At 34.0% G+C, this 106,687-nt stretch overlaps 3 protein-coding genes and 1 long non-coding RNA gene across 4 annotated transcripts; 2 read left to right on the forward strand and 2 right to left on the reverse strand.

Moving 5' to 3' along the window:
• Positions 1 to 26,857: 26,857 nt before the first annotated feature.
• LOC136037622 (uncharacterized) lies at positions 26,858 to 37,131 on the reverse strand. Its single transcript, XR_010619990.1, has 2 exons — positions 36,618 to 37,131; positions 26,858 to 27,438 (listed from the first exon to the last, which is right to left on the reverse strand). It is a non-coding gene; the product is annotated as an uncharacterized LOC136037622 (long non-coding RNA).
• A 1,738-nt stretch (positions 37,132 to 38,869) lies between these two features.
• LOC136037529 (craniofacial development protein 2-like) lies at positions 38,870 to 40,176 on the forward strand. Its single transcript, XM_065720251.1, has 2 exons — positions 38,870 to 39,520; positions 39,607 to 40,176. Exons 1-2 carry the CDS (start codon positions 38,870 to 38,872, stop codon positions 40,174 to 40,176), a joined length of 1,221 nt encoding a protein of 406 aa, XP_065576323.1.
• Positions 40,177 to 40,463: 287 nt separating this feature from the next.
• Positions 40,464 to 40,790, forward strand: LOC136037530 (uncharacterized). Its single transcript, XM_065720252.1, has one exon. It carries the CDS (start codon positions 40,464 to 40,466, stop codon positions 40,788 to 40,790), a length of 327 nt encoding a protein of 108 aa, XP_065576324.1.
• A 1,049-nt stretch (positions 40,791 to 41,839) lies between these two features.
• On the reverse strand, positions 41,840 to 93,121 carry LOC136038109 (26S proteasome non-ATPase regulatory subunit 3-like). Its single transcript, XM_065721124.1, has 9 exons — positions 92,943 to 93,121; positions 76,558 to 76,748; positions 73,420 to 73,570; positions 72,608 to 72,728; positions 69,267 to 69,378; positions 62,657 to 62,954; positions 53,829 to 54,052; positions 50,029 to 50,235; positions 41,840 to 41,981 (listed from the first exon to the last, which is right to left on the reverse strand). Exons 1-9 carry the CDS (start codon positions 93,040 to 93,042, stop codon positions 41,904 to 41,906), a joined length of 1,482 nt encoding a protein of 493 aa, XP_065577196.1. The 5' UTR covers positions 93,043 to 93,121; the 3' UTR covers positions 41,840 to 41,903.
• Positions 93,122 to 106,687: the final 13,566 nt, after the last annotated feature.

Raw genomic sequence — 106,687 nt, forward strand, 5'->3', positions numbered from 1 at the left:
TGTCTTAAAAAAGGTAAAAGGATAAACTTAGAAAAACCTGCAACTATAAAAAATAATGACGTAATTTATTCATCGGTGTTGACAATGACGTTTGAGTAAGCATAATGACATCAAGTTTCAACAGGCTGGTGAAAAAGCAAAAACAAAAAAACAATAATAATAATAATATCCCCTAATCAAGAATGAAGTTCACCCAAGATGGTGCCATCCCTGTCAGTCAATTTGTTTGGAAAAACTCTCCAATCTTGTCACCATCTCAAAGAATTTAACGATACTCGTTATAAGACACATCTTAAATGATATATCACAGTTTATGGCAAATAATAGAGAACAAAGTTGTTTTCAAACAGTTCGTGATAACGAACTGTAGTAAGGAGCGACCCGGCTAAATAGTAACCAAAACTCTAAAAAACGGAATGTTGATACCAATAGCTAGATCAAAAGAATCGCATTTTAATTCTGGTTTTAAATATATAAGTTTAATCAAGTTTAGTCTTACCCATCAAAAATTACGAGCCTGAGAAAATTTGCCTTATTTTAAATAAGGTTACTGATTATAAATATATAAGTTTCCGTCAACCTTATATGCCGTCAGGAGATAGCTTACAACCCTTGCCCCCAGGTTCTGAAGGGTTGTTTTATACCCAAAGGCCTTGTTATATGATCTTTAGACTCTTTTGAGCAAAAACGGCTATCTCAAAATTTCTATCAGATACATTTTGGAAAAAGAAGACTTAAGACGGGGGGTATGGGTCTGGTTACCCTTCGGTCCCTTTTATTCTTAAAAAGGATAGTATAATTTCTGATTTCCAATTGAATGAGCCACGTCCAACGTTCAAAGTTTTATATAATCACACCTTCCATAAAATCCTTTAGTGTTAACAATGGGCAATTAATATAGCTTATAGCCATTGTCCTGAGGGATTTGGGGGGGATGTCATCCTCAAATACAAAACTAATAGAACATTCAAATATGCTGAAGAAATGCATCATTAAAATAGTTTACAGTTTTGCATTATATACAACTAAGACTATTTATTACTATGTGACTATAATATATTTTTGGAGGATAATAAATATTTCTTACATAATTAAGGTCAGGAGCTTTTCCAAGATTTTAGGTTCCCCCCTCCAACACCCCCAATATCACTGGATCTGGTCGGAATTTAAAATAAGAGCTCTGAGACACGATATTCTTCCAAACATCAAATTTCATTAAGATCCCATCACCTGTTCGTAAGTTAAAAATACTTCATTTTTTCTATTTTTTCCGAATTAACCGGCCCCCAATCCCCCCAGATAGTCAAATTAGGAAAATGGCCATTTCTAATTTAATCTGGTCTGGTCCCTGAGACGGCTGCCAAATTTAATCGTCCTAGCTTACCTGAAAGTGCCTTTATAAATATCAATTTGTTGACTGTTCTCTTTAGTGAAATACTAAGTGTTGAACGAGATTATAATTGGGAATGAGGCTCTTTTTGCGTCTTTTACATTTAAATCCCAAAGGTGTTCGGTATTCAGCCTTTCCATAATACATGTTAAATACAGTTAAATACTGCCTTTCCATAAATACACTTAGTTCAATGAATGAACCTTTTTAGTTTGTAAAATGTTAGCTTTTATCACACAGTCTTAGCTAAACTTTTCGTTAAGAGGTAATGATGCCAAGGCTATTAGAAAAAAAAAATGGATTTTTAACCGATAACTTTTATTGTAAGTGTTTTATTGTTTATTATTTTCTTTGCTGAAGACGGCTCTTAGATATAGGGCCGGAATATTCAAATAGGTTGTGTTCGTTCACTTTCTTGGGGAAAAAGAAGTCCACATTATTCTCTCTTCTGTAGTTGTAGTCTTCAATTATATTCCATTCTGAGAAAAGCTTTTTTGTATGAATAGACTCTCTATATAACTACAAAGCTTGACTTTCTTAGTGGACCAATACTTGTTTGTTAGCTTTTAAAAAGACAAAAATATGCATTTGACTCATATCAAATGTATATTTTTTTTTTGCTAGTGTGGGCCGTCAGGTTTTTAGACTAATAATTTCTTCAGTGATATTCCATTCTGAGAAAATCTTTTTTGTATGAATTTGACTCATATCAAATGTATATTTTTTTTTTTTTTGCAATTGTGGGCCGTCAGGTTTTTAGACTAATAATTTCTTCAGTGATATTCCATTCTGAGAAAATCTTTTTTGTATGAATAGTATAACTCTCTATATGACTACAAAGCACGAAACTCTTAGTGGACCAATACTTGTTTGTTAGCTTTTAAAAAAACAAAAATATGCATTTGACTTATATCAAATGTATATTTTTTTTGCTAATGCTGGCTGTCAGGTTTTTAGACTATTAATTTCTTCAGTGATATTCCATTCTGAGAAAAGCTTTTTTGTATGAATAGTATAACTCTCTATATGACTACAAAGCACGACTCTCTTAGTAGACCAATACTTGTTTGTTAGCTTTTAAAAAGACAAAAATATGCATTTGACTTATATCAGATGTATATTTTTTTTCGCTAGTGTAGGCTGTCAGGTTTTTAGACTAATAATTTCTTCAGTGATATTCCATTCAGAGAAAAGCTTTTTTGTATGAATAGTATGACTCTCTATATGACTACAAAGCACGACTCTCTTAGTGGGCCAATATTTGTTTCTTAGCTTTAAAAAGACAAAAATATGCATTTGACTTATATCAAACGTATATTTTTTTTTTTCGCTAGTGTGGGCTGTCAGGTTTTTAGACTAATAATCTTTTCAGTGAACTCTCTTTTTAAAGTTCCACACTTATCTGACTTTTACTGACATGGGTGGTCCTATGTCTAGTACAATTACTGTCTTGACTAAAACACTCGTTATAGATGTCACACTTGTATGGTCTTTCACCGTTGTGTGTTCACAAATATAGGAATTTTCACTGGTGTTGGTTTGCAGGTGCGTAATTAGAGTACTTTGTCTACTAAAATTAGTTTTACATACGTTACACCTGAGCGGTTCTTCACCTGTATGGATTCTTGTATGCGCAGCAAGAATGGATCTCTGACTTAATTTGCACTCATATATTTCATATTCCAATGGGTTTTTCCAGTTGTGAATTCTCATATGTGAATTGTGAATCAGTTAAAAATTTTCAGAGTTGTATTTTTTTCTTGTTCAAAGCTGTGCAATTGTCCATTCTTTTGTCAAGAATGGCAAACGAACAAAAGACAAAAAAATCTTGCTTTTCAACGGAATATTTAGTAACATATCTATTCATCTCAAGGCTTTTTTTCGTCTAATGGAATTTGTTGGACGGAATAGTGAGAAAATGATCCAAAGGCTTAACACTATTTATTCTATGCGTCTTTCAACTATAAGAAAAGCATGCTACAAACCAGGGTAATTACATCGGTAATGGGCTAAAAGATATGGCGACTCATATAGAGAATATTCCGACCAAGTCCAGAAAAAATCAACAAGCGAAAAAATGTAAAAAAAAGCTTGGTACTGATTTCGGTTTACATACATTCTGATGCATCCTTTACCTGAATTGATTCTGCTTCCTGATGGTAAGAATCCCAAGGAATTTTGTTGGATCCCCAATTAGCCAATTAGCTAAGCGAATTAGCTAATTAGCGAATTAGCTAAGTCAAGACTAACACAGCCAGACATGTGTTAAATAATAGGGAAAAATTTGAATATAAACATTTATAAATAATCTCTATATTTGGATTTGGAAATTATGAAATGTTTTCAACAATTCCAGTAAGCGTTTCTTCTCAAGAGGGATCAGTTTCAAGGCTAAAACCACTAAAGAAACTATGTGATATCAACAATAAATCAGGAAAGACTAAATAGTTTAGCAATCATGTTGACTGAAAGTGGAGACACAACGAAAATAGATTTTAAAACCGTTTTAGAAATATTTGCAGAACAAAATTTAGAAAAATGTAAATTCATGTGCCCAATTTTGGCAGTGTAAATTTGAATAGACATTTTCAGCAGTTTCATAATTTCTAGGGTACACAACCGTAAATTAAGTTAGCACGAAATGTGTACAAAAAATAACAAAAGAGAGCAAAACCGTAAGTTCAAAATGAATGAACTGGACCATCAAATGAGACAAGATCAAAAGTAAAACCTAAATGGGCGACAGGTGATAATGAACAACCTAGACAATCAAATGTTACAAGACCCCAATTAAATGAACTTCTTCTATATTTTATGTGACCATCCCTTCCATAAAAACATTATATGCCGTCAGGAGATAGCTTACAACCCTTGTCCCCAAGTACTGAAGGGTTGTTTCATACCCAAAGGCCTTGTTATATGATCTTTGGACTCTTTTCAGCAAAACGGCTATCTCAAAATTTCTATCAGATGCATTTTGGAAAAAGAAGACGTAAGACGGGGGGGAGGGGTCTGGTTACTTCTGATGGTAGAACTTCTGATTTCCAATTGAATGAGCCACGTCCAACGTTCAAAGTTCTATACAATCACACCTTCCATAAAATCCTTTAGTGTTAACAATGGGACTAATATAGCTTATAGCCCTTGTCCTGGGGGATTTGGAGGGGGATGTCATCCTCAAATTCAAAACTACTAGAACATTCAAATATACTGAAGAAATGCATCATTAAAATCGTTTACAATTTTGCATTATATGCAACTAAGACTATTTATTACTATGTGACTATAATATATATTTGGGGAATAATAAATATTTCTTACATACTTAAGATCAGGACCTTTTGTTATGGAAGGAAACTTTGAGATCCTTTCCAAAGGAAGACGTCCAATTTGAACCACAAAATTACCTTAACCACCCTACCAGCAACACAACTGTCTCTGATCCAAATTCGATCCCCAACTGTCTGAGAAACACGATGGCTTACTAAAACAATATAACTTTAAAAATACTTATTGACTGTTTCTGTAAGTTTTAAAATAAAGAAAGGATAGGGAATTGCATCGAACCAGTTCCACTCAAATGAATTAACAGAGGGTTTAATCGATCGAAGATTTTGAGTCCTAGTGCCCTTTTTAACTAATAATAGAGATCACGACATCAAAGTTTCCGTTTTTCAGCCATTTTTAGTAGCAAAGCTATATAATGTGCCCAAATTGGGTGGAAATGCTATTGAAAATTATTATTTTTAAATCCATTTACTGGCGTATTTTGTGCTATAATTTACGAATGCAGAAACTGTGAAATTAAAATGGGAAAATGAAATTTTATGTAGTCAAATGTTGCATTTTGTTGCCATAAATATACTATATTTCAGCTGACCGTCACAACACTGCTCCCACCTTCTCCGTACCATAATCAATGCTTGGAAAGCTGGTGCAGTTAATTTCTTGCAGCAAAACTAAAACTTTACACTAAAAATAAACAATGTTTGTTTAAAGAAAAACAACTTTGTTCTCTATTATTTGCAACAAACTGTAATATATCATTTAAGATGTGTCGTATAACGAGTATCGTTAAATTCTTCGAGATGGTGAATTTCAATCTTGATTAGGGGGTTTATTGATTAGGGGGGGGGGGGGTTCTTGATAGGGGGTTTAGTTATTGATTATTTTTTTCACCAGCCTGTTGAAACTTGATGTCATTATGCTTACTAAAACGTCATTGTCAACATCAATACGTCATTATTATTTTTCAGTGCAGGTTTTTCTAAGATTATCTTGTTACCTTTTTTTAAGACAAAAAGTGAAAAAGTAAAAAATAACTTGATTATTTTTGGCTACAAAATTTTGTGTCCAATGTTCTTATTCGTAGAATAATAAAAAAGATATATTTAAAATTCTTTATCGTTTGTCCGTCACTCAAAAATTACTGTTTATAAGACTTAATTCTTCTATTATAAAGCGTTTAAATATGGAGTTTGAAGCAACTAGTGTTTTGAGGGAGCCCAAAGGCGATGCCAATGATCTTTGTAAAGAAACAGTAGATACGGCAGGAGCACAAAGTGTCACGGAACAGGATATAAATACTCTTGGCGAACAAATAGCACGAACTAAAATACAAGATTCTGAAAATGTTGACAAACAGCATAACGACGTAAGCCAGTCTGCAGCAAAAGATGATAAAAATTCACAAAGAACTACTGGTCTTTGTAAAGAAACAATAGATATGACAAGAGCACAAAGCGACACTGAACCGAATATAAACATTCTTAGCGAAAAAATAGCAGTCACTAACGTGCAAAATTCTGAGAATATTGACGAGCAACACAATGATGTAAGTCAGTCTGAAGCAAAAGATGGCGAAAATACAGAAAGAACCAAAAGGCGTAGACGTCGAAGGAAAAGGAGGAATAATCCAGCTTTTGTCGATTCTAACACAGAAAAGGTACCCAATGAGACAGGTAAAAGTAACGCAACAGATGGTCAAGAGGCTGAAGCCAGAGAAAAGTGTAGATTTAATAACAAAAAGAAAAATGAAACTCCAGCTAAAGGAAGCGATCTATTGGAGGAAAGCAAACCGAAAAATATCCCAAATCAGAAGATAAGCGTTCAAGATCAACGTGATCAAGGGAATCTGGTGAAGCCGAGTTCTCTTAAAGATGTAGAAAGCTCCCTGGAAAGAAAGCGCAACTGTCCAGGGAAGGGAAGTAATCTTTACAGAGGCAGAGGGGGTACAATTAGGGAAAACCAAGGAATGGGATATATGCGCGGCATAAACAGAGGCAGAGGACAAGCATTTCACCCTAACAGAGTCAGAGGCAGTACGTATGATAGGGATGGAGGCAGAGGAGGTTCAAACTTTAACAGAGGTAGAGGAATATCTGACCCTAACAAAGGTACTGGAAGGCCCGACTTTAACAGAGGTAGAGGAATTCAAAATTCTAACTATGGTGGAGGTAGGTCGGAGTTTAGCAGAGACAGCGAAAGAAAAGAATTTAACAGTGGCAGTAGAAGGCCATATTTTAACAGAGGCAGAGGGAGAGGAAGTAGCTATGAGGTATACGAAGGCGGTGCAAGTTACACTCAAATTAACACTGAATTCAAGGGAGATTCTTACGATGCTAAAGCGAATAATGTCGCAGGTAGAGGCAGAAGAAATGGAGAATTTAACAGAGGAAGAGCAAATAGCTATAGAAGGAGTGTAGGTAGGGAGAATGAGGGAGAGATACGGAGCTATGATAGAGGAGGATCTCACACTGCCGATGAAAATAATTACTTTATCAGGGGCAGAGGAACTAGAGATTTTAATAAAGGCAGAGGAAGGCAAGATTTTCAAAGGGGAAGAGGAAGCAGCTATAATCGGATGGAGGAAGAGTAAGGAAAACAGAATTATAAAAGAATTTTCACATAAAGTCCTCAGTTTATTAGAAGCATTTGAATTTAACTTAATGGGAAGTATTTGAAATAAATTTTGACCTGACTTAGTAAGATTTTTAATATTTTTATAAAACAAATGTTATATTTTGTTTGTCCCCTGTCTGAATAATATTACCAACTTAAGTCGCAATATTTTAAATAAGGATTCTACAATTCTAATCTTTAACGTTTTCATCATATTTTGGCATATTTCATTAGGATTGAGCTTTAGAGAAACCGGTTCTACTTTGATTAAGAACTTGAGTGTTGTAGCTATAATAAATAAGCACCAAAAGTTATTCCACTACCCCCTCCAAAAAATACTGTACAGCTGCACAGTTAGAGTTATAGGCACAAGTCAACTGATTTTTTTTTTACATTAGGAAAGGGGTTATTTACTGAAATTAGCAAGGGGGTGTGGAATGGTTTGTAGGGTGTTTAGCTTCATCGTATAATAATGCAGATTACACATATTACTAAAATATCACTTAATTCCATGTTGCCTACCCCTGGGATATGAGTTTCTTAAACTCCTAATAGTCAAGTTTGAAGCGTCTGAATTGGTCATTCAAAATACTGAAGGGATATTTGCTTTTTAATACACAAAAGAACAAAGTTGCTCTTCAAGACTGGGGAGTTGAAGCATTCCTTTATTGGGGTATTGACAATGGTAGTTCCAATGAAGCAGTTTTTATTTCGATGTACACCATTTTTAAGAATTTTCAGGCTATCTATCAAAATTGTCATTATTTTGTTTTCGCAATAGACTTTTACCATTAAAGTACTAAAAATCCTTAAAATCCTTAGCGACATTCTATTTCTTATTATTACTTTAAAAGACTTTTGCCGCAAAATAAGGTTTTGAAAGAAAAGTAAAGTGCTCCATTACGCCAAAAATGCGCGGAAATAACAACAATGATTTTACAAACGTAAAACAGCCGTAAAACACCAAACGTAAAACATTTCTTTATCAATAAATAAAGAAAAAACAAAATAAAGAGTAATTACAATCAATGACCAAGTCAAACTCAAAATGAGCAGAAATTAATATGAATAGGGCTGACAACTCCCATGCCTTCTCATGACCAGAGCATAATTTGCACTTTACTAATTTTTTTTTTTTTTTTTTTTTTTTTTTTTTTTTTTTTTTTTTTTTTTAGACCAGGGTACTTGGTATCGAATGAGTTGTCGTAAAAACTTCAAAGGGGGCTCACTTGATAGAAAATTGAAAGGACTAGTGCTCATTTTAATTGTAAGAAGTGATTGGAGGGCATTCAACCCCCTCTCACGTTCATTATTTCTCCAGACACATCCAATTCAAATTTCTCGATAGCCAACAAAATGGTTTAAAAATCTGCAATTTACGGTTTTTAGGATGACAACATCCCACAGCCCTAAGGGTAATGCTGTAAGTGATGCCCTCGGAGCATATAAGGCTTTTATAGAAAGCTTGGTCGTATAAACTCGGGAGGGGGCTCATTTGTATGGTAATCAGAAGCTATAATACTATTCTTAAGAGTCAAAGTAACCGGAGAGCAGCTACCCCTCCCCCTTCCCCGCACACACACACACGTCTTATTTTCACGAAATGCATCTAACAGAAATTTTGAGACATCCATTTAATTTAAAATAGTCCAAATATCATAAAACAAGTCTTTGTGGGTTGAAACAAATCACCAAAGTCATGGGGCAAGGGTTGTAATTTATACCCCGGGGCTGCTCTCCACAACTTTTGATTCTTAGAAGGGAACTAGAACTTCCACATTCCAACCAAATGAGCCATCCCTGAAGTTTATACAATCACTTGTTCTGTATAAACCTTAAATACCCCCTGGGCATAATTTACAACCCTTGCCCCCCCGGCTCTGATGGTTTGTGTCAACTCCAAAAGCCTTGTTAAATGGTCTTTGGACTATTTTGGATAAAATGGCTATCTCATAATTTCAATTCAATGTATTTCGGCAAAACACGACGTGGGGGGAGGGGGTAGCCACCCTCTGATCACTTTGACACTTAAATAGGGCGCTGGAATTTCTGATTACCGATTCAATGAGACCCCTCTGAAGTACATACGACCACCCTTTCAATAAAACCTAATTTAAAACTAATTTCACAGAGAATAAATTACAGCCCTTGCACCAGGGCCCTGGGAGGTTATGTCAACACTGGAGGCATCATTATATATCTTCTGGACTATTGTGAACAAAATAGCTATCTTACAATTTCATTCAAATGCATACGGTGAAAAGAGGGGTAGTGTATATTATATATACTTGAAATTCCAGGAATTTCAAAATTATTCCAAAAACTGGGATTTCAAAAAAATACACTGGAATTTCAAGGATTACTTCAGATATTTTTGTGACAAAAGTTTCGCAGAGTCCGATGATATCTGGATAAGAACAATCCACATATAAATGTTTCAGTTGATCAAATGATGATGAAAAACCTTGAACATTAAGGTGCAGAGTCCTAAGGCAGTCACGACGTCTGAAGGTTTTTTTCAACCCTAGGTTCATACTTAGTTTTAACCACACTATCAACCATAAAATTACTAAGGACTACTTAGGGTTACTTCCCACTGATCCATTTAAAATTTCAACTAAATGCACGGGATTCTTTTCAAGTAAATTTAGATAATTGGGTGGAACGCCTTCTACCCCATCACCGGAAGGAGAATCAAGATCGAAAATACTTACCATATCTCAGGTTTGAAAAAAGTACTGAAGGGGATGACAATTTCTTTCCTCTTTGGGACACACTGGATGATTTTTCTTTCAGGAGAAACATCCTTGTGATGTTACTTTTTCAGCTAAGCCTAGTGACTTAGAAGAGTAGTGACTTAGAAAACATCTAAAGCACTGCTTAATCTATCCTTAATCTTATCTTAATCTTAATCTTATCCTTTTGCACTGTGCGTACTTTCAATTCAAGTGATTCACCTTTTTTTTCTTTTGGTAGTCCGCGCACTAATAGATTGTGTCAGCTTTCCCGAACATCAAGGTGTAATAGGCGCCACAGCTTAGATATACGATACAGTTATGAAAACTCCTATCTTGCCCATGTGAAGCTTTTGGTACAGAGCTCTGAACTTGGCGCCTCTTAGATCGTAATACAACAAAATTGGCGGGAACACAATTTTGTTTTGTTTGTCCAATTGCTCCGATCTCTTAGATTCAGACTGCCAGTTTCCTGTCTCCAGCCGCTAGCATCGCTACTGCGCACTGTGTCCCAAAAATAAATCGAGTTTTCATAACTGTATTGTATATCTAAGCTTTGATAGGCGCTGATTAACAAGCTCAAAGTGTTTCTTCTGTATCTCAACAACATGGCGAAGTTCGTTGATTAAGGAGTCGTTTTCAGTGATAATCTTTTTCAGATTAGATATTTCTTTCTGTAAAGTTGCTCCACTTTGGAAAGCTTCTGGTCCATCTGCTGTTTTAACTCTCCGATAGCCTTATCGAACATAACTTGAGCCATGACAAATGCCAAATAAAAATGCTATAATAACGTCTTCTTAATTACTTTTTCCTTCATATGAAAAGTCCAAAAATGAATCTCAATCGTCAATAACAACCACAGCCTATGTAGACACCAGTTGCGCAAACGTAGCTATCGTCGCGATAACGACGATAGAACCAAGATCTTCCCGCGCTGATTAGCCGTGGGAGCGCTGGAGGTTAACGCATAGTCCAAAGGTTGTTGAAAACTTTCAACAACCTTTGGTTGTTGAAAGTTAGTCCAAAGTTGAAAACTTTCTATGGGCAAGGTATGACTCCGCGCAACTGGTGTCTATGGCTGTGGTAACAAGTATCCAAATTCCGTATCGCCTCCGGCTAGTTCACACGTCACAGTGACGTATGGTTAATTGATTAGATGTTCTGGAATGAACGCATGAAGTGAACTCCAATTATCCAATTCAAAATATCCAATTACATCTAAAAACTATTTTATCACAATCAAATCAACTGGATTTGATTTCACACCAAAAAGTCAATTACGCAATATTCCCAGCACAAAAAATTATCCGATTTGATTCAAACCTCGTTCTTTACAGTTCAAAGACTAAACGAAGACTGAACTAAACTGAACACTACATAACCATGTTCATTGATCAACTAAAAATATTTCTGGGAATTTAGGTAAAGCTAAAACAAAATGTATTTATCTTTTTAATTTTGGGCTATCATTGTTAAAAATAAAATATTTGAAGTTTTATATTTTAGGTAAATGCCTTAAAGGTCTTTTTTGATACAAATTTAGCTATATCTCTTGTAATACTGCACCAAATTTGACATCCAAAGCCACTACTAGAAGAGCAGTGACTTAGAAGACATCTAAAGCACTGCTTAATAATTCTGAGAGAAAAAATATGGAGCACAAGAATAAAAATAAATTGATTAGATAGCATTAATAAAATAAAGTAAATTAAATAGACTCTAGTCAACCCTATATAAAAAAAAGATAATGTGATAAATAAAAATAAAATTAAGAAGCTAGTGTTTTCAATTTTTTAACAAGCTAAAAGAGTGGTTCCTTCGAGCTGATTCGGGAATCATTTTCCATACAATATGATTCGCCGCAACAGGATTGAAGTTTGACCTTAGGGAGGGAGTACAAGGAATTTCGGCATTATTTTTCTGTGACACGAAAATGATAATTACTTAATCATAGGTAAAAGACGTTGGAACGTCAAGTGAAACGTCAATACATTAATGATTCCTTCTATATTTTTGATAAAAATGTATAATTTTTTATTGAGATTTTGACACTTAAGGCCGCCACTCAAAATAAGTTGCTGTGAAAGTGCATGGCGTGAGCTCAGTGAGTTAGTCCCGTTTGACATCTTTCCCTTCTTCGGAGATAAAGTTCAATTTCATAAATAGAAAAAAAAATCAATAACTAAATTTTAGTAAAATCCCAGAGGATACGTTGGCCCAATTAACTATTAGCAGAAAAGAAGATTTTATTCGTTCAACATTATCATTCCTAATTAATAAATTAAATAAAAAAACGAGTTTTTTCAACTAAAAGTAAGGAGCAACCTTTAAACTCAAAACGAGCAGAAATTATTTAGTATATTAGGGGGATTGCCCTTCTTCAAAATCTTGCTCTTCACCCTCAAGTTCTTTAAGAGCTTCTTATTCTAATTAAACAGCCCTTGTGTTTCAGGAGTCGTTCTTGAAGAATCGGGACAAACAGTCAAACTTTAGCGTAAAGAAATTATTTCCCTTTAATATACGAAAAAATTTCTGCCCCAGGAAGGGGCATGGGTTGAGAGGGATAGCTAGCCCCCAATCTTTTTGGTCACTATAAATTTTAATTTCTGTTTTAATGAGCCCCCTGACAAACTTCTAAGAATATTGGTTCGATAACATCACCCCAAGGAAAAAAAATACATAGCAAGCACGCAGTCGTAATCCACAAAATTCAAATTCAAAATTTTTGTAGAGAGAAGTCTGAGACCACTTCAATAGAATTTCATGCTAGTACGATTACAAGCGGCTTCCCCATCACCCTTCCACCGTCTATGAACATAAAAACTCATAGAGCACTTACTTGTAAACGGAATATAATCCAGTTATATAATTAAGGTTCTGGGCGTTTATCCCCCTGGTGATTACCCCTCCGGAAAATACCCCCCCTAAAATACCCAAATTCAGACATCCCCCATCAAATAAGAAATGAATTTGTATCTATTACTGCATATATTTATGCAATATTCAATTAAATATATTATCTCATAATTAAAATAGTATTTACTCTGAAGTAAATACGACCACCCTTTCTATAAAACCTTTTACTCTCACAGAGAATACATTACAGCCCTTGTACCAGGGCCCTGGGAGGTTATGTCAACACTGGAGGCATCGTTATATATCTTCTGGACTATTGTGAACAAAATAGCTATCTTGCAATTTCATTCAAATGCACATAGCGAAAAGAAGGATAGTGTATATCTATATATATAAAAATAAGTTGTTTGTCTGTGGGTCTGTCGAGTGACGTCATTTCATCATGTCGTCATGAAGTTAGTTGTCGTCATGTTTGTTATGACGATGACGTCATTTAAAGTATTTAAGAAAATCGTTCAAAGACAAATTTTTAATTGTAAGAAGATCGTGGACGGAAAAATGTTTAATTGTAAAATGACTGAAGAACCTACAATGGCAACAGCCGAGGAAGCTGCTCAAAGAGTCTATGCCAAAAAACTTGCGGCTGATAGAGAAAGTAAGAAAAGAAAGCGTGCCGAGGAATCACAAGAACAGCAAGAAAACAGGCTTGCGGCTAAAGAACGCAAAACCGCGCAGTTAGATGAAAATCCACCTGGACAGCGAGAATCAAAACATATCAAAACTGAAAATGATAGCGATGATGATTGGGTTTGGGATTTTGACTTGGATAAGGTCATCAATGCCTACCAGATTTTAGTTAAAAAAACAAAGGTTCGGCGATATGTATTTCATAGTGACGCTGAAAAATAAAGAAGAAAAAGAAAACCGAAAAAAGAAAAAAGGTAAAAAACTAAAAAAAAACTAAAAAGAAAAAACACTCAAAGAGAAATTACAGACCGGGACACAAATGACGACCGGGACAGAGGGAATATAAATGACGACCAGGACACTCAAAGAGAAATTACAGACTGGGATACCGGGACACAAATGACGACCAGGACACAGGGAATATAAATGACGACCAGGACACAGGTATTTAAGAATATCGTTCAGACAAATTTTTAATTGTAAGAAGATCGTTGAAAGAGAAATTTCCAACACCCGAGGAAGCTTCTCAAAACGAATGTATTCAAGCCGAAGTAGCTGAGTTGGTAAAGCGTTATGTTTCAGGTTCAAGGTCCGAGAGGCTCCAGATTTTAACCTTGGCTTTAGCATTAATACAAAAGAAGAAAAACACTAAAAAAGGTAAAAACTACAAAAAAACTAAAAAGAAAATACTAAAAAAACTAAAAAAGCTAAAAAACTAAAAAAAAACAAAAAAAAGGTAAAAAACTAAAAACTAAAAAAGAAAAAAAAAACTAAAAAAAAGTAGAAAAAAGGTAAAAACTACAAAAAAAAACTAAAAAGAAAAAAAACTAAAAACTAATAAAAAAACTAAGAAAACTAGTAACTGAAAAAAAAAACTAAAAAAAGGAAAAAAACTGAAAAATAAAGGAGAAAAAGAAAACTAAAAGCCGGGACACAGGGAATATAAATGACGATTAAATTTGGCAGGCGTCTCAGAGACCAGACCAGATTAAATTAGAAATGGCCATTTTCCCAATTTGACTATCTGGGGGGAGTGGGGGCCGGTTAATTCGGAAAAAATGAAGTATTTTTAACTTACGAACAGGAGATGGGATCTTAATGAAATTTGATGTTTGGAAGAATATCGTGTCTCAGAGCTCTTATTTTAAATTCCGACCAGATCCGGTGATATTGGGGGTGTTGGAGGGGGGAACCTAAAATCTTGGAAAAGCTCCTGACCTTAATTATGTAAGAAATATTTATTATCCCCCAAAAATATATTACAGTCACATAGTAATAAATAGTCTTAGTTGTATATAATGCAAAACTGTAAACTATTTTAATGATGCATTTCTTCAGCATATTTGAATGTTCTATTAGTTTTGTATTTGAGGATGACATCCCCCCCAAATCCCTCAGGACAATGGCTATAAGCTATATTAATTGCCCATTGTTAACACTAAAGGATTTTATGGAAGGTGTGCTTATATAAAACTTTGAACGTTGGACTGGCTCATTCAATTGGAAGTCAGAAGTTATACTATCCTTTTTAAGAATAAAAGGGAGCGGAGGGTAACCAGACCCCTACCCCCCGTCTTAAGTCTTCTTTTTCCAAAATGTATCTGATAGAAATTTTGAGATAGCCGTTTTGCTCAAAAGAGTCTAAAGATCATATAACAAGGCCTTTGGGTATAAAACAACCCTTCAGAACCTGGGGGCAAGGGTTGTAAGCTATCTCCTGACGGCATATAAGGTTGACGGAAACTTATATATTTATAATCAGTAACCTTATTTAAAATAAGGCAAATTTTCTCAGGCTCGTAATTTTTGATGGGTAAGACTAAACTTGATTAAACTTATATATTTAACACCAGAATTAAAATGCGATTCTTTTGATCTAGCTATTGGTATCAACATTCCGTTTTTTAGAGTTTTGGTTACTATTGAGCCGGCTCGCTCCTTACTACAGTTCGTTATCACGAACTGTTTGAAAACAACTTTGTTCTCTATTATTTGCCATAAACTGTGATATATCATTTAAGATGTGTCTTATAACGAGTATCGTTAAATTCTTTCAGATGGTGACAAGATTAGAGAGTTTTTCCAAACAAATTGACTGACAGGGATGGCACCATCTTGGGTGAACTTCATTCTTGATTAGGGGATATTATTATTATTATTGTTTTTTTGTTTTTGCTTTTTCACCAGCCTGTTGAAACTTGATGTCATTATGCTTACTCAAACGTCATTGTCAACACCGATGAATAAATTCCGTCATTATTTTTTATAGTTGCAGGTTTTTATAAGTTTATCCTTTTACCTTTTTTAAGACAAAAAGTTAACAAGAACAAAATAACTTGATTATCTGGAGCTACTGATTTTTGTGTCCAATGTTTTGATTCGTAGATTAATAAAAAAGATATATTTAAAATTCTTTATCGTTGTCCGTCACTCGAAAATTACTGTTTATAAGACTTACTTCTTCTCTTATAAAGCGTTTGAATATGGAGTTTGAAGCAACTAGTGTTCTGAGGGAGCCCAAAGGCGATGCCAATGATCTTTGTAAGGAAACAGTACGGCAGTACTGTAAGGTAAACAGTACTGTAAGGTGCGGCAGTACTCGAAACAGTACAAACAGTAAGGATACGGCAGGAGCCCAAAGTGTCACTGAACAGGATATAAATACTCTTGGCGAACAAATAGCACGAACTAAAATACAAGATTTGGAAAATGTTGACAAACAACATAACGACGTAAAGTCTGCTGAAAAAGATGATGAAAATACACAAAGAACCACTGATCTTTGTAAAGAAACAATAGATATGAAAGGAGCACAAAGCGACACTGAACCGAATATAAACATTCTTAGCGAAAAAATAGCAGTCACTAACGTGCAAAATTCTGAGAATATTGACGAACCACACAATGATGTAAGTCAGTCTGAAGCAAAAGATGGCGAAAATACAGAAAGAACCAAAAGGCGAAGACGTCGAAGGAAAAGGAGGAATAATCCAGCTTTTGTCGACACAGAAAAGGTACTCAATGAGACAGGTAAAAGTAACGCAACAGATGGTCAAGAGGCCGAAGCCAGAGAAAAGTGTAGATTTAATAACAAAAAGAAAAATGAAACTCCAGCTAAAGGAAGCGATCTATTGGAGGAAAGCAAACTGAAAAATATCCCAAATCAGAAGATAAGCGTTCAGGATCAACGTGATCAAGGGAATCTGGTGAAGCCGAGTTCTCTTAAAGATGTAGAAAGCTCCCTGGAAAGAAAGCACAACTTTCCAGGGAAGGGAAGTAATCTTTACAGAGGCAGAGGGGGTACAATTAGGGAAAACCAAGGAATAGGATATATGCGCAGCATAAACAGAGGTAGAGGACAAGCTTTTCACCCTAACAGAGTCAGAGGCAGTACGTATGATAGGGATGGAGGCAGAGGAGGTTCAAACTTTAACAGAGGTAGAGGAATATCTGACCCTAACAAAGGTACTGGAAGGGCCGACTTTAACAGAGGTAGAGGAATTCAAAATTCTAGCTATGGTGGAGGCAGGTCGGAGTTTAGCAGAGACAGCGAAAGAAAAGAATTTAACAGTGGCAGTAGAAGGCCATATTTTAACAGAGGCAGAGGGAGAGGAAGTAGCTATGAGGTATACGAAGGCGGTGCAAGTTACACTCAAATTAATACTGAATTCAAGGGAGATTCTTACGATGCTAAAGCGAATAATTTCGCAGGTAGAGGCAGAAGAAATGGAGAATTTAACAGAGGAAGAGCAAATAGCTATAGAAGGAGTGTAGGTAGGGAGAATGAGGGAGAGATACGGAGCTCTGATAGAGGAGGATCTCACACTGCCGATGAAAATAATTACTTTATCAGGGGCAGAGGAACTAGAGATTTTAATAAAGGCAGAGGAAGGCAAGATTTTCAAAGGGGAAGAGGAAGCAGCTATAATCGGATGGAGGAAGAGTAAGGAAAACAGAGTTATAAAAGAATTTTCACATAAAGTCCTCAGTTTATTAGAAGCATTTGAATTCAACTTAATGGGAAGTATTTGAAATAAATTTTGACCTGACTTAGTAAGATTTTTAATCTATCTATATATATAAAAATAAGTTGTCTGTGGATCTGTGGATCGTGGATCAGGTGACGTCATGTTTCGGAAACTGAAAAAACTAAAAAAAGGCAAAAACTACAAAAAAAACTAAAAACTAATAAAAAAAAATAAAAAGGCTAAAAAACTAAAAAAACTAAAAAAACTAAAAAAAGGTAAAAAACTAAAAAAACTAAAAACTAAAAAAAAACTAAAAAAAGGAAAAAACTGAAAAATAGAAGAGAAAAAGAAAACTAATAAAATTAAGAATGAAAATAAAAAAAAATAAAAAAGATAAAAACTAAAAAAAAAAGTAAAAAGAAAAAACGAAAAAAAACTAAAAAAGCTAAAAAAAAAGTAAAAACCAATAAAAAACTAAAAAGGAAAAAAACTAAAAAAAATTTTCATCTAAAAAACTAAAAAAAAACTAAAAAAGGTAAGAACTAAAAAAGAAAAAAATAAATGACGACACTCAAAGAGAAAGCGACCGGGACAAAAGGAATGTTCGATTAGCAATCAACAAAGCACCGGGACACAGGGAGTATAAATGACGACCAGGACATAAGTAAAAAAAAAAACTAAAAAAACTAAAAAGAAGGTAAAAACTACAAAAAAACTAAAAAGAAAAAAAAACTAAAAACTAATAAAAAAACTAAAAAGTCTAAAAATCTAAATAAACTAAAAAAGAAAAAAAATAAAAAAGGAAAAAAATAAAGGAGAAAAACAAAACTAAAAAACGAATGTATATACAGACTGGGACACCGGGATACAAATGACGACCGGGACACAGGGAATATAAATGGCCATACATAAGCCATAATGACCAGGACATAAGTAAAAAATATAAATGACGATCGGGACACAGGGACACAACTACAACGGGGACGCCGGGGGGCACAGGGGGATATAAATGACGACCGGGACACCGGGACAGGGAATGGTCGATTAGCAATCACCATCAACAAAACTCAAGGGCAATCATTAGAATCATGAGGTATAGATCTGAATACGGATTGCTTTCCCATGGACCATTATATGTTGCATGTTCAAGAGTCGGTAAACCTGACAATCTATTTATATGCACAGACAATGGGACAGCAAAGAAGGTTGTATATTCGCAAGTTTTACGTAGTTAAAAACATATATATAATATATCTATCTATATTCACAGGTGGGACATAGGGACACAACTACAATGGCGCGTAACTAATATGGCGCGTACGAGAAAAAACTAAAAAAGCTAAAAAAAAAAGGTAAAAACCAATAAAAAACTAAAAAGGAAAAAAACTAAAAAAAATTTTCATCTAAAAAACTAAAAAAAACTAAAAAGGTAAGAACTAAAAAAGAAAAAAATAAATGACGACACTCAAAGAGAAAGCGACCGGGACAAAAGGAATGTTCGATTAGCAATCAACAAAGCACCGGGACACAGGGAGTATAAATGACGACCAGGACATAAGTAAAAAAAAAAACTAAAAAAACTAAAAAGAAGGTAAAAACTACAAAAAAACTAAAAGAAAAAAAAAACTAAAAACTAATAAAAAAACTAAAAAATCTAAAAATCTAAATAAACTAAAAAAGAAAAAAAAGAAAAAAGGAAAAAAATAAAGGAGAAAAACAAAACTAAAAAACGAATGTATATACAGACTGGGACACCGGGATACAAATGACGACCGGGACACAGGGAATATAAATGACCATACATAAGCCATAATGACCAGGACATAAGTAAAAAATATAAATGACGACCGGGACACAGGGACACAACTACAACGGGGACGCCGGGGGGCACAGGGGGATATAAATGACGACCGGGACACCGGGACAGGGAATGGTCGATTAGCAATCACCATCAACAAAGCTCAAGGGCAATCATTAAAATCATGAGGTATAGATCTGAATACGGATTGTTTTCCCATGGACCATTATATGTTGCATGTTCAAGAGTCGGTAAACCTGACAATCTATTTATATGCACAGACAATGGGACAGCAAAGAAGGTTGTATATTCGCAAGTTTTACGTAGTTAAAAACATATATATAATATATCTATCTATATTCACAGGTGGGACATAGGGACACAACTACAATGGCGCGTAACTAATATGGCGCGTAACGACTTACGTGCGCGGGGGGGCTTGGGGGGGCGCGAAGCGCCCCCACCAACTAGGTGTTGGGGTGGCGCGAAGCGCCACCCCAACAGCTAGTATTTTTATAAAACAAATATTATATTTTGTTTGTCCCCTGTCTGAATAATATTACCAACTTAAGTCGCAAGATTTTAAATAAGGATTCTATAATTCTAAACTTTAATGTTTTCATCATATTTTGGCATATTTCATTAGGATTGAGCTTTAGTGAAACCGGTTCTACTTTGATTAAGAACTTGAGTGTTGTAGCTATAATAAATAAGCACCAAAAGTTATTCCACTACCCCCTCCAAAAAATACTGTACAGCTGCACAGTTAGAGTTATAGGCACAAGTCAACTGATTTTTTTTACATTAGGAAAGGGGTTATTTACTGAAATTAGCAAGGGGGTGTGGAATGGTTTGTAGGGTGTTTAGCTTCTTCGTATAATAATGTAGATTACACATATTACTAAAATATCACTTAATTCCATGTTGCCTACCCCTGGGATATGAGTTTCTTAAACTCCGAATAGTCAAGTTTGAAGCGTCTGAATTGGTTATTCAAAATACTGAAGGGATATTTGCTTTTTAATACACAAAAGAACAAAGTTGCTCTTCAAGACTGGGGAGTTGAAGCATTCCTTTATTGGGGTATTGACAATGGTAGTTCTAATGAAGCAGTTTTTATATCGATGTACACCATTTTTAAGAATTTTCAGGCTATCTATCAAAATTGTCATTATTTTGTTTTCGCAATAGACTTTTATCATTAAAGTACTAAAAATCCTTAAAATCCTTAGCGACATTCTATTTCTTATTATTACTTTAAAAGACTTTTGCCGCAAAATAAGGCTTTGAAAGAAAAGTAAAGTGCTCCATTACGCCAAAAATGCGCGGAAATAACAACAATGATTTTCCAAACGTAAAACAGCCGTAAAACACCTGTTCGTAAAACAGCCGTAACGTAAAACATTTTTTCGTCCGTTTAGGTTTCTCTCTTGAAACCATTATGTTTATAAGTGTTTTTACAAATTGCCAATTTTGGCTGTTTAGGCAACTTACCCTGTCAGCCTTATATTGGTACTTGACATTGCCCCTGACATCACTACGTAATTTTACTACAGCATCATTTACGGTTGTAACCTACAATTATGACATTTTTGCAAGGGGAGTGTTTACAGTTCAAAGTCACTAGGTACCAAACGTAAAACAGCCGTAAAACGTAAAACATTTCTTTATCAATAAATAAAGAAAAAACAAAATAAAGAGTAATTACAATCAATGACCAAGTCAAACTCAAAATGAGCAGAAATTAATATGAATAGGGCGGATCCGAACAGGCTTTAGTGTTTTGTTGAGGTTCCAATTTTGTATAAGGTAAAATTAAATTTGAATTATTTTTGTTTTGCTTTACAACGCTGTGCTATCGACGGCGCTAGCATTTTTGCAAGGGGAGTGTTTACAGTTCAAAGTCACTAACGTACCAAACGTAAAACAGCCGTAAAACGTAAAACATTTCTTTATCAATAAATAAAGAAAAAACAAAATAAAGAGTAATTACAATCAATGACCGAGTCAAACTCAAAATGAGCAGAAATTAACATGAATAGGGCTGACAACCCCCATGCCTTCTCATGACCAGAGCATAATTTGCACTTTACTAATTTTTTTTTTTTTTTTTTTTTTTTAGACCAGGGTACTTGGTATCGAATGAGTTGTCGTAAAAACTTCAAAGGGGGCTCACTTGATTGAAAATTGAAAGGACTAGTGCTCATTTTAATTGTCAGAAGTGATTGGAGGGCAATCAACCCCCTCTCACGTTCATTATTTCTCCAGACACATCCAATTCAAATTTCTCGATAGCCAACAAAATGGTTTAAAAATTTGCAATTTACGGTTTTTAGGATGACAACAGCCCACAGCCCTAAGGGTAATGGTGTAAGTGATGCCCTCGGAGCATATAAGGCTCTTATAGAAAGCTTGGTCGTATAAACTCGGGAGGGGGCTCATTTGTATGGTAATCAGAAGCTATAATACTATTCTTAAGAGTCAAAGTAACCGGAGAGCAGCTACCCCTCACCCCTCCCCTGCACACACACACACACGTTTTATTTTCACGAAATGCATCTAACAGAAATTTTGAGACATCCATTTAATTTAAAATAGTCCAAATATCATAAAACAAGTCTTTGTGGGTTGAAACAAATCACCAAAGTCATGGGGCAAGGGTTGTAATTTATACCCCGGGGCTGCTCTCCACAACTTTTGATTCTTAGAAGGGAACTAGAACTTCCACATTCCAACCAAATGAGCCATCCCTGAAGTTTATACAATCATTTGTTCTGTATAAACCTTAAATACCCCCTGGGCATAATTTAAAACCCTTGCCCCCGGCTCTGATGGTTTGTGTCAACTCCAAAAGCCTTGTTAAATGGTCTTTGGACTATTTTGGATAAAATGGCTATCTCATAATTTCAATTCAATTCATTTCGGCAAAACACGACGTGGGGGGACGGGGTTGCCACCCTCTGATCACTTTGACACTTAAATAGGGCGCTGGAAGTTCTGATTACTGATTCAATGAGACCCCTCTGAAGTACATACGACCACCCTTTCTATAAAACCTAATTTAAAACTAATTTCACAGAGAATAAATTACAGCCCTTGCACCAGGGCCCTGGGAGGTTATGTCAACACTGGAGGCATCATTATATATCTTCTGGACTATTCTGAACAAAATAGCTATCTTACAATTTCATTCAAATGCATACGGTGAAAAGTAGGGTAGTGTATATTATATATACTTGAAATTCCAGGAATTTCAAAATTATTGCAAAAACTGGGATTTCAAAAAAAATACACTGGAATTTCAAGGATTACTTCAGATATTTTTGTGACAAAAGTTTCGCAGAGTCCGATGATATCTGGATAAGAACAATCCACATATAAATGTTTCAGTTGATCAAATGATGATGAAAAACCTTGAACATTAAGGTGCAGAGTCCTAAGGCAGTCACGACGTCTGGAAGCTTTTTTTCAACCCTAGGTTCATACTTAGTTTTAACCACACTATCAACCATAAAATTACTAAGGACTACTTAGGGTTACTTCCCACTGATCCATTTAAAATTTCAACTAAATGCACGGGATTCTTTTCAAGTAAATTTAGATAATTGGGTGGAACGCCTTCACCCCATCACCGGAAGGAGAATCAACATCGAAAATACTTACCATATCTCAGGTTTGGAAAAAGTACTGAAAGGGATGACAATTTCTTTCCTCTTTGGGACATACTGGATAATTTTTCTTTCAGGAGAAACATCCTTGTGATGTTACTTTTTCAGCTAAGCCTAGTGACTTAGAAGAGTAGTGACTTAGAAAACATCTAAAGCACTGCTTAATAATTGTGAAAGAAAAAATATGGAGCACAAGAATAAAAATAAATTGATTAGATAACATTAATAAAATAAAGTAAATTAAATAGACTCTAGTCAACAGAATATAAAAAAAGATAATGTGAAAAATAAAAATAAAATTAAGAAGCTAGTGTTTTCAATTTTTTAACAAGCTAAAAGAGTGGTTCCTTCGAGCTGATTCGGGAATCATTTTCCCTACAATATGATTCGCCGCAACAGGATTGAAGTTTGACCTTAGGGAGGGAGTACAAGGAATTTCAGCATTATTTTTCTGTTACACGAAAATGATAATTACTTAATCATAGGTAAAAGACGTTGGAACGTCAAGTGAAACGTCCTTCTATATTTTTGATAAAAATGTATAATTTTTTATTGGGATTCTGACACTTTAGGCCGCCACTCAAAATAAGTTGCTGTGAAAGTGCATGGCGTGAGCTCAGTGAGTTAGTCCCGTTTGACCTCTTTCCCTTCTTCGGAGATAAAGTTCAATTTCGTTAAATAGAAAAAAAAACAATAACTAAATTTTAGTAAAATCCCAGAGGATACGTTGGCCCAATTAACTATTAGCATAAAAGAAGATTTTATTCGCTCAACATGATCATTCCTAATTAATAAATTAGATAAAAAAAACGATTTTTTTCAACTAAAAGTAAGGAGCAACCTTTAAACTCACAAACGAACAGAAATTATTTATTATATTAGGGGGATTGCCCCATCTTCAAAATCTTGCTCTTCACCCTCAAGTTCTTTAAGAGTTTCTTATTGTAATTAAACAGCCCTTGTGTTTCAGGAGTCGTTCTTGAAGAATTGGGACAAACAGTCAAACTTTAGCGTAAAGAAATTATTTCCCTTTAATATACGAAAAAATTTCTGTTCGTTTTAATGTTGCTACTTACTTTCAGTTGAAATAACTTGTTTTTTATTTAATTTCTATTTGTTTTTCATCTAATGCCGGGGAATGAAACTTCCCTCCTTGGAAAATTCCTTCCCCCACAGGAAATTCCTCAAAATAGTTTTTTCACGTCCCACCCCCACCCACTAGTCTGGATAATACCCCCAGACTATTCCACCCTCGCTGAAAATCCTATAGAAAATTTTTCGCGAATGTTTTCAAATCATGTCGGAAGTCTCCCTCTCTGGAAATTTTTTTCCTAGAAACGCTACAATCCCTAATGTATTATTTTATGTTAAAATTCGAGTCATAATTCTTCATTTTTCTGAAATAATAGAGAGTAACCAGTTTTTGAACTGGTAACCTCTCGATTTCCGGGTGAAAGCTCAACCACAAGACTATGAGAGGCACAGTAACTACGAACACTATAGGTGATCAATATCGGCAAATATCACAACTTACAACCCTTTCCCCGGGACTGTGGGAAGTCACGTTATCCCCAAAGGCATATTTACTGGACCTAACAGCTGTTCTTAACAAAACAGGTATCTCAAAAATTTAAACGGATGACCATGGGCGAAAGGGCCGGGGAGATGTTCGATAACTGTCCTCCAGCCTTTTTGGGAACATAAAAATGGCACTAGAATTTTCATTTTTCGTTAGAATGAGCCCTCAATAGATCTTCAAGGACCATTGGTTTGATACAGTTCCCCTTTATATCACCAAAATTGTGTAACTTATAGCCATTTTTTCAGGAACTACGGAGGACAAGATCATCTCCAACAGCATAGTTATTGGACCTTTGAACTATGCTGAAAAAATGGCTATTCAAAGAATTCTGGTCGGATGACTTTGGGGGAGGGGCATGGGTTGAGAGGGATAGCTAGTCCCCAATCTTTTTGGTCACTAACAATTTTAATTTCCGTTTTAATGAGCCCCCTGACAATTTTATAAGAAAATTGGCTCGATAACATTACCCCAAGGAAAAAAATACATAGCAAGCACGCAGTCGTAATCCACAAAATTCAAATTCAAAATTTTTGTAGACAGAAGTTTGAGACCACTTCAGTAGAATTTCATGCTAGTACGATTACAAGCGACTTCCCCATCACCCTTCCACCGTCTATGAACTATACATCTATCAACATAAAAACTCGTAGAGCACTTACTTGTAAACGGAATATAATCCAGTTATATAATTAAGGTTCTGGGCGTTTATCCCCCTAGCGATTATCCCTCCGGAAAATACCCCCCCTAAAATACCGAAATTCAAACATACCCCATCAAATAAGAAATGAATTTGTATCTATTACTGCATATATTTATGCAATATTCAATTAAATATATTATCTGTATCAACAAAAATATTTTAAGGTATTTTATGATAAAAAAAAGACAAATTTTTTTCAACTGAAAGCTGAAAAGCAACAAAAAACTCAATAAGAACATAAATTATTCCATATATGAAGGGGTTGCCCCCCTCCTCCTTAATACCTTGCCATTCACACTACAGATTTTACCTCTTTTAAAAGAGATTCCTATTCTATTTAAACAACCCTTGTGTTTCAGGAGTCGTTCTTAAAGAATTGGGACAAAACCGTAAACAAGCATCCGTGATCTTTCTTACGGCGAAAAATGCAAAGTTCTATATTTTTGTATATAGGAGCTTGAAACTTCTACAGTAGGGTTTTCTGATACACCGAATCTGATTCAGATTTCTTAGATTTTCAGGGATGTTTCTCCCCTTTTTCGAAAATCAGGCAAATTTTGTCAGGCTTGTAGCTTTTGAAAGGTAGTACAAAACTTAGACCTTGTATGTTTGGAATCAGAACAGTCAGCCAATTTTTTTTACACTGATGTCAAAATTTCGTTTTTCAGAGTTTCGGTTACTATTGATTCGAGTCACTCCTTACTTACAATTCGCCACCACGAACTGTTTAATAGATTTTCAGACACGATCTAATTCAGCAGAATTCAGCAGTCTAACTAAACTGTTGGTATTCAAGGCACCACTATGTCTTCCCAATTTTGAACTCTATAAGGGCTTAATTCATTTACTCGCGTAAACATCTTCGTTTTCCATTTTAATCAAAAAATTTTGAAATTGCCATTTCCATCTTAATTTAAACAATGAAATTAATTAAAATTTTGCATTTTAGCTCAGGAATGGGATTTATTTTGAATGAGAAAATCAGTATTGTCAAGAGCCAAGAACAAGTTTATTTTCCCAAGAAATCAGAAGCATAATACAAGTTATATGAATCAGTAAGTACTTCATCATTCCTGTTTATACCTAAAGGAATTCAATTGAAGAAAATGCGTGAATGCAAAGGCAGATCTTATTTTACAATTCAAAATCGTCTGATTTATGATATATGGCATACAATTCATTCATTTTCTAAAACCTTTGGCTTTCAAAGCCTCCCCCCTCCTGAGGCTCACTACGTTGCAAAATATATTTAAAACTAAACCACTAAATAATTCAAACTGGATTTAAATATAGCAAAACAGCTTTAACACAGAGCATGGAGTGGGGAGATAGTTCAACCTCGTGTCCTCACGCAGTCTTGGCAATGATGACATTATGGTGACAGCTTTTTATGGTTTCAGTTGAAAAACATAATCTGCATTACAGGTAAACGTATTAATATACTGATATTACAGCCTATAAAATTTGTGAATACTATGGATCAGAGAAGAGGAGTTTAAATTTGAAAAATAGAATTTATTTGCCACCATGGGGGGATTTCTGTTTCCTTTCTAACAGGTATAACACAAAAAGTTTTATATTCCAACAAATACTATTAAAATTATATTGAAACCGTCTATAAAAAATAGATAAATATAATAACTATAAAAGCTTTGGAGTTCCGGGTGCAGCACTCCCAGGGTATTCAGGACTATGTTTCTGCCGCTTCTTCTTCTTTTCTTTCTTGCGCTTTTTCTTCTTCTGATTTCTTCTGCTTTTTGTGTTTCTTTTCATACCCATCTTGAGAAGCTTCTGCTCCTGATCCGGCACCGGATCCTTCCGCTCCGGATATGTCTCCACCACGATATTTATCTTTCTTCTTCTTTTTCTTTTTCACACCTCCTTGGTATATTGATAGTGTTTGTTTGAAGTCCTCTGGCAACTGAAAAATTCATTTTAAAATCAGTTGTTTTTTGTTCGAAAACAAGCCTTAAAAGTTTAGACTCGAGAACTTCAATCTAATCGAGAGACAAGAGGTTCAAATATCAAAAGAGTGGTGACCATTGAGAGCAGAAAATCCTCCTCAAACATGCTTCTAAGGATTCTTTTTACGGAAGAACTAGGAAGGAAATATATCCAACACCTACATCAGACAGGGAAAGAGGCTCTCGGCCCTCTAGATGATTTCTAGATTATTTTTTACAGTGCATAATTATAAATATGCACAATTTTACATTACTATAAATAATTTGTACACTATGTCCTCAGTTGGTTAAAAGCATTTGAATGTAACTTATTTGGAAGTATTTGAAATAAATTTTGACGTGAAAAAAGTGAGATTTGTAATATTTTTATCAACAAAATATTTCATTTCGTTTGTCCCCTGTCTGAATAATTTTAACAACTTCAGTCTCAAGATTTAAATAATTCTACAATTCTAAACTTTAATGTTCTCATCGTATTTTGTTATATTTCATTAGGATTTAGCTTTAGAGAAACCGGTTCTACTTAGATGAAGAGCTTGAGTGATCTAGCTATAATCGATAATCATTAAAAATTGTTCTAACACCACCCCCCCCCCCCATAAAAATACTGCACAGCTAGAACTATAGGCACAAGTCAAATGATATTTTTAAATTAGCAAGGGGGTTATTTAATGAAATTAGCGAGGGGATGTGGAATGGTTTGTAGGGTGTTTGGCTTCTTCGTATAATAATATAGATTACACATATTACAAAAATATCACTTAACTCCATGTTGCCTACTCCTGCAATATGAGTGTCTTTAACTCATAGTAAGTTCAGTTTAAAGCGTCTGAGCTATTATTAACTTTGATTATGAAGATGATTTTGATTGTTCTAGACAAAATATAACAAAATCAGTTAATTTCTTGAGGGTTTGAGGGCTCAATGTGCAAGGTATTCGTTTGACTGCCCCTATGTCAAATATCAAGCTGTACAAGAAAATTGTGATTTTCTAAGGTTGTAATGTAAGAAGGATTGAGATTGTTAAAACATGTTTTGTGGAGGAGGGATAGTGTACTGGCAAAGATTGTTCGTTTTGCCATCTATCGGGGACAAAATAAAAATCTATTCGTCTCTGAATAAGGTTAGAAAAGGTCATGAAGAAGGATTTGAGGAAATTTGAACTACGTAGGAGGGGGTAAATATTCAAGCTTTCAAAAGATGGGATGGGAGGAGAAGCGTGCGCAGTAAGCAGTATACTAGTTTTGTATTGAAAATTAAGAATACAAAAAATAAATTGTTAAGTTACCTTTTTGTTTTAGAATGAATGAAAAAATGGTTTATTTCAAAACGACGGCGCGCATTCTCACATTACCGAATTTGCGTTACCGTCATCAAACAGTTCGTGGTAACGAACTGTAGTAAGGAGCGACCCGGTTCAATAGTAACCAAAACTCTAAAAAACGGAATTTACCCACTTACCTATCCAAAGTTACGAGCCTGAGAAAATTTGCCTTATTTTAGAAAATAGGGGGAAACACTCCTTAAAAGTCATAGAATCTTAACGAACATCACACTATCAGATTCAGCGTATCATAGAACCATACAGTAGAAGTTTCAAGCTCAAATCTACAAAAATGTGGAATTTTGCATTTTTTGCCACAAGACAGATCACGGATGCGTGTTTATTTGTTTGTTCTTTTTTGTTGTTTTTTTCCCCAGGGGTGATCGTATCGACCCAGTGGTCCTAGGATGTCGTGTGAGGGCTCATTATAACGGAAATTAAAAGTTCTAGTGCCCTTTTTAAGTGACCAAAAAATTGTTGGGCACCTAGGCCCCCTTCCACGCTCATGTTTTCCCAAAGCCACCGGATCAAAATTCTGAGATAGCCATTTGATTCAGCATAGTCGAAAGACCAAATAACTTTGTCTTTGGGGAAGACTTACTCCCCCACGGTCCCCGTGGGGGGGGGGCTGCAAGTTAAAAACTTTGACCAGTATTTACACATAATAATGGTTATTGGGAAGTGTACAGGCGCTTTCAGGGGGATTTTTTTGGTTGGGGGGATGAGTTGAGGGGAGGGGGTTATGCGGGGGGAAATTTCCATGGAGGAATTTGTCGTGGGGGAAGAGAAATACCATGAAGAGGGCGCAGGACTTTCTTGCATTTTTTAAAAGAGCAATGAAAAAATAAATATGGAAAAGTTTCTTCAGCTGAAACTAAGGAGCAGCATTAAAACCTGAAGCGAATAGAAACTATTACGCACATGATGGGGTTCACCTTCTCCTAATACTTCACTCTTTACGCTAAAGTAATTTTATTGATTTCAACTATTTATTCTACGGCCTTTGTGATTCAGGGGTAATTCTTAACGAATTGGGACAAAATCTAAGCTTTAGTGTAAAGATCGAGGTATTGATGAGGGGGTGAACCCCCTCATATACGTAATAAAAACATTACGTAAGTTAGTTCGTAAGTTACGTGTATTTTTACTAATAAAAACGTTCATACAATTAAAAGTTCTAGTTGCCTTTTAAAGTAACCAAAAAATTGGAGGGTAACTAGGCCTACGCCCCCACTCCTCTTTTTCTCAAAATCGTCCGATCAAAACTATGGGAAAGTCATTTAGCAAAAAAAAATAAATTAATCTGCAAATTTCCTTTTAATTATTCATGTGCAGAGAGCCAACGTCAAAACATGCATTAATTCAAAAACGTTCAGAATTAAAAAAAAAAACAGTTTTTTTAACTGGAAGTAAGGGGCGACATTAAAACTTGGAACGAAGAGAAATTACTCCGTATATGAAAGGGGTTGTTCCCTCCTCAACGCCCCGCTCTTTACGCTAAAGTTTTTTACTGTTTTAAAAAGTAGAGTTGAGAGAAAGAGTCAAATTTTAGCGTAAAGAGCGGGGCGTTGAGGAGGGAACAGCCTCTTTCATATACGGAGTAATTTCTCTTCGTTTTAAGTTTTAATGTCGCTCCTTACTTTCAGTTAAAAAAACTGGGTTTTTATTTAATTATAGTAAAAAACGAACTCTAAATTATAGAAACCCGAGTTGCTGTGTTAGATAGCACCATAGTAAGAGACGATCACGAACCATAGTAGAAAATGAAATAACCTATAATTTATTAAGCTAGAATTGGATCAAAAAACGAAGTACACTTATACAACCGCCTTGTCCGAAACCCCTATAACGGAAACTTACTGTCCCTTGGCTTGAACAACAAGGGATGTATACTGGCTTGAAAACCAAGAAAATTATGATAAAGAACGGGTTTATCCCATGGTAAATGAAGAAATAGAATAAATCATTGTATTTATGATGATGTAACATTACTACATTTTATTAGACTGTAGTAAACAATGAACTCTTGCCCATTGTAACTGAAATGTTAAAATGAATATTCTTGTTGATACAACCCACTTATATTTTGGGACCATGGTTGCAGCTATAGCTGCAACCTATCAAAAGGCAATTAACAGCTCAAAGTAACCAACTGTTGAACAATGCATTTTGAAAAAAAACCTGCCAAATGAGAAAAATTAGTGTCTGACACCAATTCAGGAATAGTAACTGTTACTTCAGTTAATCTTAAAAGTAAAAGTTTATAACAAAAAGAAACTCATACTTATTTCAAATAAAATCTTGAAACCCATGAAAAATGATGCCAGATGAAAATAAAAGTGCACCATTGGAATCAGCATGGCTGGAAGCCTTTCATAGGATTTATGGTTGCAGCAGGTGCTGCAGCCTAGTAAGAACGAACTCTCATAGTAAATGAAATAGATTATTTGGGAATGGATATCCAATTAGGCTAATAAATTCTGCTATTGAAAAACGCAACTAAAAAGTTTCAAAAAGTGACACCGAAAAGGCAAATCAAAAGAAAATTTAGATTGTATTGGTCTCTCTTACGTAAAATGGGTTTCAGACCACATTTCCAAATATTTAAAGAAAAATAATATTTGTACTTATTACAAACCTGGTAAAACCATCAGTTTACAAAGTTATCAAACAGTTCGTGATAACGAACTGTAGTAAGGAGCGACCCGGCTCAATAGTAAACAAAACTCTGAAAAACGGAATTTCGATGCTAAAAGATATATCAAAGGAATCGGATTTTTATGCTGATTTCAAATATATAAGTTTTATCAAGTTTAATCTTTGTCATCAAAAGTTACGAGCCCGAGAAAATTTGCCTTATTTTGGACAATAGATGGAAACACCCCCTAAAAGTCATAGGATTCGTAACGAAAATCACACCATCGCATTCAGCGTATCAGAGAACCCTATAGAAAAAATTTCAAGGTCCAATCTACAAAAATGTGGGATTTCGTATTTTTTGCCAGAAGACTAATCACGGGTGCGTGTTTATTTGTTTTTTTTTTCTTTTCCCCAGGGGTCATCGTATCAACCAAGTGGTCCTAGAGTGTTGCAAGAGGGGTCATTCTAACGGAAATGAAAAGTTCTAGTGCCCTTTTTAAGTGACGGAAAAAATTAGAGCGCAACTAGGCCCCCTCCCACGCTCATTTTTTTCCCAAAGTCAACGGATCAAAATTTTGAGATAGCCATTTTGTTTAGCATAGTAGAAAATCATAATAACTATGTCTTTGGGGATGACTTACCCCCCCACAGTCCCCGGAGGAGGGGCTGCAAGTTACTAACTTTGACCAATGTTTACATACAGTAATGGTTATTGGGAAGTGTACCGACGTTTTCAGGGGGATTTTTTTGTTTGGGTGTGGGGTTCAGGGGAGGGGGCTATATGGGAGGATCTTTCCTTGGAGGAATATTTCATGGGGGAAGAGAAATTCAATGAAAAGGGCGCAGGATTTCCTAGCATTACTATTAAAAAAAAAAAAACAATGAAAATATAAACATGAAAAAGTTTTTTCAATTGAAAGTAAGGAGAAGCATTAAAACTTAAAACGAACAGAGATTATTACGCATATGAGGGGTTCTAAAAATGCTTTAGCATAAAGAGCGAGGTATTTAGAAGGAGATAAATACTTCGCTTTAAATGCTAAATCATTTTTAGTAATTTCAGCTATTTATTCTACGGCCTTTCTGATTCAGGGGTCATTCTTAAAGAACTGGGACAAAACTTAAGATTTAGTGTGAAGAGCGAGGTATTAACGAGGGGACAAACTCCCTCATATATATAATCAAAAATATAAGAATATAAAAGTTTGTTACGTAAGTTAATTCTTAAGTTACGTATATTTTTTACTAATAAAAACGTTCGTTAAAAATTAAAAGTTCTAGTTGCCTTTATAAGTAACCGAAAAAATTGGAGGGCAACTAGGCCTTCTTCCCCACCCCTTATTTCTCAAAATTGTCTGATCAAAACTAAGAGAAAGCCGTTTAGCCAAAAAAAGAATTAATACTAAATTTCATTTTAATAATTTACGTACGGAGAGCCAAAATCAGACATGCATTAATTCAAAAACTTTCAGAAATTAAATATAAAAAAAACAAGTTTTTTGAAATGAAAGTAAGGAGCGCCTTTAAAACTTAAAACGAACAGAAATTACTCCTTATATGAAAGGGGCTTTTCCTCCTCGACACCCCGCTCCTTGCGCTAAAGTTTGACTCTTTCTCGCAACTCTACTTTTTAAAACAATAAAAAACTTTAGCGTAAAGAGCGGGGTGTCGAGGAGGAAAAGCCCCTTTCATATAAGGAGTAATTTCTGTTCGTTTTAAGTTTTAATGTCGCTCCTTACTTTCATTTCAAAAAACTTGTTTTTTTTATTTAATCCAGGTAAAGACCCTATCCCGAAAAGTGAAACCCTAGAGTTTCAGAATGCCATACTCTTGTGGTATTTGCTCCATAGGAAGGACGGATCAACGGCTTACGGATAGAATAACTCAGCTCTCCACTTCAATTGAGAATACCCTTAATAAGCAGAAACAATAGAAAATTTTCACTCTACCCTTGCAGAACACTTTTATGACCATCCGGACCATACTATTTTATTTAACCAAGGTAGTTGAATTTCATACGACAAAGGTATTGTCCAGTACTACAGAGAATCTGTTAACATTTATAAATACTTTAGTATTTAGTATTAAATACTAAAGTATTAAATACTTTAGAAACTGATACTTTAGTAATCCCCGGAATAATTCTTGTTCGTTTTAAGTACTGATATTACTCCTTGATTGTTTTTTAATAAGTTAAAACAAACTTTTTTAACATCCAATGTGATGTTATCAAACATCAATTAAACAAAAATTCCGAAAAAGAAGTTTTTTACAGAAAAGTAAAGGCAACATTAAACTTAAGATCATCAGAAATAAATTCCTATACTAATTCAAACCAAAACGACCAGAAATTACTATTAAAGAATAAATGAAGCCAAAAACGAAAAGAAATTAAATAACAATCATAAAACAAACATACAGAAGGTATTAATATAAATGAATAAATAAATTTTAAAACGAGTAAAACTTAAATTGATTATCCAAATCGAGCTTAAAACAAACACAAATAACTACAAACAAGTATTTGGCTACTGCCTCCTTCCCTACTGAAAAAGTCTAAAGCTCCAATTTTTATACGAGTACCCCTTCCATAAAAACTTTATATGCCCCTGAGGCATAGCTTGCAGCACTTGCCCACGGACTCTGAGTGGTTGCGTCGACCCCAGAGTTTTTGTCACCTGATCGTTAGACAATTTTGAACAAACTGGCTGTCTAAAAATTTTGATTGGAGACATCTGGGTAAAAAGAGAACGTGGGGAGACTAGTTAGTAAAAGGGCAGTAGAACATCAAATTTTCAATCGAATGAGTTCCCTCCGCAGTTTAAACGACCATCCCTTTCATATGAAGCGTCTCTGGAAAAAAAAATAATAGTGAAACATTGAAGCCGTAAGGCCTTGAAAATAAGAGGTGTTTGGTGTATTCTTGTTTTTGCCTCATTTTTAGTAATATTTTTTGTATCTGTTTTATATTTAATTGGTCCAAAGACAATTTAGAACCAATAAAATTCCACATAAATATTGTTTCTTCTGGTAATTTTACCTCCCTCCTCCTAATTTTTTCTGAATTAACACCACTGATGGCCTCAGCGCAACAGGAGGCCCAATTTTCTGCAGATTTTTTATCGATTTACTTGAATAATATTCCCCATACCCATTTTTTCTAACCCAAAATTTTAGTTTTTCAGATAACAAATATCTGATTTTGTTGTGTTTATGATTGCATCACCCTCTAGACAGTAGCATTGTGTGTCGTCGTGCTGTAAGTAACCAATCTGTTTAAACTAAAAGTTATATGCATTTTCAGATACAAGTACACTAGATATGATTAAATATCCTAAATATATAGCTCGCATTCCCTAGATTTTTAACCACCCCCTCCCTCAAATTTGAAAACAACCCTTATTTGAATATTTAACCGTCAGTAGCATTTGTATACCCGAGTTTGAGTATTTTCATTTAAAAAGTTGAAAAAACGACAAACTTACTCTCAACTCCTCTAGGATTTGAAAAATACATTTTGCCCCCCTCCTCGTAATTTTTCGAATTAACAACGCTGATGGCCTCAGCCCTACAGAAGTCCTAAGATTATGCATATTTTCTATCAATTTACTTGAATAATATTCTCCCTACCATCCGTCCAAAGCTGTATTTAAAAATTATTTTAAAATTTATTGCAAATTCTAAGAGAAAACCTAACTCTACAAAAATTCCACGGAAAGATTTTTTGTCTTCAATAAACCTTCAATGTTTTCTTTTGTGAACTGTTTGTAAAATGTGCTTGTGATTAATATGAATTGATTCCATATATTGGAAATGATGGATGCTAATAGACTGCGAAATCTAGATTTGTAAAACTTTTAGACTATCAAATTCTAGTGGTGGGACCTTTTTTTTCAAATTAGCTCTTTGTAAGCAAAATAGACTTGACAGAACTAATTCAAAGCCAATATTTCAAGATATAGTACGTGAGATGCAAAGGTTTAAAATAAACAAACTCTTAAATTAATGTTTTTAAAATTAAATATTCAGTTAAGTAATTTTACTATTAAATTATTCTAATTTTTGTCAAATTGAAATTTAATGATCTTGGATTGAATTCAAATAACTGATTAAATTAATTAACTAAAAATACAAACAAATATAAAAACAAACAAATGAAATTAAAGACCATAAACGAGTCTATGGCCAGTAAATGAAAACGCAGAGAACAAAAAAAAAAAAAAAATTCAAACGAATATTTCGCCCATATACAGCAAGGCGTTTTCAGCATAGAAAAAAAAACAAAAAAAAATAAACACTAAAACTAGCACAAAATAGACTAGCACACAATATATAATATACAATTACTTACATACACGTTTGGCAGCCACCTTCATGAAACCACAGAACAGAAGTAACTGGATTAAAAATTTAAAAGAACAAATGAACTAGATTATATTATTGCGACATAATTTTATGTAAAGCTTTTGATGCTGCTAGTCGTTTAGGTTTGTTACTTGAAGTAAACCCTTGGACATTTTGCAAGACTTTATTTTTGAACATGGATTCATTTTTAAAATAATGTCGTATTTTAGATGTTACTTTAGAAAATGAACCCATCTGAGGGCAAGGGTTGTTAGTTATGCCCGGGGGCATAAAAAGTTTTTATAGAAGAAGTGGTCGAGTTGAACTTTAGAGGAGGCTCATTTTCTTGGAAATGTATAGTTCTTATTCCTTTTTAAGAGTGAAAAGTGATGAATGGCAAATAGCCCCACCCCCTGAAATCCACCTTTCACCATCGATCGAAATTGTGAGATAGCCATGGTGTTTACAAAAGTCCAAAGAGCACATAAAAATGTCTTCAGGGTGGACACAACCTCCCAAAGCCCAGAGGCGAAGGTTGTAGGTTATGCCCGGCCCTTTTTGCCATTTGGCCTCGAGCCCTCTCTCTGCCAAATTGGCTTTTTATATTGAAATTATGTAGTAATAAACAGAACTTGAACTTGAAAGTCAAAAGTGAATTGAGGGCAATCATACCCCCCCTCCAAGAATATCATTCCCCAAAACACTTCTGATCAAAATTTATGAGAGTTACTTTCGTTCACCATTGTTGAAAGATCCAGTAATTATGTCTTTGGGCACGCCAACCTCTCCACAGTCCTCATGGCAATTCGTTCATTGATTACATATAGTATATAATATTGAGAAACGTATGTATTTTGAGATTTACTTTCCAAAAAGATGAAGGGCATTCAGATGAGCCTTTCATAAATCGATGAGGGGAGTGGTCACCTAAATCAAAACATGTTATGTGTATGCAGATTGTCAAAAGAGCTTCACTTAGGAATGACTTAGTATATTAATTTGGAACTTTCAGGAAACGATAAGGGAGATGATCAAAAAAATAATACTTGCATGCTACTACTACAACTACCACCACTACTACTGCTACTACAACCATACTACTCAGTTACAATATTGAGGGGAAATTTGAACTAAATCAAAAGACGCTATGTGCATATACATTGTCAAAAGAGCGTATCTCAACAATTGATTTGAGTATTAACTTTCAGAGAATGCTTAAAGGGGAAGATCACCTGACCAAATGCAATACGTACACACCACTATTAATACTACTATCACTGCTACATTTACTACAACTTCAACTACTTCTATTGCTACTACTTGTAAGGCTAAGAGTATTGAGATGAAAATTTCAAGAAGTATATGAACAAACAGGTTGTCAAAACGTCATATCAGCAATGTCATAGCAATGGCTAATTGTATTAACTTAAAACTTCAGGGACCTGATGAGACAGATGTTCAACAGGCAAAAGGCAATACATTAATACTACTGATACTACTAGGACTACTCCTATTACAATTAATACCACTACTAAATACAAACACTACTACTGTGACTACTATTACAACTATGCCTAATTAAGTAATATTAATTACTTAATTAAGTAATTAAGTATTAATTAATTAATTAAGTAATTAATTAATTAAGTAATTAATTAAAGTGATTAATTTAAATAATTAATTAATTAAGTATTAATTACCTAATTAATTAATAAGTAATAAACTAATTATTAGGCAACTATGCCTAATAAGGTATTAATTTTAGATGTAATACCTTAAACTAGGGATCCTTATTCCAGACCACATTGCCTTTCTATGACGAAAAAATAAACGTCAAATGGGATGAGCCCCTTCGTTTAGACAGTGAAAACAGGTATAAAAGTCTAGATATTTCGATCACATATACAGCGTTCGTCATCAGTGGAAATACTTAAGCATTAAAATTAGAAATGACATATTTAAAAAAAAAATAATCAACTTCCGGTTCATTCACTGGATTCTTTTTCTGAGAGAGTTCAATAAACAGGGTTCATTCAAAGTCTTGAGATGTAAACTTTCTTCTTTAATCTTGCCTAAGCGTAAAATGAATTTCCAATGACGGTGGCAAAGTCTTATTTGTCTTCTAATTGCAAAAGAAATGTTGAATTTATAGTTTAATACTTGAGTGGTCCCATCTCCCCGTATATACGACGTATTTGCCACCTTCACCCAAATGAATAAATCTTTTGCTTTTTCAGTCGTGGCTGAACCTATGTATGGTGAGGAAGTCCGGATTCTTCCAAAGAAATCTTATTTTATTCTTTTAGTAAAAAAAATGTTTTATAGATTAACTTGTTGAGTAAGTTTGTTTTCTTTTTATTTATATTATATTGTATCTCGGACCTACCAAGACCCTTTTTCAACAGCAGACGACGCAATCAAGCAAAAGGGTAAAAATTAGACAGAACCTTCCCCACTGAACAGGGGAAAAACAAAACAAGCATTTCGATATCTAGGAACACTACCGAGAGTGTTTGAACGGCGAGTAAAGTTAAAACAATATAATAAATAAATAAAAATCAAGAAATAAGCAGGAAATTTTGTGCTTGCCTTCGTTTTGTTTATTTCTACTAGTTTTTTTCTACTGATTTTCCTACAAAAAAAGGTAAAATCAAATAAAGAACTAAAAATAAAGAAATAAGTTGGGAATTTTGTACTTGTCTTCGTTTTGCTTATTTCTGCCAGTTTTTTCTAGTTTTCTACTTTTTTTCTATAAATAAGTAAAATAAAATAAGTAAATAAAAAAAAATAATAATCTAAAAAATAAAGCAACAAGTTAGGGATGTTGTGCTTACCTTCGTTTCCTTTTTCCTAATAGTTCTTTTCTAGTTTTTTTTTTCGAATGTTTTTTTCTACTAAATAAATAAAGAAAAATAAGGAAGCAAAATACAAATAAAATCAAGAAAAAAAAGCTGGGAATTTTGTAGGTGACGGATTTTTTTCCTGCTAGTTCATGCATTAAAATTTCACTAACTGTGAAGCTCAAAAGCGGAAAACAAATAAAACAATTAGATGCTTCAATAAAAACCAAGGGTTTAACTCCGCCTGCCATTGTCATGGATAACACCAGCGTGTCCCAAGCCAGGATGAAGGAGGAGGGTTGGGCGACAGGTTTGCTACCTGCCCCTGTACAAAAAAGCCTCAGCAACGGAAACGTCGATAAATGCCTCGGATGAATTATCTTCCCCCTTGATAACGAACCCAGCACGCCCCCGAACGCGATTATTGACTGCGAAACAACCAACAAAAATCGGCTTCTGGAACGTGAGAACTATGAGTCAGTTATCAAAAACTGAGCAAGTTCTCACAGAGATGAAGCAATATAATATTGACATACTGGCCCTAAGCGAAATACGTTGGAAAGGTGTAGGCCAAGAAACACTAGATCATGGATATGTACTGTTGTATAGCGGAGAGGACAACCATCATCAGGCAGGTGTAGGACTTATGATGTCCCTTACAGCATACCGAACAATGCTGAAATCGACTCCAATAAACGAAAGGATCTTGTTTGCACGATTTGCTACAACACACACTAAGCTTTCTGTCATTGTATGCTACGCTCCTACCAATGAAGCGGATGATGATGTCAAAGATAGCTTCTATGAAACCTTGCAAGCTGTCACCAAAGACATCCCCAAACATGATGTTCTATGTGTTGTTGGTGATCTGAATGCCAAAGTAGGAGTCGATCGCAAGTACTGTCCGGAAGTCCTAGGACCGCATGGACTTGGCCAGATTAACGAAAATGGTGCATTATTAGTAGACTTCGCGCTAAGTAATGACCTTGTCGTTGGTGGGACACTCTTTGAGCATAAAAATGTGTACATAAAAAAGTACACATGGACATCTCCAGACGGTTCAACGCAAAACCAGATTGACCATTTCCTGATCGCCAGAAGGTGGCGTGCAAGCCTGTTAGACGTGCGTGGGTATAGAGGAGCAGACGCCCAGTCGGATCACATGTTCATGATCGCCCACATACAGATCAAACTACGTGCCCAAAAAAGACACAGCAAGATCTGAAGAAACTGTACGACACGAACAAGCTACAGGATCAAAAAATCCGCAGAGACTTCTGTATCTCTTTATGGAACAAATTTGATACCTTGGCTGTTGAGGCAAATGACTCAGAAAGCGTCGAAGAGAAATGGGAGAAAATAAAAAGTGCATACACGACGATTGCCGAAGAAAAGCTAGGTTTCCGAAAGAAACCAAAGGAAACGTGGATCTCTGACATAACATGGAAACTGATTGACGAACGAAAGGCACTCAAGCAAGCCATGCTCATAGATACTACAAGGTGTTCAGAGCTGGCAAGAAAACAATTATACAAAGAAACAGATAAAGAGGTAAAAAAGAGTGCAAGAAAGGACAAGAGACAGTTACTTGAAAAGAAAGCAGCTTTAGCTGAAGAAGCTTCTAGGAAGGGTGGCTCCAAGACTGTCTACCGATTGACAAATGAGATGGTAGGAAAACAAAGCAGCCGAACCACCCTTGTCAAGGACGAAAATGGATCATTATATCTGATCCAGAAAATATTGACGAGAGATGGGCTTCCCATTTCGAAAAACTTCTGAACAGACCGAGAACTAGTGACCAAGCAAACGTACCTGGTATCCCTTTTATGTATTTAGACATCAATACAGATCCTCCGAGTGCTGAGACTATCATGCATGCAGCAAAGAAATTAAAAAATGGACGAGTCCCGGGTATTGATGGCATTTCAGCAGAAATGCTGAAGTACTCAATTATTACCTGCATATCCATTTGGATTTCTCTCTTCACCAAAATATGAACCTTAGGGAAGGTCTTAAAAGGCTGGAGCAGAGACATTATAGTCAAACTCTTCAAAAAGGGAGACTTGATGAACTGCCATAACTGGAGAGGCATCAATCTTCTCCCTGTCTCATCCAAACTATTAGCCTCCGTCATTTTGCAGCGTCTGCGGAAAGCACTAGACGCAACTCTACAAGAAGAGCAGCATGGTTTCAGAACTGGGAGATCCTGTTCTGATCTAATATTTGTACTGAGAATGCTTGTCGAAGAATCAAAAGAATGGAATAAGAAGCTCTACCTCCTATTCATTGACTTTGAAAAGACATTTGACTCAGTTGACAGAGATTGCTTGTGGAGTTTTGAAATACTACGGAATTCCCGAGAAAATAGTAGATATGATTATAGCGCTTTATGAAGAATCAGAATGTTGCGTAAAGACCGAAAACAGTACAACCAGATTTTTCAAGATCATGACTGGTGTTCGTCAAGGATGTGTACTTTCCCCCATGCTCTTTATAATTATAATGGATTATGCCCTGAGATTCGCATCGGGCTACGGGGTAAAAGTAAGCAACAAGCAACTGTTCGATCTGGACTTCGCGGACGACGTCCTTCTCGAAGAGTCTAAAGAACGGTTGCAGCAGCTACTTGACACTTTTACCGAGAATGCAGAGAATGTCGGGCTAAAGATAAACATTGACAAATCGAAGAGGATGGCCATCACAACCTCGCCACTTGTTCTCCATTGCAAAAACAAGGATCTTAGAACAAGTCCAGGAGTTCAAGTACCTGGGTAGCTGGATTGATTGTAATGGAGAGATCTCGACCGAGATTAAACGTAGAATTGGACAAGCTACAGGTGCCTTCAATAGATTGAAGCCTATTTGGAGAAGTAATAAATATTCAATGCGACTGAAGCTTCGACTCTTCAACAGCAATATACTCTCAATTCTCCTTTACGCAAGTGAAGATTGGAAAATAAACACCCAGCTTGAAAAAAGGATCCTTGCATTTGAAAATATGAGCCTCAGAAGAATGTTGAATACAAGCTGGCAACAAAAAATTACAAATGCAGAAATACACAGAAAAACAGGCCAATCTCCAGTCATTGAGTTACTGAAAAGAAGGCGGTGGACATACCTAGGACACGTTCTTCATATGGAAGAGAGCCGCCTTCCTCGAACAACCTATGAATGGAAGCCAGACGGTAGAAGAAAGAGAGGCCGCCCCACAAATACATTGAGACGAACACATGACCGAGATCTGAGGACGGCCGGCACCTCACTAATACCTGAATGGGAAGACGTCATCGCTGCAGCACCAATGCGAGACGAATGGAGAGGCTTTGTCGACGCCCTATGCGCCACCGATGGCTCTGGAGGAACTAAGGTCTAGGGTAAGGATTGTGCTTATCTTACCAGTAGGCCTCCTGAAACCAAATAGCCGTATAAAACAACATTCATATAGTAGCGAATTTTCCTATTTTATTAAGAATAATTGAACATTATGAAAAAAGAGAAACCAAAACTCAGGGATAGCCTTCGTCTTCTTCTTCAGCCATTTCACTCGCCAGCTCCATGTCCTGCTGTTCCCGTTCTCGACGCTCCTGAAAAATAGTATTTTAAACGCTGTTCATATTGCAGCTACAGTATTCTGCTCTGGAATGAATCAAATTTTGACTTGGCAAAATATTGTTCTCAGTTGGTAGTTACAGTGTTGCTAATACTACATCTAAATTATTTAAAATATAAATGCAGAAAATTAACCGAATATAAAGGAGAGGGTCACTGCAGATTGCATAAAATAGAAAAATTGTCTTTGCGTGCAGCATTGTATTGGAGGCTATGCAGAAGTCACTTTCTAACACATAAAAAGGGTAAGGTATAAGGGGCAGCTCCAGCCTCTCTTGTGTCCAGGGCAAAATATTGATTTATATTGAGATGAAATTATGGCTACAACCTGGCATACACCTTTTGGACTAAAAAATAAAAATTGGTAAATTTGGCAAAATTTAGCAAATAAAAATTTTAAATTGGCACTGAAGGAACTTCATATGGTAGTCCTACTTTGACATAATTTTTTAGGATGGTGGCAAACAAACAATGTACTTTCTTCCCCGGCACCATACTATTTTAGAACGATTTCCAATGACCATTTTAGTCGATTGGCTGCACCATTTCCAACGATCTTTTTCCAGTCTTTGTCCCATTCGACCTTGTCTTTAGAAACCCATTCCCTCAGTTCTAGGGGTATTTGCAGATTAGCGAATATTTCCACCATTATGGCACGTATTGGACAAAATTCTGTATCAAAGTATTAAAATTAGTGCAATTTTTCTGAGCAAATATTTTTGGGAAAAATTATATTTTGGACAGAGTTTTGTTTACAAATGGTGCTTTTCACCGGATTTTCACTCTTATCGCTCCGTTACCTAATACTGGGCATATCTGGTAACCCTTGTCAACTATTTATAAATAGTTCCTGATAGATAAAGGAACCCTGTCTTTTCTAAGCTATGTATGCATGACAACGAATTTTCCAACAAAAGTTGATTGCTGCAGATATGTTCGATCAAACGAAAAATACGCCAACTAATTATGAGTTCCACTCTTCCTACCAAAAAAAAATTCTCTCTTAATTTAGTTAAATGCTCACAAACAAACAACCAGCAAGATATTTTTAATCCAAATTATTATTTGGATATAGTTATTAGTAGAATAATAATTGACATTACGAATTGTTATATAGGCAGTAACCCACCAGCACTACCTACGACCTCCTACAGGCTCTTTATATCTCATCCCTATTCCAGCAAATTTACATAAACTAATTGCTGCAGAATTCAAACCTAAAATTCAAAATTTTCTTCAGTTCTTCTCTCATTCCTCCCCTGAAATTCCAGATTTTCTTAATTTCCTGGGCACTTCTAATTCAAATTATCAAGTTTTGTCCCTCCTCCACACAAACATCCTCTCCCTCTCCTCCCCCTGAAATTCCAAATTTTCTTCACTTCTTGGGCACTTCTTATTCAAATTATCGAATTACTTCTTTTTTTTTATTATCCCAGTCCCACAAAATTGTGTTTGTCTAAATGACCGCTCTTCCTCCCAAAAATTCGTCCCTTAATTCAGTCAACTGCTCATAAGCAAGCAATCGATAGGACATTTTTTTAACCCTCAATTCTTACTTGAACAGAGCAATGATGAAAAAAGAAAAGGTAGTCATGAGCGCAATTGTAACAGTCGTGAATTCAAGAGCATGGTGCTGGGGTGATTAAAGTTGATTACAGTTTCACTCTTCTTCTCAAAAATTCTTTAGCGTAAAGAGTGAGGTATTGGGAGGAGAAGAACTCCTCATATATATATATATATATATATATATATATATATATATATATATATATATATATATATATATATATATATATATATATATATATATATATATATATATATATATATATATATATATATATATATATATATATATATATATATATATATATATATATATATATATATATATATATATATATATATATATATATATATATATATATATATATATATATATATATATATATATATATATATATATATATATATATATATATATATATATATATATATATATATATATATATATATATTATATATATATATGAGGAGTTCTTCTCCTCCCAATACCTCACTCTTTACGCTAAAGAATATATATATATATATATATATATATATATATATATATATATATATATATATATATATATATATATATATATATATATATATATATATATATAATAATTTCTGTTCGTTTTAATTTTTATGTTGCTCCTTACTTTTAGTTGAAAAACTTATTTTTTGTTTAATTTCTCATTGTTGTTTTAAATAATGCAGGTAAATCCAGTGCCCCCTTCATGGAAATTCTCTTCCCCAATGATAAATTCCTCCATGGCAGAATCCTTTCACGTTTATCCCCAGCGGCCTAAGTAAATTCATCGCTACCCCAAATGTTTGTTCGGGTGACACAATATACCATCAGTTTGTCAGGTTAGGCAAGGTTTACTTCTTAGAACATACAATTGGTTACTTCTTACAACATACAATTGGTATTGAGTAACAGTAGTTACAAACTACTAAAATCGGCTTTTTCTTTATCTGATTAAAAACCCTTAATGTGTTCGTATTAGAAAACAAATACAATGGAATAAAGTTGAAAAAAGTAATGTAACAGAGATATAAACGGACACAAACTGGAAATACTTAAACTTTTAGTAAAAGTTGCAGTCTTTGGAGTAGGTTAGACTGCATAAAATAATTTGAAAAAAAATACAAAAGTAAATATACAATCAAGCATTTACACTAACTGCATATCATAAAAGACAGTGTTTTTTTTTTTTACCCCTTTCTTGTGAACTACAATATCAAAATAAACCCTTCTTAAATTAAACTGCAAGTAAATAATCAATTTGACTAGGGCACAATGTAATTTTCTATCTAATATACGACTAAAAGAAAAACATTTACGGTCAAGATTTATATTCCATGCACAAGTTTTTGGTATCTTTTTTTACTGTTTTATTTTTTATTTTTATTTTTTTGCAGTGCTATCAACACAAGATAACAATTTTGCAATCAGTTTGCTTTGCTAAAAAACAGGGTTCGGACAGGTCGGTTCGTTTCAAATTATAGGCTCTGTCCTATTTTTATAGGATTTCCCGGGCCCAAATATAGGATTCGGAAGTCCTCGGGATCAGATCTGTGGTAGATGGCGTGGGATGCCTGGTCACATAAATTACCAAGTTTCATCCCGATCCCCCCAATCTAAGCGTTTTCCATGATTTTAGGTCCCCCCCCAATGTCACCAGATCCGGTCGGGATTTAAAATAAAAGCTTTGAGACCCGACATCCTTCTAAATATCAAATTTCATTGAGATCCGATCACCCGTTCGTAAGTTAAAAATACCTCATTTTTTTCTAATTTTTCAGAATTAACCCCCACCCCCAAACTACCCCAAAGAGAGCGGATCTGTTCCGCTTATGTCAATCATGTATCTAGGACTTGTGCTTATTTTTCCCACCAAGTTTCAGCCCAATCCCTCCAATCTAAGCGTTTTCCATGATTTTAGGTCACCCCAAACTCCCCCCAATATCACCGGATCCGGTCGGGATTTAAAATAAGAGCTTTGAGACACGATATCCTTCTAAATATCAAATTTCATTGAGATCCGATCACCCGTTCGTAAGTTAAAAATACCACATTTTTTCTAATTTTTCAGAATCAACCCCCCCCCCCCTCCCAACTAACCCAAAGAGAGCGGATCCGTTCTGGTTATGTCAATCCTGTATCTAGAACTTGTGCTTATTTTTGAGATTTAGGTTTCCCCTCCAAACTCCCCCAATGTCACCAGATCCAGTCGGGATTTAAAATAACAGCTCTGAAACACGATATTCTTCCAAACATCAAATTTCATTAAGATCTGATGAACCGTTCGTAAGTTAAAACTACTTCATTTTTCTATTTTTTCTGAATTAACGGGGCCCCCACTCCCCCCAGATGGTCAAATCGGGAAAACGACTATTTCTAATTTAATCTGGTGCAGTTTCTGATACGCCTGCCAAATTTCATCGTCCTAGCTTACCTGGAAGTGCCTAAAGTAGCAAAACCAGGACCGACAGACAGACAGACCGACAGAATTTGCGATTGCTATATGTCACTTGGTTAATACCAAGTGCCATAAAAACAGTATGCTACAATGAGATTAACCGAACAGACGGACCAAAGGATGATGAGGCGATAAACGATAAAAAGCTGATTCCGACAATCTTCCATGCAGGAGGGCCAACTTTGCACTTATATCAGGAACATCAAACTTACGAATTATCTTACCATTGCTATACCAAGGGGGGAGATAAAGTAAAAATTATAATAGCTGAAATAAAAAGTCCGAATCTGATTAACATCATTTCTCTTTAGAAGGGGATAAAGACCAGATAGATAAAGGACAGATTGATCACAGAATGTAGCATATAGCCTACCCAGAGCACGTCTATTATACTTCCCTCGACTAGCAACTATCTTAGAATAGCCCATTTGAATAACTGGGCCGTATTCACATCAGCCAGCCAGCTTTCAGCCAGGAAACACATAAGTAGCAAGAACTCCAGTCTCATTAAGCAGAGACTGCTAGCCTATATACTGATCTTTGCTCATTTCGGACAGGCCGAACATGACAAAAAACAAAACATAGGCTACTAAGTCAACACAACAGCATAGCCCAGGCAGAAGCAGCTTACTAAGCCCAAGACAAAGCATTAGTTAAGTTCAAAAAGCTCAACAGTTGTAATTAATTATCAATCTACACCAAAAGACAGAAAATTGCAAATCATGAGCAATGTTCTTAGTGCTCTTCAGCCGAAAATATAGGAATAATAGGATTTTAGCCAAAATATAGGCATTTTATAGGAGTGCATTAAAATATAGGAATTTATTGGAATTTATAGGCGAGTCCGAACACTGAAAAAAGAGAAAAAAAAAATGAAAACATACAATTACATATTTAAAACAACTGCACATCGTAAAAGACTGTTGTGTTTTATTAACCTTTATTTTGTGAAGCAGAAAACATCATACAATACGTAACCCAACTTAAAACTAGACTGCAAGTAAGTAATAAATTAAATGAATAATATGTTTCATAGCTATGTTTTTTTTTTTTTTTTTTTTTTTTTTTTTTTTTTTTTTTTTTTTTTTTTTTTTTTTTTTTGTCAGTCCTGCGGTTTAAATGTTACAATGCAAGACGACAATTTTGGCATCGTTCGATCGCTGATATTCATTTTTTTGATATGCTGCCAAATTAAATTTTTTTAAACTGGCTTGCCATTTTTTCAGATTAAAAATTACCTCAAAATAATGCAGAACCATGCAAAAATAAGAAAAATGTTCTGTTTTTCAGAACATTCTGAAAAAATAAGAAAAATAAATAGCAAAAATTCATTATTTTTGAACAAATAGCAAAAATAAGAAAAATGTTCTGTTTTTCAGAGGGTTTAGATCAGTCTCTAGAAACAGATTCCAATAAATTCATTATTCTAGTTCGATGGATGGACAAATCTAAAACGACTGATCCAATATTAATGATTAATTATCTAATCCTTTGAGTATATGTTACCAGCTGTAATCTTACTGTAAATATGTTTCATGCAGACATCACTAAACTTGAATGAAAATGTAAACATGTTTTTCATCATTCACTGGTTTTGGAAAATATTTTTCAAAGTTTATATTGGTTAAACTTAGACGTTTCGGGTTAAATTTTTTTAAGGCTTTAGGAAAATTTTGCAGTCAATTTTAATAGTTTAGTAGACCTGAAATTTACGAAATACGACCAGGACCTGTCAACAAAAACTCTTCTTATAATGCTCATTGCAATCATAAACGTTTAAAATTTTCATTTGTAAAAAAGTATTTTAATCTGTGATTAAGTTCATTTCAAAATTCACTTTCTTAATTAGAGGATCTATGAAGACTGAAGTTTTTTTTAAGACCATAATCCTGCTTAAAATTGGAGGTATGTTCCGGTTCTTAAAGACAATCAGAAAAGCACTATATTCTGTTCTAAAAGTAAAACCCAGATCACCTGGTAGAAATATGTTAACGATTTTTTTTTACGATTTTTTAATTGTGGTTATTTAGTTTGGAAAGGGGTCAGGGCGTTTCTCTGTAAGCTCAGCCAGACCCAGCTCCAAATGTATACCTGAAGTAATATGGGGAAGGTAAACAGAAAGGATGCGCGTTAGCACGGGATGGCTGACCCCCAGCCCCCAATTACATTTTATGGTTGAAGGGCCATGAAACAGAGATCAGCACCGCCGGTAGGGATTGTAAAATCCGATCCCATATTCTTGATTTTTTTTTTTTATCTAGCGAAGATATTTTTCAGTCAAAAATCTTCTTTAGTCTATTGTCAATCAAAATTTATTTTCAGATGTATAGTTTTTCCAACCTGATTAAAACGTATTGAATTCTACTGTATTGACACAGAGTTCAGAAGAACCCTTTACTGAATGGAAGATTGTCAGGAACAACAGGAACAGGAACAGACAACCCGACAAAATGTTTCTCTATTGGACAAAAAATCAATTCATCGCAATAGATTTCATCTGTTTAATGGAGTTTACTGCGAAAATTATCCCAAAATGTTTTTCAACGCTTAGCAAACTTTTTTTTTATCGCGCCATTCGACTATAAGAGGTGCATTTAGCAACCGTGGTAATTACATACAGTTTTAAATGAGCGGTATGATGTCACATTTTGAGAACATTCTGACTAGATCCATTCAAACAAACAGATAAGGATATTAAAAAGGTACCCCCCCCCCTGGTTACATATAATCGCTCTTATCCCTAAAGGTCGTACCCAGGGCCGTTTCGGAGATTTTTTCGAAGGGGGGGGGGGATAAAAAATATTGAAACCACATTAAAAATTTATTTATATTCATTTTTTATATATTTATGTTTATATTCATTTTGTTATATTCAAGCTTGGTGCCAATTCAGGTATAAGTGCTCTGGTGAATTTACATCATTCTTTGAAGCGAATACATTTTATTTATTAAATATATTAAATTTATTAAATAATTTATTAAATATAAGAGCTTCTTTATGCTCTTTAGAGATATCGGTCTTGACAAATCAAACCTTAAAATCTATTATGTGTTTTAGTACAAGTGAAAGTTTTTTCTTGGTATCAGCCCTTAATTTAGGGAGTTTTTGGATATCTACAAATATGAAGTACCAAGGACAGTGAAAATGAATTTTGAATATTTAAATTAGCGAAGTTTACTAATTAGCTTATATAACCATATGTGTCTCAATAAATTAGGAACAAACTGGGAATTCAATTGTTAATAAGAATGATCTCTATCTGCAGTTTTGCAATTTTTAGTAGTAACGGACTCAAATTAAAAAAAAGGAGACGTGTGCGAAATTCAGCCAAAAAATTAGCTAAAAACCCATGAAACCAAACAGTTTAAGTAAGTTTTTGTTTGTCTTTGACGATAGGTGTAGTTGTCTTTTGGAATCAACAGTTTGTTAACATTTGAATACTTACGGGAAAACAGCTTTGTCACCCTCAACTGATTAATTTTTCTTAATTATTTTCAAAATTCAAAAATGTTATAATGCCCAAAAACCTTGATAGTTTTGAAACAATTAACAGAAAAATCTTAGAAAATTATAATTTATAGATTTGAATAGACCCAAGATGGGCTAAGGGGCTAAGAAATACTTTTAGTTTAATGTCCTTAGTACGTCAATTGCATAGAAAAAATAAAGGAGATTTAGTCATACTGGTTTTTGAAAAACTTTAAGTAACTTACTTCAGCAGATCTATAACTATAATTACTACTATAACTACTACAGCAACCAAGGCTTAGGGTATGAAGGTGAAAATCTCAGGAAACATTGAGCGGAATTTAAACTATATCCAAACACAATATGTGTATGCAGGTTGTCAAAATAGCATGTCAGCACGGGGGGATCGATCCGAATAAGTTAATAAATGATTTGGTGGGAATCGCATAGCTACGATATCTGACTATTCGGAAAGCAAATTTATTCAAAATTAACTCCGAAAATTGAACTGTTACTTACTTCAGCAGACTCCAAATCCTTATTATACGATTTAGGAGGAAATCGCATGGCTTTGATACTCTGATTATGGACGTCCAAACAAAATTTCACTCTCTGATGAAAACTAATCTGCGGCTCGCGAGTACTGTAAACATCAGAAATTTCACGACTTTGCATGAATTTGCCATCCTCATCAATAAAAGCCTCAATAACGCCATCTCGAATTGCCTACCAAAATCAATTATTAGAGTACAAGGGATGAGGGAACGAATCAAATCTTACTAACAGAGTTCAAACCAAAACAACTTGATAATAATTATGAAGGCTTCAAAACACATCTATCATGAATATGAGGAAATAAAGCCGTAAAAAACTATACGTCTAATCATCTTAGCAGGGCAGCAAATGTGGCCCACTAGTCTCATTTACAGAGCACATAAACCTCGCTGTTTTGCACCATAAATCTCGAAAAGGCACCAGAACTACTATTTCTAAGAGCTGGGCCGGCGATTTTCTACAAGATTCCCTTTAGAAGTAAATCTCGAATCATATTAGCCCGGTGACGAAGCAGTCAACTAGTGATCTTTTCCACACAGCACAAGAGTCTCACTTGTTTCAACCTGAATGTAAAAAACAACAACATTCGAATCAAAAGTTTCAGAAACAAGACAGACGCACCTCAAATTTGTGCCACGAGTCTCTTGGAATTTTGATTTCTTGGGATGAATAAAAATATACTTTTTTGTTTTTATCAGCCAGTTTTTATATTTTTCAACGTTAGCTCCCTTTTTAAGAAGAGTAAAAGCTTGGCTTTTCGTTAATATACCAGTTTGGTAATAGAGTTAACCATTAGAAACATTGAATTCCCTAAATAGGGAGGCATATGGATATGTATTAGTAAATGGAATATCCAAAAAGAAGTGTTTCATTTGATAGACCGAATTATTCCAGAGATGGCATTTACTTCAGTGTGGGTTACGTCAGGTTGGATGAAAATTGTAGAAGGTTACTACATAAAAGGGTAAATAATCGATATTTGAATAAACCCACCGATTTCCCTTACTCCAATAACGGATAAATTTTGAATCGGTAATTACATAATACCCTAGGGTAAAAGAATTACTTTCTAGATCAACGTTCTTAAATGTTTAAAAGAAATTTGTAGCTGAGCTACATAAATATTAAGGGTAGTATACCCAGCTGAGCTAAATAAATGATACTCTTATGATCAACTCAGTTATCAACTTCTGGAGCTCTTTTAAAGCTTTAATCACCCAGATCAAGTACTTGATCAGACATCAGATCCATGTCCAGAATTACCACTTGTTGGAACTGAACTGGTGAGTCTCAAAGAAAAACTTCTATAGAATTAAATCTCTAATCATCTTAGCCCAGTGGAGAAGCAGTCAACCAGGAGCCTTAATCGCACATCACAAGAGTCTCACTTATCTGTACCCAAAGTGTAAAAATAGTATCCAACCCAAAAGTCTCAGAAACCGGACCGCCACATTTCAAATTTGAACCACGAGTTTCATGGAATTTTGATTTCTTGGTATGAATAAAAATAAGTTTTATTACTTTTAACTCCCAGTTTTTATATTTCTCAACGTTGGCTCCTTTTTAAAAAGAGTAAAAGCTTGGCTATTAATTAATATGCCAGTTTCGTCATATATTTAACCTTAAGGAACGAGAAATGGTTTAAATAGAGAGGTAATCAGAATGTAATCAGAAGACGGAAAACCCAGAAATAGGTGTTTAATGTGATAGACCGAATTATTCCAGAGGTGGTATTTACGACACAGTGGGTTAGGTCAGGTTGGATGAAAATTGTAGTAGGTTACTACATAAAATGGTAAATAATCGATATTCAACACAACCTACAGAGTATTTCCCTTATTGCGATAACAGAAAAATTTTGGGTAGGTAAGTACATAATAGCTTAGGGCTATTACCTTTCTAGCTGAACCTTCTTAATATTTAAAAGAAATTTTTAGCTGAGCTACATAATTATTAAATGTAGTATATGTGGCTGAGCTACATAAATGATACCCTCAGGAATCATCTAACATATCAACTCCTGAAGCTCTATTAAAGTTATAATCACCTGTTAAGCTTTTTTCATCAGATATTAAGGATAATTTGTCTGGAAAGTGGTTGTCTACCCTAAGTAGGTTACAGACCCTTAGGTAGGGATGCACACAGCAGATGGGCCTGGTGTCCGGCCCCCCTAAAATCCCAACTTTTCTTGAATTTCTGAGCATTTCTTATTCAAATAATAAAATAAAACAGATTTGGTACTAGTCCCCCCCCCCCAAAAAAAAAGAATCATTTGGTTATTTGCCTAAAATAAATAAGTGCATATCTACCATACTGAGGCCATCGGCTTACTTGAGTTTTGTTTGAACAGGTAAAAAAGATTTCCGACTAGCCTACTAACTAATTCACATTTTTACTTCTATAAATGAGACCAGAGTTTATTAGAAGTGAAATTTTGTATTCATATCTTTTGTATTCATTACAACATTATACCTGCAAATCATAGTCAAAAAAGTTTCGTTGATCCAGATCTAAATGGTTACACGAAATTTTACCATAAGTTTACTAAACTTAAAATATTAAGAAACAGCTATTGTTTATCGAAAACTGAATTTTCTTGACGACATAGAGTTAAACAGTAAAAATTTTATTTTATAGATTTTGCAATTATTGATGATGACGAAAATATGGTGAAACATTTCTAAGACAATCCACAAGAAACGCCAATATCGTTTAATGGCAATTAATTAACTTTTTGTGTTTTTGCAACTATTGATGATGACGAGAACATGGTGGAACATTTCCAAAACAATCCACAAACAACACCGACATCGCTTAGTGGTAATTTATCCACTTTTTGTGCTATTTCGCGCCAGCAAAAATTTGCCAACTGAGATCAAGGAAAAAGTTTAAAACTTTTAACTTAACTATGAACATAATAATTAATCATCATGACAATTTTAAAAAATTTGAAATTCATAATATAAAATTACAAGTTTATTATATACAAAATATATATTAAATTTATAAAGTAATTCACATATATTAATTAAAAAATTAACAAAACAAAATTTATAAAAATTTTTTTAATAAATTCCTTTATGAAGCTCCTTGCGCTTTTGCAACTTTTTCTTTCATGCCACCACCAACGTTTTCCCTGAGTTCCTTTCCATGTATTTACCAGCAGCTGAGAACAGGTAAATATATTGCTTAGGGCTGCGTATCTAACCAGATTCATTTCCGCCATTTTTGCTAGATCAAAGAGGTCTAATTACCTTCTCACGCATTCCAATGCTTTTTGATTCACATTTCAATATTTTTGTCTATATTACACGATTTCATTAAGTCTCGAATCAGGTGTTTGCCAGTACCTCAAAATCAGGCAAACACAGTGTTTGATTTTGTGTTACATAAGTGTTACATATGTGTTACATATGTGATCTTGTGTTTACATATGTGTTTCATTTATTTTAGATAAACAAAAAATCTATTTTTTTTGTTCATTAATGCTAGCCCATGGTCCACAAGCTATTTCCTAGTAAATTTGAACGAGATCATGTGTATTTTGGTCATGTATGGGTAATGGGTAATGGTAATGGGTGTCATGTATGGGTATATTTGGGTAAAACTACACCTATAGTTTAGGGTCTTTTGCCATTAGACTAGTTAGGTGATTTAAATTCTCAAAAATGAATCTTCGGCCCTTATTTGGGCCTTGGAATGTAATTATCCAGTTGCCAATCTTGGTATCAGTCCTTATTCAACTGCAAAATATAAGAGTTTACCTTAGCCACAACAAACTCTGCATCTTCAATGCTATCCAGCATAAGTTTCTGAGCGATATCTTTCAAAGATATTTTGATATAGGCCAGACTAATGTAACGAATTGCGGTTTTGATTACATTGTGACGTAAGCGAAGAATTAAAGTATATGTATAATCAGCTCGGAACTTCTCAGCAAATAAGGTAACTACTTCTTCGAATTTCTGTACATCTCCAAACCGAACAGCTGAAAAGAAAATGGTTTCGTTTTCATGTGTTTAAACAAAAAAAAAGAAGAAAAATGGCAGTCAAATTCACTTCATAGGGTTATTCATACGACCATATGAAGGGGGCAAAATTAACAAATTCAGCCCCCCTATAATTTAAAAGAGCTTAAAAATGCTTAAGCCTCCTTTTCTAAACAGAATGGTATGTTTATTAGCTGAAGACTGTGAATATTGCTCAAATCTTCTTCGGAGGCGGATATCAGAAAAAGAAAGAAAAGGAGATAAGTTTTTGCTTCTTTTTTTAGCCACTATTGGTCCTTTTTTAGTTGATTTGTGAAATGTCTGCACACACAATGAAAAGAAGATATCAAAAAAAGAAAAGAAGGAAGTACTTTTTTTTTTAACCCCTCCTGTTTTTCTTTTAGTTGATTTCTGGCATTGTCAATTTAAGTTGATTTGTGAAATGTCTGCACACACAATGAATAAAAGACATCAAGAAAAGAAAAGAAAACACTTTTTTCAACCACCATTGGTCTTTTTTAGTTGATTTCTGGCATGGTCAATTTAAGTTGATTTGTGAAATGTCTGCACATACAATGAAAAGAAGATATCAAAAAAAGAAAAGAAAAGAAGGAAGTACTTTTTTTTAACCCCTCCTGTTTTTCTTTTAGTTGATTTCTGGCATGGTCAATTTAAGTTGATTTGTGAAATGTCTGCACACACAATGAATAGACGACTTCAAGAAAAGAAAAGAAAATACTTTTTTCAACCACCATTGGTCTTTTTTAGTTGATTTCTGGCATGGTCAATCTAAGTTGATTTGTGAAATGTCTGCACACACAATGAATAGAAGACATCAAGAAAAGAAAAGAAAATACTTTTTTCAACCACCATTGGTCTTTTTTAGTTGATTTCTGGCATGGTCAATTTAAGTTGATTTGTGAAATGTCTGCACACACAATGAATAGAAGACATCAAGAAAAGAAAAGAAAATACTTTTTTCAACCACCAATGGTCTTTTTTAGTTGATTTCTGGCATGGTCAATTTAAGTTGATTTGTGAAATGTCTGCACATACAATGAAAAGAAGATATCAAAAAAAGAAAAGAAAAGAAGGAAGTACTTTTTTAACCCCTCCTGTTATTCTTTTAGTTGATTTCTGGCATGGTCAATTTAAGTTGATTTGTGAAATGTCTGCACACACAATGAATAGACGACATCAAGAAAAGAAAAGAAAATACTTTTTTCAACCACCATTGGTCTTTTTTAGTTGATTTCTGGCATGGTCAATTTAAGTTGATTTGTGAAATGTCTGCACACACAATGAATAGAAGACATCAAGAAAAGAAAAGAAAATACTTTTTTCAACCACCATTGGTCTTTTTTAGTTGATTTCTGGCATGTCCACCCACAAAATGAGTACAAGATATCAAGAAAAGAAAAGAAGAAAGTTTTTTTTTAAAGCAACTATTGGTCCTTTTTTAGTTGATTGCTAGCAAGTCTGTACATATTTTAAGCCTTTAAAAAGCTGACGATTTTTGAGACGGCGGATGTACGTGAAAACAAGGCGGGAAGATGCGGGGGTGAATGCGAACAAAACTAATTTGTTTGACTCTAATGTAAAGCAAAAGCAAACCAAATATTCACTCATATTCAGAACTTTATATCGGTGGTAGACGTAAAATATGGCTGAGATAGCGAAGTTCAGCTCCTCTCGGAATGTTTCACTTCGCTTCTCGAGAAGTGAAACATTTATAAATAGTATAGAGCGGTTCTTTAGTACATAATTTATTTCAAGTTTTACTAGTTTCAACACAGTAGAGGGGTTTCCCAGGACGGATGGATTGCATGCATTTGAGTAACGTGATTGAGAGTATTGTGCTGCACTATTGTCTAATTCATTTTTAATGGATAATATTTTGCACGAGACAGTTTTGTAGTATAAATATAAAACCAGAAGATGCTAAGTTCATATTTTAACATATCCTTAAATAAAAGTTTCAAGGACTATAATAAGAGAATGGCTGATATGGCTAGGACACATTCTGTGGATGAGGGAGGACAGATTGCCAAAGATCCTCCTTGTTGGCCAGCCACCTATGGCCAAAAGAAAAGCAGGTCATTCCCGCATGGGGTGAGAGTATATCGGAAGAACAAATTTAAGAGAAATTGGAACTTCTAGGGACGTTGTAAAGAGAGATGCTTTGAGTATATTTGTGAAGGAGTAAGAGTGTGCGTAGCTGTGTCTGCATCAGGCGGCATGAATGCAATGAATAGTTAGTAGTAGTAGTATCCTCAACTTTCACGCTACTTTTATACAATTAGGTCCTTTCTTTATATCATAATACACATACGCGTTTCGAATATCCGAAAAGAAATTCAAAGCTGACTTATAATAAACTTCATGTCAATGAATTATAGTTATGCAATCATGTCTATTGATCATGCTAATAGATTACAGTTAGGGTGCCATTAAAAATATGGTCTTGACATTGATTTTTTACCAACATTATTGTTGCTAACATTATGTTGGTCGACAAGGTATATTTTTGTCTCCAGTAATACAGGCTGATAGTGCTTGTTATGTTCTGCTTCAAAATAGATTTAGTATGTATACTCTTCTGATTAAATTTACAGGAAGAGAGAAAGGGGTTATAGATGGCGTTTCATGTATAAAAAAAAGTAAGTAATAAAGCATTAAATGGTCCAGGCGTAAGATAAGATTTATTTCAACAAAGCGGCTATATAAGATTTATTTCAACAAAGATGTACAGTCAGGTTCTATTTCCAACGTTCAGTAGATGATAACACAGTTAGTTATATTATACACTCAAAAGGGTATTCCTTAAATGTGAGAATAAATAAAATAAAATACTATTTACTTGATATTAAAAAGCTTTTGTTATTAATTGTAACAAATAAACCATTCACTTTGATTTAAATAACAAAAGTATGATTTAAATAAATTTTGAATAAAGAAGTATTTGATTTAAATAAAGAAGTACTTCAACTTCATGAACACTATATAGCCCGGATTCTGGTAATTAAAATTATAAGTAAATGTATTGGGTAAGCTATGAATAATATAAATTATGGTAAATTATAAGCAGGCTAGCATTTACCAAAAGAGATATGGCGTAATCAGAAAGCTTGATTAAAGAGTGACGAATTTATATTTTGGTAAGCATCTCACATAGTAGTGTCAGTTCCAAAAGTGTAGGGGAAGAAGGGCCGGTGAAATGTATTCTTAAAATCAGGGGGGGGGGGAAGCAATATTCTTGATTCAACAAACTTTTCAATGAAAATACCGAAAAAGAATGTTTTTTGATAATATAAATAAAAAAGGATATTGCTCGAAATCTAGGGTGAGGGGGAGCGAGATCTAGAGCTTGTCATCAGACAGGCTGTTTGGCTAGTACTATCTCTATTTATACACTATTATATATATCTACTTATTTATTTCTACCTCTATTCCCATAAAGCTTTTAAGAAGTTTGAGAGACTCCTTCGGAACAGATCCTATGAAAAACAACAGAAAAGGCATGGATTCTGGCTCAAATCCTGGGGCCCAGAAACTTAAGTCAAAAGGCTGTATTAAAAAATCTCTACTCCAAAATAGCTATTAAATACTAATTTGAACCTCTGATATACTTATGATAAGCTAAAAATATTCACATTTTAGTCAACTTTACGTTTAATATGCAAAAATAACCTTTTCCTTATCTGGCGTTTTGAAACAAAAATAAAAATGAAGAATTATAGAGGTTATAGATTCATTCAAGAATTCAAAAACTTTCAGAATTACGGAAAAGCTTAACCTTTAAAAGCTTAATAATCGAAGTTCTAATAGAATATGCTAAAGCTAATCAAGCTAGAACGCCTGGACGATGTCGCTCAGCGAATTGAAAAGGAAATTCTAGCTATGCTGACTGAAAGCAAGATTATCTAAAGTAGTCTCTTTTAGACCAAAACAGGAGAACAAATAGAACTTATACCATCATAAAAACAGGATGTTTTGACTCATTTAAACACAATTTTGTCCATTAGAGAAATTATTTTTTCAGCTCTCATCCAAAACCAAAAGCGAACTGAATAAGACCCTTTTATATTCGGTGACTTATATTCCCTTTTCAAGTTTTTAGTATATTATTTTTTTGCTTTCTTATAGTTTAATAAACGAGGGATGTTAAGTAGTAAGCAAAAGGTAATTCAACTTACCCCTATATACCCTAGAAATTGACCAGTCTTTTATTATCGACTGTTTTGGAATGAAATGATTTAGGTTGTAGATTCCTGATGGCTGCATTCAAGTGATTCAAAAGCTTTCAGAGGTGCACAAGAGCCATAGTCATTTCTTCCAGTACGAAAAAAAGATTAACACATTTTTTTTACCTTTATTTAAAAAACATTTTTGCTTTTATTTTAAACATTTAATCAGATAGAGATATGAATATCTTTTTTAAATCCGATGTAAAGAAAAAGCAATCCAAATATTAACCCATATTAAAAACGTTTTCACGTTGGGAGATGTAAAATCAAACTGCAAAAGCGAGATTCGGCTCCTCTCAGAAGTCAGAGCCGTTTTGCTCCTTAAGAAGCGAAACGTCTATGAGCTGTTTGAAGCGGTTCCTTAGAATACAATCCATTACTAGTTCAAAACTTTATTCTTATAAAAGGAGTAAATTTGAGAGATATGCCAGTTGATAATGTCAAATGTCAGTTGGTAATCGAATTTTTTTTTTTATGAAAACTGGAGGTTTTGCAGCAGCTAAAGCTTATCTGTTTTCATCATTTGTGGGTGTCTGCGAGTTAAGGCTTGAGTCACTGTACAAGCTTATGGTACATTACATTTCTACTGTCCTTACTATACTTTTATTGTTTATTAATTTTTATTACTTATTACTTTTTACTTCCTATTCTGTATTTTAAAAAGTTTATTTTTTCTATAGTACTTACTATACTTTTAGTACTATTGCTTTTTTTTTCATTTCAAAAGTTTATTGTCCTACAGTCTTTCCTACACTTTTAGTGTTTAGTAATTTTAAAAAAAAATTATTTTGAAAATTTATTACTTTTCAGCAGTCTTTAATACACTTTTGGTGTTATTACTTTTTATTGCTTATTGCTTTGTATTTACTGTCCTGTATTTTAAAAACTTTATTTTTTTTCTATTGTGATTAAAACACTTTTAGTGCTAATTACTATTTTAAGTTTATTACTGTCATACAGTCCTTTCTACACTTTTAATGTTTATTCCTTTTTATAGATTATTTTGAAAGTTTCCAACTTTATATTAATTATTTTTTTATTTTAAAAGTTAATTACTTTTCTATAATCCTTACAACGCCTCTAATGTTAAGAACTTTTTATTACTTATTAATTTTTATCAATTATTTTTATAAGTCTTTTACAGGTTTTAATGTTCAACGTAAGAAAACAATTCGCTAGCCTGTTATATTATCATTCGCTAATTCTGTTATATATCATTCGCTAGCCGAAATATAGTTTTATCAACTAATTTCATTAATTACTAATTCAATAGTGATTTTACTTTAAATAACTAATTTTATATTAATTACTAATTGCGATTCAGTTCCATCTATCTACCTAATTACATTTTAGACCTTGGAAAATAATTTTTTTAAGACTGAAATGTATGCTGAAAAGGCATAAAAAACATGAAATAAAGTTGGAAATTTCTTCGCTTTTTCGAGCAAGTTTAAATAATTATCGTAAAAGAAAATTCTAAATTATGTTATTTTTCCGAATCGGTGAACGAATGGATCAAGGACTCATAAAGTTAAATGGCGAAGGAATAATGCCCTTCTGGTGCAAAATACAGCTCTCATCGCAAAATTGTGCACTTCACACAACGTTTATTCAAAAATGTATGCAGATTTTCCGTCACCTATTTTCCCAGATTTTTATCGGTTGTTTCAAATTTTTAGGGCGGTACAATATTTTTGTCAGTGTTGCCAGGCTAAACCATAAAAATCAACAAGCAAAACTAATTTGTTAAATTTGAAAACGCTTTTTGTCTAAGAGAATTCAAATATTGACAATATGTTGATTCTCAAAGAAAAATACACCTTCTGAAGTCGTTTATTGTAATAACTATTTAGCCAAGATTTCTCTACTTTTTCACATGTAATACACTTCTTCACTTCCGGATTTACTGATTTAACAGTGTTAAAAGTCTTTACTTGAATCAAGCAGTACTATCAGAATTTCTAAGCTATTTACTATCGAAAATTACTAAATAAATCTAACTGCTTAAGCAACACCTTGCGATCTTGTAAGTTTTTTTTTATTGTTGTTTCAACATTATAAAGTTTTTTCTGGCAGTAGGCTACTGCATTTGTATCAGCGTTGCCGCCTTAAACCTTAAAATCAACAAGCAAAATTAATTAGTTAAATTTGAAAAGGCGATTTGTCAAATAAAATTCTAATATTAACAATACGTCAACTCCCAAAGACAACTACACCTTGTGTTTATCGTAATAGCTTTTAGCTTACATTTTGCTTATTTTTCACCCACACTTTTTTTTTTATTTGCTTCGTTTGGAAATATCAGAATAATATTGAATTTATCAGTGTTGCCAAGTTGAACCCTAAAAATCAAAAGCAAAATTAATTAGTTAAATTTGACAACGCAATTTGTCAAATAAAATTCTAATACTGACAATATGTCAACTCCCAAAGGCAACGGCACCTTGTGTTTATTGTAATAGTGTTTAGCTTATATTTTGCTGATTTTTCACCCACCTTTTTTTATTTGCTTTATTGGGAAATATCAAACTAATATTGAATTTATCAGTGTTGCCACATGGAGCCCTAAAAATTAAAAAGCAAAATTAATTAGTTAAATTTGACAACGCAATTTGTCAAATAAAATTCTAATACGGACAATACGTCAACTCCCAAAGACAACTACACCTTGTGTTTATTGTAATAGCTTTTAGCTTATATTTTGCTGATTTTTCACCCACACTTTTTTTTATTTGCTTCGTTGGGAAATATCAGATTTTCATTACTGTTGTCGCATTCAAATGTGAAAATTAGACACAAAACAACCTTGTATTAACAATCTGTTGGCTCCCCAACACAACTACATTTTCTTAAGCTGTTTGGTGCCATATCTCTTAAGCCTTGTTCTGTTAATTTCAATGCCATCCTTCTTGGTTTTAAGATAAGCCTCCGCTACCTAAAAAAAAAAAATTGACAACCGCATATGCTCTCCTCTATGTTTTCAAAGCCTTGAGCAACACAAGCCATCAGAAATATAAGCCATAAAAAGACCTGAGCCTTAAGCAAAACGTGTCTATCAGAATATAAGCCTTAAACAAGACCTGAGCTTTAAGGAACACAAACCTATCAGAGCATCAGCCTTAAGCAATACATAACCCATATGCAACATAAGCCTATAACAACATAAGCCTTATGTAGGACATGAGCTTTAAGCATCACAAGCCTACCAGATTATAAGTCTTAAGAAAGACATGAGCCTTAAGCAACACAAGCTTATCGGAACATACGCCTAAGAAAGACATAAGCCTCAAGCAACACTAGCCTATCAGTATTTAGGCCTTAAGTAAGACCTGAGCCTTGAGCAACACAAGCCTATCATAATATAAGCCTTAAAGTAAAACTTTAGCCTTAAGCAGCCAAAGTCTATCAGAAAATAAGCCTTGAACAAGACCTGAGCCTTAAGGAACACAAACCTATCAGAGCATAAGCCTCAAAGTAAGAATTTAGCCTTCGCAACATAAGTCTACCAGAACATAAGTCTTAAACAAGACCTGAGCCTTAAGGAACACAAACTTATCCGAGTATAAACCTTAAGCAGGACATCACCCTTATGCAACACAAGTCTTATGTAGGAAATAAGCCTTAAGCAACACAAGCCAATCAGATTATAAGCCTTACGAAAGACATGAGCCTTAAGCAACATAATCACATCTGAACATACGCCTTAAGAAAGACATAAGCCTCAAGCAACACTAGTCTATCAGTATTTAGGCCTTAAGTAAGACATGAGCCTTGAGCAACACAAGCCTATCATAATATAAGCCTTAAAGTAAGAATTTAGCCTTAAGCAGCACAAGTCTATCAGAAAATAAGCCTTGAACAAGACCTGAGTCTTAAGGAACACAAACCTATCAGAGTATAAGCCTTAAAGTAAGAATTTAGCCTTAAGCAACATAAGTCTACCAGAACATAAGTCTTAAACAAGACCTGAGCCTTAAGGACCACAAACTTATCCGAGTATAAACCTTAAGCAGGACATGACCCTTATGCAACATAAGTCTTATGTAGGAAATAAGCCTTAAGCAACACAAGCCAATCAGATTATAAGCCTTACGAACGACATGAGCCTTAAGCAACATAATCACATCAGAACATACGCCTTAAGAAAGACAAGCCTTAAGCAACACAAGCCTTAAAGTAAGAATTAGTCTTAAGGAACACAAGCATATCAGAATACAAGCTTTAAGAAAGAAATGAGCCTTAAGCAACACAAGTCTTTGAGAACATACAACTTAAGAAAGACGTAAGCCTTAAGCAGTGCAAGTCTATCAGAGCATAAGCCTTAAGCAACCTAAAAAGATACAAATTTAGTGATACCTTGAGTCAGTTGAAAATACGGAGCCAACGATCTTCTCATGTTCTTTTGCCTAAATACACTCCTTTCTGGTATCTTCCCCATTAAGAGTTCTACAACAATAATCATCTTCTGAACAATTTGCTTAAAACCCAGTGCTGTGCTTTGTGGTGCCTTTTGAATAGCCTGCTGAAGATTCTTGTAAGCCTGAGAGTATTGTAGCTGAATGGCTTTAACTCGGCCTATATAGTATAAGTAGCGAGACCATTCATTGTTGTTGGCTGATTCAGGGAAGGCCGCTTTGGATGCAAGCTTGTCGGCCTGTAATTTAAAGGTGATACATCACATATTCAAGCAAACCTGACTGCATTTAAATGCATGCTATTATAGGGTAAATACAAAGAATATACATATATATATAAAATATACTATATGATAAATATAAGTACAATATAGATACATATAAGATAAATAGGCAAATAAGTAACATTCCAAGAACGATCTACGATTTTGAAATAAAAAACAATAGGGCAAATATATATATATATATATATATATATATATATATACTAGCTGTTGGTGGGGGCAGGTTTACCGACCCTTGAACATGCAACGTACAATTGTCCATGGGAAAAACAATCAGTATTAAGATCTATACCACATTTTTCTAATGTATATATATATATATATATATATATATATATATATATATATATATATATATATATATATATATATATATATATACATATATATATATATATATATATATATATATATATACATATATATATATATATATATATATATATATATATATACATACATATATATATATATATATATATATATATATATATATATATATATATATATATATATATATATATATATATATATATATATATATATATATATATATATATATATATATATATATATATATATATATATATATATATATATATATATATATATATATATATATATATATATATATATATATATATATATATATATATATATATATATATATATATATATATACAATTGTCCATGGGAAAAACAATCAGTATTAAGATCTATACCACATTTTTCTAATGTATATATATATATATATATATATATATATATATATATATATATATATATATATATATATATACATATATATATATATATATATATATATATATATATATATATATATATATATATATACATATATATATAATAATTAGTTTCCTATTTGGGCCTTTTGAGCTACCGAGCTCAATCCATCATCAGGCAGGAGAGTGGAGGCTAAATTTATGTTATCAGGACATCTGTTAGACAAAATAACCTTGACCGAACTTCGGGGCGCAGGAAAAGGAAAAGAATCTCTATATTCTGAACATGAGGACATCAAGCCGAGGGGGTTACCAGATCTGAACATGTTGTTTCTTTCGTAAGGAAAAACATAGTTTTTAATTTGTCTTGATCAAATAATAATAACAAAAAAATAAAAAACACCTCTGTTTCTAAATACATTAAAAAGTAAAAAAAAAAAATCCTGCAGCATTAAAGGAACTAAAATTATTATAGCCAAAAATAAAAGTGTATGGCAGCCATGACACTTGTTTTTAACTATTCAAGGACAATTTTCTTCTAGGCTTTTCTACGCTATAATGTTTGTTCTTAAAGCATTTCAATTTTTTCTGGGCAGCAGGAAGTTTTTTTATGCTTTTAGTTTATTTGAGACAAAAGCAATTTTAAGAAAAAAGTGTTTCGAGTTTTATTTGCTCTTTTGAGTATTCGGTAAATCTTCAAGGCAGAAAAGTAAATCTTCTCACTCTGAAATTGATGGTATACATTTCAGGCTCAAACACTGAAATTTTCACTAATACATAAAAAAAACTCAAAAACTTATAAAGATTCTGGGTCTGTTTTAGGGAAAGACCCTGCCTTTCATCGATGCAACCAGTGTAGTATCTTGTCTGCATAATCATTTTAGGTATTATTTCCCTGTATCCAACCTGGATTCGACTTTTGCATTCACAAACAACCTGGTTTTAGAATGATTTAATATTATTTCCAACGCTAACACCAAGTCAAATAGGAAAATAATGAAAAATATCAAACCAAAGAAAAATCTTAGAGATCCAAGGTGCTGCTTTTCCTTGAAAAAGAAGATGAGTATCTTCTTTCTGATATTATTCCGTCGCCTATTTTATCAATTTGGCATCAAACAATTCAGGCATGCAAATGCGTCGAACGTTCTTTATTTATATAACTCGAGCGATTTCGCGATTCAAGGGATAACTCGGAGGTTCGCTCAACTGATTTATAAATGGATGTAACGATGGGAAAATCGTATTTGACACTTATTCTAAAATAAAAAGACACAAATGACAAGTCAGAATAATGTTAGAATCGAGACAGTGGGGTAGAATCCGGAATTTAATCGGAATCGACTAAAAATAGTCATCTTCTCTTCTTTTTGTTTTTCTTTGTTGTTTATCTTTTTATCAATTCAGCACTACAATCAATTTGTGCTCTGAAGGAGCTAAAATTTTAACCTGAACATCAATCCACAGAAGGTAGGCGGATTCTTTTGTTCTTAAATTTTTCTTCTAGTAAGTAAAGATAATATCTACAAAAATCGTTGCTGACGCGGGAGTTGAATCCAGGAGTCCCTTGTGAATAGTCGAGGCTACCAACCAGGACACCTAACGATTTTCTATTAGCTTTATTCTACCGAATAACAATATATAACCCATCCTGTAAAATATCATTCCACATTATTAAACTTTTTTCTGGATTACAAAACAGCAAGCAAAGGATTTAAGAGGTAGTTAGGTCCGGATTAAAATCTAAGCACAAATGTGCATATTAATTTATTTTGTCAAAAACGAGTCAAACGAGTCATTAACCTCCAATCAATGGAAGATTGAGATTAAAATAAGACAGAAATTAGAGAAGGGGTTACAGAAAAAAAAGTAAATAATATATCTAATAAACAAGTCTGAATAAACTATTATTATCTAAGAGCCATTTCTAGAAGAAAAGATGAGCCATGTATGACAATTAAAAGAGTGAGGCTAATTCGTAAACGACTCACATAACGCAATCAGACAGCGTGTATACTAACTTGCAGCAACCATTTATTTTAGACTATCTTTTTCCGATTTTGAAAAATATTAACAGATAGTAAAGATAAAAGAAAAAACAAGTTTCTCAACTATATCATAGCCGAAATCTTGTTTCTATCACGCCATCGTCAGTTCTTACGCTATTTCGTCTCCTTAAAAAAGGTAAAGCTCCTGGTTCTGACCTGCTGTCTGATAATTTGCAATTACTGCAGGCTGCAGCGAACAGCCTTAATGCCGGGTTGTCTGACATCGGGCTGTCAGTCGCTTCTGCTAAAACTGAATTTCTTGTTATGGCACTTGGTATTAACCAAGTGACATATAGGAATCGCAAATTCTGTTGGTCTGTCGGTCACGGTTTTGCTACTTTAGGCACTTCCAGGTAAGCTAGGACGATGAAATTTTTGGAGGGGAAGGGGAAAATTGGGAGGGGAAAACCGAAAACTTGGAAAACACTTAAAGTGGAGGGATCGGGATGAAACTTGATGGGAAAAATAAGCAGAAGCCGTAGATACGTGATTTACATAATTGGAACGGATCCGCTCTATTGGGGGGGGGGGGGAGTTAATTCTGAAAAATTAGAAAAAATGACGTATTTTTAACTTATGAAGGAGTGATCGGATCTTCAAGAAACTTCATATTTAGAAGGACCTCGTGACTCAGATCTCTTATTTTAAATCTCAACCGGATCCAGCGTAATTGGGGGGGGGCAGTTGAGGGGAACCGGAAATCTTAGAAAATACTTAAAGCGGTGAGATCATGATGAAACTGGATGGAAAGAATAAAAACCTGTCTAAGACACGTGACTGACATAATCGGACCGGATCTGCTCTCTTTGGTGGAGTTGGGGGGGGGGGATAATTTTGAAAATTGAGGTATTTGTAACTTACGAAAGGGTGACCAGATCTTAATGAAATTTGATATTTAGATGGGGCTTGCGCTTTAAAGCTCTAATTTTAAATTCCGACCAGATCCTGTGACATTGGGGGGAGTTGGAGGGGGAAACCGGAATTCTTGGAAAACGTGAAAATTGGGGTATTTTATTTTACGAATAGGTGATCGGATCTTAATGAAATTTGATATTTAGAAGGAATTCATGTCTCAGAGCTCTTATTTCAAATCCCGACCAGATCTTAAGACATTGGGAGGAGTTGGAGGGGGAAATCTTGGAAAACACTTGGAGTGGAGAAATTGGGATGAAGCTTGGTGGATAGAATAAGCAAATGTCCTTGATACGTGATTGACGGAACCGTACTAGATTCGCTCTCTTTGGGGGAGTTGGGGGGAGGGGTTCAGTGATTTGGCGAGTTTGGTGCTTCTGGACGTGCTAGGACGATGAAAATTGGTAGGCGTGTCAGGCAGCTGCACAAATTGACTTGATAAAGTCGTTTTCCCAGATTCGACCATCTGAGGGGGCTAAAGGGAGAGGAAAAATTAGAAAAAATTAGGTAAAAATAACATACGAGTGGGTGATCGGATCTTAATTAATTTTGATATTTAGAAGGACATCGTGACTCAAGAGCTCTTATTTTAAATCCTGACCGGCATTAAGCCTCTTATTTTCCTTTTAAATCAATCTATTGATTCGTAGAATTTTGCTAGAGCTCATACCATATGATCTCTTGGCTCTTAGCTCTTCTTGCCTCGTCATAAGTGCCATATGAGCTCTTAGCTCTTGTTTTTGGTTGTTATCACCCTCCCGATTCAAATATTCAGGTTGGCCCTGAGAGGGGTCCTTACCCTTACTTCACAGATATCTCAGTATGTTGACCCCAGTGTTTCCTGGGTAACAGTAGATAGCACTGGCAGAAAATATTGCCTTTTAATACCTATCAAGGGCAGCACCGTAGTACTATATGTAGCAGCAATGCAGCACAACAGCACGCAGCAATGTATTACTATAAAGTCTTCAGTGTGGTCTTAAGTGTATGATTTATCTCTTTCTTCTTTCTCATTTTCCCCCAGCTACTTTTTATAGAAGCGAGGTCTTAGAAAATTGAGAGGTGGCTCATTCAATTGGAGATTCAAAATGTTAGTGCTCATTAGCGATCGAAGGGCAACCCCCCCCCCCCCCTGCCCTGCCATTTTTACTACCCTACCCCTGAACTCCATGATATTGGACCAAGATTTTGATAATTTCTCATGTTCAGAATAGTTAAAAGTCCAACAAATATACTTCCAAGGAGGACATTACCCCCTAAGACCCTGGGGTAAGGATCATACATAATTCGGTCTATCTTAGTCAAATTTTGTAAGTATTTTCTTCGTGTTCCTATTTGGTCCCCTAACAGTTATATCTCCAAACGTTACGGAGTTTTTGATATATGAGATAAGATGGATGTTTTAGAAGACAGATTCAGAAAGTGATCTGAGCCAGTCGTAGATTTTCCGTTGGGGTGTATTAATCGCTTGGAGTCATTGTTAGTGTATTTTTTGTGTTTGTGATTGATAAGTGTTTTTATTATGTATATTTCTTTTCCCATGCTCCTCTAAGAGCATTTTTGTATGTATAGAGGGTTCAAATAAATTCTTATTATTATTAGACAAATAAAGAGAGGGGTCTTTGCCCCACTTCACAGATATCTCAGTATGTTGACCCCAGCGCTTTCTGAGTAACAGTAGATAGCACTGGTAAATTTTTTCCCTCTGAAACGAACTTGAATTTTCTGCATTAGGTTCCTCATATTTCATCAGTAAGAGTCAACCAAAAAGAAGAAGGAAAAGAGACAGCCATATAATGCAGGTAAACAAGCAGGGGGAGGAAGCTTGGGCAATGTTTACCCTTTCCCTACTCCAAAGAAATTTCAGTTTTTAACACCATCTATGTTCCTTTATTGATTTAAAACTAAGGAAAAGAAAAGCACAGCCCTACAGTGCTTGATATACAGAAGGGGAGGAGCCTTCAGGCAACCCTCGCTCCCTAGACCCTCTCCCACAGGAGTATTAATAATTATGCATTAATTTTCGTTTCTTTTAATTTTTTATCGATTAAAACCACATTAAATGATTTTTATATTTTTTTATTATCCTTATGTTTTGCTCAGCAACGCTAGATAGTATTAATATTTTGTTTCTTGGAGACGAACTCAAGTCTCCTCAAATCCATTTCTCATAGTCTTAAACTTAGCTAGTTGGCCTACAAGAAGGTAAGAGAATGAATTCAGGTAAGAGAAACAATCCTGGATACGGCCCTGTTGATATGGCATTTTTTCCAATTTTCATGTATTTTAACAGCCTTCGTAAAACAAAAATTATATAAAAAAGTTTTCTATTACAATGTTCATATTGTGCAGCTAAGTCTTTAATTTCATTTCATATTTCCTCCAGAGTTCCTTTTATATCTCAATTATAGCTTCCTATATATGTATAATGTGCGAATTTTAGAACAGTTGAATCTCAGAAGCAGTTCGTTTTTCTTATATTTTAGGCTCATATTAAACTAAGAAGATATCAATTTTTTTTTTTTGAATTTCTATTGTAGATTAAAAGGAAATTCCTACAATACCTGATCATAGAGATTGTAATGCAAGTAGTTCCTGAGAAGACAATTGGTCAAAGTTGCCTGGCCATCGAAATCATTTCGAAGGGTAGAAGTACGAAGTCTTGTCAGTAAGAAGCTAAAATTAAACAAATATATAAATATATATTAACAAATCAGGAGACAAATATGTATTGAACTAGCGAAGAAAATATTGCCTTTTAATACCTATCAAGGGCAACACTGTAGTACTATATGTAGCAGCAATGCGGCACAACAGCTGGCAGCAATGTGTAAAGAGTAATAGTATATATATATATATATATATATATATATATATATATATAATGGTAAATATATAATAGTATAAATAGTATATAGTATATAAGTATTATAGCATAAATATATAATAGTATAAAGTAATAGTATAAATAGTATATAGTATATAAGTATAATAGTATAAATATATAACAGTATAAAGTAATAGTATAAATATAAAGAGTAATAGTATAAAGAGTCTTCAGTGTGGTCTTAAGTGTATAATTTATTTCTTTCTTCCTTCTCATTTTCCCCAGCTACTTTTTATAGAAGAAAGGTCTTAGAAACTTGGGAGGTGGCTCATTCAATTGGAGATTGGGAATTTCAGTACTCATTTTAAGGATCAAAAGCGATCGAAGGGCAACCCCCCCCCCTCAGTCCTGTCATTTTTGCTACCCTGCCCCTTAACTCCATGATACCGGACCAAAATTTTGACAATTTCCCATGTTCAGAACAGTTTAAAGGTCCAACAAATATACTTCCAAGGAGGACATTGCTCCCTGAAACCCTGGGTAAGGATCATAAATAATATAAATTACTCACTGTTTACGCATAGGTTTTAAAATAGAAAAAGAGGGTGAGGGCTTGATTGACCTCGGGCGTGCGATTGGCTCAAAACTTTCTAAGCACTTGGTCAAAAGGATCACATATTTTGCTGTGGATAGCCACTTGGAGGGAAGAGGCAATTTCCCCATAGATTCTGGAAAACACTCTCTTGTAGCTTCATTAAATAAATAAAAATCCCCCCCCCGTATTTGGATCAAAAATTTGTAATTTTTTTATCGAAAGAGAGAAAATTTGCACCCCCTCCCCCTACTAACATTTTCTTGAATTGGCTCCACTGGTTTTGATGTAGAAAAGAAGTCTAATTTTCTTGTTGAATTGCACATCAAATTTCTGAAGAAAAGCAGATTCAGGTGTTTTTAAAATGTTACTATTTCTGATATTTATTAAATGGGTTCGGACCTATTTAGAACCCAGGCTACCTAAAAAATGTATAAGGGGTATATGGGTTTATATACTTAAATACGGAGGAAAATATGGGTTTATATACTTCAAATGCCTATTGTGAAGGGAAAAGTTTTTTCGCTTTTATCTTCATCCCAATGTCATTCAAGAGTAAACAAGATATAAGTGAAATTATTACAACTAGTATTTTCCTAGGGGTTTATATACTTAACAATGATTTTAACAAACATAACTAGACAGCGTTGATGGTTTTTCCAAAGAAGAACTCGGGTATCTTCTCCAAAAAGTTTCCAATTCTCTTTGTCTAGAGTTGAGGCAGGCCAAGTTCAGAGTACGGCAGGCAAAGTTAAAAGCTAAAATGAGCTAAAATTTAAAATAAGTAAATTCCAGAGTTTGAGCAACCGATTTTCAGACTTCAAGCAGACAGAGCTCAGAAATTCAAGCAGGCGAAGTCCAGAGTTCTAGGACATAAATGTCAAAGTTCGAACACGCAAAGTTCAGGCAGGTCAAATTCAAAGTTTGAGCACAAAACCTCCAAAAAAGACAAACGACACCACCTGTCTACAGTCAGTAGTCTTCCTTGCCCAGAAAATTTAGCTTTAATGGTGATAGCTACTGCTTTAACTGTATTCTAACTATTCTACACGAGAAAACTACATACAAAATCGATAACTAAATGTTTTGAGCTAAAAAAAAAAAATATATATATATAAAAAAAAAATTATATCTGAATTGCAAAAAAATACAATATGACTGATCCCTAAGATAAGACAAGCAGGGTTGTGAAATTGGCAGTTTCTTAGAATTCTGTAGTCAAGTTCGGTACTTTCTGTGCAATTGAATCAGCGAAATTACTAATAATAAGAATTGCCAACGCCTTGAACAATTTTCAAAGAAGTTTTATTAAATTCTCTTGTAGTAACTTATCCCATATAAAACGAACTAAGATTTCATCTTCTTTTTTTTCAAATTAGACGTGAAGTAATTTCAATTTTAGAGTTTAAATGCGAAACAGAAGTAAATTGTACTTTGGCTCATTCAATGTCGGAGTCAAATAGTTAAATTCACAAAATAAGTAAATTTCAGTTACATTCTGCAAATAAAGAACAACATTCATGTAGGTACTTATTAAGATTCATGCAGGGTAAAACGAATGCAATCACAATCAAAATGGTTGATGATCATTTAAGCCTCTATTTTTGTTAGTATTGATTAATATTATTATATTGATATATATTTGTTAATATTATAAGTATATTATTAAACTACAAAGGACAACGAAATATTATCGTCTGAATTAAGTGGAAACTTGCAACTTGTACAAAATTGAGAAGAATCAAATAAAGGAAGAGGTTGCATATAAAAAGAATAATAAGAAAATGAAAAAAACTATAACTTATATTTAACAAGACAACAAAAAATCGCCTGGAAATCTGGTATAAAGTCCCATTTTTAAGTTGATCGATAAAAATATTAAAATAAAAAAAAAAGAGATGAAAAATTTTAAATAAATAAGATTTAACGATAAACAAAATTTTATAAAAGTAAAAAAAAGTTTCTCTCTTTAAAAGCAGCAAAGGACCCATGTCACAAAGAGGAAATGCAGCAAAAAAAACAAAAAAAAACGAAAAGCAACACAAACTTTAAAAGAAAAAAGTCAAGAAATGAAAAACAACAAAGAACTAAAAAAAGTTCAAGTTAAAAGTAGAAGGAAGACAAAAGAGTTGAATATATGATTGGGTTACTCATGTTTCAACCTTGATCCGGACCAAAATATAAATTAGATTTAACAAGAAAACGAAACCTTCTGGAAATCTGACCATCAAGTCCCATTTCTAAGTTTTTTCATGTAAATACCGATTCTTTGATTAGGAAAAATTAAAACGAGACTTTTTTATGCTCATCAAACTTTGCCAATCGATACATAAGGGCCAGTAGCAATATATGCTAAATCCAGCTAAAAAAAATACATTTGGAAACGTATATAATGTTTTAGATTTTGACAGAATTTCACACTATAAGAAATGAAGTTCTAACTTTATAACTTTATACCTTCTAACTTTATATTTATAACTTTATACCTTCTAACTTTATCCATTTGACCAATCAATTCAAAGCTTCTTTGATAATAGAAATAGCATCTAGCAGCCAATGTGTCTAAGCTTCTTCTGTTTTGAGAAATGACCTTTTGCATTAAGGCATCTAAAAAATAAACAGAATAAACAATTTAATCTAAAAATTTGAACACAGGCTTTAAATGAACATATGCTTTAAATGTACATAGCCTTTAAATGAACATAGGCTTTAAATGAACATAGGCTTTAATGAACCAAAGACTGTCGAAAGCAACAAGAGAGTAAAGTCAATTCTGTCTCTGAGAAAAAAAACTAGCACCATCTATATTTCAATTATCAAGGACAGCAAAAATCAGATCTGAAGAACTTGATTCTAGCATTTTATCTAAGACCCAATATTAAGCAAGATCTTACAATCATTCGATTAACTGAATAAAACAGTATTTTTATTTGGGGGTGGAAAACTAACCTTAAAATTTTTTTGGGTAGTGCTAGATGGTACCCATCTTTTTAAGGACAGGGAGAGGCGCAACTTGAGTTACCCTTCTTGTCAATTTTCTGAACTTTTTAGAATTATCTTAGGGCCAAGAGAAAGGCACAATATATAAATAGAAACCAATAGAAAACGAAGAAGAAGGATAGAAAAAGGATGAAAAGAATTTTACTGAGGGAAGGGAAATCCCTTTGATGATAAAAAAAAAACATCCAAACTATGGCAAGTATTTATTCAACAAATTTTCATTATAATTATTTTTAAAATATTCTTTTAAATAACTATTCAGTCTTACAATATTTGGAAAGACAAAGAAAAAGCTTACCAGATAAATCTGCAGCCTCCTTATTCTTCCCAGTGTCCAAAAGCCTAAGCAGAAGAAGAAGGTGAAAATAAACATCGACTTCAGGTAAAAGGGGAGACGTGGAGGACTTGATGCTTCGCATCCTCTGTTGAACCAAATCATCTCCAGGTACCTACAAAGGAAATAGGACATTTTACAGGGAAGTTGCTGAATCAAAGAAGGAAGGTTTCACCCTCCCATGACATTTTATCCCCCTCCATAAAAAGTGGAATGAAAAAAACTCCTTTTTGTATTTTGCCTCCCCCTACCTACCTAAGTTTGACCAGTTAGCATCCATAAAAGACTATTGTCAACTGTAATATAGCAAGAGCAGAATTTTCGTTACATAAGAGAGGAGTCAACAAACGAAAAAAAAAACATTTTAAGGCCCCGATTTTAAGTGTTTCCATGGAGCGTATAACATTTTAAAGTCCAGTTTTGCTCAAGCAGTACATTTAGATTTTCTAAAATTTAATTCTACTTCCTTATTTTAAACATTTGTTCCAAATTAGTTTTATAACAAAATTTTTTTATTCTTATTTGTAATATTATACATGTTTTTTGGCAGGGGGGCTGACACAAAAACCTTAATATATTGGACAGAGAAGGACCCAAAAATTATCCCTTTTTCGTTAGTGCAAACCTACGATTATGCTATGATTAATCAAGCAATGTGCTTTATTTGGTGTTGTGTCGGTGTTTGAAGTTTGTGTCGGGAAAACTTGTGTGCATACCTCTCTGCTCTACTTTTCTGGTGATGTCTGGGGTCACATTGATAAACATCTAATATTCGCGTACTGGTACGCGTGTAGCCGAATCTTTCAGAACTAAGGGTTCATGTGAGAGGAGAAAGAAGGAGAGTGTCTTAACTACAAACTATTCATTTATTCTACAAAGTCTATATACATAGTGTGAAAACAAACACAAGGGAAGAACGTTACAGAAGTAATGCACGAGAAGAACCAGCTTTAAACGCTTGAGAACTTTGTATATGAATGATTTCCAAGGTCCCTTGAATTAAGGTCCTTAGAAACTCTATTCCATATTCTGATAAAACTCGGCCATCAACAACCCAATAAACCCAGTATCCCACTTTCCAAATTCTAGAACACAAACATCATAAATTCCATGTGTTCCATTCCACGTTTCCAAAACCCAATGTAAATTACAACTTTGACCGCAAATCAAAAATATATCTCTTGTTCCAAGAATTTTATCAAAAGCTTACAGATTCCTCCGCCATTTTTCAAAATTATTTTTATCGAAAATAGTTTTCCACATACAGCAAAAATTTCCTTTTTAACGTACATCATATCGACATAACAATCATTTTAAAAATAGAACTTAAAGGATGGGAAAAAAAATATCCACACAAATGTCATATCATCTGTCACTTGACGAGTCTTACAGGATTGTCCAATTGTAGATTTCTTCACTCATTTTCTAATAGTTCTTTTATGGTTCCAAGGGGAAGTTTGTGTTCATTCATCACTTTCATAAAAATTTCAGTAGAATAATCAAATTGAAATGTCACTATCTTAAGTCACGCTTCCAATCTTGTTCACAGAAAATTTGAATCTTCCAGAGCTAAGGGTTCACGCGGGAGGAAATAGAAGAAGAGTGTCTTTACTATAAACTATTCATTCATTCGCATACTATTCGCCTTTTCGCTTTTATTCGCGTACTATTCGCTTTTTGACTACTAAGGTCTTTTTGTTGGAAACACATTAAAGAGCTGATGCAAGGACCTTAGTGGTGAAAGATTTTTGTTTATTTTATTACCCAGTTTGAAGATTTCCCAAGAACAAGTTATTTGGAGGGCCTGAAATACACCCACGAAAGTGTTTCTCTAACTTTTCATATTTATTCCTACCTGTCTCTACCTTTTACTTTATTTTAGGGACCCTAATTCTAGGTTCCCAGTCACTTTGTCATTAGTTCTCTTTTTTCAAAATGCAATTCCTATTACTTCAGAAGAATTTTAAACCATTTCAAGACTATTTTTAACTTAATTGAATAAGTAGACTTTCAAATGTTTGAAACTTTATAAATCAGTCTTAAGCAAAGACAGGAGGCTCAAAACACTTTCCCAATGAATCATTTGAGCAATACGTTAAACAGTAGAGGACCTGTTTAAAATGGGGCAACTAATTATACTACATGTATCATGCACCCATTGACACTGCACCCAAGATAAACAGCCTATTTTTGTTAGCTCTCAAAATTTAAATAGCTATCTTGAAATTGCTATTTAACAAAACGTGGATAAGTGAGGGCTTAAGAGAGCAAAGGGTAACTGTATGCCGTTGGATGCATTTTGACCCAGTACCCCAAGGTACTATCCTAGGCCCCTCCTTTTTGGTCATGATTAACAGCCTGGCTAAGAAGTTTCCAGAGACGGAAATTTTCTTACAGCACAATGACCTTTCAACAACTCAAGGTTTCACCTTTATAACACAAAGACAGTAAAAGATTATCCAAGACCAATTCACTGTTAAGGAGGGAGGGGCGGTGATAGGCATTTCAAAATACCTTCCCAGTGAATCTTTGAGGCTTTGGATTCATTCCTGAGAATTCCAATCACCCTCCTCTGCTATTTTCCAAGAAAGATAAAAGCATCAAATCTAGAACTTCAATGGGGTATGCTGTCATACAAGTGGCCGCTTTATTTTACAATTGTATTTCCTCTTTTTCCTTATTTCCCTCTTTCACTTTAAAGTTTTTTTTGTCAAATCTTGACAATCACTTTCTTATGAAAAGAATATACAGGGAATATGCAAGATAACATGCACATTCTCAGAATATACAGAGACTATGCAAGAGAAGAAGTTGAAGAAAAGATCAAAAGGAAGCAAGAATTTCATTGGAGGAAAAATATTGAAGTTCAAAATAGTCATCTGTAGGGGTTTTACTCAAGGTAAGAAGAGCAAGGCTGTATCCAGAATTTTGTTCAGGGGAGGGGTTAAAAAAAAACTTGAAAGAACGCATCAAAAATTTGTTTATGTGCCTTTTTGTTATTTTTGGCAAAAATCTGGCAAATGATTTAGGCAAAAATATTGGGGGGGGGGACTTTGTAACCCTCCTGGATAGTTTTGATGAATAAGTAATAAAACCACAAACCTGTTCTAGGTAAGATAGTAGAAAATCCCTGTCTTTGACTGAATGAGTATAAAAGCCATGGATAATCCTTTTGAGAATGTTGTTTGTTAAGATTTTTCTAGTTGTTGGAAGGCTTCTAAGCACACGATGGAGGAATCGGGGTTCTTTAGCCTGTATTGACTTCTCAATCTGTCTAGCATGTTCTCTAATTTCTAGAAAAAAATTATCAAAAATTAATTAGGGTAGTACAAGGGCAATACCTCTTATTATGAGAGGCAATATGGTATTTTTTTTTTAATCCAACTAAGCTCATAACTCCTTCATCTCAAAACTTCAGCTCATCAGTTACAAGAGGTTCCATATAAGCATCAGTTACAAGAGCTTCCATTAGAAGAAGACCTGAATTTGATTTCACTATGGGCCTGTGAGTGTAAACTTGAATTTAACATATAGAAGTACAAGTAAATGCACTATGAGAGAAACAGCATAAGGTTGCAGTACCATATGATAGGAGGGGATGGTTCAAGACCATTGATTGACTCTTTGGCAGAGAGGAGAGATTTGGGAATTGTTGTTGATGAGAAATTTAACAAACATGGACAAACAGCAGTTGCTAAAGCATCCCAGACCCAGACCCTTGGCATAATCCCTTGGCATAACCCTTGGCACAGACCCTTGGCATAACCCTTGTGGGATGCTAAAGCATCCCAGACCCTTGGCATAATCAAGCATACTATACACAGAAGATCTTCCAAAGTTAAGATCAAACTGTATAAGGGTCTTGTGTGACCATTGCTAGAATTTAGGACGAGTGTTGCAACACCCCTGAACAAGGGTGATCAGCAAAAAATAGAATATGTCCAAAGACAGGCAACAAAAGTTGTTGATGGATGCAAGAATCTTGACTAGCCATCTTGATTGAATAAGCTGAAGCTCCTAAAACTTGTGTACAGGCATTGAAGACAGGATGTCATCATGACATAACATAAGCTCTTTAATGCTGACTCTACCTGTCAAAATCTATTTCAGTTTGACGAATCCTCTAGAACAAGGGGGCATAGTAAGAAGTTGTCACAGAGGAGGGCAGATATCAGAGTCTGTCCACTACTAGAGGAGGGCAGATATCTCCACTACTTATCCAATAGTGATTACCCATTGGAACAACCTTCCTGATACTGCTTTAATTGCTCCCTGCATTGATGCCTTTAAGGTTGCTGTTGACAAGAGTTGGTCCATTAAGCCATGGAAGACATAGTTAGATGCAATTGAGTCAACGGCTCCCCATGATCACTAACCAGTGACTACAGGATTTTTTCCTTATTCAGTAAGACAATCCAATTTAAGGCAATTTAAGGTAATAAATCTTAAATCTATAAAAAGACATGACTAAAAAATTGCATTTACAATGCATATATACTCAACCAACATGTCTTCCTAAAAACACATTAGGATAGGCCTTTTAAACTAAATACCAAGAGCCTTTTAATTTAAACCAAGGACAATGCCAAATTTCTTATTTTAATAAATAGCAAATGTTAGTAAAAATTACATTCGAAAAGCACAGGCAAAATAAATTTCTTGAAAACAGAATGTACAATAATGGAAATACTAATAATTTTGAGTTATGTCACACACAATTTGACTACACATTCATCAAAAATACTGGAAAATTCCCATATAAAAGACGCTTGAAGATTCCTTAGAACAATTCTTTATTTTAAGAATAAAGACCCAAACAAAATGGTCTGCAATCAAATAGTGTGCAGCATACTAGACCAAACATACATGAGAAGTTCTTGGCAGAAGGTGATGAACTTATGCTTGAAAAAGCAATCATTATGTGCAGGATCCACGAAATGACCCAGGCGCAGCTTAAAACATTCCATGGGACTAAGTCTAGTCCCATAAAACAAAAGATTGACATCATATCATGTTACCCAAACTGAAACAGCAGTTACAGGAAGCAAGCAGCTCAAACAGAAAACCATACTGTGTCTGTGGCGGAAAATATTCCCCCTACCGGGTCTGTCCAGCAAAGGGCAAGTGATTTCCATATCCAGTTCAAAATCAACACTGGAGCCCGGGTCAGAATCATTCCTAAGAAGTACTTTGACCTTATTACGCCAAAGCCTACCATGAAATTGCTGAATGACATGAGGTAATATGAGCCTTTGGATTGCAAGATTGACCAGTAACTGGAATGGACATCAAGTTTTGTGAATACTTTTGCTCCATATAGCTTGGAGATGATGTCATCTAGAATCCAGGTCAATATCAGTATTTAGTAGAATCTTTGAAAAGGCAATGCTTTCCATTTATATGGACTTTGTCTTAAGGAGCACAGCAAAGGCAATGGGAGAACATGGAATCAAATGGAGAAGTGAAACATTTCTCTACTTAGATTATGATTTAAGCATCCTAGATGAAAGTGTGAGCAAAATGAAATTTTTTTTAGAGATTTTGTGAATTCAAGGTGCTAGAATAGGTTTGAAAATTACTGTCAAGAAGATTAAGTCACTAAGGCTAGGAATAAGTGAAGATGAAAAGGCAGTATATAGAATCATAACATTTATGGTACTTGTACAGTGTTTTACTCAGTCCCCCTAAGAAGAATATAATCAATTTATCTCTTTCTGCATTCTGATGTATTTACCTATTTCTCTGATATGTTTAGTCTAAGAAATTTCTTTGTTGTTTATGGTACCAGTCAGGGTACAATCCTTGTTTATAGTCTTTTTGTTTATTGTCATTTATTGTTGTTTATTTTTATTTGTAACAAGACAAGCCTATGGCTTACTCTGTTTTTCTTTTTTTAATAAAAAATAAACACTGATAAAAGGTGACATTTATTAGCAAATAGATTGATCAAGTAGACAGCTTCACTTACCTAGGTAGTATTATTAGAAACAACAGTGAACGAAGTGAAGATATTAAAGTGGGATAGCCATAGCCCGAGAATGTTCTTACAGTTGAAAAAAATTTGGAAGATTAGGAAGACAAGTCCACCAACCATGAATAGAATATTGGTAGCTGCAATGATGACAGTGGTAGGTATGGTTCTGAAGCATAGGCACTTTGAAAAACAGAAGAAGATTTGCAAGATGTTTTCCAGAGAAATTGCCTATGGATTGTTTTGGAAACCCCACTGGCTGACTGTATTCCAAACAGTAGGCTGTACAAAAAGTTTGGTTCAGTCCTACTTTCTATGGCTATAATGTGAGATAGGTTGAGATGCCTAGGGTATGTGGATGAAGTATGACAGATTATCAAATATTGTCTTTTTTGGCCAACCATTTGAGACTAAATGAATAACACACTGTCCTTGGCTGTGATGAAAGAATGTTTTAAGGAAAGATTTCCTTGGTTGGGAAATGGGAACATCCTGGTAGTGTGTGAAGAGGGAGAATTTGAATACATTAGGATGGAGGAGCATACATAGCTGTATTGACCTCAGGCAGCTTGGTGCTGTGGTGAGTTGTTCAGAGTAGTAGTATGCTTTCTTGACTTCTTGATTTTCTTAATACTCAACATGTTTTTCAAGATTTTCGGTTTGGTTTTAGATCAACACACTCAGCTGAGCATGCATGCCCAACTCTTTTGAATTATTTACATACAGTGCTTGACTCTGGTCTGATACCTGATTCTCATTAGCACGTTTGGCAGCTTTTGGAATTCTGCTACTGGCAGCTTTGGAACTTTTTCTATACCTTCCATTACCTTAAATCAAACTTGCCAGCAATAATGACAAATCCTGCAGATGCCAGTCAATGATTAGGGTGACCCAGCTCATCAAGTACATTCCAACCTGTGCACCATGATATGCTTCACCAATCTCTGTCAACAGCTGACTTAAAGGCATTAGTACTAGCAGGTGTACTCTGGCTAAGGGAATTCTACAGGCCAGTCATACAGTTGGAAAAAAAATATCTTTCACAGTCTAGTATTAGCATGTTTTCTGTAAATTTTAGGGGAATGTCCCCTGAAATTTACTGGGGGGTGAAACCCCAAAATTTATTTGAGTTAATATCTTGGTTGCAAATTAATTTACATGCCATCAATACATCTCTGAACCTATGTTGGTATGTGAGAGTTAGTATTTTTAGCCTTTAGAGTCTGGTAAAATATGTCAAGTTTTGGAATCTGCTTATGCATTTTGTTGCTTAGTGCTACACAATTTCTAGAATTGATAGTCTTCCTTGTTAACTGGTGTAGCAATGGACATCCCAAATTCTAATTCAGGTCAGATCAGGCCTTTTAGGAGCTTAGAAATCCTTGTTAGGGATCTAGAGCAGAATATTCTCTTTATTATTTCAAGAGTTTGGTTGGCTAAAAAAAGGTATGTGTAAATTGTATTTGAGCTTATCATCAACCAAAATGCACTCATCCCCTGCCTAGCTAGTGATTTTTACGATTGTTGAGATAGAAGAGTGAATTGTGGATTTTCTTCTTTTTTTTGGCTATTTTTCTCCCCTGTTCCTTCCTGGCCACAGAACCTTATGAGGAGATTAGGTTGCAGTTGACTTTTATAGGATAAATTTAATGATAAAATAAATGAAGTCAGAAATCAAAGATCTACTCATGTTTTAACATTGTGCTTCCTGAAGATGAGGACAAATATACGCAATTACTCAAATTTACCAAAACAAATTTACCCAAGTTTCATTCACGTAATTCAGCTTTTTTCCAAAATAGCAAGAACTAGAATTTTGCTGGAACATTTTATGGGATTTCCAATACTCAACACCACCTTATCTTGCTCAATATGCAATTGAAGGATATTTCAAGGCGAACTAAAAAAAATATCAGCAAAACTTTGTGTACAGCATAGGTCTATATCCAGCCCCATTAGGGGGGGGGGGACAAGCTGGTGTAAATATTTAGTGGTTGACCACTTCTGAAGGAAACATACTAAAGAGGTTTATTATTTAAGAATTAACGACGCTTCTTGACTACTATGGTCCCTGCGTCTGCCCTGTAGTGCATTCCTGCAGCGTGATTTGATCTCTGGGTCCCGTATTACCAAGCTAAGGTCAAATCCACTGCGCCACCACAGGACCATACTAAAGAGGTAAGAGTAGTAATTTCAGATTTTATATTTTATGCCATTTCCAATATTATAATCACTTTTTTTGTAATATACCCCCTCCCCCTATATGATCCCATATATAGCTCTAGCAGTATACAAAAAAATAAGGGAGACCACTAAAAGAAGGAAATTCTTACTTTAAATAAGCAGCAGGTTTCTATTAATTAGATGACATACTTAGTACTATTCTTACACCATTTTAAAAATAATTCCAGATGATATCTTTACCCAATAAGTAATGTTCCAGTTGAGGAGCTTCTTCTCATCTTAGAAATAGCTGAGTTAGGTGAACAAACTTTTAGGAATGAATTTAAGACCTAAAATAAACCCTGAGAAGGTGTTGTCAAGCTACTGTCTTCACTCTGTCCCTATTTCTATAGCATACTAATCTTCTGGATTGTAAGGGAGATCAGCATAGTGTGGACACTTTCTTACAGAATTGTGGGTAATTTTTCTTACTCAAACTTAGCCTAACCTATAAACTAAAAAAAGCCAACACTCTCCAACATTGTTTCCTGTTGATAGTTATAATTTAAGAGCCAGGGATCATTGATCAAAACTTATAAAAAAAACTATCCTATCCAGAGTCCACAATCAATTCTTTTCCTCAAGAGTTGTAGACTAAATGATTCTTGGAAGATGTAGAATGCATTCAGAATGCTTAAGGTCCCTGGTTGAAATCCACAAAAGATAAAAACTTATCTGGTAGTTTGTCAGCTGAAACACTACTGGTGTTAGTTTTTGAAAATGCAATTCCTATTATTTCAGGAGGATATCAAGCCAAATAATGTATTATTTAAAAATTTAAAAAACAGGCAGAGTATAAATTTGGAAATTCTTTAAAAACTATTAATCAGGATTGAGCAAATTTAGGAGGCTCAAAATATTGTACAAGACACTTCCAGGCATATGATAACATTTATAAGGCAAAATATTATAACAAGGTTTAAAAAATACAACAATTTAGTTGAAAGCAGGTACTAAATTCCTTGCCAAGCTGTGTTAAATTAAACTTAGGTTTAGTTGGTCAAAAGTGTTGAAGGCAAGACTGTATCCAGGGGGTTTAGGGGGTTTGAATCCCCCCCCCCCCTCAATGTTTGTCTGACTTGTAAAAATGACTTGTAAATGGATATAAACAAATTTTGTATGTGCATTTTCAGATTTTTTGTCTATTTAAGAAGTATATCCATTTTTCTAAAGTGTATCTAGTATAGAAAGAATAGGCCTACCTTAACCCCCCTCAATGTTTGTCTGACTTGGAAAAATGTAAGAAAAATGGATATAAATGAATTTTTTATGTGCATTTTCAGATTTTTTGTCTATTTAAGAAGTATATCCATTTTTCTGAAGTGTATCTAGTATAGAAAGAATAGGCCTATCTTAATGACAGTTTTATTCACTTTACTCAACTACTTTCAAGATAGAAAAAAACTCCTCATCCAGAATTTTAGCATCCAATGTTGCAATCAACCATAGGCAAGACAAAAACAAAGAGAGAAAGACAAAAATAGAGCAACACAAATATTGTGCCTGTATGAAACAAGGGATCTTCAATGCTACAAAAACAAGGATGAAAACTAAAATAACCAAATTAAATCCAAAACAAAGAAATAAAATAAGGTAAAATTACAACAGTTCATATAACTGACTTACCAATAAAGTGAATATACCATTTGATGCCTTTTTTATTTATTTTTTATTAATACCAAATATGGTAAGTTTTCAAGCTTGTTGCACTAAGCATAATAAAAAGAAGTTATGAAAATGCTGACAACATAATACAAACATACAAATCTATGAAAAATAACAACTACAACAAACACTGACAAATAATACTATAAACGATTTACTGTGAAAATGTGTTTCTGCTAGTTTTGTTTTTAATCTGTTTATATCATCTGTTAGAAATGTTTCAGATGGAAGGTCATTCCATGGCTTCTACAAGCTGCTATAAAATGAATGTTGGCCTATTTTCCCTTTTGAAAGTGAGGGTACAATTTATGTTGGTGACAACAGGTCCAGTTAGTGTCATTAAATGTATAGAACTGTGATGTACTTATATTATCAATGCCTTTGATTACATGGACTGTGTTAATATAGTCTGCCATATCCCTTCAGAATTGAAGACTTGGCAATCCTAGCCTGTGCAGTCTATTTTCAAATTGCAAATGTTAAAAATATGGTAAAACTTTAGTTGCTCTTTTTTTTTCAAAAAAAAATTTTTTCAACCCTTACTCTGTCTTTTGTATTCAATGGATACCATACTGACTAATTGTATTTGAGTTTAGGTCAAACTGTTGATTTATAAATGGCAATGAATGAATGAAGATTAAACTCACAGAAATTGCATCTGAGACATAATGGCTGATAGTTTGCCACACAAGTTACTTCAGAGACATGCCTGTCAAACCTAAGACTAGAATCAAAATGAACACCAAGGTTACAGACATTTTCAACAGGTAAAATTGAATGTCCAGCAAGATGGTAATGGTAACTTTGTTCTACTTTGCAAAAGTAATGGACAATCCTACACTTATTTTTGTTGACAAACATGGAGTTGACAGTACACCAATTGTGCACTGCATCCAAGTCTTTTTGAAGCAATGAAGCTTCATCTGAGTTTGTCAAGGAGCAGTAAAGCTTTACATCATCTGCAAACATTTTAACTGTGGAATGGTGGACAACAAGAGGCAAGTCATTGACGAAAAGGCAGAAAAGTACCAGACCAAGGCAACTACCTTGTGGAATGCCACTTAAAACCATCTCAGCAGAGTACAAGGCATCACCTACAATCACTTGCTGTATCCTGCCTGTTAGATAATCACCAAACCAATTCAATGTTCTGGCATCAAGGTGATATACCTCACACTTTTGAAGTAAAGCAGAATGGAAATTTTATCAAACACCCTAGAAAAATCTATATAAATGCAATCAAACAAAAGACCTTCATCTGCTATTACATGGAAGTCAGTAACTACTTCCAAAAACTGTGTATCACATCAACATATTTTACAGAAACTGTGCTGAGATGGATCCCAGAGAAGATTTGATTCAAAATAATTTGTATTCTCTTGACAATTAGTTTTTCCATATTTAAAGAAAAAATTGAAGTGTTTGATTTTTGTATATAGTTTTAAATTGTGTTTTTGTGCCACTCTTATACAGGGGTTTGAGTATTGCTTTTTTCCATGCTGAAGGGCACGTACTGGACACCAGACACAGATTACACAAATATGTCAGCAGTTCAGTGAGTACTATTGCAAGTTCTCAGATCATATGGTTCAAAAATTCATGAATGCCTAGTGATTTATTTGTGTCAAGATGCTTCAGGGCCTCAAAAATTTGTTGATCATTAAAGTCAAAATCATCAAAATCTATTGTGAAATTGGTAGAAAAAACAGGATCAGTAGGAGTTTCACTGCAAGGTTGTGTAAAAACAGATAAAAAAGGTTTATTAAAATGTTCAACTTTTCATTATCATTGTCTATATTTGTCTATGCTTCTGGATCAATGAAAGAAGTGGAGGATGGGGACTGTGCAGTTTGGTTTTTCCTTGTATATTTCCAAAATCTTTTTATGAATATATAGTCTTTAGGAATATAATAATTGCTTCTACTAGAAATTAAAATTTAAGTACTTTTTGACCTCTTCAAAATAACAAATTTTCAATGAAAGTATGAGTTATTGCTTGTATTTCACAAAATAATACTATGTTTTCACAGTACCATTTTTTCTTGATCATTTCAAAATTTAAGGTAATAATATATTAATTACAAACATTGATTTCTTAGTGCCAAAACTCTCAGAACTAAAAGTGTTACTTTATGAAAAGGATGTAGATGTTTTCTGTGTTTGTGAGGCGTGTCCTAAGAACTCTTTGACCAAATTGGATGACGCACATATTCAAATCCCTGGATACTTACTCCTGAGCAACCTAGATAGTAACCTGTGTTGAAGAGGAGTGGCTATCTACACTAGGCTTGGAATTAAGGTAGATAAAATTGATTTTTCTATTTCTCAACCTACTAATACTTGGGTGGAACATGTATTAGTTAGACTTCTAATTGGATTTGAAATTGTGAATATTGGTGTGCTTTACCATAGCCCATCAGCTCCAAACCAACTAGTATCTCACCAAGCAGTTTCTAACGTAATACATATCTTATGTAATCTAAATTCATCACTTGTGCTTTATGGTGATTTTAATATGCCAGAAGTTCGTTGGTCTGAAGGTATTGGGTACTCACCCCCTAATAACCCCTCCTACACAACCATCCAAACCCTTGCTGACAACTTCCTAACTCAGATAATAATGCAACCCACTAGATTTAGACATTCACAACAACCATCATTACTTGACCTCCTTATTACAAATGACCCTGAGAGGATTACTTCCACTTGTACCACCCAGCTATTGGTGCAAGTGACCACATATGAATAATGAATGACATTAATATTAACCATAGTCGTGATGGTAAACTTAAGAGAACTTTTACCAATTATGCTTTAATCTGTGAAGAACTAGCTAATATAAATTGGGATGAGGGATTATCAGATGAGACAGACATTGAATCTAGTTGGAATCGTTTTAAGTCTACTTTACTAGGTGCATGTAGGAAGCATACAAAGGTTTATTGGTCAGATAAACCAAAGACTCTTCCATACCTTCCCAGGAATATTAAGAAAATTATCAGAAAGAAAAATAGAGCATGGAATAAATACCTAAAATGCAAGTGTGACAACCATCACAACAAATTCGCCATGCTCCAAAACAAGCTGAGAAACATGACAAGAAAAGTTATCCAAGACCATGAAGAATCTATTGCAAATGAGTCAAAGAAAACCCCCCAAAAATTCTGGCGTTATGTTACAGCCAACAACCCTTCCCGTCAACGCACCAAAAGGCTAAAAAAATCAGATGGCTCCAGTACTACTGACCCAAAAGAAATCGCTGATTGCATGAATGCCAGCTTTTGCACAAACTTCACCTCTAAGCCACCTGACATTACACTCCCAACCATACCTCCTGTAACAGTACACAACCCAATGTCCCCTGTAATCATTACTCAAGAAGATGTATTTAAAATACTAAGAAGTTTAAACTCCAACAAAGCTGCTGGACCTGATAATCTCCACCCTCGGCTTTTGATAGAATCTGCTGCTCACATTTCCCTCCCCCTTTCCAGAATATTCAACATGTCCCTGGCCAAAAAGTCAGTACCAAATGATTGGAGAACAGCAAATATTATACCAATTTTTAAGAAAGGTGACAAGGTTAACCCAGGAAATTATCGACCAATAAGCCTAACCTCAGCCATTTGCAAGATCATGGAAGGTATCATTAACCATGCTCTTATAAATTATTTAGAAGAAAATACACTTATTAGTGATAGACAACATGGATTTCGCAGGGGCAGGTCAATCGACACCAACTTTATTCAGTCATATGATCATGCAACTAAAATTTTGGATATGGGTAAACCGGTAGACATTATCTTACTCAACCAAGCCAAAGCCTTTGACAAAGTTGAACACTCATACCTGTTGCTGAAGCTTAAAGCTTATCAGGTGCATGAGGATGTGATTGATTGGATTGGAGCATTCCTAACTGGCAGATCTCAACGTGTCATGATCTACACTGATAATGGCGATCCAGTTTTCTCCTCCACTTCCCCGGTTATAAGCGGCATCCCACAGGGAACCATCCTTGGGCCAACGTTGTTCAGCATATATATTAACGACTGTACAACTTATCTATGCAACCTTTTAACATTATATGCTGACGACTGTAAGCTCATTGGGCCTGCTGAAACTGAAGAAGAAAGAGCCTGCATTCAGCTGGACCTTGACAGGCTATCCTCTTGGTCATCAACTTGGGCCCTACAATTCAATGCAACAAAATGCAAGGTACTGCACTTAGGGCACAATAACCCCCACCATCCCTACCATATAGGGTGTGATCAGTTGGAAGCAGTTGCCGAGGAAAGAGACTTAGGCGTCATTGTGGACAAAGATTTAAAATTCCACAGCCACACTCAGGCTCAGGTTGCAAAAGCTAATCGAGCTCTCAGACTCATTAAGCGCTCTTTTGTAACCAGAAAGTCATGTGTGGTTATAAAACTTTATAAATCCCTTGTCCGTCCCCACCTTGAGTTTGGCTTGACTTTGGCCTTTCCCCAAAATAAAATGGACACAAGAGCCCTTGAAAGTGTCCAAAGGAGAGCAACCAAACTGGTCCGTGGCTTAAATAATGTCCCTTACCAGGATCTCTGAGACTTCCAAGCCTCACCTATTGAAGATATAGAGGAGATGTGATCATGGCATGCAAAATTTTCAAATCCAGTTACCTGAACCAGATCTTCACCCCCTCTTTGGCTAACAATTCAAGAGGTCACAGTCTTAAGCTTCACCTGCCTAGATGTCGGAGAAGGGAACGACATGGTTTCTTTTCCATTCAGGTGGTCCCCCTCTGGAATAGCCTATCCAAGCCTACCATCCAAGCTGAGACACCCACTCCTTCAAGGCTGGAGTCAACAGGGACTGGGAGAGGGCCAAGTGGAGGCTGGACTGGGAAGCTAAGCCAACATAATTACATCACTCACCACCAGCAAGAACTACAGGAGGATCTACCACCTTATCTCGCTGGCAAATGCGATTTAAGGTAATTTAAGGTAAGGTAAAAGAATAATGCTACATTTTCTCATTGCTAAAATTATTTATTATAAGGTTAGTTTAGGTTAGGTTAAAAAGTGCTTAAACTTGAATTTATGGTAGAAGTGATTATTATATTTGTAAAGAATGTAAAAAAAAGGCATCAAGTGGTATGTTCACTAGATTGGTAAGTCAGTTATATGAACTCTCATAATTCACCTAAAATAACATATATCTATAAATACAATTGTTGTAACTATGATTGATTTGCAGCCAATTAGAGTTGCTTCAATGAGAATATCCAACTAGATAAAAATAAAGTAAATGAATACATTGCATGTTGCTTTAGTTTTGTCTTCTTTTCTACTGTCTATAGAACTGTTTGTTTTCTTCATCACAAGATTCCTTTCTCTCTTTGTTTTCAAGCAAGACTATATTTCATAAAGTAAAGACTAGGGAAGCCTGTTTGGTAGGTCTAGATTAGAGGCTACTGAGAAGGAGACATGTTAAGAAAACAAATTCTTACTTCATAAAATGTAGAGATAATAATAGCTTACATATTTTGAATGCAGCTGAGCTCTACAATATACCCCCCCCCAACCGCAAAAATATAGCTGATATTAGATATTTCCTATGTATTTTCTCAATGCATCTCTTTTTTTGTATCTGTAAAGTGATTCATTTGTAATGAAAGAAGAACTGGTAAATATATCACAGTCTATATTATTGACTTATCAATAAAGTGAACATACTACTTGATGCCTTTTTTTCTGCTTTTTATGAATATAATAATTACTTTTACCGCAAATTCAAATTTAAGCAATTTTGACCAACCCTAACTATGAATAATTTTGGCACTGAGAAATTACAGTATTATTTCATCAAAAACAACCAATAGCTTATACTTTAATTGAAATTAATCATTTTTAAGAGCTCAAAAAGTGCTCAAATTTGGATTAGGAAGAGAAGAAATCATTATATTGGTAGAACATTAAAAAAGGTGGTAAAATAGGAAAATGAAACTTTCAGGGATGAATCTACAGACTAAAGTATCTCCTGGGAAGGTATTTTGAAGCAACTATCTCTACTCCTTCTCCCTCCAGAGGGCCCTGACCTTTGATGACCTTTAAAAATATGTATGTTATAAAAGTTAAACCTTGCAAAATAGATCTTCTGCTTAATTGAATTATAACAAAATTGTTTTCAGCTTCTTAACTCTGCTCAATTCTATTTTATAACATTTTAAAGATATGCAAATACATTTCCTAAATTTAGGGGGGAAAACATTGATATGGCCCAAAATTCTACTCAAATAACAGGAATTGTATTTTCAGAACTAAAGGCAGAGAAAAAGCAACCAGTAACTAAAAATTTAGGTAAAATATTGTTTTGTCAAAATTTCAATAGGTATAGACCTGTCATGTAGGCAAATTTCAGGGCCCTCTAGAGGGAGAAGGAGTAGTGATGGGTACTTTAAAATATTTATTTTTTATTAATACCAAATATGGTAAGCTTTCAAGCTTGTTGCACTAAGCATAATAAAAAGAAGTTATGAAAATGCTGACAACATAATACAAACATACAAATCTATGAAAAATAACAACTACAACAAACACTGACAAATAATACTATAAACGATTTAAAAACGATTTACTGTGAAAATGTGTTTCTGCTAGTTCTGTTTTTAATCTGTTTATATCATCTGTTAGAAATGTTTCAGATGGAAGGTCATTCCATGGCTTCTACAAGCTGCTGTAAAATGAATGTTGGCCTATTTCCCCCCCCCCCAACTGCAAAAATATAGCTGATATTAGATATTTCCTATGTATTTTCTCAATGCATCTCTTTTTTTGTATCTGTAAAGTGATTCATTTGTAATGAAAAAAGAACTGGTAAATATATCACAGTCTATATTATTGACTTATCAATAAAGTGAACATACTACTTGATACCTTTTTTTCTGCTTTTTATGAATATAATAATTACTTTTACCGCAAATTCAAATTTAAGCAATTTTGACCAACCCTAACTATGAATAATTTTGGCACTGAGAAATTACAGTATTATTTCATCAAAAACAACCAATAGCTTATACTTTAATTGAAATTAATCATTTTTAAGAGCTCAAAAAGTGCTCAAATTTGGATTAGGAAGAGAAGAAATCATTATATTGGTAGAACATTAAAAAAGGTGGTAAAATAGGAAAAGAAACTTTCAGGGATGAATCTACAGACTAAAGTATCTCCTGGGAAGGTATTTCGAAGCAGCTATCTCTACTCCTTCTCCCTCCAGAGGGCCCTGACCTTTGATGACCTTTAAAAATATGTATGTTATAAAAGTTAAACCTTGCAAAATAGATCTTCTGCTTAATTGAATTATAACAAAATTGTTTTCAGCTTCTTAACTCTGCTCAATTCTATTTTATAACATTTTAAAGATATGCAAATACATTTCCTAAATTTAGGGGGAAAAACATTGATATGGCCCAAAATTCTACTCAAATAACAGGAATTGTATTTTCAGAACTAAAGGCAGAGAAAAAGCAACCAGTAACTAAAAATTTAGGTAAAATAGTGTTTTGTCAAAATTTCAATAGGTATAGACCTGTCATGTAGGCAAATTTCAGGGCCCTCTAGAGGGAGAAGGAGTAGTGATGGGTACTTTAAAATATTTATTTTTTATTAATACCAAATATGGTAAGCTTTCAAGCTTGTTGCACTAAGCATAATAAAAAGAAGTTATGAAAATGCTGACAACATAATACAAACATACAAATCTATGAAAAATAACAACTACAACAAACACTGACAAATAATACTATAGATGATTTACTGTGAAAATGTGTTTCTGCTAGTTCTGTTTTTAATCTGTTTATATCATCTGTTAGAAATGTTTCAGATGGAAGGTCATTCCATGGCTTCTACAAGCTGCTGTAAAATGAATGTTGGCCTATTTCCCCCCCCCCCCCCCCAACTGCAAAAATATAGCTGATATTAGATATTTCCTATGTATTTTCTCAATGCATCTCTTTTTTTGTATCTGTAAAGTGATTCATTTGTAATGAAAAAAGAACTGGTAAATATATCACAGTCTATATTATTGACTTATCAATAAAGTGAACATACTACTTGATGCCCTTTTTTCTGCTTTTTATGAATATAATAATTACTTTTACCGCAAATTCAAATTTAAGCAATTTTGACCAACCCTAACTATGAATAATTTTGGCACTGAGAAATTACAGTATTATTTCATCAAAAACAACCAATAGCTTATACTTTAATTGAAATTAATCATTTTTAAGAGCTCAAAAAGTGCTCAAATTTGGATTAGGAAGAGAAGAAATCATTATATTGGTAGAACATTAAAAAAGGTGGTAAAATAGGAAAATGAAACTTTCAGGGATGAATCTACAGACTAAAGTATCTCCTGGGAAGGTATTTCGAAGCAGCTATCTCTACTCCTTCTCCCTCCAGAGGGCCCTGACCTTTGATGACCTTTAAAAATATGTATGTTATAAAAGTTAAACCTTGCAAAATAGATCTTCTGCTTAATTGAATTATAACAAAATTGTTTTCAGCTTCTTAACTCTGCTCAATTCTATTTTATAACATTTTAAAGATATGCAAATACATTTCCTAAATTTAGGGGGAAAAACATTGATATGGCCCAAAATTCTACTCAAATAACAGGAATTGTATTTTCAGAACTAAAGGCAGAGAAAAAGCAACCAGTAACTAAAAATTTAGGTAAAATATTGTTTTGTCAAAATTTCAATAGGTATAGACCTGTCATGTAGGCAAATTTCAGGGCCCTCTAGAGGGAGAAGGAGTAGTGATGGGTACTTTAAAATAGGCCAACATATAAAATAGACATACAACATATACATACAACATTTAAAATACCTTCCCAGGACATACTTTAGTCTGTAGATTCATCCCTGAAAGTTTCATTTTCCTAACCTAAACCCTTTCCAACATAGCAAGAAGTCAATTAACTAGAATTTTACCAAAAAGGCATTAAGTGGTATGTTTGCTTTATTGGTAAGTCAACAATATGAACTGTGATACATTTACCTAAAAACTGGAAAAACAAGAGTGATGGGTGGAAGAATTCAGAGGAAATACATGATTTATGCTATATACCTGCACATTAGGGGTTTGGGGTAAAGTAATAGCATGGTGTAAAGTAAATTATTCTGCATTTTATGAAGAAAGAATTGTTTTCTTAACAAGTTTCCTTCTTAATAGCCTTTAATTATACCTAGATGTCACTGCATATTTTAACTTAGCATGAAATGACATAAGCTTCAATTAGTAAAGACAGGTGTTAGTATACTACACTAAAAACAATCTGGAACAGTGGGTAGAAGGGCATAAAGGAGAATAAACTAAGAACTGTAGCAGTATTAACCTAATTCAATTGTATTGGTGTGTTTCTGTCTCAAATGGTGAACCACTCCTTAGCCTTAATTTTTTAAACTAGGCCTAGCCAATTAATCTAAATACAGAGCAACTTACTAAATTACTTCTAATTTACTTAGGCTAATATTTATCAAATTGTGTAGAAACACTAAACTGAGAACACAAAAATACCACTTTCACATAGGGAAGGCCCAAACTAGACTATCTAAAATCAGTACAAAAACACAGACTAAAAAGAGAAATACCTTCAACATGTATGAGTTCAACATCTTTTTTTATTTCTGCTTGAATTTCATCCCCTTTGCTTTCTTGCATCTCTACATCTGTGCTAACAGGCTCTGACATTCTCTAATTTTTGTATGACTGGCAATTTTTTAGAAAATCTTCCGTTTCTTTTTTAATTTGCATCTGAGCGGTTTTGGATGCTACCCGACCTAACTTGGTATTTGGCTAAAAAAAGAGTGAAAAGCAATGTTTTGGCTTCTCTAAATCAAGTAGGTTTTATGCAATGCCTGTACAGTATTTGGCTCAAAACATAAAGGATTAAGGATTAAGGATTGAGGATTAAAGGATAAAGTTTAAGGATTGTTAACCACTTTTTTTGACGGTACCTTAGTTGCGTTCGAATCGACTCGAAAAAGTCAACTTAAAAGTTGACTTTTTTCTCTGCTGCCGTTTTATTTAGTAAAAAGTTGACCTAGAAAGTCAACACAGAATTGCGAATCGAACGCTTCAATGGCAAAAAATTTAGAAATATGAAATTGTTTTAGTCTAAAGACAAGGAAATTGTTAATAGGCCTAGTGGAAATAATCTTAGCTTTTCAGTGACCTGTAAGTAATCTTATCATGAAAAGAGAAATCACCAATGCTACAGCACAAACACAAAAAAAAAAAAAAAAAAAAAAAGGAGACAGAAGGAGAAAAGGAAGACTGTTTTCCTAAATTAGTGATTAATATAGACCAGCACTTGAATGAGGCCTTAACCCTACTCATCTATACAATCACATAGGTCAAACAGCATAGCCACACACAATCAACCATAAAGAATAATCCATGGACAGGCAGTCATGTCATCAATAAGTATAAGTCGTCATTTACCAAACCATAGAAAAAATAATATAGACAAATAATTCAGAGGCAACACCCAACATAAGGGCTCATCAGGAGAATACACTGGCCTATATAGGGTTTTGCCACTCTAAATTCTCGTTATTCTCGTTATGCATATTCCTTAGGATTTAAAGGGTTTTTGGTGTTCTAGGCCTATCTTGCATAGGCCAAGCTTAATAAGAAATGAAAAGAAAAATTTTATGTTATTAAAAACGTTGATTCTCAGGAAGGCAGCTATCACATTGATGAGTTATTCTAATATTACCAAATCTAACAAGCTTAGTTTCTAAACCAACCTATAATTTTTAGTTGAAAAAATTAAAAATTATAGGTTGGTTTGTAACTTTATATTATAGGTTAGTTAAAAACTAAAAATTAGTGGCTTCTTTTCCCAGTAAAATTGGTGCAAACAGTATTACTGGCTTTCAAATAAAGTGGATATACCACTCCATGCCCTTTTTTATCCTTTTTATAAATATGATAATTGCTTCTACCACAAATTCAGATTTAAGCACTTTTTGACCTCTTAAAAATGACCTATATGTGGGGTCATTACAAATCTGTAATAGCTTAGAAACAAATTTGGGCTATATATTTGTACATCAGGGGGTGGGGGGGTAAAGCATAGCATATATTAAATACGTAAACTAACCATTGGTGTATTTTTTTTTATGTTTGTGCTGTTGCACTGGTGATTTCTCTTCTCATTAAAATTCAATGTGCACAAACACAAAAAAAAAAATATGGCAAAGATTAGTTTACTTATTTAATATATGCTATGCTTTACCCCCACCCCCACCCCCTGATGTGCAAATATATAGCCCAAATTTGTTTCTAATCTATTACAGATTTTTTATACCCCATATTTAGGTCATTTTTAAGAGGCCAAAAAAGTTTAAATCTGAATTTGCAGTAAAAGTGATTATTATATATGTAAACAGCATTAAAACAGGCATCAAGTGGTATATTCACTTTATATGAAAGCCAGTAATACTGTTTGCACCAATTTTACCCTTTTCCCTAGTTATATAGTCTGTATTCATTGAGATTGTTGTTTAAACTAGATTTCTAACATAAAGTAGGGGCAAAATTTTACTTTGGCTACTTTTGACTATCTTTGAAAGAGGTTAGGTTAGGAAAATGAAACTTTCAGGGATGTGTCTGCAGGCTGAAGTATGTCCCAGAAAAGTATTTTGAAGTACCTACCTCCATTTCTTTTCCCTCTAAATGGTCCTGAAATTTTGGGTTATCAGTTTCTTTTTCTCTGGCTTTAGTTCTGAAAAGACAATTCCTGTTGATTTGCCATAACACTGGGTTTTCTAAATTTAGAAATAATCTTTTATGCCACCTCACTATAGGTTAAATATTTGGCAGATATTATTTATTCTCCATGAATTTTTTTTTTTTTTTATTGGATTTCATATGATGTCAGTTGCTTTCTGTTAAACATACATTTATTTTTAAAAATCAAGCTTCTTTTGAGAAAAAATTTGAATGATTTTTCTCTGAAAAATATCACTGAAATATAAAGTGATATAAAATATGAGAAATATATGAGTGATATAAATATCACTGAAATTTTCTCTGAAATATCACTGAAAGGGGATAGGTTAGGAAAATGAAACTTTAAGGGATTGGTCTACAGGCTAAAGTATGTCCTGGGAAGGTATTTCAAAGTACATATCTCTACTCATTCTTGCTCTAGAGGGCCCTGACCCTTGATGACCTTCAAAAATAGTCTATCTGTGTTATAAAAGTGAAACCTTACAAAATAGATCTTCTGCTGAAATGAAGTACAACAAAGTTGTTCTCAGCTTAACAACTTTGCTCAATCCCAATTTATAAGGTTTTAAAGATATGAAAAAAACATTTCCTAAATTTTGAAAAAAAAAAATGTTGATATGGCTCAGAATTCTACTCAAATAAAAGGAATTGAATTTTCAGAACTAAAGGCAGAGAAAAAGCAAATGGTACCTGAAAATTAAGGTAAAATGTTGTTTTGTCAAAATTTCAATAGGTATAGACCTGTCATGGAGTCAAATTTTAGGGCTCTCTAGAGGGAGAAGAAGTGGAGGTGGATACTTTAAAATACCTTCCCAGGATATACTTTAGCCTATAGACCCATCCCTGAAAGTTTCATTTTCCTAACCTAACTTCTTTCTGAGATAGCAAGAAGTAACTCAACTAGAATTTTACCTTTTATCTGTCTGGTAAAAAACATCCTTCAAATTTTAGATATGCTCTAATTATACAGGGGCAAAAAAATTGCTTTTTAAAATTGCCAATATGAGGTAAGATATTAGCTAAAATGCCTGTATAAAGCAAACTAGCCTACCTAGGGAGTCAAAACACTTGAATTTGCTTGCTGCTTCTTCAACAGTGGCAAAAGGTCTGACAATGAGTAAAGTATGGAATTTAAGTCAGAAACGCCTTTTATGCTTTTTCTATTCTCACCAAAATAAAACACAAATCCCATGTTGACTTGCACAAAAACCTCAAGATAAGTTGTAGTAATTGGTCCTTTAGCCTGATGTAGCTGCTATTTGCTGCTATGAGTGCATAGTCTATAATGGGAGCTTAAAATTGTCTTGGCAAGCTGCATGGTTGAGTATACAACCCTCTAGGCTATACTCTCTTTCTTTATGTGCATATTATTGTTTAAAAATGATCAAGCTTCACATTAATCTCCTTTCATGACCTATAGTTGAAATTTGCTAGGGAAATATTTATTCCACTAAAAACTCACCACCTATTTTTGAACTTCAATTATACAGCCCTGTTTTTTTTTACCCCCCTTAAGCCTGTATCCAGTTTCTGATAGCCATTTAAATTTCATTTTGTCTGTTGCTCATTTCTTGTCAATATTACTGAGGGGTCACAGATAAGCACTAGAGTCCTCATTGATAAATAATATGTGCTTGTATATATATAGCTTGTTGCTACTTATTTTTCTCTGGGAATACAATGTTTGATGTGGCATAAACCAAAGAAAGGACCTGTAGGCCTAGAGAAAAATATGTTAAGAAAACCGATTTTTATAATTGCACAATAATTATAGCTTACATAATTTTACATGCAGTCCTGCTCTACTTTACCCCCAACCCTCCTAATATAGAAATATATAGCTGAAGTTACATGTTACCTGTTGATTCTGCCAATCTATCCCTCAACCTTTAACTCCCTGTTAATTGAAGCAATTGCAACAAAGCAAGAATGGCGGAAAAGGTAACAGGTGACAGAATACATTGGAACTACATAATTTTGGCTATATATTTACACCTTAGGCAGGTTGGAGGCAAATTATAGTATAAAGATGCATGTTTTTCCCTTTGGTATGTAGGCTAAGTAGAAGATCACTTGTACCTGATGTCCCTGTTGTTTTTAGTTGGATTGGAAACATCCAAAGAAAGTTTCCTTTGAAAAGGAAAGGTGAGATTGCCCAAAAGTGAGATTGAATTTGTCAAAGCTTGGAGGTTTGCCCCTTCAGTCTGTTTAAAGGAAAATGGATTCATAATTGAAGCTTTGTTCATTTCAATCTTAAGGGTGACCAATATTTGTGACAATTCATTAAATGGTTGTAAAGGGATACTTTTGTTTATTCATTAGTCTTCTTTGTTTTCTAACAGTTTTTTTTTTAATCTTTAAATTGATATCCATTTCTTACAAATTTTTATTGATACCAGATGTCCATTTGCAAGTTTTCACCTACTTTGTAATCCCTGGTCTCACAATTACATTTAAATTTACTGAAGCTAGGACACACAGAACTCCTATCTATTTAAAGAAAATCAATGGATATAAGTAGGTTTTATTGTATTTAAGCCCTAGGGCCATGGCAATTAAAAACAATATAAAGGAGATTAACTTTAAAATACTTGACATTAAATAAGCATAATAGCCACAAAGAAAAACAAATAACAAAATTATACTTCTGTGTTCAGTTGCCAACCTGAGCAACTGTCATAAATTTTTAAATCTTACAGAACATTCACCCCCATTACATTCACAAGCTATCTCTCATGACCCACAAATTTGTCCATACATCCACATTTCAGGGAAATGGAAGGACCATCACACTGGTATTCTTCATTTCTACTTATATTTAATGGGTTTGAAAGAAAGTTTCTATGGCTAAGTCAGTAGGCCAGTAAAGGACCTGGTGGTCCTTTAGCCAGGTAGTGCAATAGGAAGCTAAGGACCGGCCAACCTATTCTCTTGCATGCCCTTCCTCCTTACTGTCCCTAGATTTCCATCTGTACTCATTTAAAGTTGGGCCAATTCTAGCTGAAGTTAGTCATATCACCAACCCCTATCCAAAACCAAATAAACTGGCAATGCCAGGAATTAAACCTATACACCTTGGACAAAGCATTCCGACCCAAAGCGCCTACCACTTAGCAAGGAACACAAATTTGACCAGAGAACAATAATAATTTGAAAAAAAAATTGCTATAGTTGTCCCACTACTGTCCTATAAATGCTATAGGCCCATTTTATTTAGACAAATCAATTTAAGACAGGTATCAACAAAACTCCATCAGGTATTGTATTTGCTTAAAATACAATCAAGCTATGTGAATGCTCAGCTTTGTGATATTCTAGTCTTGAAATAATAAAAAAAAGAGAAAATTTATATTTTCTATTTATTTTTCACCAACTCATTTGTGACAGCCAAATGCCCATGGTTGACTTAGAACCTCTCTAAATGCTCTGAAACAGCAGGAATTAAAAAAAAAAATTATACTAATCAGCATTAAACTGTCCCTTAAATTTGAACACGTGTATTTAATTTGAAAATGATGCTACTGCTAGTCAGGTTACTGTGCTGTTCCCACTGGCTCTACTAAATGGGCAGTTACCACGCAGTAACTGCAGTTACTGAAAAACCATCAGCTGGAACACACCCATAAGCAATTATATCTGTATATTATATCAATTATATATCTTATATTATATTATTACATTATATATATATATACATAAGCAATTATATCTGTAAAGAACATACAAAAAGGCATCAAGTAGTATATTCACTTTATTTTTAAGTCAAAATATGAAAAAAACAAAAAATTTACTCCCGACCTGCCTAATTTGCTAATATATAGCCCAAATTATAAATTTTAAATGTATTTTGCCACCTTGTAGCCTACTTATTTTTCCAGTTCTTGTTTTGCCACAGTTGCTTCAATTATCAGGTACTATGGTTGAGGTATAGATTGGCAGAATCAATAGGAAATATGCAATTTCAGCCTTAGATTTCCATATTAGGAGGGTTGGTGCTAAAGTAAAGCAGAGCTGCATACTTCTCTAGTGCTTAAATATGACCCCTTAGCAATATTGACAAGAAATGAGTAACAGAAAAAATTCAATTTGGACTAAATGGCAATCAGGAACTGGATACAGGCTAAAGGGGGCCAAAAACAGGGCTGTATAATTGGAGTTCAAAGAACTCCAATTATACAGTGATTTTTAAAAAAATCACTGTATATAAGTGATTTTTTAGTGAACTAAATGCTTCCCTTGCTAATTTAGGACTTTAAATTGATTAGCCTACTAGAATTTACCTATCCTATGCAATTGAAATATTTTACCTTTCCAGAGCATTAAGACAATCCATCACAATAAAAAAAAAAATATCCAAGGCATCTTGAATGGAATGACTAAAAGAAGACAAATGAAAATCACAATTTGCAATCTAACAATTAAACTTCTGGCCACACAAATTGTATTAGGATACCCAGCTCTGAAATAATTGCTCAAGTAGCTTTGCAGTAACTTTAACTAATATTGCAATAACTTTATAAGTTTTTTCTTAACCATTTTATTATCTACCTATCCCCCCACCCAGTAAAAGATAAAACCCACCCACCCACACAAGAAAAAAGCCAGTTTTAACAAGGATAATAACATAGTTTCTAAGTCTATTTTAGTGCAACCTACCCAACAACAAAAAATCTGGCTCAATAACTCACCACACTGGTACACAAAAGAGGTGCCTTCATCCTGGATCCATCTGAACACATACTCCATGATTACCTATAATTGAAACTTTTGCCCTCTTTCCGAGTTAACTTGAGACGAACGTACAAAATGTAAAAGTTGTTAAAAGTCAACTTTTCATTAACTTTCAGTCAACTTTTACAAATCGAACGCTAAAAGTTAACTCGGAATCACAAATAAAACGTCAGAATGCTGGTTTCAGTCAACTTGGAATGTGATTCGAACGCAACTCTTATTTGGGGTGCGTTTGTTTACTTGTCCGATTACTAATCTGATTAATCCAAGCGTTTTTTTAGACACATATGACGTCAGAGGTTAGTCGGATTATCCCCACAAACGCTCAGGATTACTTGTCCGTGGGCTGGCACTTTATAACCCCCAAATAAAAAGATTATTTGAGGATTGTGACGTCAATGCTACATATTTTTTTAAATGGATAAACATGTGAAATCGTTAAGTCTAGAGAAAAGACAAGGAAACTGTAAATAATAGAAATAATCTTAGCTTTTCAGTGACCTGTAAGTAATATTATGCATATTCCTTAGTATCTAAAGGGTTTTTGGTGTTCTAGGCCTGTCTTGCATAGGCTAAGCTTCATAAGGAGTCAGAAGAAAAGTTTTTTTGTTACTAAAAAGGTTGATTCTTAGGGAGGCAGCTATCACATTGGTGAGTTAGTCAAATGTTATTATATCAAACAGGCCTAGTTTCTAAACCATCCTATAATTATTAGTTGGAAAAAATTTAGAATGATTAGGCCAATACCTATAGCCTTTTATATAGTCTATATTTGTTGAGATTGCTATTTAAACTGGATTTTTAAGATACAGTAGGGGTAAAATTTTACTTTAGCTACTTTTGGCTATCTTTGAAAGAGGTTAGGCTAGGAAAATGAAACTTTCAGGTATGTGTCTACAGGCTAAAGTATGTCCCAGGAAGGTATTTTGAAGTACCTACTTCTACTTCTTTTCCCTCTAAAGGGTCCTGAAATTTTTGGGTGCCTTATTTTTTGGTTATCAGTTTCTTTTTCTCTGACCTTAGTTCTTAATTATTCTGGCCTTAGACAACTCCTGTTGATTGAGCAGAACTTTAAGCCATAACACTGTTTTTTTCTAATTCTAGAAATAATCTTTTATGCCACCTCATTATAGGTTAAATATATGGCTTATATTATTTATTCTCCATGAATTTTTGTTTTATTTGATTTCATTGATGTCAGTTGCTTTCTGTTAAAAATACATTTATTTTTTTACATCAAGCTTCTTCTTTTGTGAAAAAATTTGAACTGTTTTTCTTTTTATATATTGTATAAAATGTAAAGGAATACCTGGCCCTTCATTTCACAGATTCAACTGAAAGTATTTGAGGCATCTTACATCAAAATTCATTTGACATATTTTAATGTTTTTTTTTTTAGATGACATAGGACACCATTAAAGTTTTGCATTTGCTTTGCTAAAAATTGTCTTAAAAAGTGCCAAGTTTAGAGAGTTATGTTAATATTTTTCTTGCTGATGAGTATAATTTTTTTTTTAAATTCCTTCTGTTTAAAGAATTTTAGAGAGATTCTGAGCCAACCATGGGTATATTGTTGTCACAAATGATTTTTCTCAAATGGGCTTGTGGAAAACAAGTAGAACATATAATTTCTCTTTTTTTATCATTTCAAAACCAGAATATCACAAAACTAAGCATTAATATTGCTGATTGTACCTTAAGTAAATACAATCCCTGATGGAGTTTTGTTGATACCTGTTTAAAAATTTATTTGTCTTAATGAAATACATATTGTTTGTGGGACAGCAATGAGCAACTATGACTTGAGTTATTTTTTTTTTTTTCAATATTTTCTTTTTTCCAAATAATTTTTGTTCTCTGGTGACATTTGTGTTCCTTCCTAAGTGGCTGGCACTCTAGGTTGAGAATCTTTTATCCAAAGGGCACAGGTTTAATTTCTGGCATTAGCAGTTTATTTGGTTTGGGACGAAGGTCAGTGATTTAACTCTGTAAGTTCAGCCAGAATTGGCCCAAACTTAACAGGTTACCTAGAGAAATCTGGGGTCAGTAAGCAGGAAGGACATGCAAAAGCATAGGATGACTGGCCCCTAGCTTCCTATTGCACTTCCTGTCTAAAGGATTACCTGGTCCTTTACTAGGCTTCTGACTTAGCCAGAGGAGCTTCTTTTTAAACCCATTAAATATAAGTACAAAGGAAGAAATGCCAGTAAGGTGGTCCTTCCTTTTCAATGAATTTTTGATGTACAGACAACAGTATAGGTCATAAGAATTGGCTGGTGAATGTTTTGCAAGGTTTAAAAATTTAGGGCAATTGCTCAGGTTGGCAACTGAGCACAAAAGTAAAATTTTGTGAATGGTTTTTCTTTGTGAATGTTATATTTATGTCATGTCCAGAATTTTAAAGTTAATCTTCATTGTTTTTTTTAATTTCCATGGCCCTAGGACTTTAGTGTATTAAAACCTACCTATGTCCATCCATTTTCTTTTAAACAGAGAGGAGTTCTATGTTTCCTAGCTTCAATAAATTTATATGCAATTTTGAGACCAGGGTTACAAAGTAGGTCAAAACTTGCAAGTGGAACTATGATATGACTAATTAATTTGTAAGAAATGTATATCAATTTAAAGATTAAAAAATTATGTAGAAAACAAACAAGACAAATAAATAAAAGTATCCCTTTACAACCATTTAATTAAGTGTAACAAATGTAGATTATCCCTAAGATTGAAATGAACAAAGCTTCAATTATGAATCTGTTTTCTTTAAACAGACTGAAGGGACAAACCTCCAAGCTATGACAAATTCAATCTCACATTTGATCTCTTTCCTTTTCAATAGGAACTTTCTTTGGATTTTTTTTCAACCAAGTAAAAACATTAGGGACATGATCAGGTATAAGTGACCTTCCACTAAGCCTACATACCCAGGGGAAAATTGTGCAGCTATACTAATAATTGGTAAATTTTTTGTTGTTCATATGTTTGATTTACAAATAAAGTGAACATACTCCTTGATGCCCTTTTTTATTTTTTACAAACATAATAAGTGCTTCAAGTACAAGTTTTTGAGCTCTTGAAAATGACCAAAGTATACTCAAATAGTTTTTGGGTATAAGAAAGCTTAAAACATTGGTCTCAAACTTACTGTTTCATTATTAATCCATTTTTTACATGTTGTATAATCTATGAGCACTGATTTTCCACAATTAAGTTGGATTAATAAATTTTACAATATTATGCTGTATTTCTTCTTCTTTGATGCCAAATTTTCAATTAAGGTATGTGTTTTTGGTCATTTTTGACAAAATAATGTATGTTTTTCACTGCCAAAATTTGTTAGGTTAAGTAAGGTCAAAAAGTGCTTAAACTTGAACTAGCAAAATAAGCAATTATTATATTTGTAAAGAACATACAAAAAGGCATCAAGTGGTATATTCATTTTATTTTTAAATCAAAATATGAACAACAAGAAATTCACCTCTATCATGCCTAATTTGCAAACATATAGCCCAAATTATATATTTCCAATGTTTTCTGCCACCTGTTACTTGTTTGTCCAGTTCTTGTTTTGCCACAGTTGCCTCAATTAACAGGTACAAGGGTTGAGGGATAGATTGGCAGAATCAATAGAAAATATGTAATTTCAGCTATAGATTTCCATATTAGCAGGGTTGGGGCTAAAGTAGAGCAGGGCTGCATGTAGAAAGCTATAATTATTATGTAAATTACAAAGAATCATCTTTTTTTAACAGGTTTTCTTCTATAGGTCTACAGGTCCTTCTCTTGGCTTATACCACATCAAGCATTATATAACCAAAGAAGAATAAGTAGCAAAAAGCTATATATACATAAGCACATGTTATTTAACAATGACTTCTCTAGTGCTTAACTATGACCCCTTAGTAATATTAACAAGAAACAAGGGTAAAACTGGTGCAAACAGTATTACTGGCTTTCATATAAAGTGAATATACCAGTTGATGCCTTCTTATATGCTCTTTACAAATATAATAATTTCTTCTACTGCAAATTCAGATTTAAGCACTTTTTCACCTCTTGACCTCTTAAAAATGACCCATTAATGGAATCATTACAAATCTGTAATAGTTTAGAAACAAATTTGGGCTATATATTTGCACATCAGGGGGGTGGGGGTAAAGCATAGCATATATTATATACGTAGACTAACCATTGCTGTTTTTTTTTAATGTGTTTGTGCACATCAAATTTTAATGAAAAGAGAAATCACCAGTGCAACAGCACACACACAAAAATTCAAGCAATGGTTAGTTTACATATTTAATATATGCTACACTTTACCCCCACCCCCTGATGTGCAAATATATAGCCCAAATTTGTTTCTAAACTATTACAGATTTGTAATGACCCCATATATAGGTCATTTTTAAGAGGTCAAAAAGTGCTTAAATATGAACTTGCGGTAGAAGCAATTATTATATTTGTAAACAGCATTACAAAAGGCATCAAGTGGTATATTCAAATTATATGAAAGCCAGTAATACTGTTTGTACCAGTTTTACCCAATGGTAAAACTGGTGCAATCATAAATAGGTAACAGAAAAAGTGAAATTTAGTGTAAATGACAATCAGGAACTGGATCAAGGGGGCCAAAAACAGGGCTATATAATTGGAGTTCAAAGAACGTGGTGATTTTTTAGTGAAAAAAAAAGCACTTCCCTGGCTAATTTAGGACTTTGAATTAATTAGCCTACCAAAATTTTCCTATCCTATGCAATTGAAATAATTTTCCCTTTTCAGAGCATTAAGACAATTTATCACAATAAAAAATATCCAAAGCATCTTGAATGGAATGACTTAAAAAGGCAAATGACAACCACAATTTGAAATCTTACAATTAAACTTCTGGCCACACAAATTGTATTAGGCTACCCAGCTCTGAAATAATTGCTGAAGCTGTATTTGCCTGTAAAATTTGAAACAGGCCCAAAGTCCTAGCCTCTTCCTTGTCAAAACTTCACATAGCATAAAATAATAATTACACGTGACCAATATTGTTATTATTCGCAATTAATCTTGCCGTTTTCAGTAACACGTGGCCAGACAAGTATTTGTTGCTATCTTTTAGGGGTTAAACCTCGATTAGTAAAAATCCCATTGGACAAGTAAACAAACGCACCCCAACCGATCTTCATTCCAACGAAATCTTTTCTCCTGCTTCGCTAAAATTTAGGTTTAAACCGTTCTTTTAGCAGTAGGTTATTTTTTCCGTTAAAGACAATTTTTAGTTTGCGATACTGTTTCTAACAGTTTGGGTATATGATTCAATGGTTTTGCCTTTTTAAAGTCCTTATAACGTTGTAGAGACTTCATTACCATCAACCATTTTGTTATAAATGGTTGATGGTAATCAACCATTACCTCTCGACTTTGAATTTATACCTCTCGACTTTGAATTTATGGGTGTGTCTCTCGAACTATTGGTAAAATAAAAATACCAAATCTATCAAGCTTATGAATTAAGCTGTTTTTTCTTGAAAAGTTAGTAGCTTTGGAAAGGAAGATAGAGTAATGGAAACGTAACGCAAACACCTAGATTATGAATCAAAATTTTGAACAAAATTGTACTTCCTAACGGGTTTACTTCCACATCATTTATCCTCAGGAAAAGTGCAACCTATTTCCTCTGACCAGGGGTGTGGCTGAGGGGGATAGGGGACTCTCTTTCCTCCAATATTGAAAGGTGTTGGCGTTAAGCTCTGACATTTTGCAGTTTAGCTTTTGTTTTTAGTTTAATTTAGCTTAAGTATTTAGCATTTGTGGGTAAACTGGACGATTTTGTTAGCAGATTTCTTATATCCCCGATAAAAACTCCAAATTCAAGCTGCACTTCTGGGTTTGACAGAGCAAGAGCCAGAGTCAATATTAAAATCTACGCTTTGCTGGTCTGGATAACCTTGTCATGTAATTAATAAAAAAAAAATTTTCGAAAAGAAGTTTTTTAAAGAAAAGTAAAGCCCATAGATAGATAGATAGATAGATAAGTGTATTTCAAAAACCCGTGGGCCATATACACACAAAATATAAATAAATAACAAACAAGCAAGGAAATTAACAACAGTACGAACACGCACAAAAAACAGAATTCAACGCAAAAAGTACCAAATCTAACTACAAAAGAAATTAATCATATAAAACTTTTTCTTCTTATTAAAGATTTTTCTATATATACTCCCACTCGAAATATTGTGAATGGGTTACTATTTTGTAGAATACCCGGAAGCATCAAATTAATCCCATGCAAATAAATTTCCCGTAAATCCAAGAGCACCGGGCATTTCCGAAGAAAATGATCCAAGTCTTCATCATCATCTTTACAAAGAGGACAAAGATACCGCCTATCAGGACCAACTATCATTTTATTTTTGTCGAACGTTTTTTGCCTGTTCTGGATTGGAAGACAATTTGCCCTAAGCTGAATCCAACGACGTAGAATCATAGCCGGTAAATTAAGTTTAAAATAAACTTCCTCCCCAAAACTAGGTTTTGCCTGATTATAATGTTGTAGGGTTGTAGAATCGAGAACCAGCCCTTGCCAATGCTGAATTTCCTGACTCTCTAATATAAATCGTACCTGGCTTTCTAAATTTGCCGGTACATCGCGAGAGCAAAAACCATTATTCCATAAATAAGGCATTCCTACTTTTTCTAGTAATGATTTAATTTGGGATGGCCACGAGGTTTTTAAACCACATTTCAACATCTCTTCATATGCCACTCTTACTAGTCTATCTTCATTACTCTTAGTTAACTTCAACCAGAATCTAAGCATTAAAATATACCTACGTAGCTTTAAAGAAAACAGGCCCATATCACCTTTCAGAAT

This window comes from Artemia franciscana, chromosome 17, assembly GCF_032884065.1.
Source record: "Artemia franciscana chromosome 17, ASM3288406v1, whole genome shotgun sequence".
Lineage (NCBI taxonomy): Eukaryota > Metazoa > Arthropoda > Branchiopoda > Anostraca > Artemiidae > Artemia > Artemia franciscana.

Excerpts from the sequence above, each read along its gene's own strand:
- LOC136037530 (XM_065720252.1), top strand. The coding sequence starts at position 40,464 with ATGAACTGCCATAACTGGAGAGGCATCAATCTTCTCCCTGTCTCATCC.
- LOC136038109 (XM_065721124.1), bottom strand. The coding sequence starts at position 93,042 with ATGTCAGAGCCTGTTAGCACAGATGTAGAGATGCAAGAAAGCAAAGGG. Across the intron at positions 62,955-69,266 it reads ATTACAATCTCTATGATCAG|GCCGACAAGCTTGCATCCAA; the intron begins GTATTGTAGGAA and ends TTTAAATTACAG. Across the intron at positions 41,982-50,028 it reads AGGATTTGGAGTCTGCTGAA|GAGCGTCGAGAACGGGAACA; the intron begins GTAAGTAACAGT and ends ACTATTTTTCAG.
- LOC136037529 (XM_065720251.1), top strand. The coding sequence starts at position 38,870 with ATGAGTCAGTTATCAAAAACTGAGCAAGTTCTCACAGAGATGAAGCAA. Across the intron at positions 39,521-39,606 it reads GGCGTGCAAGCCTGTTAGAC|ACACAGCAAGATCTGAAGAA; the intron begins GTGCGTGGGTAT and ends TGCCCAAAAAAG.